The sequence below is a fragment of the Bufo gargarizans genome, chromosome 1 (assembly GCF_014858855.1).
Source record: "Bufo gargarizans isolate SCDJY-AF-19 chromosome 1, ASM1485885v1, whole genome shotgun sequence".
NCBI classification, from domain to species: domain Eukaryota; kingdom Metazoa; phylum Chordata; class Amphibia; order Anura; family Bufonidae; genus Bufo; species Bufo gargarizans.
The window spans coordinates 475,955,259-476,099,437 of record NC_058080.1 but is presented as its reverse complement, the minus strand read 5'-3'; the positions used below and the strand labels follow the sequence as shown (position 1 = coordinate 476,099,437).

Here is a 144,179-nt window from a genome sequence, read left to right as displayed (position 1 = left end):
AACCTTGGTTTCATCAGACCATAACACATTTTCCCACATGCTTTTGGGAGACTTCAGATGTGTTTTTGCAAAATGTAGCCTGGCTTGGATGTTTTTCTTCGTAAGAAAAGGCTTTCGTCTTGCCACTCTACCCCACAGCCCAGACATATGAAGAATACAGGAGATTGTCACATGTACCACACAGCCAGTACTTGCCAGATGCCCCTGCAGATCCTTTAATCTTGCTGTAGGCCTCTTGGTAGCCTCCCAGACCAGTTTTCTTCTCGTCTTTTCATCAATTTTGGAGGGACGTCCAGTTCTTGGTAATGTCACTGTTGTGCCATATTTTCTCCACTTGATGATGACTGTCTTCACTGTGTTCCATGGTATATCTAATGCCTTGGAAATTATTTTTTACCCTTCTCCTGACTGATACCTTGTAACATTGAGATCCCTCTGATGCTTTGGAAGCTCTCTGTGGACCATGGCTTTTGCTGTGGGATGCGACTAAGACAATTTAAGGAAAGACCAACTAGAGCAGCTGAACTTTATTTGGGGTTAATCAGAGGCACTTTAAATGATGGCAGGTGTATGCTGACTCCTATTTAACATGATTTTGAATGTGATTGCTTAATTCTGAACACAGCTACATCCTCAGTTATAAGAGGGTGTGCACACTTATGCAACCACATTATTTTAGTTTATTTTTTTTCGTCCCTCCACCTAAAAGATTTCAGTTTTGTTTTTCAATTGAGTGGTACAGTTTATAGGTCATATTAAAGGTGGAAAAAGTTCTTAAATGATTTATCTTTGTCTCATTTTTTTTTTTACATCACAGAAACCTGACATTTTAACAGAGGTGTGTAGACTTCTTATATCAACTGTATATATAGGGGGATTTATCAAACTGAACGATCGACCAACCAGTCATAATTGTTTAGTTTGACGTTCTTGCACTCGCTGATGTAGATGCCTAAATCATTTGTCATTCAGACTTCCATGAGTGTAAACAGCTATCATTTACAACACAGATGATTCCACGATGAGTGACAAATGGGCTATTACATGATAACACCTACACAATACTCTGTGCATCTAAAGGGTTGTTATTTGAATGTTGATGACTCAAGTAACGATATGTTTGTCACTTGATCTAATTAATTATCTACTTGTGTAAAGGGGATTTACTAGATATATTTAAAAGGGTTTCTGATATTTTAATACTGATGGCCAATCCTCTGGATTGGTCATCAGTATCTGATCTATGGGGTCCCGACAACCAGGACTCCTGCCGATCAGCAGTTTGAGAAGGCACTGGTGCTCCTCGAGTGCAGAGGTCTTCTCCATGCATACCAACCAGAGAGCTGTACATTATATAGCGGCTGTGATTGGCATCACTGCTCAGCCCTATTCACTTCTATGGGCCTAAGCTGCGCCTAGGCCATGTGACCAATGAACGTGTTGTCACTAGCCTAAGAAAAGCTGTGCGAAGGCTGCGCCGCTCCTGCGAGTGCCACTGCCTTCTCGAATAGCTGATCAACGGGGGTCCCAGGTGTCGGACAGATAATGATGACCTATTCAGAGGATAGGTCATCAGTATTTAAATCTCGGAAAACCCCTTGTAAAGATGCACCAAACTTTTCAAGCAACTTCTGACATTTGATCAATTTGGTGCAATCAATGGCAACGCAGACTCATGGAAAACTGACTTTAAATCAGCACCTCGTGATAAATTCCTCCCTATAGGCTTGAATAAAGAGTTGAACTTAAAAGCTTAAAGAGTAAAGAGGGAACAAATGACTCGCAGGAAGGAATTTTTTAGAAAACGAATAGCTCAAGAGAAATCATGTAGCTATAAGGAAAGGGTAGGATAAAGGTGTGTGCAGAGTGGAGGCGGTTCTGTATTTGAGTTGGCATCTGAAGATTCGGGAGGAATGTACTGAGGATGCAGGCTGGAGAGAATTTTGTATGTTTATATGAATGTTAAAGAGGACCTGTCTCCTCTCCAGACATATATGTTGTAGTAACTAGTGTAGTCCCCATGTAATGCCAATTCTGGAGCATCTATTCTTATGATTCTATGTTGTGCCATTCTTTTATTATCTCTACTAGTAGTTATGAAAGAATAGCCAGTAGCTTGCAGTAAAGGTACAGATGGGCGTTACCAGGTGGGTAGTGTCCCTGCACAGTCTGACAGCAGCAGCTTTGATTGCATAGAATCAGACACATTAGCAGGAATAATACAGGAAAGGGACAACATAGAGTAGGGATAGCCACCCTTGACGCTCCAGCTGTTGTAAAACTACAACTCCCACTATGCCCTGCTGTAGGCTAATAGCTCTAGGCAGTCTGGGCATGCTGGGAGTTGTAGTTTTGCAACAGCTGGAGAGCCTCAGATTGGCCAACCTTGACATAGAGTCATGAGAATAGATGCTCCAGAATTATTATTACATGAGGAATGCAAGTAATTACTACAACAGCCATGTCAAGAGAGGTGACAGGTCCTCCTTAAGCATCAGAAGAGAGGATAGATTGGTGGGGTGGTGGTTGGTTTCATAGCAGGCTGCAGGGAGGATATTGTATTTCTGATGAGGAATATGATGTATTTTTGTTGAATCAAAGCTGGAGGAGAAGAAGGAGTGGAAATATTTGATGTTGAAGTTGTGAATGAATCAGTTCCTAACAGAGTTTGTATGTTCCCCCCGTGTTTACGTGGGTTATCCTCAGGTGCTCCAGTTTCTTCCCACACCCCAAAGACATACTGATAGGGAACTTAGACTGTGAGCCCCATTGGGTTTGATGCTAATGTCTGTAAAGCGCTGCGGAATATGTCAGTACTATAGAAGTGAATACAATAAATAACAGATTTAACAACATTATATAAAATAATAAGCTTTTTCTTTTCTTCTAGAGTCATTGAGTTTTCAAAAAAAACTTTTGATACGTCATAGAGACATATCAACATTTTTGATCCCTGAGGGTCTGAATGAGGAGAGACAAGTACTCTCATATTGCACTCTCTATTATCCTGCAGGGACATGCATCGACACGGCCCATAGACTTTCTATTGAGTCTAACCTGCCTCCTCTCCTGCAGCGAGGTAAGATGGCATAATATGTGTGAGCTTGTCGCTCCTCGTTCTAACGATCGTTGGGGGTCTCTGCACTCAGACCCCACCAAGAACACTTTTGATATGTCTCTATAAGGATGCTAATGTCTGTAAAGCGCTGCGGAATATAATAGCGCTATATAAGTGCATAAAATAGATAAATAAATAAGATATCAAAACTTTCTGAAAGTTGCTCATATATCTTTTCCCCCAACATAATCGTGATGCCGTGTCTTGCCTGCCTTATTGATATATTATTAACACGAATAGGTGTAGACCATCTAGCATATGATATATCCAGGTATGAGGCTATGAGGGACAACAACTTAGAAAACCTTTACAGCTAGTCAGACCACACATGGAGTACTGTGTACAGTTCTGGGCTCCTGTAAACAAGGCAGACATAGCAGAGCTGGAGAAGGTCCAGAGGAGGGCAACTAAAGTAATAACTGGAATGGGGCAACTACAGTACCCTGAAAGATTATCAAAATTAGAGTTATTCACTTTAGAAAAAAGACGACTGAGGGGAGATCTAATTAATATGTATAAATATATCAAGGGTCAGTACAGAGATCTATCCCATCAGCTATTTATCCCCAGGACTGACTGTGACGAGGGGACATCCTCTGCATCTGGAGGAAAGAAGGTTTGTACACAAACATAGAAGAGGATTCTTTACGGTAAGAGCAGTGAGACTCTGGAACTCTCTGCCTGAGGAGGTGGTGATGGTGAGTACAATAAAGGAATTCAAGAGGGCCCTGGACGTATTTCTGGAGCTTAATAATATTACAGGCTATAGCTACTAGAGATGGGTCTTCCTCTGGATCAACTTGCAGGATGACAGGCCGAACTGGATGGACAAATGTCTTTTTTCGGCCTTATGTACTATGTTACTATGTTAACCCTGTCAGCTCTTTAAGCAGTATTAAAGTTTTAGGATTGGACTGCGGCTACAGAAAGAAAATGTTGTTAGGAAATTGAGTTGTAAAAGAAAACTCGGGAATCAGTTCATTTAATTAAGGAGAATTTAATAATTTCATTGTTCTACAGCAAAAGAACAGATGGATCCATCTACTGCTTCACAACAGGTTTCTCTCTTTTCATTAGATGTATTTATGCAGCGTTGTTTCCTGTCTATTAAGCTCATTAAAATGTGTGCTACAAATATATTGCTTGCTCTGTGTTTTATGTGTTGTGAGGGCTGTTGGGTGACCTCGTTGCACGCAAGCCATGCCCTTACTCAGTCGACCTGCAAAATTCCCATTGCTATTCTAGCAGCAAATAATATGCTGTCCCGAGCCTTATTATACATGATTTATGAAGGCAACAATCAAGGGGGAGATGTATAAAGCAAAATGCCATGTTTTTTTTTTCTGAAACATAACACAGCGACGACGGTGAAAACTTTGTGTACATGATCTGAGAATTAAAGCATTCCATCCACTATTTGGAACAATAGCCTCCGTAATAAATGGGTGTGCTATGATTTTAGGCATATGTTTGTTATTTTAACACCATTTTTTTTTAATTAAAACCACATTTGGCCTGCCATTTTTTTTATGTTATCTGTTTAAAGTAGAAATAACAATACAATTGGTAAATGTTTAGGCAAATTTCAATACATTTTACCATCTGTACCACATCATATACCATAAATCATATCCAAATCCATCCATTAAAGTGAAGTGCACATAGGTAATCACACAGTGCATTACATTTTTTTTTATTAAAAAATTTAAGAAAATGTATAATTCTAACATGTTAGTATACCGTACATATTAATAAAACATACTTTTTATTTGACCAGGTCTGGCATCAGTACCAGGCAAATCTGGGCAAATGCCAGCGTCTATTGGTCTTGTTAGGTGGGGACTACGGATTATCAGTTTAAAGATTAAGAAGCTAAAAGGTAGAGTAATCAGGAGCTGACCGATTCTGTTATTTAAGGGCCCATATACCTTATATCGGAGGTGAATTTGTCTATAATCCTCTGGTCCACTGGTAATAATAAGGCAGAGCTGTGGGTGCAGTTATCAAATACATGGGCCTTTCTATATCATACCTGCATTGTAAGTTTTTGTGTTTCTTTCCATAGATGATCACTACTGTTCTTCACCAGGAAAGTACAGCTATGCCAGTTCTTCATTCTGCTGCATTACGCAATGTATTTTCTTGGAAAAGAAAATGGCCAGTTTTAGGAACACAAGTGGTACCAGTGCAGATGATGTCAAGTAAAACATTCAGCTGAATTGAACCTGGTATACTGCATTAATGTTTTATCAAATGTATAGTTAGTCAATGTATTTCATAACTGTACCCACACTGCTGCCCAATGTCTTGGTTTTACCAGGTGGCTCGAGGACGACCTTAAAGGAGACATCAGGTTTTTTCATATTCATCCTCTTTTTCTTACATTGTATATATAGGTAGAGAGACTCAAGAAAGCCCACCAAGTTTGTTTAAGCTTTGGCGTACTCAATGGATGCATTAGAGTCCTATGCCTTTGATATTGATGCTAAACATACAGATGAATAAAAGGTAACATAAAAGTACTAATTTAAAACAATCATTATTTTTAAGTATCTACAGTATTTCTAACTATTTAAAGAATACTAAAAAAAACAGACAACCCATTAAAGATTATGATGTTAGAGTACTAACAATACTTTCATGTTAAATGCATATACAGCGTAGTATACTGGCCTTCAACTAATCATCCCATAAGTCACTAAACAATGGGTTATTAAGAATATATGATGCTCAAACTGTTGTGATTCTGACACAGTATTCTGAAGACAAGGGAGAATGGAAGGAGAGGAATTTTCACACATTCGCCTTCTTGTTTTGATTTTGGGTTCTTATCATATCAATCCTTTTCTCCAGCCTTTCAGCCCATTCAGTTCGAAGCCTACAGATAGGAAACATTTGATATGTTAAAATATTTGTGGGAGAAAAATAAAGTTTAACTTTAAACCTTTTAAATTATAATCTTATGCTAACTTTGTACTGTTAAAAAAAAGCCTGACTGTATGGTCTGGAATTGTTATGTAGAAAGTAGACTTTCACTAAATACTATTATGATCCTTCTAAAACACAATGGGCAAATTTACTAAAACATTTTTAAATGTTTATGCATTTATAGCTATATTTAGGCATTCTAAACATGAGTCAGCAAATTTTGGTGCAACTGTGCAGAATACTGTCATATCTTAACCCTACCCCCTTTTTCACTAAGCCATACTCCTTGTCCAGTGAGTAGCAAGAAGTTCCTCAAAGGGGTTTTCTCACTTCAACAAATGGCATTTATCATATAGACAAAGTTACTAATGTATTGAGATTGTCCATATTGTCTCCTTTATTGGCTGGATTCATTTTTCCATCACATTGTAACTGTTCGTTTCCATGGTTACAACCACCCTGAAATCCAGCAGCATGGCTGTGCCTGTACACTATAGGAAAAAGCACCAGCCTATGTGCGATCCTACTGTCCCAGTCACCAAGAGAGATTTGCACTTTTTCCTATAATGTGCAAGCACGACCACCACTGCTGGATTACAGGGTGGTCATAATTATGGAAACAGGCAGTGTATAATGTGATGGAAAAATTAATCAAGCCAGTAAAAGGAGGCAATATGAACAATCACAATACATTAGTAATTGCCTTTTATTAACTTTGTCTACATGATAAATGCAATTTGTTGAAGTGAGACAACCCCTTTAAAGCTTAAACATGGTACATGGCCTGTGTACCACAATTCTGGCTCCAGATAAGTCACAGTTCCTGTGCATTTTAAATCTGACCCATGTATTATAGCAGGCATCCTCAAACTGCGGCCCTCCAGCTGTTGTAAAACTACAACTCCCACAATGCCCTGCTGTAGGCTGATACCTGTAGGCTGTTCGGGCATGCTGGGAGTTGTAGTTTTGCAACAGCTGGAGGGCCGCAGTTTGAGGATGCCTGTATTATAGTTTTAGATGACCTTTCTAAACTTAGAGTGATGGGTGCATTATGTAGCTTAAATTGCCTTAATGTTTGAGTCCCTGAGAGTTGGATATGTTTTAGAAGGATCAGCCAGTCATTTAGAAAATCAATAACTAAAAGTTAATGAGCCCTAGTACAAAAGTTCAGCTGTGTACTCTAGGACACTGAACAGGTTAACTTCTTAATGACTCATGACATATATCCATCATAGATGCACTGACACCTGGCCACAATGACCAGGACGAGAGAAAACTCTGATTCTGGTCACTTAGCCCCTCAGGTGCCACAATAGCGACATCTGAGAGATTAGACAGAGAGAGGGGTGAGTGCCCTAAATGGACTTAGGAAAGGGCTATACAGCGACACTGGTCACGCGACACCTGTTGTGGCCAGGATCGCTGAGTAGCAGTGATCCCATAGAAATGAATGGGATTGCCACGGCAGTTGCAAGAAATCCAGCCGTGTTGGATTTTATGCGACTGCCGCAGCGATCCCATGCATTTCTATGGGATCACTGCTACTCAGCGATCCTGGCCGCGACAGTTGTCGCCGTGTAGCTCTTGCCTAAAATTTCCAGTTAGAATAAAAAGGTTTTTAAAAATATATAACAAAAATATTATAAATTCAAATTACTCCCCTTTTGTAATTTAACATATAAAAATAAATGTTATAAAATAAATATGAATGATATTGCTGTGTCCAAAAATAACTGAACTACTAAAAAATATAATATATTATATATTAATATTTATAATAAAAAAATGACTGATTTGCTGTCTTTTAATCCCCTTGCCCCACCTAAAAAATAATAATAAATTGAAGAAAACATTTTCAAAATTGTATGTACTCTAAAATGGCATCCTTGAAAACTAAGCTTGCCCCACAAAAAACAAGCCCGCAACAGCTCTGTAGAGAAAATATAATAAAGGTTATGGCTGCCAGAATATGGTGATGTAAAAAAATTCTTTTTTTTCAAAAGTTTCTTTCTTTAAAAGAAGCAAAACAAAATAAAAAGTATATCAATTTAGTATCAACGCAATTTTACTGACCAGCAGAAAAAATGTTGTCATATCATTTTTGACACATTGTGAACACTGTAAAAATGGTGCCATTAAAAAATACAAATGCAAAAATAAGTTTTGATATGACCATATGAATGGAAAAGTAAAAAACTTATGGTTCTTGGAAGAAGGGGAAGGAAAAAACATAAATGCAAGCAACAATAATTGGTCTTGTTCTTAAGGGGTCAATGTCAGTATAATAGGCTTTCATTATGTACATACCTGCAATCCCACTATTCTGGCCATTGGACACAGTGAGTGGCTTTATAATGAGCCAGTTGGTTAAACTGCGTCACTATCATAATAATTGTGATCTTATATTTTGGGCATTTCTAGTTAACTTTGTTCCGGGTATGACTTCCGGTAGTCTGTATTTGGAATTGTAACATTACCCTATTAGTTGGTCTCATACTCTGGGCAGATTCCATTTTGGGATAGATTTTGGGCATTGCTTCCCATATTGTGTATAAGTACAGGAGTAACAGGACCTAATATACAACATTAATTCCCTTATTCTATATTGGTCCCCTGAAGAACTAAAGTGGGGAAAATGGTTTGGGACACTGTAGTGTGTACTAGGGTGCCTCAGTGGTAGTAGGGGTAGCAAGGTTCACCCACCTTTAGGATGGTTCACTGTGGATAGAGTTAGGTAGAGCATCTAAGTGTTGAACGTTACCCCCTATTTTTCACTTTGTATCTTATACGCCCAGGTAGGGAAGCACACAGAAATACAAGGCTTCATCTTTTCTGATCTTGCAGTAAAAGGTGGTAGCTTGGCCAAGTTTGTAGATTGAGTTGTGATCTTAGACTTTGTTTTAAAACTCTACTAGTCATAATTTAACCTGAGCTAGTGCACGCTGAAGTGGAAGCTGCATAGACTTGCAGCCCTGAGGTTGTTTTGTGAAATTGTGTATGGTAGACATGAACTATATACATCTTTGTCATATTTGCGGATAAAGGCCAAATATTGAACAGCCTCTGTTTCAGCGTTAATCTTGAAAATGAAAATCCTGTTTGCCAAAAAGTTACACGAAGGTTAAAACCACATGTCAAGACACATACAATAATCAGGTCAGAAAATATATTTAGGTACATCCACTTTTCTATGTGAAGTATCCTAGTTTCGTGAAAAATTGCAGTTTGAAGCAAAAAGGTGTTTGGCATAAAGGCTGAGTGGCATTTCAAAAATGTGCCAAGAGTCTATAATGTACTTGTACATGTCAAAAGTGTGAATATTGTAACTGGTACCAGTCAGCTTATTCTCTTTTTAAACTAGGGGTCTTGTGTATCAACTTGATGGTCTGTCAGAGTCTACGAAGCTGTACAAGCTGTAATATCACTTGAATATAATCTTTTAACTTACAGAAGACTACTGTTCTCCCTTTGATACAAGTCTTGAGAAGACAGAAGATCTATCATCTCTCAAATGGTTGAATGATGCTATGCTAAAAGAACATCTGTCATTATGATCAAGGCTATTAAACCAGGCAAAATCTCAAATAATAGGATTGATCCTGCTGAGCAAACCAATACCTCATTTATGTTGCGCCATTACTGAGATTTTTTTGTTGTTAATATATAAACTAGCACATTTTTTCATGCCCCTCAGTGCACCAGAGCTACTTTGCTCTACATTCAGAGACCCTCCCCTTTTTAACTGACAGGTTAAGGCCAGGCTCTGAAATCTCATGTCTGTGCAGCAGTCTACACTATTGGTGCATGCGCTGTGCATCTTCATCCGCTTTCCCAGCACTAATGACATCATCCTCCACCCAGATGAGGAGATGCTCAGATTTTCTCGGGTGGATGATGACATCATTTGCACATGCACAGTCATCATCTGTATTTCTGAGGAAGCAGAGGAAAATTCACTGCACATGTGCAGACTAGGCCTGGCCCTGTCAATCATGGAGGCAGGGGAAGTGCTGTAAGAACTGAGTGGAGGAGGTGTGGTACTCCAAGGAACCAACTTGATGTGTTATGCCTGGTTTAATAGGTTTAATCCTGTTGACGGATGCTCTTTAAAATAAGGATGTAGGATCCACAGATCAGAGAGGCTGCACTCACTGTGCATGAAGGGTCTGTCACAGTGTCTGCAATGTGCAGCAGAGAGAGGTGGAACCAAAGTTCAGGAGACTGCTGAGTAAGTTGTTTGAGCCTGGCTGGATGGGAAAAGGTCTGGCAGCGTATCAGGGACCGAGTCTGGTGAGCCCTCGACAGAGAAGAAGCAGCAAAAGCAACAGTCTACAGAGCAAGGTTGGGAATGTAAACAACAAAATGTGCCCTTCTTAGTCCAGAGAGCAATAACAGTGCAAAGAAGACTATAGAGAGTCACTGCAAGCTGAAGTCACATTACAGAGTCAGACCACAGTCTATACAGCGCTGTACAGCCTCAGTGCAGGGCTGATCGAGGTCTATAGAAGACCCGACAGCTCCTGCACTCTCCCGGCCCCGGCGGTCACATGACACATAACGCTTCCTGATCTGTATACACAGTGCTCATTGAGTGCTGTGTATACAGCGATCTAAAAGGCAGGGACACCTGGGAACTGTCCCTTCCATCTCTCTGGGTTGCCCTGCTGTCACTGACAGCAGGCCCTCAGCTAGGCAGCCGCACGATTAGCGTGCAGCTGCCATCTCTGAATGGATGTTCCAGAACATCCATTCAGAGATAAACATCCACCCATAGGATGTTTATATCCTATAGGTGGATATGAAGTGGTTAAAAAACATCATGGGCATCCCCACATGCGACAACACCCATACTATCAAAATATAAAGATATTTATCCCATATGGCAAATGGCAAACGGCAAAACGTGAAAAAAAAAAATGGCTGATTCATTGTTTTTTCGTCGCCTTTCCTCCCTCAAAAATGTAATGAAAAGTGATCAAAAATTCATACACACACCCGTACACATAAAAATAATAAATTATGGGGGTCAGAAAATGGCAATGCAAAGGAAGTAAAAAAAAATCAGTATTTTTCAGTATTAAAATACAAGAGAACATATACATATGTGGTATCGTTGTAATCGTAGTGACCCAGAGAATAAAGGTAACAGGTCAGTTTTACCACATAGGAAACAAAAACAAAATAAAACTGTGGTGGAATGGTGTTTTTTTTATAATTCCACCCCATGTGGAATTTTTTTCCTGCTACCCAACACATTGTTTGCAACCTCAAAAGATGCCATTAGAAAATGCATCTTGACCCACAAAAAAACAAGTCCTCATATGACTGGGTCATTTATTTATTGTGGAAAATGATCCAATATCACATGTCTGTGAGTGGCAAAAGTATGTGAACCTTTAGGATTAGCAGAAAAAATCTGAAGGTGAAAGGTGAAGGTGAAGTTAGTGGAATAGGTGACCTGTTTTATTTAAAGAACAGAGATCTGTCAAAGTCTGATCTTCACAACACTTGTGTGTCATGGCATGAACAAGTGAGATTACTGAGGACCTCAGAAGAAGAGTTATTGATGCACGTCAGGCTGAAAAAAGTTGGAAAACCATCCCTAAAGTGTTTGGACTCCACTTATCCACAGTAAGACAGATTGCATACCCATGGAATAAATTCAAGACCTTTATTACTGTCCCCAGGAGTGATTTGTCAACAAAAATCATGCCAGGCCTGCCACATTTATATTCATGTATGCCAGATTTCTTCCTTGAATGAAGACAGAAATCTTTGGCAGCTAAGATTAACTGCTGGAGGCAGGGGCGTAGCTAGAAATGACTGGGCCCCATAGCAAAAAAATTTATGGGCCCCCCTCCCGGATCTCCCACCCCCACATACCTCTCAGACCTCCCACCCCTTCCATAGCTCCCACCCAAACACTCCTCCAGTACCTCCCACCCCAGCATCCCCACACTCCTCCAGGACCTCCTACCCCCACACCCATCCTAAATCTCCCACCGCCAGTCCCCAGATATAATGGTCCAGACATCAAGTGTCCTGCTCCCCCCCACAATTTAATGGTTTAGACCATGGAGATCCTGCGGCTCCCCCCTCAATAAATTGGTCCAGACCTCCAGGGTCCTGCTCCCCCTCCTCCCCAGATATAATGGCCCAGTGTCATGTTCCACCCTATATAATGGTCCAGATCATACCTCCAGGTCCTGCTCGCCCCTTCTCCTTAAATGTACTGGTCCAGACCTCCAGGGTCCTGCTCCCCCCTCCTCCCTAGATATAATGGACTCCAGAGTAAATTTTACCAGTCCCAGAGTCAGCCAGCCCTCACCTCACAGCCACTTGAACGTCTGCTCGCCCACACTCCAGCAGTGCTGCCAGGCCCAGCAGCACGCAGCTTCGCTGTACGCTCTGCCTCTTCCACTTCCGGCCAGTAGGACTGCCGCCCAGACTGGGAGCGGGATCACTCCCTCTCCTCACTGCAGGTACGCCTCTCTGCCTCCAGCCGCCCCCTATCGCACTGCCCACAGCCTACAGGCCCTGCAGATAGCGCTTTCTCTGTCTGTCCTGGAGGGGCCTGTGACCCCTCTAGCTATACCACATGAATTAAAAAAATTCTAATAATCCTCAGCAGGCAGCCCGGGCCCCCAGTGGCATAGGGCCCCATAGCCATTGCTATGGCTGCTATGGTGATCCCTACGCCCATGGCTGGAGGGTGTGCCTAACTTATGATGATGCCTGCATCTCATAATAAATTAGGTACATCCTCAGCAGTGCAGGGAATATCATAGACTGGTGTAAAATGCTGGTCTATCATAAATTCTCCCCATAGTTTCTAAAAATTGTTCACTTATATTATTAGTTTGAGAGACATTCAATATGCTGATTGCACCTGTCACACTATTTGTTGTATTATACTGTTCTGCAGTAAAGAAATGTAACTGTCTTTGCACCACTTATCTCAGTGTTGTGTTCGCCATCCACCTGCATTCTTACCAGGGACATAAACAGATCTCATAGGCCTTATGGAAAACACCCCCAGGAAACACAGAATGCAAAGCTTGACTCTCCAGATTTCTGATGAATAGCAATTTTTTTGCCTCATCCATTACAGATTTCTGCCTCACTCACTTTATCAATCTTCTTTGTACATTGATAAACCTAATGCTTCCTTCATACAATGTACAATAAAATTGTCTGTAATACAGTTACAATTGATTTCTATGTCAGCTGTAAATATGCTCTTTTCACTGAGCTCCCCCTGGTGGCAGTTCATGGAAAATGATGTGACTCTATTTCAGGAACAAGTGAAGCTGTTCAGCGCCAGACACCCCCCCCCCCCCCTCCCAGTCAGATGGTCAGCCTCTATGGTAGATATGCCATTGATCATTATTCTGTAACAGGCACTGCTAGTGCCACTGCCTTTTTAAACAGCTGAACAACGAGGGTCCCCAGTGTCGGACCTTCACTGATCAGATGTTAATAACCTATCCAAAGAATAGAGGATAGATGATCAGTAAGAAAAAAGTGTATAACCTCTTTAACTTAAAGGGATTCTGTCACCTCCCCTCAGCCAAAAAACGATTTTAAAGCAGCCATGAAGCACAGCTTACCTGGATTAGGCTGTGCTCTTTTATCTTGAAATCCGTCCAGCAGTTACTGCAAAAAACGACTTTGATCGATATGTAAATGTGTCCTGAAGGTGCCCAGAGGGGCGGTTTTTTCTTCTTAGTGAGCCCAGTACCGCCCCTCTTACAGTGCCCAGCCCGCCTTCCTTGTATTTTCTAACTGCCGCCCCCAGCCTGCCACAGCCTCTCCTGCCTCTCCTCCCCCTCCCTCACGCTGAACGAACTCTCGCACAGGCGCAGTACCCACTGAGGGCTGCGCCTGTGCGATCAGCAGGAGACTGAGGGCAGGAGCTTCATCCTCGTCACTGGGCATGCGCCGAGCCCAGTGACGTCCGATGTTAGCTCTTTCCCTCAGTCAGCCTGGTAGGAAGCGCAGAGGATTGCCGATCGGCTGCTGCACCCTGCGATTTCTCCAGTCTGCCTGCCACAGTGAAGACGGCCAGCGATTTCTTTCCCCACCCTCCCTTCAGGAAAGAAATAAGTATTTGTTGGGGCGAATTAGGTATTATTATATTAAGTAAAGGCAGGCAGACTGGAGAAAGCGCAGGGTGCAGCAGCTGATCGGCAATCCTCTGCGCTTCCTACCAGGCTGACTGAGGGAAAGAGCTAACATCGGACGTCACTGGGCTCGGCGCATGCCCAGTGACGAGGATGAAGCTCCTGCCCTCAGTCTCCTGCTGATCGCACAGGCGCAGCCCTCAGTGGGTACTGCGCCTGTGCGAGAGTTCGTTCGGCGTGAGGGAGGGGGAGGAGAGGCAGGAGAGGCTGTGGCAGGCTGGGGGCGGCAGTTAGAAAATACAAGGAAGGCGGGCTGGGCACTGTAAGAGGGGCGGTACTGGGCTCACTAAGAAGAAAAAACCGCCCCTCTGGGCACCTTCAGGACACATTTACATATCGATCAAAGTCGTTTTTTGCAGTAACTGCTGGACGGATTTCAAGATAAAAGAGCACAGCCTAATCCAGGTAAGCTGTGCTGCATGGCTGCTTTTAAATCGTTTTTTGGCTTAGGGGAGGTGACAGAATCCCTTTAATAATAGTTTAGTTTTTTTCCATTTAACCTGTTATCAGAAATGCATCACCACACTGAATATCAGGGAGGATTTTGATCAGAATAATAAGGCCTGATGTGTCTGACGTCTACCCAGAAAAACTCAAACAAGCTAGTATGTCTGTCATTAATTATTTCTGAGCAACAACTGGTAATCTATATTTAACAGAAATGTTTTCCATTTGACTAAAAAGAAACACGACACCTTTTATCTAATCCCAAATGTGTTGACTAATCATGTAGTTAATTAGGATTATTGCACAGCACAGTTGGAAAATATACTTAACGAACTAATTTCATTTAAAGCATGCTACCATCACATATTCTTTTTTACAGACCTATACTCCATATAGGATCTCTAAGATTTGAAGAAGGCTATATTTTATAAAAACTGAGAGGGGGGGGGGGGGGGGATTATCAAGTCCTGCACTTCAGAAATATGGCTTTAAATCATTGCAAAATTGGACTTTGTGACTTTTTGGTCTGATTTACGCAGAAATGTTGCACTATTTTGCAGTTTTACATCACTTACTCCAGTTTTGAAAAATTGACATGGGTTAACCTGTCGAGATGATTTAAATTGTTTTTCTCTGGTCCAGAATAGGTCATCAATATCAGATCAGTAAGTGTCTGACACCTGACATCCCAACTGATCTAGAAATAATAACGGTGCCCGTTATTTCTAGTACTCAACCAAGTGGTGACTTGGCCCTCGCCCTAGGTTCTTCTGGACACGGCAGCTCCAACCAGATACCTAGTTCATCCAGCGGACCCTCATTACGGTTGCAACCAATTCGGTGCACCCTGAACAGGTGAGCATCACATATTCACCTTAATTTGAAGGACGCTGTTTCACCTTTACTTATTTACCCGATGAGCGCCTCTCTCATTCTGTTGCCACATATTTGCTGTATCCCAACTGATCAGCTGCCTTGGGCTGCTGTGGCACCGGACACCATATATTAGACAACTCTGCTGCACTGTGTCGTAGACATGGTGGGATACTGCAGAGGTTTAATATTTCGGCACCAGAAACTACACAATGTACAGAGCCTCCTGCTTCCACTCCTTATAGCTGAATCTGGGGTTGTCGAGTGTGAACCCCCACCTATACAATACTGATTACCTATAGTCTTACTCCAGTAAAGAGGTGGTGTAGAAAGGTGAGAAATATCTCAAGACAGAAGTTTTAGACTTAGGCCTCTTGCCATTGTGCAGCCGTTCCATGCATTGGGGACTGCAATTTGTGGTGTCTAATACACGGCCCACATCCATGCGGCAGCTGTGACAGATCCAGGCCGATTCAACTTGAATGGGTCTGTGATCCGTCCGCACCACAAAAAAAAGTAGAACAACTGATCCGCAACGCAGCTTTGGATTTCTGACCCATTTAAGTGAATGGGTCTGCATCCATGATGCGGGGTGCACACAGCCGGTGCCCGCATATTGGGGATCCACTGTTTGCGGGACGCAATATGGGCCACGGCCAGCAACGGCCGTGTGCATGAGGCCTTAAACAGGCACCAAAATTATAAAACATCCTGCAACATTTGGAGCAAAGAACGGCAATGCAGACTCCTGTAACATCGACTTTAAAAATTCCCCTCAGATAAATCTTCCCCTGAATTTTTATTGTGTTTTTGAATTTTTATTGCTGTGAATAAAATTGTTAAGAGATCCCAGAAACAGCTGGCTCCATCTACAGTGAGACCCTGAGGAGCCAGTGCAGAGAATGGGTGTAATAGTGGCCCTGATAAGATGTTGTGTGACTGAGTACTCCCTCAGGACTGTTGCTTCTTGGGGATCGGTGCTGCGAAAAAGTGGTTTGAAGAATCAAGCCAGAAGTGAAAGTATAAAATTCTCTCTTTACTTGTGGATATAGGTGTCCGCCCAGAGCTATAGGCTTCATATTTGACTGGAATAGAGAGGTCTAGGTGATGGATGTCTGAGCTGTTGGGTCTGTAAAGCTGTGATTTAACTGACCAGTCTGCTTTATAGGCACACTGAAACTTTTTGGAAGCAGTGTTCTTGATTCTGGCAATTTCCGTGAAGTAAGGGTCTCACAGGAGACTAGGATACGGTCCCTTGGAGAAGGAGCTCTCAATTATGCTTCCTTCCTTCACTCTGTCTGGACAGAGTGCTGCCATGTTTTCAGTGTTTTTTTTTTTAAGTGCCATTTTTGTGGGTTTTTTCAATGCATACATTGGGGGTCATTTACTAAAACTGGCTTTTTAAGCCAGTCTTAAATTCCTTCCTACGCTGCAATAAGATTTCAAAAAGGACAATTTCCCTGGGTTGAAAGCAGTACTTAAGGGCATAGACTGGGGACTGCTATTGTCACATGAGTATAATTACAGAGGATAAATTGGAGAGCTTTAAATCTACCTTGGGTAATTATACTGCTAAATTTGTCCCTATAAACGGCTAAAATTAAACACCACATGGCTGTTAGTGCATGGTGGTGCTGGGACTGCTAGTACATCCAGTAATATGGTAAATTGGCTAAATATAGATATAGTCCACTCTAAGTTAAATAAGGCAAATGTGAACACGGCTCCAGGTCCAGATAAACTACACTCAAGAGTTCTTAAATAACTCAGTTATTGCTCTTATTTATAATTTTTACAGATTAAAGTGCCAAGTTAACGGCACAATGCAAAAGTGGTGCCCACATTCAAAAAGGGCTCTAGGTCTTCCCCAAGAAAATATAGAACAGTAAGCTTAACTTCTGTTGTAGGAAAATGTTTGAAGTACTCATAAAGTACTATATACAGTAGTATGTGACTGTTAATATCAAAAGTGATAGCCAGTATGGATTTACCAAGGATAGAAGTTGTCAGGTTAACAAGATTTGCTTTTATTAGCCGGCGAGTAGAGACCTGGACAGTCTGGATATCTCCCGATGAAGCATGACCGAAACACATTGAGGTCTCTTGGGTCCACAGTAATATTTAATATGTCTCAGCCTGGTATACTTTGAATTTAATATAGCATATGCACTTCACTTGAAGTTTGTATACAATAGCTTATATTTATCTGTTGTAGAAGAATATTTTTTATATTCTTCATTGTTTAGTCTTATATATTAATAATTGCACTAGCATTTTTTTACATCATTTTTTCATTTGGCACTGCACAGTGTTGTACAACTTATATTCATTTATGCTTTGTATACAATCATACTATAAGATACCTGATAATCATGGCATAATACTTCCTATTATGAATTATTTTTAAATGTGGACCTATTAAAGGGGTTCTCTGGGATTAAGAAAATGAAAATACCTAAATATTACTTTATTATAAATATATTCCCAAATATATTTAATTAGTTATAATGGCTTGTTTTCTCTGGGGAGCAATTATTAGGAGAAATAAAATGGCCACCGTCCTATTAGTACGCACAAAACCTGTCCTAATCACAGAGGAGGATAAGTTACTTCACAGCAGTGAGGTAAAGAGCTGCCTCATCCTCCTCTCTGCTTGTCAGGGATTATGGTCCTGAATACAGTTTAATATGATCTTCAGCTGAATCTCTGTAGGAATGTAGTTCATGAGGAGACATGAGGTACAGAGAGGAGGAGGGGATGTGGCTGATGAGCAGCAGCACTTGTATGCTGCCTCCATTACCACAGTCTGTCCTGTCCTTCCTCTCTGTACTTCATGTCTCCTCATGAACTCCATTCCTATTCAGGACCATAACCCCTGACAAGCAGAGCAGAGGAGGATTAGGCAGCTCTTTACCTCACTGCTCTGAAAGTAACTTGACCTCCTGTGTGATTAGGACAGGTTTTGTGTGCACTAATAGGATGGCAGACATTTTATTTCTCCTAATGATTGCTCGCCAGAGACAACAAGCCATTATAACTAATGAGAGGTATTTGGGATTTTATATATAATAAACTAATATTTACGTATTTTTATTTTCTTAATTCCTGGAGAACCCCTTTAATAAATGTTATCATATAATAATTGGATTATTGTGGAAATAAGTCTTACGTATGTATGTGAATACTAGTTTTTAGTAAAAAAATATTTTAAATTATTGTTTTCATATTATTTGTAACTAAGATTTTTTTATTGTCTTTATAAGGCCTCTTTCACACTTGCGTTGTCCGGATCCGGCGTGTACTCCACTTGCCGGAATTACACGCCGGATCCGGAAAAACGCAAGTGTACTGAAAGCATTTGAAGACGGATCCGTCTTCAAAATGCTTTCAGTGTTACTATGGCACCCAGGACGCTATTAAAGTCCTGGTTGCCATAGTAGTAGTGGGGAGCGGGGGAGCAGCATACTTACCATCCGTGCGGCTCCCGGGGCGCTCCAGAATGACGTCAGAGCGCCCCATGCGCATGGATCATGTGATCCATGCGATCACGTCATCCATGCGCCTGGGGCGCCCTGACGTCACTCTGGAGCGCCCCGGGAGCCGCACGGATGGTAAGTATGCTGCTCCCCGCTCCCCACTACAGTTTACCATGGCTGCCAGGACTTTAGCGTCCCGGCAGCCATGGTAACCATTGAGAAAAAGCTAAACGTCGCATCCGGCAATGCGCCGAAACGACATTTAGCTTAAGGCCGGATCAATGCCTTTCAATGGGCATTCATTCCGGATCCGGCCTTGCAGCAAGTGTTCCGGATTTTTGGCCGGAGCAAAAAGCGCAGCATGCTGCGCTATTTGCTGCGGCCAAAAAACGTTCCGTTCCGGAACGGAAGACATCCTGATGCATCCTGAAGGACGGACTGTCCATTCAGAATGCATTAAGATAATCCTGATCAGTATTCTTCCGGCATAGAGCCCCGACGACGGAACTCTATGCCGGAAGACTATAACGCAGGTGTGAAAGGGCCCTTACTTATATGGTTTTTAAAGGGCAATATCTAATATATATATAGGTGTTTATTACTTTGGGTGAACTTAATGGACTTATGACTAGAGTTGAGCGAACACCTGGATGTTCGGGTTCGAGAAGTTCGGCCGAACATCCCGGAAATGTTCGGGTTCGGGATCCGAACCCGATCCGAACTTCGTCCCGAACCCGAACCCCATTGAAGTCAATGGGGACCCGAACTTTTCGGCACTAAAAAGGCTGTAAAACAGCCCAGGAAAGAGCTAGAGGGCTGCAAAAGGCAGCAACATGTAGGTAAATCCCCTGCAAACAAATGTGGATAGGGAAATGAATTAAAATAAAAATTAAATAAATAAAAATTAACCAAAATCAATTGGAGAGAGGTTCCATAGCAGAGAATCTGGCTTCCCGTCACCCACCACTGGAACAGTCCATTCTCAGATATTTAGGCCCCGGCACCCAGGCAGAGGAGAGAGGTCCCGTAACAGAGAATCTGTCTTCATGTCAGCAGAGAATTAGTCTGCATGTCATAGCAGAGAATGAGGCTTCACGTCAGCCACCACTGCAACAGTCCATTGGCATATATTTAGGCCCAGCACCCAGGCAGAGGAGGGAGGTCCCGTAACAGAGAATCTGTCTTCATGTCAGCAGAGAATTAGTCTGCATGTCATAGCAGAGAATGAGGCTTCACGTCAGCCACCACTGCAACAGTCCATTGGCATATATTTAGGCCCAGCACACACACAGGCAGAGGAGAGAGGTCCCGTAACAGAGAATCTGGCTTCATGTCAGCAGAGAATCAGTCTGCATGTCATAGCAGAGAATGAGGCTTCACGTCAGCCACCACTGCAACAGTCCATTGGCATATATTTAGGCCCAGCACACACACAGGCAGAGGAGAGAGGTCCCGTAACAGAGAATCTGGCTTCATGTCAGCAGAGAATCAGTCTGCATGTCATAGCAGAGAATGAGGCTTCACGTCAGCCACCACTGCAACAGTCCATTGGCATATATTTAGGCCCAGCACCCAGGCAGAGGAGGGAGGTCCCGTAACAGAGAATCTGTCTTCATGTCAGCAGAGAATTAGTCTGCATGTCATAGCAGAGAATGAGGCTTCACGTCAGCCACCACTGCAACAGTCCATTGGCATATATTTAGGCCCAGCACACACACAGGCAGAGGAGAGAGGTCCCGTAACAGAGAATCTGGCTTCATGTCAGCAGAGAATCAGTCTGCATGTCATAGCAGAGAATGAGGCTTCACGTCAGCCACCACTGCAACAGTCCATTGGCATATATTTAGGCCCAGCACACACACAGGCAGAGGAGAGAGGTCCCGTAACAGAGAATCTGGCTTCATGTCAGCAGAGAATCAGTCTGCATGTCATAGCAGAGAATGAGGCTTCACGTCAGCCACCACTGCAACAGTCCATTGGCATATATTTAGGCCCAGCACCCAGGCAGAGGAGGGAGGTCCCGTAACAGAGAATCTGTCTTCATGTCAGCAGAGAATTAGTCTGCATGTCATAGCAGAGAATGAGGCTTCACGTCAGCCACCACTGCAACAGTCCATTGGCATATATTTAGGCCCAGCACCCAGGCAGAGGAGGGAGGTCCCGTAACAGAGAATCTGTCTTCATGTCAGCAGAGAATTAGTCTGCATGTCATAGCAGAGAATGAGGCTTCACGTCAGCCACCACTGGAACAGTCCATTCTCAGATATTTAGGCCCCGGCACCCAGGCAGAGGAGAGAGGTCCCGTAACAGAGAATCTGTCTTCATGTCAGCAGAGAATTAGTCTGCATGTCATAGCAGAGAATGAGGCTTCACGTCAGCCACCACTGCAACAGTCCATTGGCATATATTTAGGCCCAGCACCCAGGCAGAGGAGAGAGGTCCCGTAACAGACAATCTGGCTTCATGTCAGCAGAGAATCAGTCTTCATATCATAGCAGAGAATCAGGCTTCACGTCACCCACCACTGTAAGAGTCAATTTTCATAAATTTAGGCCCAGAACCCAGGCAGAGGAGAAAGGTCCCGTAACAGACAATCTGGCTTCATGTCAGCAGAGAATCAGTCTTCATATCATAGCAGAGAATCAGGCTTCACGTCACCCACCACTGTAAGAGTCAATTTTCATAAATTTAGGCCCAGAACCCAGGCAGAGGAGAAAGGTCCCGTAACAGACAATCTGGCTTCATGTCAGCAGAGAATCAGTCTTCATATCATAGCAGAGAATCAGGCTTCACGTCACCCACCACTGTAAGAGTCAATTTTCATAAATTTAGGCCCAGAACCCAGGCAGAGGAGAAAGGTCCCGTAACAGACAATCTGGCTTCATGTCAGCAGAGAATCAGTCTTCATATCATAGCAGAGAATCAGGCTTCACGTCACCCACCACTGTAAGAGTCAATTTTCATAAATTTAGGCCCAGAACCCAGGCAGAGGAGAAAGGTCCCGTAACAGACAATCTGGCTTCATGTCAGCAGAGAATCAGTCTTCATATCATAGCAGAGAATCAGGCTTCACGTCACCCACCACTGTAAGAGTCAATTTTCATAAATTTAGGCCCAGAACCCAGGCAGAGGAGAAAGGTCCCGTAACAGACAATCTGGCTTCATGTCAGCAGAGAATCAGTCTTCATATCATAGCAGAGAATCAGGCTTCACGTCACCCACCACTGTAAGAGTCAATTTTCATAAATTTAGGCCCAGAACCCAGGTAGAGGAGAAAGGTCCCGTAACAGACAATCTGGCTTCATGACAGCAGAGAATCAGTCTGCATGTCATAGCAGAGAATCAGGCTTCACGTCAGCCACCACTGCAACAGTCCATTGTCATAAATTTAGGCCCAGCACCCAGGCAGAGGAGAGAGGTCCCGTAACAGACAATCTGGCTTCATGTCAGCAGAGAATTAGTCTGCATGTCATAGCAGAGAATCAGGCTTCATGTCAGCCACCACTGCAACAGTCCATTGGCATATATTTAGGCCTAGCACACAGGCAGAGGAGAGGTTCATTCAACTTTGGGTAGCATCGCAATATAATGGTAAAATGAAAATAAAAATAGGATTGAATGAGGAAGTGCCCTGGAGTCCAATAATATATGGTTATGGGGAGGTAGTTAATGTCTAATCTGGACAAGGGACGGACAGGTCCTGTGGGATCCATGCCTGGTTCATTTTTATGAACGTCAGCTTGTCCACATTGGCTGTAGACAGGCGGCTGCGTTTGTCTGTAATGACGCCCCCTGCCGTGCTGAATACACGTTCAGACAAAACGCTGGCTGCCGGGCAGGCCAGCACCTCCAAGGCATAAAAGGCTAGCTCTGGCCACGTGGACAATTTAGAGACCCAGAAGTTGAATGGGGCCGAACCATCAGTCAGTACGTGGAGGGGTGTGCACACGTACTGTTCCACCATGTTAGTAAAATGTTGCCTCCTGCTAACACGTTGCGTATCAGGTGGTGGTGCAGTTAGCTGTGGCGTGTTGACAAAAGTTTTCCACATCTCTGCCATGCTAACCCTGCCCTCAGAGGAGCTGGCCGTGACACAGCTGCCTTGGCGACCTCTTGCTCCTCCTCTGCCTTGGCCTTGGGCTTCCACTTGTTCCCCTGTGACATTTGGGAATGCTCTCAGTAGCGCGTCTACCAACGTGCGCTTGTACTCGCGCATCTTCCTATCACGCTCCAGTGCAGGAAGTAAGGTGGGCACATTGTCTTTGTAGCGTGGATCCAGCAGGGTGGCAACCCAGTAGTCCGCACAGGTTAAAATGTGGGCAACTCTGCTGTCGTTGCGCAGGCACTGCAGCATGTAGTCGCTCATGTGTGCCAGGCTGCCCAGGGGTAAGGACAAGCTGTCCTCTGTGGGAGGCGTATCGTCATCGTCCTGCCTTTCCCCCCAGCCACGCACCAGTGATGGACCCGAGCTGCGTTGGGTGCCACCCCGCTGTGACCATGCTTCATCCTCATCCTCCTCCACCTCCTCCTCATCCTCGTCCTCCTCGTCCTCCAGTAGTGGGCCCTGGCTGGCCACATTTGTACCTGGCCTCTGCTGTTGCAAAAAACCTCCCTCTGAGTCACTTCGAAGAGACTGGCCTGAAAGTGCTAAAAATGACCCCTCTTCCTCATCCTCCTCCTCCTCCTCCTGGGCCACCTCCTGTTCCATCATCGCCCTAAGTGTTTTCTCAAGGAGACATAGAAGTGGTATTGTAACGCTGATAACGGTGTCATCGCCACTGGCCATGTTGGTGGAGTACTCGAAACAGCGCAACAGGGCACACAGGTCTCGCATGGAGGCCCAGTCATTGGTGGTGAAGTGGTGCTGTTCTGTAGTGCGACTGACCCGTGCGTGCTGCAGCTGAAACTCCACTATGGCCTGCTGCTGCTCGCACAGTCTGTCCAGCATGTGCAAGGTGGAGTTCCACCTGGTGGGCACGTCGCATATGAGGCGGTGAGCGGGAAGGCCGAAGTTACGCTGTAGCGCAGACAGGCGAGCAGCAGCAGGATGTGAACGCCGGAAGCGCGAACAGACGGCCCGCACTTTATGCAGCAGCTCTGACATGTCGGGGTAGTTGTGAATGAACTTCTGCACCACCAAATTCAGCACATGCGCCAAGCAAGGGATGTGCGTCAAATTGGCTAGTCCCAGAGCTGCAACGAGATTTCGCCCATTATCACACACCACCAGGCCGGGCTTGAGGCTCACCGGCAGCAACCACTCGTCGGTCTGTTGTTCTATACCCCGCCACAACTCCTGTGCGGTGTGGGGCCTGTCCCCCAAACATATGAGTTTCAGAATGGCCTGCTGACGTTTACCCCGGGCTGTGCTGAAGTTGGTGGTGAAGGTGTGTGGCTGACTGGATGAGCAGGTGGAAGAAGAGGAGGAGGAAGCCGAGAAGGAGGAGGTGGCAACAGGAGGCAAAGAATGTTGCCCTGCGATCCTTGGCGGCGGAAGGACGTGCGCCAAACAGCTCTCCGCCTGGGGCCCAGCTGCCACTACATTTACCCAGTGTGCAGTTAGGGAGATATAGCGTCCCTGGCCGTGCTTACTGGTCCACGTATCTGTGGTTAGGTGGACCTTGCTACAGATGGCGTTGCGCAGTGCACACTTGATTTTATCGGATACTTGGTTGTGCAGGGAAGGCACGGCTCTCTTGGAGAAGTAGTGCCGGCTGGGAACAACATACTGTGGGACAGCAAGCGACATGAGCTGTTTGAAGCTGTCTGTGTCCACCAGCCTAAATGACAGCATTTCATAGGCCAGTAGTTTAGAAATGCTGGCATTCAGGGCCAGGGATCGAGGGTGGCTAGGTGGGAATTTACGCTTTCTATCAAATGTTTGTGAGATGGAGAGCTGAACGCTGGCGTGTGACATGGTTGAGACGCTTGGTGACGGAGGTGGTGGTGGTGGTGTTGGTGGTACATCCCCTGTTTGCTGGGCGGCAGGTGCCAACGTTCCTCCAGAGGCGGAGGAAGAGGCCGAGGCGGCAGCAGCAGAATAGGCCGAGGCGGCAGCAGCAGAAGAGGTAGCAGGGGGAGCCTGAGTGACTTCCTTGGTTTTAAGGTGTTTACTCCACTGCAGTTCATGCTTTGCATGCAGGTGCCTGGTCATGCAGGTTGTGCTCAGGTTCAGAACGTTAATGCCTCGCTTCAGGCTCTGATGGCACAGCGTGCAAACCACTCGGGTCTTGTCGTCAGCACATTGTTTGAAGAAGTGCCATGCCAGGGAACTCCTTGAAGCTGCCTTTGGGGTGCTCGGTCCCAGATGGCGGCGGTCAGTAGCAGGCGGAGTCTCTTGGCGGCGGGTGTTCTGCTTTTGCCCACTGCTCCCTCTTTTGCTACGCTGTTGGCTCGGTCTCACCACTGCCTCTTCCTCCGAACTGTGAAAGTCAGTGGCACGACCTTCATTCCATGTGGGGTCTAGGACCTCATCGTCCCCTGCATCGTCTTCCACCCAGTCTTGATCCCTGACCTCCTGTTCAGTCTGCACACTGCAGAAAGACGCAGCAGTTGGCACCTGTGTTTCGTCATCATCAGAGACATGCTGAGGTGGTATTCCCATGTCCTCATCATCAGGAAACATAAGTGGTTGTGCGTCAGTGCATTCTATGTCTTTCACCGCTGGGGAAGGGCTAGGTGGATGCCCTTGGGAAACCCTGCCAGCGGAGTCTTCAAACAGCATAAGAGACTGCTGCATAACTTGAGGCTGAGACAGTTTCCCTGGTATGCATGGGGGTGATGTGACAGACTGATGGGGTTGGTTTTCAGGCGCCATCTGTGCGCTTTCTGCAGAAGACTGGGTGGGAGATAATGTGAACGTGCTGGATCCACTGTCGGCCACCCAATTGACTAATGCCTGTACCTGCTCAGGCCTTACCATCCTTAGAACGGCATTGGGCCCCACCATATATCGCTGTAAATTCTGGCGGCTACTGGGACCTGAAGTAGTTGGTACACTAGGACGTGTGGATGTGGCAGAACGGCCACGTCCTCTCCCAGCACCAGAGGGTCCACTAACACCACCACGACCATGTCCACGTCCGCGTCCCTTACTAGATGTTTTTCTCATTGTTATGGTTCACCACAACAACAAATATATTATTTGGCCCAATGTATTGTATTCAAATTCAGCGGGATATAAATTTGAGGCCTAGTATTTAGGCGCTGGGTGACCGGTATGGATTTAGTGACAGAATTAGACTTGGAAATGCACAGAAGCGTGTGTGTGTGAAGTTATTCTGAATGACCCAATGTGCACCTTCAATATTATATACCCTTTTAGGGATAGATTTCAAATAGCTCTGATATAGCAGAAACCACTAAATTATGAAATTGCTAAATTGGGAATTGTACTTCAACCCAGAACAAAAAATGTGCTTTGACGGACACTAAATATCTTGCCCAGCAACAACAGTACAACGGTGGGTAACGAGAGATTTAGAGGGAATTAAATTTGAGGCCTAGTATTTAGGCGCTGGGTCACCGGTATGGATTTAGTGACAGAATTAGACTTGGAAATACACAGTAGCGGGTGTGTGTGAAGTTATTCTGAATGACCCTATGTGCACCTTCAATATTATATACCCTTTTAGGGATAGATTTCAAATAGCTCTGATATAGCAGAAACCACTAAATTATGAAATTGCTAAATTGGGAATTGTACTTCAACCCAGAACAAAAAATGTGCTTTGACGGACACTAAATATCTTGCCCAGCAACAACAGTACAGCGGTGGGTAACGAGAGATTTAGAGGGAATTAAATTTGAGGCCTAGTATTTAGGCGCTGGGTCACCGGTATGGATTTAGTGACAGAATTAGACTTGGAAATGCACAGAAGCGTGTGTGTGAAGTTATTCTGAATGACCCAATGTGCACCTTCAATATTATATACCCTTTTTGGGATAGATTTCAAATAGCTCTGATATAGCAGGAACCACTAAATTATGAAATTGCTAAATTGGGAATTGTACTTCAACCCAGAACAAAAAATGTGCTTTGACGGGCACTAAATAACTTTCCCAGCTACAACAGGACAACGGTAACGAGAGATTTAGAGGGATTTAAATTTGAGGCCTAGTATTTAGGCGCTGGGTGACAGGTATGGGTTTAGTGACAGAATTAGACTTGGAAATACACAGTAGCGGGTGTGTGTGAAGTTATTCTGAATGACCCTATGTGCACCTTCAATATTATATACCCTTTTAGGGATAGATTTCAAATAGCTCTGATATAGCAGAAACCACTAAATTATGAAATTGCTAAATTGGGAATTGTACTTCAACCCAGAACAAAAAATGTGCTTTGACGGACACTAAATATCTTGCCCAGCAACAACAGTACACCGGTGGGTAACGAGAGATTTAGAGGGAATTAAATTTGAGGCCTAGTATTTAGGCGCTGGGTCACCGGTATGGATTTAGTGACAGAATTAGACTTGGAAATACACAGTAGCGGGTGTGTGTGAAGTTATTCTGAATGACCCTATGTGCACCTTCAATATTATATACCCTTTTTGGGATAGATTTCAAATAGCTCTGATATAGCAGGAACCACTAAATTATGAAATTGCTAAATTGGGAATTGTACTTCAACCCAGAACAAAAAATGTGCTTTGACGGGCACTAAATAACTTTCCCAGCTACAACAGGACAACGGTAACGAGAGATTTAGAGGGATTTAAATTTGAGGCCTAGTATTTAGGCGCTGGGTGACAGGTATGGGTTTAGTGACAGAATTAGACTTGGAAATACACAGTAGCGGGTGTGTGTGAAGTTATTCTGAATGACCCTATGTGCACCTTCAATATTATATACCCTTTTTGGGATAGATTTCAAATAGCTCTGATATAGCAGAAACCACTAAATTATGAAATTGCTAAATTGGGAATTGTACTTCAACCCAGAACAAAAAATGTGCTTTGACGGACACTAAATATCTTGCCCAGCAACAACAGTACACCGGTGGGTAACGAGAGATTTAGAGGGAATTAAATTTGAGGCCTAGTATTTAGGCGCTGGGTCACCGGTATGGATTTAGTGACAGAATTAGACTTGGAAATACACAGTAGCGGGTGTGTGTGAAGTTATTCTGAATGACCCTATGTGCACCTTCAATATTATATACCCTTTTTGGGATAGATTTCAAATAGCTCTGATATAGCAGGAACCACTAAATTATGAAATTGCTAAATTGGGAATTGTACTTCAACCCAGAACAAAAAATGTGCTTTGACGGGCACTAAATAACTTTCCCAGCTACAACAGGACAACGGTAACGAGAGATTTAGAGGGATTTAAATTTGAGGCCTAGTATTTAGGCGCTGGGTGACAGGTATGGGTTTAGTGACAGAATTAGACTTGGAAATACACAGTAGCGGGTGTGTGTGAAGTTATTCTGAATGACCCTATGTGCACCTTCAATATTATATACCCTTTTTGGGATAGATTTCAAATAGCTCTGATATAGCAGAAACCACTAAATTATGAAATTGCTAAATTGGGAATTGTACTTCAACCCAGAACAAAAAATGTGCTTTGACGGACACTAAATATCTTGCCCAGCAACAACAGTACAGCGGTGGGTAACGAGAGATTTAGAGGGAATTAAATTTGAGGCCTAGTATTTAGGCGCTGGGTCACCGGTATGGATTTAGTGACAGAATTAGACTTGGAAATACACAGTAGCGGGTGTGTGTGAAGTTACTCTGAATGACCCTATGTGCACCTTCAATATTATATACCCTTTTTGGGATAGATTTCAAAGAGCTCTGATATAGCAGGAACCACTAAATTATGAAATTGCTAAATTGGGAATTGTATTTCAACCCAGAACAAGAAATGTGCTTGAACGGACACTAAATAACTCGCCCAGCTACAGCACTAGGGACAGATTTAGCTGGATATAAATTTGAGGCCTAGTATTTAGGCGCTGGGTGACCGGTATGGATTTAGTGACAGAATTAGACTGGGATATGGCCAAAAAATGAACAGACTATTGCTGGTTAAATGCACTTGGTGTGACAGCTTCACCCTGATGTAGGCTTTAGCCAAAAAACAACCACACCATTGAGGGTTAAATGCACTTGGTGACAGGCGCAGCTTGCCCCTGATTTTGTATATGGCCAAAAAATGAACAGACTATTGCTGGTTAAATGCACTTGGTGTGACAGCTTCACCCTGATGTAGGCTTTAGCCAAAAAACAACCACACCATTGAGGGTTAAATGCACTTGGTGACAGGCGCAGCTTGCCCCTGATTTTGTATATGGCCAAAAAATGAACAGACTATTGCTGGTTAAATGCACTTGGTGTGACAGCTTCACCCTGATGTAGGCTTTAGCCAAAAAACAACCACACCATTGAGGGTTAAATGCACTTGGTGACAGGCGCAGCTTGCCCCTGATTTTGTATATGGCCAAAAAATGAACAGACTATTGCTGGTTAAATGCACTTGGTGTCACAGCTTCACCCTGATGTAGGCTTTAGCCAAAAAACAACCACACCATTGAGGGTTAAATGCACTTGGTCGCAGCTTGTGCTGGCGCACCACAAGACACAAAATGGCCGCCGATCACCCCAGAAAAATGAGACTGACAAACGGTCTGTGCAGCCTAAAAACAGTGAGCAATTGAGGATCAGCAGCTCAATGATCCACAGCTGCAGATCGATCAGTTAATCAAGTCCTTTGGAGGAGTTAATCTGCCTAATCTCGCCCTACTGTCGCAGCCGCAACCTCTCCCTACGCTAATCAGAGCAGAGTGACGGGCGGCGCTATGTGACTCCAGCTTAAATAGAGGCTGGGTCACATGGTGCTCTGGCCAATCACAGCCATGCCAATAGTAGGCATGGCTGTGATGGCCTCTTGGGGCAAGTAGTATGACGCTTGTTGATTGGCTGCTTTGCAGCCTTTCAAAAAGCGCCAAGAAAGCGTCACAAAAGCGCGAAGAAAGCGACGAACACCGAACCCGAACCCGGACTTTTACGAAAATGTCCGGGTTCGGGTCCGTGTCACGGACACCCCAAAATTCGGTACGAACCCGAACTATACAGTTCGAGTTCGCTCATCCCTACTTATGACTTCTTTAAATCTTGTAACTATGTAACAATATAATGTCTGATACAATGTTATAATGTGATAATATAGTTACATAAATGTATACATGCAAGAAATAATAAAAATAAATATTGGGGGGAATTTATCACAAACATCATGTTTGCAACTTTTTAAACCCTACTTGTGACAAATTTTGTTGCAAGTGCCGTTTCTCCACCATACTCACCACTGTCCAGAAAAGGGGGCATGGGGAGGACAGGAGGGCTGTGGCCAGGGGGCCCAGCATAGTTATCTTATTTTATGCCAGTTTTCTGGTGTAAAATAGACTGAAATTTAGTGTTCAGCTAAATGAGCTTTGGATCCAAGATCCGAAGTCTATTCATTGAAGACTTTGTTTTAATGCTGTACGGAGACCTGTCTCTGTACATAATTAAAACGTATTGGCTCCTGCGAGGTGAAATTTGTTATCACTGAAGTCTAGCTGGCTTCAGATCCAAGTTTTAAAATGGTTTTCAAGTTTAAAAATCAAAGCCTGAAGTTATTCACTGAAGTCCCGCGAGACTTCAGTAATAATGAATTTCCTTCCCCAGAGCCCATACTTTTGAATGCTGTACGGAGACGGAAGCTTTTAACGAATTGACTTCGGATCTTGGATCCAAAGCTCGATTTGCTCAACACCACTGAAATCGATGCCATCTCAGAGCTGGCACACAGACTTAAATTAGGAGCATCCTTTGTTAGTGCAGAGGATATCATCGACCCCTGTAGAACGCTGGTCTTTGATACATTTTCCCCATTATGTTGATGTATGTTGGCTTGTTAATGTTGCAGGTTATGTGCAGACCTATTAACATGTTTCTAATGACAAGGGTTAAAAATGTGCACGCAGCCCTCCGGAAAACTGGAAACATATATTCAAAATCACACATACTCAGAGAGCCTCCAGGTCAGAATGGAGGTGTGCGGTAAAAAGGTGCATGACAGTAAAAAGATGTCACCAAATGATTCATTTTGACAGAACAGTTCCTCTCTATAGCTAATATTGACACTGACTCTATACTGAACAATGTTTCCTACTCGCATTGAATAGACATAGAATTTCAAAGTAGCTATGGCCTGAGAGGTTTCTCTTTCCTCTGGGGAAAGTACTGATCTTACTTCAGCATAAGTAACTGTAACTGAGTGCCTTTGATCATCTGCTTTCAGCGTTACATGTCTGGGATGATGACACAGGGGTGTAATAAACATCCAGTGATCTCACCGGGTCTTTTGTCTCATTAATGTGATCCGTGGGATATAATATTCCACTTCAAAATGAGGATTAGCAGGATGATATTCAATTTGTATCATGATATTTATAGAATGTGTTAAGCAGGGTCTGTAGACTAAGTGCCATGGCTGTAATACTTATTTTAAGCAACCAGTGCTCTCACACATATTTAACACTTTACACTACACTAGTAGTGTCTGCTGCTGAGCAAAGAGAGCTGGGTTTATAATAATGGAGTCTGCTTCATAGTATTAGGTTACCAAAAACTTTTACCAGCTGTACCGCATTTGCCAACCACCCATAAGGGCAGATTTACTAATTTTACAGATGGCGTGAACTTGGGCAGTATAGACCTGCATCTGATTTATCACAGTGGCCCCGGCTGGATGATAAATGTGACGCAGGACTAGACAGATATTTTTGTCTAACTCTTTACCACTTATACGTTGACTGAGGCTAGTTTCACATTAGTGCTTTTAAAGTCTCAGCACAGGCGGTGGATCTCTTTGCATTCCGACATCTTCAAAATGTGGCACAATTTTAGGGTAAAATATTGCATATTAGGCCACACCTGCTTTTCCACATAGCCACACACATAGGGAGAGATGTGAAAAGCGCTCATGCGCTAGGGACAGTGTTGCTGAAAATGATTAATAGAAGAATATTGGAAAGGGAGTGTGAGGGGAGACTGCAGGGAGAGTGCTGGGAGACAGTCTGTGTCAGTTTTACTTATTTATTCCTACATTTTCTTATTCCTACATCAGCCGTAAACTAAGATATGTAATTCAATACCAATAAGAAGGAAGCCTTTATTATTCCAGTGCCAGTGTGCCAACCAATACCATCCAGTCTGCACCCCTTAGGGGGGCCAGGTCTTAATGATGACCATCCTCATCTTTTGTTGGCTTTACTTTTCCCAATATAGATAGGTCCGGCAGCACTCCTATGTCCAAAAAACAACCAATTTGGAAAGTCCATATATTATACCTTAGTCACGGTAATGTTGGTGCCAGCAGATCGGGATCCTGGCCGTTGATCCACAGTCAAATAGCAATGTAAAGAAATCCGCAGCACTCGTCAGATGATCGTGAAAAAAATTGATTTATTCCATAAAGCAGCAAGGAAATGCGACGTTTCGACCGTTCCCTGTCTTTTTCAAGCAATAAAGTGAATACAATAATATGTGTCTTATATAGTGCCTAATCAATTACCTGAGCCCTCCCCCAGGTACAGCCGTTAATTACATTGGTGCATATACAAAGTCATTAGCCAGTGACATCTTTGTGCAATTTAACTTAAGATCTATTACCTTTCCCACAGGGAATGTCCTTGGGGTCCACCTCTATTCCGGATCGTCTTTAAGACGAATTTCGTTCGGCGTCCCGGAATCTCCAATGCGCATGCGTCCCCTTCGATCAAGTAGCCAATAGGAAAAATATCCTTAACTGACGTCACTAGTTGTCAATGGTGCGGAGGCAGACTTTGCTCCACGTCATTGTAAAGCGTCCTTTCTGTCCCTTATTAGTGAGATAGGTGTCGTCATAGAGACCGATCAGTTTACATGACACTCGCGTCACTCGACTCCTCCCCCTGTCACTATTCCATTGGTCTCTGGACATATCCCTGCAGGTGCGAGTTCATCTCTCCCCGCTCCAAAATACCTCCAACATTCAATTCATGGGGTTTTCTCCACCCCACACAATTCAAAAGGTCTCGGCAGTCCCATTTTTCTTGACATGATTCCTCCAGAGTAATTGCCGTATCTCCTCAGCAATACACCCTTCTGAGGTCATCATATCCCAAACTGTCATTCCTTTATAGAGGCAATCTTGTCCCATCAGCGCCACTTGATGGGGCAGATGCCTTCCACCAGGAATTTTTAGAATCTCGTAGGTACTCCGGGTGCCAGTCAAATTCAATGACAATGACTCCCGTGGCACCACAAATACATACATTCATCAGCCATGTTTTTCTATTAACAGGTAACAGAGCATGGGAAGGACTCACCCCCCATACTGGACATGTCCGTTGGCCATATATACTGGACAATCTGCTACATGATCTTGGGGACATCAGCATTAGGGAGTACGAGATGGAAGAGGACCCCAATATTAGACATCCCTGTAGAGAAAGACAAAAGAAAAAATATATAAATATAAAGTGTTCGTGTTAGTGAACATATTTAAAAAATGTTAATTAAAAATCATCACAACAAAGTTGGGCACAATCTTAGGTTACACAAAATAATAAATATAAGTCCAGTCTACATTTCAGAGGAGATACACAGAAATCCCTAAAGGAAGACTCCCAAATTGAAATCCCTATTGAGTCCCCTTGGTTCACGTGTGTCTAATCTGTAAATCCATTTCAACTCCAATTGTTTAAGGAGGGTCTCCCGATCTCCCCCTCTCCGTAATGGTGAAATTCCATCTATGACCTGAAATCGGAGTTGTGACAAATTATGTCCCATTTTTTCAAAATGGTCTGGAACCGGAAGATCCAATACTTTTTTTCGGATCTTAGATTTATGCTGTGTGATCCTCTTTTTTATTTCCTGTGTGGTCTCTCCTACATATAGGAGCCCACACGGGCATTGGAGAGTATACAGACGTGGACAAAATTGTTGGTACCCTTTGGTCAATGAAAGAAAAAGTCACAATGGTCACAGAAATAACTTTAATCTGACAAAAGTAATAATAAATTAAAATTCTATAAATGTTAACCAATGAAAGTCAGACATTGTTTTTCAACCATGCTTCAACAGAATTATGTAAAAAAATAAACTCATGAAACAGGCATGGACAAAAATGATGGTACCCCTAGAAAACACAGAACATAATGTGACCAAAGGGACATGTTAATTCAAGGTGTGTCCACTAATTAGCATCACAGGTGTCTACAACCTTGTAATCAGCCATTGGGCCTATATATATGGCTCCAGGTAATCACTGTGTTGTTTGGTGATATGGTGTGTACCACACTCGACATGGACCAGAGGAAGCAAAGGAAAGAGCTGTCTCAAGAGATCAGAAAGAAAATTATAGACAAGCATGTTAAAGGTAAAGGCTATAAGACCATCTCCAAGCAACTAGATGTTCCTGTGAGTACAGTTGCACATATTATTCATAAGTTTAAGATCCATGGGACTGTAGCCAACCTCCCTGGACGTGGCCGCAGGAGGAAAATTGATGACAAATCTAAGAGACGGATAATCCGAATGGTAACAAAAGAGCCTAGAAAGACTTCTAAAGAGATTCAAGGTGAACTTCATGCTCAAGGAACATCAGTGTCAGATCGCACCATCCGTCGTTGTTTGAGCCAAAGTGGACTACATGGGAGACGACCAAGGAGGACACCATTGTTGAAAACGAATCATAAAAAAGCAAGACTGGAATATGCCAAACTACATGTTGACAAGCCACAAAGCTTCTGGGAGAATGTCCTGTGGACAGATGAGACAAAAATCGAAGTTTTTGCCAAGGCACATCAGCTGTATGTTCACAGACGAAAAAATGAAGCATATCAAGAAAAGAACACTGTCCCTACTGTGAAACATGGAGGAGGCTCTGTTATGTTCTGGGGCTGCTTTGCTGCGTCTGGCACAGGGTGTCTTGAATCTGTGCAGGGTACAATGAAATCTCAAGACTATCAAGGAATTCTAGAGAGAAATGTACTAGCCAGTGTCAGAAAGCTTGGTCTCAGTCGCAGGTCATGGGTCTTGCAACAGGACAATGACCCAAAACACACCGCTAAAAACACCCAAGAATGGCTAAGAGGAAAAAATTGGACTATTCTAAAGTGGCCTTCTATGAGCCCTGACCTCAATCCTATTGAGCATCTTTGGAAGGAGCTGAAACATGCAGTCTGGAAAAGGCACCCTTCAAACCGGACACAACTGGAGCAGTTTGCTCATGAGGAGTGGGCCAAAATACCTGCTGAGAGGTGCAGATGTCTCATTGACAGTTACAGGAAGCGTTTGATTGCAGTGATTGCCTCAAAAGGTTGCGCAACAAAATATTAAGTTAGGGGTACCATCATTTTTGTCCATGCCTGTTTCATGAGTTTATTTTTTTACATAATTCTGTTGAAGCATGGTTGAAAAACAATGTCTGACTTTCATTGGTTAACATTTATAGAATTTTAATTTATTATTACTTTTGTCAGATTAAAGTTATTTCTGTGACCATTGTGACTTTTTCTTTCATTGACCAAAGGGTACCAACAATTTTGTCCACGTCTGTATATAACAGAAGTGGAGTTACAAGTATAAAACTGTTTGATTTTATATTTCTTTCCAGTATGTGGATGTACAAATGTCCTCCCTTTCGTCATACTATTACAATGACAACATCCCAGACAGGGGTAGCATCCTGTTTGTTTATGTACTGGTTTTTTAGAAGGTTTATCTGCATGCACTAATCTGTCCCTCACATTAGGTCCTCTCCTGTATGAGAACAAAGGTGGATTTCTAAATTCTGGGGTATCTGGAAACGCTTGTGCAAGTAGCGTCCAGTTCTTTCTAATTACACCCGCCACCTGCCTGCTAACCATCGTATACCTGGAAACAAAGGGGATCCTACTCTGAGTATTTAACTTGTCCACATTTTTTTCAAGTAATTACTCCCTTTTTATTTTTAATGCCCTATTTTGATGTTTATCCGTCAGCTGTTTAGGGTATCCTCTGTTCGCAAATTTTTTATTCATCTCTTCTAACCTTTTTCCCACTATTTATTCATCACTGACAAGAAATAGTGGGAAAAAGGTTAGAAGAGATGAATAAAAATTTTTGTTATATACTCTCCAATGCCCGTGTGGGCTCCTATATGTAGGAGAGACCACACAGGAAATAAAAAAGAGGATCACACAGCATAAATCTAAGATCCGAAAAAAAGTATTGGATCTTCCGGTTCCAGACCATTTTGAAAAAATGGGACATAATTTGTCACAACTCCGATTTCAGGTCATAGATGGAATTTCACCATTACGGAGAGGGGGAGATCGGGAGCCCCTTCATAAACAATTGGAGTTGAAATGGATTTACAGATTAGACACACGTGAACCAAGGGGACTCAATAGGGATTTCAATTTGGGAGTCTTCCTTTAGGGATTTCTGTGTATCTCCTCTGAAATGTAGACTGGACTTATATTTATTATTTTGTGTAACCTAAGATTGTGCCCAACTTTGTTGTGATGATTTTTAATTAACATTTTTTAAATATGTTCACTAACACGAACACTTTATATTTATATATTTTTTCTTTTGTCTTTCTCTACAGGGATGTCTAATATTGGGGTCCTCTTCCATCTCGTACTCCCTAATGTTGATGTCCCCAAGATCATGTAGCAGATTGTCCAGTATATATGGCCAACGGACATGTCCAGTATGGGGGGTGAGTCCTTCCCATGCTCTGTTACCTGTTAATAGAAAAACATGGCTGATGAATGTATGTATTTGTGGTGCCACGGGAGTCATTGTCATTGAATTTGACTGGCACCCGGAGTACCTACGAGATTCTAAAAATTCCTGGTGGAAGGCATCTGCCCCATCAAGTGGCGCTGATGGGACAAGATTGCCTCTATAAAGGAATGACAGTTTGGGATATGATGACCTCAGAAGGGTGTATTGCTGAGGAGATACGGCAATTACTCTGGAGGAATCATGTCAAGAAAAATGGGACTGCCGAGACCTTTTGAATTGTGTGGGGTGGAGAAAACCCCATGAATTGAATGTTGGAGGTATTTTGGAGCGGGGAGAGATGAACTCGCACCTGCAGGGATATGTCCGGAGACCAATGGAATAGTGACAGGGGGAGGAGTCGAGTGACGCGAGTGTCATGTAAACTGATCGCGTCTCTATGACGACACCTATGTCACTAATAAGGGACAGAAAGGACGCTTTACAATGACGTGGAGCAAAGTCTGCCTCCGCACCATTGACAACTAGTGACGTCAGTTAAGGATATTTTTCCTATTGGCTACTTGATCGAAGGGGACGCATGCGCATTGGAGATTCCGGGACGCCGAACAAAATTCGTCTTAAAGACGATCCGGAATAGAGGTGGACCCCAAGGACATTCCCTGTGGGAAAGGTAATAGATCTTAAGTTAAATTGCACAAAGATGTCACTGGCTAATGACTTTGTATATGCACCAATGTAATTAACGGCTGTACCTGGGGGAGGGCTCAGGTAATTGATTAGGCACTATATAAGACACATATTATTGTATTCACTTTATTGCTTGAAAAAGACCGGGAACGGTCGAAACGTCGCATTTACTTTTCCCAAATCATCTTCAAAGTTTCCATGTCCTAGAAAAGTCAGCAAGATGCAGAGATAAGAAGAGCTGAATGTTCCTAATGATGTTCCTCTCATCAATATCAGATGATGTGGAAAAGGAGGAAAAGCATATGGCAGAAGAAGGGCTCCCACCCGTAGGGCAGGAGTGCACTGGGGTTGGAGAAGTGGTTATACAAGAGCTGATTAATATTCAGTGTTTACTGCTCTATGTGGCCATACCCTAAAGCAGAGTGGCGTGGGTATATCTGATTTATAGCAATTTGTGACTAATTCATAATAAATTGAATTTCTTGGCTTACTTTGGCGAAGTTGCCAAATTGAATTTTTCAAAACTTTGCTCATCTCTAAGTATTATTCATCTTTTGCTAGTCTACTTCTAAGCACAGTAGAGACATGTGTAGACACAGCATGTTACATCTTATCTATTCTGAGACTTTTAAGCTACAATTTCTTACATAAAGCACACGAAACACAGCTATGTCAGTGTAAGAAGGAAGCTGTGAGGAGGCACAGAGTCACAGGTGAGAGCGTTGAGAGAAAGGAGGGAACAGAGAGCACACTTCACAGGGAACACCTACTGAGCTGTGAACTTGTAGGTATGTCAGAGAAAGCAGTTCTTAAAAATAAAATAAGCCATACAGAAATCAGATAACAACAAAGTGCAACTTGAAACTTACGAGGTTCATCAAATACGCCTAAAACTAAAAATATTTTATTTGTGACAAAAGTGGTCCAAAATGATTGGTAAACCATCATGCATTTAAACAGAGAAGCACATGCTACCGAGATAGTGGAGTTCTAGCCTACTAGTCACACTTACCTTTTTAGAGCGCTCCTTTGCTGTCTAGCTGCTTCAATTTGTCGTTCTTCATTTTGTTTTTGAATCCTCTCTTCCCAAGCATTTTTAAGTTCACAAGTTTCCAAAGCAAAAATCTCTACACGTATATATTGGTTGTTCATATTCTGTGAAGAAATAAGTGCACTATTGTGAAAATGTCTTTATCCACACAACACTAGATTATCTTTCGTATGTGATATATTTGAAATCAGTTGCTCCTCAGCTATGGATGAAAAGTTACATAAACTAAGCTAAAAAAAGAGAAATGTTTTATTTTCTGGTTTCTCTTAACATCCTGGAATTTTTTTTATCTCATGCACCAGAAGGAAGAAGACTGGTATTATCTTTGTACAATTTCAGTTTGTTTGAGAAGCCTTGCATCATTACTTGCACAGGTGTTTTCTTACAAACCCCACCTGCTTTCTGAATTATGCACTCTTAAGAAAATCTCCTGCTTTGCATATAAATGTGTTTGCTTTCAGTATAGACACGATAGACAAAAAGAAATTAACAGGCTTTTTGTTTGCATTTTGTCTCTTTATGCTGTCAGTGTTGTCCGTGAAAAAAAGTGATATGATTCTCAATATCATAATGTTCCAGTAGGCTTTCTGCATCAGTCATATAGCTTGCAAAGCATAAGATCTTAAAAGTATGTATATTACTTAGTAAGTGTCTTAATGTGTTACCTGAGAGAAGAATACATTAAAGTATAGTATAGCATAAAGGATTTTGAAAGAATGATGATAATGATAGGGCCGAGAAATTGAGAAAGCCTAATTAAGCCTGGTTAATGAGAAGGGTGACCTCATCAGTCTGTGTGCTCTCCTGCTTAGCTCAGCAGGCATGATGTCATCACTGCATCACACCTTCTACTGCGGAGAGGATGTTCTGTTCATCTGGGGAATGGGGCTAAGTGAGCATTACTTATTATGTGTGAAAGTTTATTCAGCTGGTTAATTAGGATTAGAAAAAAGGGTCTGCTTTTTCCATAGAAAATCCCCCTCTTGTCTATGGGTTGTTTCTGGTATGGTCCAGCTCAATTCACTTGGACAGACAGCGGCTACTAGACTTCAGGCCTGAAATTTTGGTCCGGAGTCTGACTGCTGTGTCATCCTGGGCTTCATTCCTTGGTCTGTGCTCTCCCCAGCAGTAGGAGAGATGCACTGACCTCATCGAATTCTGCTGGGCTGAGTATGAGAGCCCACAAGGCTGGGAACATCTCTGGTCTGTGTGCTCTCCTGCTCAGCAGCCATGATGTCATCACTCCATCACACTTGCTACTGGGAATAGGATGATGTGCTCTGTTCATCTGGGGAATGGGGCTCAGTGAGCATTACTTTTTTATTTTATTAACACTACAGGGGCTTCACTATGGTAGGTGAGCACTAAGGGAGCAGCAGTACTGTAAGGGTTTACTAAGGGGGCATGACTAATGTGTAGGGGAACTAAGAAGCTATCACTACTGTGAAGGGGGCACATGAAAGGAGCACTAAGGTAGCATTATACAATTAAGAGGGCATGAGGAGGGAAAACTACTGTGTGGGGTATTAAGGAGGCATAAAGGTAAAAAGCGTAAAGTAAACTCTTGAGTTCTCCTTCTGTTTAGCACTAGTGAGTGATCCAGAAGAAGATACAAGCGGCACTTCTGCTTGCAGCGATGCGGTGCGCGTGTCCCAGAGAAGATCCACAGATAATTGTATAGAGAAGGACCGGCACTCGCTCTAGTAGTAGTTTCAAATGAATTTAATGGTCACATACATATAAGTGACGCGTTTCGGCTACTGATAGCCTTTGTCAAACATCAACATGTTTGACAAAGGCTATCAGTAGCCGAAACGCGTCACTTATATGTATGTGACCATTAAATTCATTTGAAACTACTACTAGAGCGAGTGCCGGTCCTTCTCTATACAAATAGCACTAGTGAGTGGGAGGTTGTTTGGAGAGCATGTGGGTTCTTGACTAGCCACAGGAGGGGGTGTTGGAGGGAAGTTTACCTTGAGGGGGTCCATTCAAAATTTTGTGGCCCAGCATTTTCTATTTACGCTCCTGGTTGGGATGAGTATTGTTTTTTCTGTAAAAAAAGCAAACCCTTTTTTGTAATCTTGAACAGTCCCTTTAAGTCAAATTATTTTAGTAGCAATTATCTTAAAGGGATAGTCTGAGAAGACAACATGTTGCATGGTGATGAGAGCATGCACACCAAGTCAAATGCTAAGTACCAAGAATGCAGACATTAGGAGAGACATTTATTATGACTTAATCTATCCCCTAAAGATAATTTTATATTACACCATCTGTAACTGCAAAGCAGAGGGCTCTGCTAAGCTAAAATTTAAGAAAATTGTACAGAAAATGCCATGCTTTTCTATATCACTGCAGCGGTTCTGCAATGTACTTTACGGTATTGCCATAACTCTGTAAATTATAATATTCAGTGTTGATAGGTTGGCACTTCTGTGGATTGATACATAATGTACAGATGACCTCTCTGCTGTACATACTGAATTTCGGCTATGTAATGTGCCTTATAATATTACAAAGACAATCCCATGGGACACAGAGTTTTACTCACAATATGGATAAGAGTTTAAGAAAAATGCACACTGTGAAAAAATCTATAGTGTGGATTTTAAAGCTGCATTTCAGTTGGTGGTTAAATTTCCACCACAAAATTCACCTTTTGTCATGCAAAGGATAAAATCCACAGCAAAGTTTGCATGTAGATCATCCAAATTCAGCTGCTGATTTATCACTTAATTTTTCACCCCATGTACATATATCCAGGGAGACCCTCAAGAGAATGCACAAATAGTGATGAGCGGCAGGGGCAATATTCGAATTCGCAATAGTTAGCGAATATTTGGTAGAATATTCGTCATATATACGAGAATTTGCAAATGTAAAATTATTTTCTTGATCGCGAAAAATTGGCAATGTCATTTTCAAATAATGCGCGCAAAATAGAGGCGTGGGTCATTATAGCTACATTTTTCAAGCTGCTAGAAGTTTCCTGAGACTGGAGAAAATGGTTGGCACAGCAAAACAATAGCTTTATATGCAGATAGAGTGCTCCAATATTTGATGCGAATATTTTGGCGCAATACGTGCAACTTCACTTTTTAAAAGGTCTGACTACTTATTAGTGATTGGTGCACTAAGTATTGTCGTGAACTTGTGACATCACAGCACTATGTCTGTATGAAGCATGTATGGCCAGCTACACTATATCACTATCTAACCCACACTGACTATCTCCCACTAATTATCTGTATATATATAAGCTAACTAACTATCTAATGTAATGACACAGGAACGCAGAGGGCACAGCAATAACACTGCTGTATATCTCAGATCTGTAAAATACTGCATACAAGGGCTACTGGTTCTTATATAGCAAGGGGTAGGCAACTTTCCAATTGGTTGCTAGGGATGTTGCTAAGCTCAGACAAAGACATTGCAGCCTTCTCATTGGCCCACAAGCAAGAAGTGAGGTTACTGATGAAAAAGAATCTAGAATATTTGAAATTATGAATATATATCACTATATTCTAAATATTCGGGAATTTTCGAAGTGCCGATATTCGCTATTTGAATATTTGCGCCCAACACTATGCACAAACGGTTTGTCTAAAGAGCACATGCTTATAAGTACTTTGAACATGGGGTGCATTTTTGAGAGGGCAAGTAAGTAAAAGTCACAAATTCCTGCCCACACTGTGACTCTTTTGGAATGGCAAGAGGGCATGAGGGGGCAGTACATTAAAGCAGTGCTCTGACACAATGGCCTTCCCAATGGAAAAGTATTTAAGCTTACCAGCGGCTGTCAGAAATTTCACTGACACAAGAGAAAATAATGGTGACAATACGCAAGAAAGCAGGTGCAACTTCTGAGGCATAGAACATAAAAAATGTAAAGCTTAAATCAAACCTCTTAAAAAAGCAAACTGCTTAAAACAAAAAGAAGTATCTCTCACTTTTTGAAAGACCCTCCGTTCCAGCATCAAGTATCCTGTGCCTGGTGTTACCGTGTGCTGCTTCAGGAAAAGTCACTACTGAGGCCAGTAAATGGCTGCAGAAGTCACAACTTTATCACTTCTGGCCCACCAGTGGTAATGAGAGCCTTAAGTGTTGGAATGGTGGGGTGTCAAAAGCAGTTTCCTGTCCCTCACTCATTTTTTAGGAGGGTAGACAACTCCTTTAAATATGGCTCTTTAGGAGATGCTAATTGAAAGTCCTGTTGGTGGATATTTGGGTGACTCTGAGGCCAAAATGAGCTAAATAAAATTATGTTAAGGATCTCCAAGGTCTGAAATGAGTACAGGTAAAGAGGGTGAGAAAAATAATCCTGGAGGAGTTAAAGGCGGGATTGTGCAGTGCAAAGATACTGATGACCTATTGTCAGAATAGATCATCAATATCAGATCCTAAGGGTCCTTAGCCAATGCTGCTCTGCGTTTCTGGGAAAAATATATACAAATTAAGATTTCTTTCATCTTCTAGCATCATATAGGCTTAGTGTTCTTTTCTTTTTGGAAGGAATGCTAATTTAAATTAGCTTTCCATTTAAAAATAAAAGAACACTAAGCCCATCTGATGCCTGGTGATGGTGGTCTCCCTACTGAGAAAGAGCACACTGCGTTTTTTGTCCGGCCACCTCTCAGCATGTTTGCTGTGCTGCGGCCGTATCTCAGGCCCATCCCCATTATAGTGAATGGGGCCGGAGAGGATTTCCAGTAGCACACATGTGGAAATGTTAGTATGGATCCGGTAGGCTGTTCCTCTGCCGCAGCAGCCTGCGGACAAACCTAATGGCAGTGTGAAAGAAGCCTTTGCTAACCAGGGCAATTTCCTCTGGAGACACCCTCTACTCTGCTTTTGGAAGAAAAACGGACTGCATATCGCTCTGTGTGTCTTTCTCTCTGTGATTTACCTCGAATGAATAACAAGAAATTCAGGCTGAATTCTAATCAGATAGAATTGAATCGCTTATCTCTGCTCTCTGTCTGGCCTCAATGAACTATACTACACATGTATAGCCTCATTGGAAGATACCTAGCCACCATTATGTCTCCAAAAACACAATTTCTGCTGTGTATTGTCACATGGCAGAGAACATGGGCTGCTTTTTGCAATTGTCATCATTGTGCAGATGCATAACACTAGAGATGAGTGAATCAAAGTTGATTCACACCAAATGCGATCTCCTTACGCTTCGTGGTAACGAATTGCATTTTTTCCTAAAATGTTTGCTGCACATGTTAGGACACGGAGCAAGGAACTCTGGGAATGAGGGATCACCCACAATGCCATGCATGCAGCAAATCAGCAGCCACCCAGCCCTGTGATGTCACAGCCCTATAAATAGCCTCAGGCATTTTGGATTCTGCCATTTTCCAGTGTACTTAGTGCAGGGAGAGACGTCAGCAGGCGCTAGGGACAGTGCTAGGAAAGACTTCATTGTGTTGAAAAAATGATTTACAAGTTCAGGTAAAGATTATTCAAGGTGTAGGGAAAGGATAGGGAGGCATATTCTACACTAGGGCTCTTCCACACGACTAAGGCCTCTTGCACACGACCGTATGGCTTTTTCAGTATTTTGTGGTCCGCAAAAAATGGATCCGCAAAAAATACGGACGACGTCCATGTGCATTGCGTTTTTTGCAGAACAGAACAGCTGGCCCCTGATAGAACAGTACTATCCTTGTCCGTTATGCAGACAATAAAAGGACATGTTCTATCTTTGAACGGAACGGAAAAACTGAAATATGGAAATGAAAGGCATTGAAATGAATGGTTCTGTATACGGAACGCAAACAAAATGTAACGGAAACGGAAAAAGGCCTAAAATGAGAGGCCTAAAAAGAGAACAGAGTGCAATAGGAGAGTGTACAGCCTGGGTAATAGGAGCGATTCTATTACACCTTGCTGCACTAATTGGGGATCCAAATTGCAGTTATACTGCTGCTTTTAGGTTGTTTGCACTATATGATACATCACTAATTCCAGCAAAATTTGCTTGTGATTAGGGTGCAAATTCTGTGTGATGCAGCCATTTTTGGGGTGTATTAATAGGAAAGATACGTACGTCTTATTAGCCGTTCTGTATTGAGTTTACATTGTTTTACTTTTTTTGGGGGGTGTAGTAATAGGGGGAAAAAAGGAAAAAAATATGTCATAATTGCTGTTCAGCTGTGAAGTTACATTGTACGACAGCTATTTACGGGGGGTGTATTAATAGGATAGATACTTACTTCCCATTAGCCGTTCTGCATTGATTTTACATTGTTTTACGTTTTTACGCGGGGTGAAGAAGGGGCTTCATCATGATCATCAGGAGAAGAGGGTGGCAGCTTGCATGTGAGGCAGCAGATGGGCCAGCAGGGTGGTAGTGGGACTGTGAGTCAGCAGGGTGGCAGCAGTGGGAGGTTGGAAGCCAAACGTGCCCGTGGTAGACCACCTGCTTCGCAGGAGCCTACTGGTCCAGAAACTAGCGGTGCAGGGGTTCACCGAGGCAGCGGTAGTAGGCAGTCAGCGTGGAGTGTTTGGGGGAAAATGCCATACTCGGCGGTGTGGCAATTTTTTGTTAGGCCGCCGTCGGCCATTTGCAGAATTTGTGGGCAGAAGGTGAAGCGTGGCCAGGGTGCCAATGTTGGCACCACGGCTCTCCGTATGGCTACAATGCGGTGGTCTAGCCTTCAACCACTGCGGTGGTCTAGCCTTCAACCAGTGGCACACACCCAATTTTATGCAGTAAATGCTTCACCACCTCAGCTGAAGAGAGCTGTCTGTCCTTCCGATCATCTGCTGGTCCTAGTACTCCTGTTCCTCGTCTTCCTACTCCTCGTCAGTCATTCCGTCAGCAATCGATCACCAAAGCGATTGCCAAGAGACAACAGTATGCGTGCACTCATGTAACGGCGCAGAAGCTGAATGTGCTCCTGGTCAAGTTGCTGGTGCTGTAGTCCCTCCCTTTCCAAGTGGTGGACTCTGCACCTTTCAGAGAACTGATGGCTTGTGCTGAGCGGAGGTGGAGAGCCCCAAGCGGTCATTTCTTTTCAAAAAAGAAAAGTACCAGCCTTGCACACATATGTAGAACAGAAGGTGGGCAAGTCCTTGAGCCTGTCAGTGTCTGCCAAAGTGCACGGCAGCGCCGACGTGTGGAGCTATAACTACGGTCAAGGACAATATATGTCCTTTACGGCCCACTGGGTAAATGTGGTTCCTGCACAGCCACACAAGCAACTTGTCCAGATGACAACGCTTCTGCCTCCACGTTCTCACGCCATTGGTCCTGCGACAATGTTCGCCTTTGCCTCCTCATCCTCCATTGTGTCCTCAGCCTCCACTGCAGGGACAATTCACAGTGCTCCTCCAGCATACCACATGTGCACGGCACAGTGGTGTCACGCTATTCTGCACCTAGTTTGCCTGGGCAAATGGAGTCACACAGGGGAGGAACTGCTACGCGTCCTTCATCAAGAAATTGAATCCTAGCTTTCTCCGTGACAACTGAAAATCGGAACCATGGTGACCGACAACGGGAAGAACATTGGTAATATATGATAGTAGGATGCACAGGGAAGAACAGGGAATAACATTGTGTCAGTGCTGCGTCAAAGAGGGCTGAGCCATGCGCCCTACATGGCACACGTGTTCAATCTGGTTGTCAAGCAGTTCCAGAAGTCTTCCACCCATCTGCAAGACATTCTAAAAATGGCCAGGAAACTTTGCATGCACTTCAGCCACTCGTACACTGCAAAGCACACTCTCCTTGAGCTGCCGCGGTAGAACGGCATCCCCCCAAATAATCTGATATGCGACGTTTCCACCCGTTGGAATTTCTCCCTCCATATGTTGGACCGACTGTACGAACAGAGAAAGGCCATCAACGATTTCCTGATGATCCAAGCGGACAGGAGTACTCCCCTGAGTAACTTTATTTGTCAGTCGCCAGGACTACAGGATGAACAACGAAATTCCACTGATTCATGTCCTGGAACAGATGCTGCTAAATCTGGCTGGTAAAGGGACAGGAGACATAGTGACTACATTTCACCGCCACGTTAGCCCTGTGGGGGCTGAACTAGAGGAGGAGGACATTCCAGCACAAGCAATGCATAGAAAAATTGCAGTTTTTTTTACACAGGTGACAGAAGAGGAGGAGCAGGATGTCACGGACATACCGAGAAATACGGACGTTCCCGCGACAGGTGGCAGGAGATCTGTGAGACTAGCAACACGTGGTTCGATCTGACATGTTTTCCTTTTGGATCAAATGCTGTCTGTGTTGTTTTTGCTGCTTGCCACATCTTCTTTCCTCAGGTGTGGCTATTGTGGTCATTTAACCTTCTATAGTTATTGTTGTTTCTCCCACTATGCTATGCTCTTTATAGCTTCTGTTGGACTTGTGGTTAGCTTGTGTTTGGTTCTCGGCTGAGTTCCTGGTGCTACCAAAGCTTCATTGAAGATAAGTGATTCCTTTCCCTTTTGTATTTCGTATATATATATATATATATATATATATATATATATATATATATATATATATGTGTGTTGCCTTTCCCTGTTGTTTGTCATTAGGCCTGAGGGAGACTCCTGTTCGTCCTTCCCTTTGGAGGAACAGGTGTATAAACTTGCCTACCTTTGGAGCCTGTTCATACTGGTACTCTGTCAGGACTGGAGTTAGGGTTTCTGTAGGAGGTGTCCATCTTTCTTCCCTAGTTTCCAAGCCTTATTCCAGTATCCCCTTTCCCTTCTATGCTCGGTGTGGTGTTTTCCTCCCACACACGAGAGAGACACAGAAGCAGTCAGAGGAGCTACAGGGCGATGAGGAAGATGAGGCAAGTGATCCAGACATACCATGGCAGTATGCAGTGGAGATGGAGGCAGGGAATCCTTCCGAGTCACTTGGACAAATGGCCTGATGCATGCTCAGTTGCTTGCATAGTGACAGCTGTCACCATTCGGTAGAAGGATGACTACTGGCTCTCCACCATGTTAGACCCTAACTACCGGTCCAAAATGGGGGGCTTTTTTACACCCGCTGAGAGGTAGGACAAACTGAACGCCCCCCCCCTACATCATGCTGTGCCCCCCCTACATCATGCTGTGCCCCCCATGTGCCCCCCCAACTAAAATGCCCCCCCTAAGTGAGCTGCCACAGTCGGGCACAGGGAGATGAGCGCTTCCATTGCGCTCATCTCCATAGTCATCTGCCTGTGCTGCGGCGGGGCAGGGTTAGGGAGAGGCCTGTCCCTTCTCCTTCCTCTGATAGGCTGCAGGCACTAGGCCGGCAGCCTATCAGAGGCCGGCGCAGGCTGGGCGATGACTCCATTGCGCCACCTGAGCCATACAGCACGGGACACAGGCCGGAAGAGGCCTGCATTGCATCGCTGACATGTAGGTAAGTATACTGTAAGTGTTTTTTTTTAGTTTTTTTTACAATAGTTTTACAGGCACATTAGGGGGGCTCTTATTACTGGCACATTGGGGGGGGGGCTTATTACTGGCACATTAGGGGGTTTATTACTGGCACATGATGGGGGTCTTATTACTGGCACATGATGGGGGGGCTTATTACTGGCACATGATGGGGGGGCTTATTACTGGCACATGATGGGGGGGCTTATTACTGGCACATGATGGGGGGATTATTACTGGCACATTGGGGGGCTTATTACTGGCACATTGGGGGGGCTTATTACTGGCACGTGATGGGGGCTTATTACTGGCACGTGATATTGTGTCAACGTCAAACGGATCCGTCCCCATTGACTTGCATTGTAAGTCAGGACGTATCCGTTTGGCTCCGCACAGCCAGGCGGACACCAAAACGACTATTTTTTAACTTTACTTCATGTCTGGTGATCCTCCAAAAATCACGGAAGACACACAGAAAAAAAAACGGACACGGATCACGGAACAACGGAACCCCGTTTTGCGGACCGTGAAAAAAAACTGTCGTGTGCATGAGGCCTAAGGCACGGAGGTACAATTCTGTTTGTAACATCAAGTTCGATGCAGATACCCCCTGAGATGCCAGTGTAGAGGATAGGAGTGGTAGTGGCCCGATCAAGTGTTCTGTCACAGGGCACTCCCTGGGGATTGGTGCAGTGGAATAATAGTACTGAAGAATGAGGCCATAGTTAAACATAACAAAATCTATTTTGCTGGGGGGCAGAGCTAGCACCGAACTGTGATGGCCGCATAGTCAGGAGCTCTCCGATCTAAATCATGCACAGCACAAGCCAGCACAAGCAAGCAGACGTGACGATGGTCAAGATCGGTCACCCAAGGGCTGGAGATAACCCTAGCACCCCTAAGCCTCCGAACAGCAGCGGAGACATGGATAAATTCATAAAAAAGGCAGCCGCCACAGTAGCGGCCAGAGAACCTAAGATGGTGCCGGCTTCCTCACATAGAGCGCATGAACGCTCCGCTGACATGTCTGAGGGGGAAAGCTATACGGAGGACTCGCACTGCAAGACAGCACTCCTGATAACCCGTCGCTTCCTAAAACAATCACTCGGCAAAGCTATGGAGCCGGTGCTGACTGAATTAACAGCTCTCCGCCAAGATGTCCACCATATAGGGGACAGAGTCGGGGCCCTGGAATCCCGGCAAATGGCAGTCCTTGAACATCAATCTGCCACGGCCATCTCTTTACAAAAATGCCGCTCTTACCTGAATGATCTCCACAACGCAGTGGAGGACCAGGAAAATAGAGGGTGCAGAAACAACCTGCGCTTCAGAGGAGTTCCTGAAGCGATTGAAGCAGCTGACATTCCTGCGGCGGTGACGGAGATCTGCACCTCCATCTTGGGCCCGGACCAGCTTGCCGACATTACAGTAGAAAGGGCGCATAGGGCATTGCGCCCCAAGCCCAAACCCTCTGAACCACCTGGGGACATTATTTGCAGATTTCTCAACTATCAAACCAAAACAGCGGTCCTGGAAGCTGCAAGAAACATCACCGACCTGACCTATGAGGGAGTTCCGATAGCTGTTTATCAAGACTTGGCCCCCTCCACGCTGAAGAAAATAAGAAACCTGAAACCCCTAACGGATTGGCTTAGAGCCAAGAAGACGCCATATAGATGGACCTTTCCTTTCGGAATGTCATTTTTCTATGAGGGACGCCGTCTCACTGTTACATCATACACCGATTTGGCTGGAGTATACGATCATCTCCAGATATCTCCACTACCAATTGAAAACTGGGAACTCTACCAGGATCTCACGGACTTGCCAGAGGTTCCGAAGATCTCTCCCTTTGAGCCTCCGCACACCCCAAGATCCCAGAAGAATAAGCACAAGACCACCCAGATGACGCCATAGACCCTGGTTGTCTAACTTTAGTCTGAATGTCAGAAATATCTCAAATGCCTATGTTCCCTTTCCTAATTCATTTCTCACTTCCTCCCACTTCTGGATGCTCATAGGATTAGCAGTTAGCTGACTCTATTCATCCTGTCTCCCTCTTGCTCCTCTTTCCTATTTCTCTATCTCCCCCCTCTCTTTTTTCTCCCCTTATCCTTCTTTATCATATCTCCACATAAATCTCATTCTCACTCTGTCACCATGCCTCATGATCAAGGCTGCTTCTAAGTGCTGTGAGGGTCACAACCGGGTTGATACACCATTTCCCCCCTTGCGATCCTTACCCCGCTTTTTCAAACGACCCATACAGATGGGCCTTGTTGCTTGAAAGTTAATTTAATGGTTTTTTGTTCTGGTATTTACTTTTGGTTAAAGGTACTTATTCACATCATCTTTTCCTGCATGACGACACAGAAGATTCCTCTGGCTCCTGACTCACTCCCCCAGATCAGCTTAAACAATTGCACCCATCAATGCTTACCTGGACAGGGGACCTGGCTTCCTCAAGGTAATTACTTTTATAACAGACAGTATGGCTGATCTCACATTTGCGTCTTTCAATGTTAAGGGCTTCAACTCCCCTTCTAAGAGGAGTCAGATCTTCACATTGCTATGCAAATCCGGGGCCAGTGTCCTCCTTCTCCAGGAAACTCATTTCAAATTTGACCACTACCCTAACCTCTCCTTCTCTAATTACCCACTGTGGTATCATTGTGGGGGTAACTCTGCGGCATCTGGGGGAGTGAGTATTGGATTCCAGAGGAAAATTCCCTTTAAATATATTTCCCATCGCCAAGATTCAGAAGGGAGGTATATTTTAGTTAAAGGCTCTATTGGTCCCCAAACCTACACCATCATTAATATATATGCTCCCAATACAGGGCAACATACTTTTTTCCCGCTAATAGAATCCTATGCTGAGGGTCTGATAGTTGCTGGAGGAGATTTAAACGCCACTCTAAACCCACTCTTGGACTCCTCCTCCTGCAGATCAGCCCTGTCTCTTAGATCCCTACGCTCAATACAGGAAGGTTTTTGGAATCTACACCTTATGGATGCATGGTGTGTTTTCAACCCAGATGCGAAAGACTACACGTTTTACTCTCACCCCCACAATTCATATCATAGACTGGACTACCTCTTTGTGTCCAAGGAACATCTCCAGCTATGTCACAAGCCCAAAATAGGCTCCATCCTCTTATCAGATCATGCCCCTATTTTTCTATCAATCTCAGCCCCTATACCGAACCCCAGCAAATTTAGATGGTGACTTAATGAGTCCCTTCTAGACAATCAAGATATTAGGGAAAAGATTTCTGGGCTCCTCAAGGAATACTTCTCCCTTAATAACCTTCCTGAGGTTTCAGAACAGTCACTGTGGGATGCCCACAAACCTTTTATTAGGGGACACCTCATTAGCCTTGGAGCCTTCTTAAAAAAGGAAAGAAATAAAAAAATAGACTCCTTAATTAGCAAGATATTCTCACTAGAGAAAATGCATACAAAATCCCTCTCAGAGTCACAATTTGCTGAGCTTTCGTCTCTAAAAGCAGAATTGAAATCCCTTATGCATCAATCCACTGCTAAATATTTCTTAAACTCACAGCATAAATTTTTCGCACATGGAGACAAGGCGTCTAAATTTATGATGCGTAGAATAAGAGACAGGCGATCTGAAAACTATATACATCAACTAGAGTCCCCCCAAGGCGAGTCCTCTCTATTCCTCAAAATTAATTGGCACTCAATTCCGTGTTTTTTATGAGTCTCTTTATAACCTCCCCCCAACTCTGAACCCAGAAACCCACTCGGACCTTCTCAAGTCCTTTTTGGAGTCGATCTCTCTGCCCAAACTCTCCCCCGAACACAAGCTTAATCTGGCATCCCAATTTACACTAGAGGAGTTAACCTCGGCTCTAAAGCAATCTCCCCATGGCAAAAGCCCAGGCCCAGACGGGTTCCCATTCTACTACTATAAAACATACCAACAAATAGTCCTCCCCCATCTGCTTTCGGTCTGTAATTCAGCTCTAAAGGGGAAACAGCTTTCTAGAGATATGACGGTGGCCCACATAACCCTGATCCCCAAAGAGGGGAAAAACCCTAAACACTGTGCAAGCTATAGACCCATATCACTCCTCAATATAGATCTTAAACTGCTAGCGAAAATGTTAGCAACTCGCCTTGCCACCCTTCTCCCCTTGCTTGTGCATGGGGACCAGGTGGGCTTTGTCAGAGGTAGAGAGGGTAGGGACATTACGACTAGGGTCCTAAACGCGATATTTTATTCTGCCCACCACTCCAAACCGTTACTTCTTTTGAGCACGGATGCGGAAAAAGCATTCGACCGAATTAGCTGGGAATATCTGAAGCATGTACTATCTGGGTTCGGCCTGCCTGGTCCCTTTGCACAAGCCACCTTTGCAATGTATGCCCAAGCGTCAGCCTCAGTACTGATTAATGGGGACTTAACGGTTCCTTTTAGGATAAAAAATGGCACCCTCCAGGGATGCCCTCTTTCACCCCTGCTGTTTGTATTAGCTTTGGAGCCTCTCCTTATCAGACTGAGAGCAGATCAAGACATCCATGGTGTGACATTGGGAGGTCGTGATCATAAACTTGCGGCTTTTGCTGACGACATTATGATCATGACTTCTAACCCGAGCACCTATCTTCCTATAATCCAAAAATATCTGGATACATACAGCCTCTTATCTAATTTTAAGATAAATAAACAAAAATCCCTGGTAAAATGTATAAAGATATCACAACAAAGTCAACTGAGCCTTAAAAAACACTTCCCATTTGATTGGTCATCTCCTTACCTCACTTACTTAGGAATCAAAATAAGTTCCAACCCTTCTGAACTCTTTGCTCTCAACTATCTACCCCTATTACAATCCATAACTGCTGACATAACTAGACTGAATATCCCTACTATTTCCTGGTTTGGCCGTAAGAACCTCTTGGTATCATTAATACTCCCTCGCCTTACTTACCTCCAACAGGTTTTGCCTATACCGGTCCCTAAATCGTACTATATCTCCCTTAGGAAACTCTTCAGCTCGTTCATTTGGAGCCATAAGAAACCAAGACTCTCCTATTCCCTTCTATCTCACCCCAAACATACAGGAGGCATAGCTTTTCCGGACCCTGAGCTTTACGGCAGAGCTGTTTTGTTGTCTAGAGCGGTGGAATGGCTTAGAACTTCTAATCTTAAATCCTGGGTGGCAATGGAACAGGATCTGGTGAAACAACCCTTCCGCTCACTGTTGTTGGGAACTCCCAAAATAAATAATCTCCCTTCCTCCCCTTCTCCGATAATCCAAGCTACTCTTCAGGCGTGGAAATGCCTTCAATCCACACATTGTGGGATACCCTTTCCATCTCCGCTTCTTTCGGTAGGAGATGTTATAGGCACCTCCCTACCAGTGATAAGAGATTGTACTCCACGCGTCATCAGGGAATCAAACATCTCTATCTTTACACTTCTTCAACATGATAGCCCCCCCCCCCCTCTATAAGTGAGATTCAAACAAAACTAAATCTCCATCACAAGTTTTCGCCGGCCGTAATATATTTACAATCGTTCATTTCGCAACATATCACTGGCAGAGACCAGCTTCGACCCCTGGTATGGGCGGAATCTCTCATCAGTCACCCCACCCCCCCGAAAAAGCTAATTTCACATTTATATCGAAGACTTAATACTCTTCTGTTACCTTTCAAGCACGCCTTCATCAGCAGATGGGAAAAGGATCTAGCTGTAAATCTCTCAATATCCAACTTACCAAAACTGCTACTAGCCCCACACAAGTCCTCCCGCTGTGTTCGTATACAGGAGAATGGGTACAAACTTTTAACAAGGTGGTACAAAACTCCTGACGTGACCTCCCTTTATTCGAGCACAGCGTCGGATGAATGCTGGAGATGCCTGGGAGACAAGGGGACATTTTTCCACATATGGTGGTCCTGTCCTATAATCAATAAGTGGTGGAAAGACATCTTCGACCTCTGCAACCAAATCTGCCACACCAATATACCGCTATCCCCTTCTTTAGCACTACTCAACCTGAACACCCAAACAACCCCTCCTCATCCTCCACTGCTCTTCAGACAACTTCTAATTGCTGCCAGATTGTTGGTCCCTAAGCTATGGTTAACAACCTCTACCCCTCCCTTGGAACAGTGGAAATTGAAAGTTGACCAACTGTTTAGGTTTGAGGAAATCTCCTCCTGGGAAACACGTACTCACAATAATTTTTGTAAACGTTGGAAAATGTGGTCAGAGTATAGACACCCCAAATAAGAGGCTTGGTCTCACTTCTGTTCACCTCACCTCTGTTCATTAATGTTGAAGATGACCTAGAGTCTATCCTGGCATACAAGTCTATTGCAAATCATACTATCACCAGGGTTCTTGTACGATTTAAATGTGACTACTGTCTTCTCAGTCGTATGCCTGTAAACTATGTGATAATGCCTCTTGTAATTTTGAAATCTCCTCAAATGTACTAATTTTAGTCATGCCTGACGTCCAAGATACCTCTATATGTACCTTGTTATGTTATATTTTATTAAAATAAAAAAATTTATAAAAAAAGAAAAAAATCTATTTTTCTAAGTGCAACTTAGAACTTGAAATACATATAGTAGCAGCAGGCTTTAGTGTATTTCTTCTCTAGCACCAGCAAAGATATAGCAGCAGGTTGGCTGGTGGTAATTCAGCACAGGTGAAACTGGCCTAGTGGCTATTTGGTGATGGGTGGCTTTGCTGTTACCTCTCTGAAGTTAGACATTTTTAGTCTAGGCATTGTCTGTTGTATAAGCTCTTATGTCCTTAACCTGGTCTCTTCACAGCAATGCAATGGAGGGAGTCAGCGAGAACTAATGCCTTGGAAATCCGATACAAGACTACCAGGAGGGACAACAAGCACAGCCGGAGGATAGCCTGGCTTTCAACAAGGGGATGTGTAGTATCTCAGACAAGGGGGTTCTACAAATTGTATATAATTGTGTATTGTATTATATTGTTTGTTTTCTGGCCATTGCTATCAGCAAGGAAAGGGTGGCAAAGGTTGACAGTGTAGTGGCTGGGTTTGGGGTCCCCACAACTCTACCCTGGGTCCCCCAAACATGGTTGAGGTGTCACTTTGTGTTGCTGGTCTGTGGAAAGGCTGGTAAGGCGTGGTGCACATCAATAGGAAAAAGGTCTAGAAATTCAGGGTCTGCAATTAACAAGTGTCCTTATTTACTGGAAGTGCACTTAAGTGCAAAAAAATACAGCAGAGGCCTGAGCGAGCTGTTCGTCTCTCTCAGAAGGCTGGAATCCTGACCAAATGCTGAAGACCCACAGTCTGTTGCTTAGTTGTTCAACTGGCTGGTTGGTCGCAGGCTGGTGCCCTGTGTGTCTGTGGCTCAGCATCCTCATCTCAGAATCTTCTTCTGATCACTCATGAGTCTCTTCTACTCTGCACTGATCCCTAACTGCAGAACACTAGGGGCTCTGACTGCTATCCTTATATACAGTTTAGGGATGAACTAGATCCTTCTAGTGGGAGAGGTGGAGAGGAGAAAATCAGCACAAACAGTTACAATGTTATGTTTCTGGTCTCTTATAGACTTGCTTTGGAAGTTCAATGAATCTCAATGACACAGCAGTTTTTCCAGACAAAACAGGTTTTTAGACATAATAATATAACTAAACCAGACATCCAAAAGTTCAGTCTGTATTTTTCCCTCCAAAACATGCTCTTCTTTATACCTTATGGTAGCTGTGGAAAATTACCAGATTCTCATTATTAGCTAGAAAGTCCCAAAAGTCTCTCAGTATTTATTAACCCTTTCCACAGTGCTGTGCAAATGAACAGGATATATATCACAACAAACATATAAAATGCAGTTACACAATATTAAACAGTATACGTCAGTGCAAGTTAACCCTTTAAAGTGAAACAAATTGAGGAGTTGATGACTTTGCATAGGGGAAATAGGGGAAATGTACACAAATGTCCAGACTTCAAAGTATATTTGTTCTAGGGCATTACAGCAGGAATAGGGTTAACCCCCTGTTCCTACTAACCTTTGCCACCCTTTCCTTGCTGGTAGTAATGGTCAGGAAACAAACAATAAAATGCAATACACAACTACAGTATATACAATTTGTAGAACCCTTAGGTCTAGGGTACTACACCATGACAATCAAATGCCCTAATAGGGCATATGGACAGAAGCTGATATGATGGGACAACTCATTTAATGTAAATATATAATAAAATATATTTCCTGTAAGTAATGCAAAATTCTCACATGAATCCTCTTCGAAGAAAAAAAAAGAAAAGAATATTAAATGTGATTTACATCCATGAAGCATAGAAATTCCTGTTCTGTCATTGTAGCTTAATAGAACTTAGCATGGGCCAACACAGTTCACTCAAGCGCTTGCTTTGGCAGCATATTGCACTGATCAAAGAGAGGGAATGTAAGAAAGCTTCTTAAACTGAACTCACAAAAAATAATAAATACAGCTTATTTTACATGTTGCTTACACATATCTATAATATGGAAATTTCAAAGTGAACCTCTCATTTGTGGTTAAATATGATACCTTTCTAGTTGTGCTTTATGCTTGATGAGAATGCATATAGCTTTCATTAGCTGTTCTGAAATGTATTACAATTTTAGCCAATAAGAAAACAAATAGAAGTGAAAATGCATCCTAACTCTGGATCACACGTTATAATCTAGGTATATGACATTATGGTGACTTTCTCTTTAGCAAAATAAGTTAATTTAAATCTGTACTTTAAGCTAATTTCTTACTGTGGCAATATCATATCAATCAAAAAATAATAACAATTCTGACCCTTCATAGAGACTCTAAGAGACTGCCAGATTCTGACCCCTGTCTCGCTAAATCTAAATGTGCACCCTTCAACTCCAGAGAGATTTGAATAATTGTTGCTGATAGGAGCTGAAGTGGCACAACAGCCTTTGCATTCTTGTGATTGGTATTTTAGGACCAAGACACCTACTAATGTGTTTTTTAAATGTTAGTGACCCTTCAAAGGGGCTGAAAGAAGGACTATTACTATATTTTATCTTTTCAGTTGGTTTGTATATAGAGATGCTTGAAGGTGTATAAACTCCAATTTAAATGTGCCTGTTTTCCATCTACAGGCCACATTTAGGTGCACCTGTGAGGCCTGGGCCCTATCAGCCAGTCTTGAGTGGGACTTCGCAGATTCCTCCCTCCTCCCATTGCAAGCATGGTTACATGCCGGAGGTAACTGGTGAGTTGTTTGTGAGTCAGCCTCATGCTCCTGTAATTTGCCCACTGGCTCCTGGTATTGCCCATATGGCCCAGGTAGGTGAGTGTTAGGTCCTGAGCTATTTGAGAAACCTTGGCACTGTGCTTGGGTTCAGACTTGTCCTACACCGTAGGACATGTTGGCTAATCTCTCAATTTTAAAATCAGCTTGAGGGTTTAGTAAGACCGCAGAGTGCACCTGTCTTTACTATTATTTTGTTATATTGTTATATTGATTATCACATCGACATAATTGCTATCTTGTGTAGGATGTCTATTGTGGTACTTGTGGTTCGCTGCGGGCATCCTCCATTGTATGCATTTTTGCTGGGGATCGTCATTAGCAACGGGCCACAAGTGCAGGATTTGCTCCCCTATATATATGCACAACTGCATGTGGGTTTGAGCACTTCCTGCTTGTTTAATACCACGCCATTCTTTTCAGTTTGTATATATCTTATCTTCTTTGCATACAGAGCTTTATGTTCTGTTTCGTTTATTTCAGTTTTTATTGATCTTAGTTTGAAATGAATTATCATAAAACTAAAGACACGTAAAATACCAGGCGTATCATCCATCATCCCCCCATCCGGAGTGTGAACACATTGCACATACGTAGACTCTTGTTGGGCCTTTGCTACACTTGCTAATATGTGCCCTGCTTTCTCACAGGCAGTGAGCACATTGTCCGAAGAGAAAGCTCCCGGACCTCACGAGTTGCCTATGGAGATGTATAAGGAGTTTGGGGAAGATCTGTTACCTAAACTATTGGAGGTTTACAATCATCCCTATGAGACAGGTAGGCTGCCTCCATCCATGTATGAAGCCACAGTGGTGATCCTCCCTAAGCCGTAGAAGGATAACATGCTACCTGAGTTGTACCGGCAGATCTCTCTCCTTACATTAGATCTCAATATTTTGGCAAAAGTGTTGGTGATGCGGTTGGCGACGGTTATTACATTAGTGGAGCATCCTGATCAATCCTGTTTCTGTTTAGGGCGAGGTTCTAGGCAAGGGTTCCCATTGTCTTTGCTGTTATTCTCAGTGGAGAACCATTAGCTGCCATCCTGCAAGGTTCTCTGGAGATTCAGGATTTCAAATATAGGCAATGGGAGGAGCAGGTGGCTTTATATGCTGATGATCTACTCCTGTTTGTGGACAATGTAATAGAATCCCTACCTAAGATAATGAGAACTATTGATACATTTGGGGACTTCTCTGGACTGTCTATAAACTGGTCCAAATTGGCACTGTTATCCCTAGCTGCCCAAATGGTTCCAAATAGTCTGAAGGGAATACCAATACCGTGGATGTCCAAATTTAAATATTTGGGAGTGTGGATTACAAGGGATGTTAGAGGACATATAGGACTGAATCTATTGCCCTTATTGGATAAAATGAAACACAAAATTGAGTCCTGGGTTAAGTTACTGTTGTCAGTGATAGGCAGAGCAAACTTAGTAAAAATTATATTAATGCCCCAACTGCTATATGTTCTCCATAATGCCCCCATATGGATCCCCCAACACTACTTTCAGAGGATTTATGGGTTATTTAGAGATATAGTAGGAAAGAAAGGTGCGCCCAGGATCAAACTGGCTAAGCTACAGTTGGCTAAAGTAAGTGTGGAAGTGGCACTGTCATACCCTTGGACGTTTTAGCGACGCAGCTTCAGCACATGCAGGGATGAAACCTGCAGGTCGTGTAAGACTTTAAGAGAACAATCATAAAGTCTCTTATAGTAGACCATACCCTGCTTGGGGTGTTGGAGGTGCACGCATTTAAACCGTACTCCCCTAGTTTGCCCATTTTCCAACTTATGCACAAGGCCTGGTGGACTGTTAGGTACTTACTGGACATCAAGTGTTGCACTAAATACACTCCGCTGTAGCATAATGCTTACCTGTGGGAATTGTATACATTGGAGGGATTTGGGGGATGGGAGCAACAGGGGATTCGATATGTCCATCAGGTTTTTTATATTGATGCATTTAAAACCTTTCAGCAACTTCAGATGGAGTATGGCCTACAGAGGTCGGAATTTTATGCTAATCTAAAACTAAGACATGCTATGCAATATTAGGAGAAGGTGGTTTCTACCGTTATTGCCCCTACTGTACTGTTTGACCATGTAGTACAAATGTCTGCCTCTTATAAACTTATCTCCTTTGCTTACGGGTTCCTTCTGGAGAGATGTTTGGGAGATCCAATGGCTGGATTAAAGGAGAAGTGGTAAGCTGACACGGGACCTTTGACCTTTACCCAGTGGCAATCAATCCTGGAGAATACTCCTGTTATCTCTTAGTGCGGCTCAATGCCACTCGCAATTGCTTTTGTTGCATAGGATCTACAAAACTCCCCAACTGCTTTATAGGATGAGGGTCGATCCAGAATCTCAAGCGTCCATTATATACAGAAGTGGAGGCAAGTCTTATTCATATGATGTGGTTATGTGGGGGGTTGAGTACTATATGGACCCCAGTGTTTGACATATTGGATACCATGTATAACATTGTGATCCCTAGGACTCCAGTGGTAGGTATGTTAGTATATGTCCAAGACCTATCAGTTGTGGGGGGCAAAGGCTGGCAATAGCAAAAATTTGAGTGTCAGGCCACAAGCCTTCTGTTCTATATTCACACAGTTAGAATTTTATGGGGGATTGTTCACTTTAATTAAACCAGCATATCTACATTATTACTAAAGGGCAGTGCAATTTAGCTGTGAGCGTAGGCGTGAATTGAGCATTAGGCCTCAATTGCATGTTTCTGTGAATTTGAATTCCATAGGGTTGGAATCAAATTTTTTGGGGGATTGTTCAACTCAATGAAACCAGCATATATACATGATTACTACAACAATGCACAGCCTAGGGCTTTTTTGTCTCTGAGTGTTAACGTGAATTTGGGCATGAGACTTGGCCTTTAATCACCTGTTAAAGTTTATTTATTTTTCCACACGGTTGACATTTTTTTTTTTTTGGGGACTTATTCAATTTAATTAAACCAGCATATAGATGATAAACTCTAATACACAGGTCAGCACACAAAAGTATATGTGCGGGATAATGAATGTAGGCCTAAATCCATTTCCCTTTATTTCTGTGTTCACAAACATTTCCACAATAATTTTTTATTTATTGGGGTTGTTGATTATATTCAAACTTGCAGCAGATATATGTGATTACTACACCAATAGAAAGAGTAGCACACAAAAGTATCTGAGAGTGATAACAAATTTAGGCCTAAACCCATTTCCATTTATTTCAGTCTTCACAAGTTTTTAATTAATTTTTTGGAGGGGTTGTTGGTTACATTCAAACTAGCAGCATATATACACGATTACTACACCAATACACAGGGTAGTATACAACATTATCTGAGAGGCCTAAAAATGTCCGGGCTACGAAGGGTTACAAACGAAAGTCCCAGAACCAAAATGTGGGTAATAGCAGCACCAACTATCCAGCCAGAAGTAGAAGTAGTAATAGTATTAGTATACCGCAGTTGTCCCTGCTGGCTTCAGAAAGGCACAACATTATAGTTTAGGAGACAGAGGATGAGATTGTGAATTGGATAGCTCACTCCTCCTCTCAGTCGCAGCAGGATGACATGAAGTCGACTTCAGAGTCTGACACCGTGCTGTGGAGCCAGGGGTCACAGTGTTCCACCTGCTTGTCCTCCTTATAGCCCCAAAGAAGGCTTTCAGTGGAGTCCTCTTAGTCTTCATTGCGCCTTCCTAGTGGGGCGCTTTCCTTTTTCCTAAGAAGTGGTAAGAAAACCCCACAACGTTCTATGGTAGACCGTCAAGAGAGTCTACCTGTTGACAACTTTTGTGTGAGCCCTCACCATTTGAGCTGCTCTGAGGAGGAGGTTGGGGAGGAGGCTGGTGACCCCATGCATACCTGTGTTGATGGTGCTGGTAATAGTGGCACCCATAGCCACGACATTGATAGTGAGGGCAGCGACAGTGGGAGTCAGGGAAGACAAAGAGCAGGGGAGGGTGGCCCAGGAGCCCACCATGATATCTCACAGTCTGATAAAAGCAGCAGGGAGGATGAGGACTCTGATGACGATTGTGTGCTGGACAGGACTTAGGAGCCAGATCAAGTTGCTGAGGTGGAGGCAACATCCGTGGAAAATGGCCTTGGCTGCATCAATAAAGGCCACGTACCGCCCAAAGATCAGCCAGGGCTACATCTGGTTCAGAATCTGGTGATTCTTCTGACACTGTGGGTGAGTTATGCCCAAAACGTTGTAGAGCTAAGCCCAGCTTGGCTGCCTTTGGCTTTGTGCGAGCAATTCCTGTATTGCACTTTTTCTCCTCAAGGCAGGCACACAAAACCACAGCTGTGTGCAAAATCTGCAGGATTAAAATAAGCATTGGCCATTCAAACACAATTATAGGTACCAGACGTCTATTGCAGCACATGAAGTGGAATCCCTGGATTCTTTGGGGAACTACGACTGACCAGTATTCCCAATCACGTCTGTCCTTCTTCTCCTGGTCCTTTTTGTGGCAACCAACCCAACATCTCCAAGCAATATGATATCTTTGTCATCATCATCACCTTCTTCTTCTGCTAAGACTCGGCTTCATCGCGAGACATCTATAACAGAAAGTTTGGCCATGAAAAAACGTTTCTACACCAGCAATTAGCTTGTCTGCAAGCTTAACCCCCACTTGTCCACATTGCTTGTGATACATTCGCTGTAGTACCATTATAGTAGTGCCTTATGCGCTCACATCATGGAGAATGCGGGCCACTGCTTGCAAATCTTGCTGTGCGGAAAGCTGCAATCCATAGGGCACACTCCCAGCTGTTACAGGCAGGGACAGTACATGTCTTTCACAGCCCACTGGGTCAATGTACTTTGCATCAGGGTAGAGGCAGCAACACAGCAACATGGTCAGGTCCTTTTGACCCCCTGCCACCATATCATGGGGCTGGCTCCCACTGTAGGCATTTATCTGCCTTCTCCACCACCTTCTCCATGGACACGGTCCTGTCCCCAACAGCAGCAGTGAACATCGTCACTCTCACTACTCCTCCTAACTTTCAGATGTGTCAAGACAAGCATTGCCACGCCATGTTGGAGTTGATCGGCCTAGGCGACAGTAGCCACACCGGAGAGCAGTTGCAGATAAAGTACATCATGCAGCAAACATGTCAGCTAGCTTAATACGGTTAAATCTGGTGACAGAAACCCTTTAAAAGAAATATTTTTTTTAGGCTCAGTCACATTGAGCCACTTTTAATTCTGACAATCAACACTTGTGCATTTCATATGGGCAAGCAATCTGACCTTGTCAAACCATCACCATTTTTGATGCTGGTGGGCTCCCAGAGGTGAGACCTATATCTATCAGGCATTTATGGCATGAAAACACCATAAATTATGTGCTTGGCTGTTTCTATAACTTTAATGGAAGTAAATGGAGGGAGCTGTGTGCATGCACGGCTATCTCTTCATGTCTTCTTCATTTGGATGGGAAAGCTGGTGGCTCACTCAACAAGTAATAGAACAAATGGTGGGAGGTACTAGTAGCAGGGCTGTATAATTGGTATATCCTAAAGAAAATTCACAGCACACTTCAGCGAATGCACAATAAGTATTAATATAAAAAAAAACATAGGGGGGTCATGTCATTTATCATTTAACCCCTTGGTAACCAGCCTGTTTGGGCCTTACTGACTAAGCGTTTTCTTCCTTTTTGTATCATCGAGTTTCAAGAGCTATAACTTATTTATTTTTCCATCTATATAGCTTTATGAGGGCTTCTTTTTTTGAGGGACAAGTTGTAGTTTTTAATGGCACTATTTTGGGGTACACATAACTTTCTGATTAACTTTTATTAACTCTTTCTGGGAGGGAGATGGGAAAAACAGCAATACTGCCACTGCCTTTTTACATTACAAATTTTACGGCGTTCATTTTTTGGTATAAATAACATAATATCTTTATTCTCTGGGTCAGCAGTACGATTACATTGATACTAAATACATATAGTTTTTTTACGTTTTACTACTTTTTTGCAATGAAACCTTTTTTTTTAAGGAAAAAAAGTATTTTGCATTGCCGCTTCCCAAGACCCATAACTTTTTTATTTTTCTTTCTATGGAGGTGCAGAGAGGCATTTGCGGGGTGCCGATGTGAGACAGAGGGAGTCCGCTCCCTCTGTTAGCACTTTACATGCAGCGGGCACCATTGCCTGGCCCGGGGGACCTGTGCAGCGCTTAGACTGGGCAGCAGTAAAAAAGCGGAGGCCCAGCCTAAGGTCCCTTAGTGACCACCGTAAAAAGGCGTATGGGTGGTCACTAAGGGGTTAAGATTGTTTTTATGTCAGTTTTAAGTATGACTTTGGTTTGTGTGCTTGCACTAAATTTATGGACTGGTGCACCTTAATAATATATGTGGTGTGAGTGTAATGTTTAGGTATAAAAGTAGACCAGGGGGTTGCCTGGCGTGATTTGTGACTTTATTTGCAACCTTTGCAAAAGTCGCACATAGTAAATGAGCCATAATTCAGATCTTATCTCACTTTTAGCTCTTAAACAGCCTACTGTGAAAAGTGGCGAGGACCACAAAATGTCACAAAAAATCTGATTTGATAAATTACTCGAATAAAGAGTAATTCCAAATTTGATCAAAATGCAGGGCTTAATTTATCATATATTTTTGTAAGTTTTCTAGTGTGAAAAAGTCGCTAATGTGCTTCAGACTTTGTCAACACCACTTGTGCAAACATTTTTGTGTGCCTTTGCCATTTTCCTGAAAATGATTCATAGTGAGGGAGGGGTCGGAGACAGTGGCCCTGCCCTGCGTAGAAGAAAACCGAAGTCTAAACCAGCTGAAGGCTGCTCCTAATTTATAGTATAAGAGTGAGGAGGCTCTCTGTGACTCAAAAGGGTGGAATATGGTGCTCAATCCAAACGAAGCATACCCAACGCTTGTAAAGGAGAATAAATATGGAAACAGAGGGATGGCACTCAAATCAATTGGGATGTATGGGAAGGTATATTTATTATAAATGGCTCGATAGGCCCGATCAAGTAAAAATTAGGTAGAGTAATTAAAAGTGTCAAAGGAGTGGTATACCATAAAAGCAATAAACTGATAGATATCAAATGGACATAGTAGCATCAATAAAATAAACACAATAATATGCTCAGATGGTGAATAATAAATGTCAGTTTTGTAAAAAAAAGGAGAAAGAGAGCAAGTCTTAAACTTGTTGGAAAAAATTAAATCACATTTCATATAAAGATGTCCGATGAGAAGAATCGAATATCCTGATAGTATGGTAGAATAATTGTCAATTTTGTGAAACCTGCTGGAAAAAAGGGAAGCACGTCTTGTAAACCTGCTAAAAAGAATCGGTTTTATATCATGGTATCCAGGAACAGATTGCAGTCGCCTGATATGGGCTGACAAGTTGGTGACAATCTTTAAGGAGAAATGATTCCAAACCCAAGGTTGTATGGTATATATCTCCTATTAGCAAGAATAATCAAATTCGATTTGTATATATGGTTCAATATCAGTCTGAAGGTGATGGAATACTGCTAGGCAAGCAGGTACATTACCCTCCTGATGCTTGTAGGTGAGCTGGTGAGTGGCTCCTGCCTGGGGGACGGCGTCCACATGTGAGGTTCCCGCCTGTTGTATGATCCGGCTGTTTGGATGCCGCTGGTATCGTCACTTCCGGTGACGTCACCCGCGTTTGTGCGATTTCCCGCTCGATTCTTTGTCTGCTTGCCACGTGGAAGATAGTGGCAGGAAAAGGCGCTGTAGCTTTTCAGGAGGGAAGAAGATAGCTCCGGAGCTTCTCTGTAGTTGTAGAATCCTCTGTTTGGTACTAGCTAGGTTGAATAGGCTGACTCAATGTCCCATACGCGTTTCGGAGCGTGCTGCTCCTTCTTCAGTGGGAATGAGTAGCCTATTTCTTTTTGGGAATATATACAGGCCTAATTAGATCCAATTAGTAATTGTAGGAGTGGCCAAGAGTTTTTTTCTTTTGGTGTTGGATAAAGTGTGTACTGAACTTTCAAAGGCAGGATTGGAGTGGATACCATATCTCAATGGATAAGTGATATACTATGTATGTCACATTTGGCAATACGGTGGTATAAAAATGGATCAGATACAGATACAATAAATATAATAAAATTACAATAAAAATAAGCATATCGATATTAATATTCGCTATATAAACATTAATAATATACGAATTAATAATATGTTAGATAGATAGGTCTATTAGATACAAATATATCTAATTTATAAAACATAAGGTGGTCTGAGATAGTAGGATGGGGTAGAATGTATAGATAGTACTAAAGGAATACTGAAGTAATATTAGGGTAATGTTGTACTACTATCCTCTCTATGGATATCGATTGTATACCAGACGGTGTTGTATCGGTCTGGATGTATCCTAGTATCTTCAAGATATGATGTAAGGTGTAGAGGTTTAAGACTTGCTTTCTTTCTCCAACAGGATTTTACAAAACTGACATTTATTATTCATATTATTGTGTTTATTTTATTGATGCTACTATGTCCATTTGATATCTATCAGTTTATTGCTTTTGTTTATAGTATGGAAAGAGTTTTTATTTACCAGTAAATTATTAAAAAATTTGATTAAAGGTAAAAAATCATTTGAAAACGTATCTACATTTTTGAAGTCACAAAATTACATCCATATTTTCCAAGCAGATGCGTAAGAAGACCATGTATTTGGGGAAAGAGATTTCCATATTAAGTCCCGCAGAACTCCTAAATTATTTTCCAAAGATTAGTCGGACAGGGAGAGTTGCAGGTTGCTGCTTCTGGCACTAGTTTTTTGAAGAGTGTGATAATCTGACGAGATAAAGCATCTGCTATTAAGTTAGACTTTCCAGGAACAAATTTTGCTTTTGGCCAAATATTATTAATCAGACAGAACAAAACTAGCTTGCAAAGTAATTGGGATAGATTTTGACGCAAGACAATTAATAGCGAAAACTACACCCATGTTAGCTGATAATAGAATTCTTTTGTTAGCAAAATTCGACCTCCAAATATGCAATGCCACTAAGACATAAAGACTATATTTTTTACTATACCTGTATCCTTCCATTTTTGAGGCCATATTTCAGCAGACCAAAAAGAATTAAAAAACATTATCCATAACCTATGGATACTGCTGTGTCTGTGTACAATTGTAATGCGTCAGAATCTATGAATTCCTGCTGTCATATTGTCTTGCAATTGAAATTAGATAGAAATAATAGCCATATATGTAAATCTTCTCTTAACTCTTTTGTTAATCTAATATGTGAGAAAGGTGAGGGAATGCCTTTTGTACAATTTTATAATCTTTTAGAGAAAACTCTACCCATGGGTATGACCCGAGAAATGAAGTTTAAAGAAACCAATAATAATTGTAGTTTTTTTAAAGTGCATTTTCTTCTAGCCAATAACAAATTGATAGAAATGTTGATGTCTATTTTTTCTTCAGGAATACTGAATTCCATTTTGGAAGTATCAATAGTTATACCTAGAAATGTTTATTTGTTAGTTGAACATACTGTTTTCTCTTCTGCTAATGGGATATTGAAAATTTGGAAAAAAAATTCCAGTAATAGACAGTTGTTGGAATCTCCTCTTCCCATGAACAGGAAGTCGTCTAAGTAATGTAATATATGTCTGTCTATCTGAAATTGTTCAATAACCCATTGTAGAAAAGATAAGAAGGCCTCAAAGTAAAAACATAAGAGGGTAAAACCCATTGGAAGAGTCTTGTAAAAAAAAAAAAAAATGGCCCTCGAATTGAAATCCAAGTGAATTAAATCCTTTAGGATAATTAGGAAGAAGTCTGAATATTTAATGTCGGTTTTGGCTAGGAGTACATTCTTGCCCAATGCCCTTAATTTGACAATGGCCATATCAAACGATAAATAAGAAACAGAAGCAAGACTTTTATCTAGTTAATCATTTAATGACTGGTCCTTGGGAAAGGAAAGGTTGTGAATTAAACAAAAATAGTTTTTTTTGTTTTTTTTAAGCACTAGTCCTAAAGGGGACAAACGAAAATGTTGAAAAGGAGAGGAAGAGAACGGACCAGCAACATGGCCTAATTCAATTTCTTTAACTATGGATGGATATAATTTAACTGATTTTAGGTTCTCCACCCAGGAACAGCCAGTCCCTGAAAATTCAGGGACATAGAAGCCGGAAGAAAAAACTGATAATAATAACCTAGCCATCGCTTTGTTTGGATAGCAATTTAACTGGTGGGTTAACTTTGTTAGTTTCACTGGAGTTGTTGCTTTTTCCCTGAGTATTTTTTGAAGTTGAGGCCCCAGTTGAACCAAGCTTCTTGAAACACTTGAAGACTGGGTGGCCTCCGCCACAAAAGGAACATTCGCTCCTATATTTGCAATTTGTGTTCCATCTGCATATGTTTTTATAGATGCAAAGCATACACCTCTCTTGTTGTTACTTTGGCGAAAATGAGTATTCTTTCGTGATAACATTCGATTTTGCCATAGGCCAACATCCTTGGATCCCCATTGCATATTAGGGTAAACTGACAGTTTCTTCCTGAAAGATTCATCATATGAATTCCAAGCCAATCCCCCGAAACTTCGATAGGCTTCCAAAATGAAATCCATGTGATAAAATAATCCATAGCAGAACTCTGGTTTATGTCCACACATGACTGCCGCATAAATAGTGAAAGCCCGTAACCAATTAAAAATAGATTTATTTCTTGTGTTCTTTGTTTCTGGATCCTTATATTCCCTGTTCCATATTTTTTCTTTTAGAGTGAATGACAGGTGATATCCGATAGGTAAAATATGACAAATCAAAGCCTCTTTAAGGCATGATTGATTTATACCCTCTAAATTATTTGTTTGAGGGTTAAAAACAGAGACAAGATCTTTATTTATGCCCATAAATCTGTCATTGCCTGATTGAGGACTGACAGATGTCTTATCTACCCAGACTTGAGTTAAGGAATGAGAATCCTCCTTATTTATGTTTGATAGCAACTTTAAAAACTAATTAAGTAAATATAATTTATCGTCACTTACTGTTTTGACCGTTAATCTCACCCTTGTTAATAGGTCCAGCTGTAGAAGGCTCGAGGGAAAACCGAAGGAGTAATAGGCTAGTGTCTTCTTTTCTTTTCTTTTTTTTGGAGGAGGTGGAGGAGAGAAGGTCTTTGGTTCCAGGCGACTCAGTTTTGAAGGTAAGTTTTCCTTCAGGCTGTCACTGCGCATGCCAGTGACGTCTGAGATATCGATCCTTTCTGGGCTCGTGCTCGGGGCTGCGCAGAAGACCTGAAAAGAAGATCCTGGAGCTTCATCTGAAAAGGTAAGTTCATCGGATAAGCATTTTTGTAGCCAGATGACTCCTCATTTAGATTCAGCTTTGTAGATGAGTTGCTTGAGAAGTTGTTCCATAGGTAAGTATGACATAAGTCCTGTCTGTTTGTTGTCCAGTGCTGTGAATGCGCACTGACCGTTATCTCCTTCTACACGTACCTGGAAGGCCGTTGAAGAGAAGGACCAATCACCATTCTCCAAGGGCACCTGCAACTTTTCCCAGACGTCATTCGTGGATGACTTTACCAATCAAATCCTGTTGCCAGGTAAGAAATCAATAACTTTATTGTACACCACATACACCTATACAATGAACGGAATCATGCCATCATGTGTTCCCTTCATTGTATACACACTTCCGGGCCTATACAAACTCCATGCAGATGTTGTCTTTTGTCGAATTCAAACCCAGAACCCTAGTGCTTGCAATGTACCAGTGCTAACCAATGAGCCACCGTGCTGCCATAAAACCTTTGTCAAGCTGAAACTGGTACTGGAGGGCAAGTAGGCATAATGAATATGTGGCCATCACAGAGAAGTTAAAAGATCCCTCCCACCACCACCCACAAGTGTTTTTCCAGTCCCTACACAGGAAAGATGCAGAGAGTAATATTTTCTACTGAGACACAAAATTTAAGGTGCTACAGATTTTTGGTAATAGGGGAAAGCCTAATGACATGCCTGGCTACCAGGGAAAATACCCCTTTAAAGTGGACCATCCATTTGCCCTTCCCTTTCCTGATCCCAATTCTTACCTGAGGCAGCAACTTGTATGTTCAAGTATTGCTGGTAAGACCCAGAGCATGTCATCTGGCCGCATCCCTACACTCGGTCTTGGGCCCCAGTCGTCTCCCCTCTTGGCACATGCTGCAAGCAGGACCCCACACCAGGAGCACAGACGGTGATGGCATACAATGCGGTGTGGAACATCTGTCTTTACTTCTTGATCCAGAAGTGACTTGTAACATCAGCGCAGCTTGGGGAATGTTGGGGAACTCTCCAGCTAGATCAAGTTCCCAGGTAAAATTGAGGGAGGCACCAGATGTCAACAGGAGGATGTTAGATAAGTTGGCATGGTGGAAGTTGGTTGAGGTAACCATGGAAGCCCAAGTGTCTGGATACAGCAGTATCACCCCAGAGTTCCAGTATATAATGCGCCTCTGTCCCTCCTCTGTAGAACCAGTATGTCAATGATGCCCCTGTAGTGCCAGTATATAATGCTCCTCTATCCCCCCTGTAGCGCCAGTTGCAGATCAGAACCCTCGACCCTGCCATTCCCAGGTAGTAGGCAGCTGTGGGTGCCCCCACCATCATAATTTTGTGGCCAACCTTACAACCTAACCCCCTCCCTAACCAATTGCAGCCCCGGTGATTTAATAATCATCACTGACCTCCTAACTGGAAGTGCTGTATGGAAGTAACTGACAGATCAATGAGTGCTTGTTTTTTCTTAAAATACAAAGGAAATGTGTTATCTTTAACTTTATACCTTTTGGAGAGCATTTTATCTTTAACTTGCTCAACTGTTCTCAGTAACAGTGATTTTGACCAGGGGTGTCCAAACGTTTGCATGCCACTGTGGATCCACAGATGGAAAAACTGAAACAGCTTTTAGGGAAATCTTAAAGGCCCGGGGCCTCTCAAACAGTGTGACTAAGACACTACAACACAGTAGGAATCAGGTTACCTCGGCAATCTATGGAAAAGTATGAAAGTAGTTCTGTTGTAATGACCGGCGTCACGCACAGGGAGGGAAAAGGGAAAGCCCTGCCCAAGGGAGAGGGAAAGGTGGTGACCCCTGACTCACCTTGCGGCTGGCACCTGACTGCCCTGACGTCCCTAGACGGGTTCCTCACCCGTGCGGCGATCACGTGCCTAAACCCTGGCTTTCCCTAAAATGAGCCCTAGATAGTGAACGGGCCGGTGGGATCGCTAGTCCGCACCACTGACACTAAGAGGGAGAGGACAGACAATACAGACAAACACATAAACCCAGGTGGGCGACCACAGCAGACCACAAAGGTCCAACAGGGATCCGGAGGGAAACGTTCTGGACCAACAACCAGAGAACGCAGCAACACAGCTCCAGTGGGTCAGTATAGAAGTCCAGGCAGGAAGCTCTATATCTGGCAACCAGAGAAGTGCGAGAGGGGAATATAAGGAGGTTGGGAGTGCTGGACAAGGAACAGCTGAGGAGAAGGAGCTACGGATCCCTGAGTGAGCCAAAAAGGGTTGCAAAGCAAACCCAGAAAGCTACCATAAGGAAACAGCCCTATCTTACATAGAGCGCGCAGCCAACCGCTGCGACTTCCTGACCCCGGGTATAACGGAGTCAGGCGTGGGTCTTGACACCCTCGTGACATCTGTATATGGTATCATTAAAAAAATCAGGCATAGTTCTTCCCCCATATCCCTGATAGTATGGAGTTCTTGCAGGCAGGTTTTGATTCACGGACAATATAGGTAGTAAAGGTATTACGTCTCTGGAATTAGATAAATCACGAAAGAAAATAGAGGCGTTAAAAACTAAAACTTTTATTAGTATACACTAAAAGAGAGGGAAGGAATCCACAAACCCTTTAAAACCCGTGGCAAAAAATCTGTGGCAGACACACCTAACTGCACTCAGAGGACTTTAATATATAGGTCTTGAGTGTCAGGGGTGGAATGTATATGCTTGATACGCCACCACCCACCATGTGTATATCTTGGATGATTGATGTTTTTTTACACTGAGCCCAGAGTGTATCATAAACATAAAACACCCCACATGGGGACCCATTAAATGGAAAAACGATAAGCCAGATAAAATGGAGAGGATTCACTGCAGCAAGGGCCAAATCAAACCCCTTAATGTCAGGAGAAAGAAGAAAAACGGTGTTTAAGTAAATATATACACCTGAGGCTCAACTGGCGCAGTGAAAAGAACCAAGCCAAACTAGCATAGGTCCACAAGGGTACCCCACAAAAAATAGGGGATTTATAAATAACCCTATATGTGGAATACAAGAAGGGAATCCCAATACATCTGTATAGTATCTGGTTTTAATGACAGATGAAAGGACCGATCCTCGACGCATTTCTTCTAACTAAGATCATCAGGAGCTATATCGTCTGCCTAGGAATATGCAAAGCATCAGCTGTACCACCAGCGTGGTGACAGCATCGGCGCTAGTTCGGCCGAACGCGCTTCTTTTTAAGGACGAGGTCCCTCCCTCTATGTGACGCGGGGATCCCATGCAGATGAATCGTCGGGCCAGGTCAGCTCCTGGCACCACGATCGTACGCATACGGTAAGGAATACCCACATTAGGGTAATAGAGTAGATTATGGAGGCAAAGCTAAGGAGGCAAAGCTAAAGACAGGGATTAGCTCCAATACCCATAGGGATGACCAGGATATGTATGTAGTGAGTACAGGCTAGAAAATGGTTACATGATTGTGCTAGAGCAGTGATGGGCAAACTGCGGCTCTTCAGATGTTGTAAAACTACAAATCTCCTCATGCCCTGCTGTAGGCTGATAGCTGTAAGTAGACTGGGCATACTGGGAGTTGTAGTTTTACAACAGCTGAAGAGCCACAGTTTGCTCATCTCTGTGCTAGAGGAACACTTCAATGTAAATTAATGCCGGATCCGGCATTCCAGCAAGTGTTCAGTATTTTTGGCCGGAGATAAAACTGCAGCATGCTGCGGTATTTTCTCTGTCCAAAAAACTTAAAAGGGACTGAACTGATGCATCCTGATGCATACTGAACAGAATGCTCTCCATTCAGAATGCATTAGGATAAAACTCAGTTTTTTTCCTGTATTGAGCTCCTGTGACAGAACTCAATACCAGAAAACAAAAATGCTAGTGTGAAAGTCCCCTAATACTTATATCTCTGAAAACTGTCTTCTTAGTAGCCATCACCTCAACTCGCAGGGTAGGAGAGCTAGAGGCCCTTTCCATTAAAGAACCCTACCTGAAGGTATTAGATCAGGGATATCAAACTGCGGCCCTCCAGCTGTTGCAAAACTACAACTCCCAGCATGCCCGGACAGCCTACAGGTATCAGCCTACAGCAGGGCATTGTGGGAGTTGTAGTTTTGAAACAGCTGGAGGGCCGCAGTTTGACATCCCTGTATTAGATGATACAATCATACTGAGAGTGGACCCAACTGTTCTTACTAAGGTATCGTCTATATTCCACAGAAACCAGGAAATTCTTTGTGCATTTCCAAAAAAATTATCATTAATGAGGATCTCATTCTTTCAACGTAAGGAGAATAGTATTAAAATACCTGGATGCCACAGGAAGCTTGAGGAAGGATCTTAATCTGTTTATCATGTATTTCAGAAAGAACAAAGGCAAGAGAATTTCAGTGACCACAATTGCAAGAGGGATCAAGACCACTATCCGAGAAGCCTAAACTGTATATCCCAGGGAAATTCTAATCCAGTGGAAATCAGTGTACACTCTACAAGCGCTATGTCAGCTGGAGAGCATAAGCTTAAATTGAACAAATTTGCTTAGCAGCAACTTGGTCCAGTTTCAATACCTTTTGTGAACTTTATAGACTGGACATTCTTTCCAATCAGAACTTAGCATTTAGATAGAAAGTCCTTCAAACAGTAGTCCCACACTAGCTGATGATTTAATTTTGTATTTCACCTGTGGTTGTGTCATGCAGGACGTCCTGGAAAGTAGGAATTAGTCCCACGCATAATTGTTTTTTAAGCAGTAGTACATGACAGCACCCCTAATTACCCTTCCCATGGTTTGTATTATTTGGCTTTTTTAACATTGCCATTGCTAAAAATTAATAAAAGGTTGCATCCATCCCACTGGTGGGTGGTGGTGGAACGGGTCTCTTAACTTCTCTGTGTTCCTGTCCCTACAGAGAAAGGACAACCTCCTGTGGTGCTGTCACGTTGGACTCCTGGAAACTATTTACTGGTAAGACTATAGATCAGCACCTGACAGCCTGCCTGTGAGACCCAAAGATAAATCATTAATGTGACCTATAAACTGTACAACTAAATTGAAAAACAAACTGAAATATTTTCTCCACTTGATGATGACGGTTTTCACTGTGTTCCATGGTATATCTAATGCCTTGGAAATTATTTTGTACCCTTCTCCTGACTGATACCTTTTAACAATAAGATCCCTCTGATGCTTTGGAAGCTCTCTGTGGACCATGGCTTTTGCTGTGGGATGCAACAAAGAAAATTTCAGGAAAGACCAACTAGAGCAGCTGAACTTTTTTGGGGGTTAATCAAAGGCACTTTAATTTATGGCAGGTGTATGCTGACTCATATTTAACTTGATTTTGAATGTGATTGCTTAATTCTGAACACAGCTACATCCCCAGTTATAAGAGGGTGTGCACACGTATGCAACCACATTAGTTTTTTTAGTTTTCTTCCCTCCACCTAAAAGATTTCAGTTTGTTTTTCAATTGAGTGGTACAGTTTATAGGTCACATTAAAGGTGAAATGATTTATCTTTGTCTCATTTTTTTACATCACAGAAACCTGACATTTTAACAGGGATGTGTAGATCTTTTATATCCACTGTATATAGCTATATATATATACAGTATATATAACTCGAGCAGATAAAACAGAAGTTTGCCTGCTTTGTGAATACAGTGGCTAGAAAGACAGCCTGTCCATTTCTTTCAGTCTATTATTTTTACGCATGCAAGGTGAATGAAGTTTGTGCATCATTACCTCCTCCTCCAAGCAGAATGAAAGTCTTCATTAGGGTGTAAAATATTGCTTAGAAAGCAGGTGATTGTTCTGTTAATGGGAAAAAAATGATCTTTTATATTTACTTCATGTCCAATAATTGTAATCAACAGTACGGTGGAGTTCCCAACTATCATACAGGTATCGAATGGTTATTGCGGTTCATTGATCATGAAGACACATCAAAGAAAGAATAAAAAGAAAAGTTAGGGAGTCATTTACTAACAGAAATTCACCTATTTTCGGCATATTTCTGGTGCAGATTACGCTGCAAAGGTTATTTGCTTCACAATCTGTGACTTTTCCCCACTCTCGCCAGGTCTAAACAAGGCTGCGGGATGCGGGCAGGGAAGGCGTAGGGCTTAGAAAATAGTCTAAATTTAAGCCAACAAGGAAGCTGTCATAGATTTAGACCTATGGTGGATTTGCCAGTTATGTAAAGGCCAGCGCCTCCTCATAACTTCGGCTGATACAATTTGTGGCTTGTCAAATTTTACTTAATTTTGCTCATTCCCCCCTTACTACCTTCTACATATCTCAAATATGTATATCACACGATCAACACAAGAAGGAGAATAAAAGTGAAATGTAAAAACTAGTGATGATCGAGCATGCTCGGTCTAACACCTGTTCGACTCGAGCATCTCGATGCTCGGCACATGGTGGCATTCAGTAGCCATGAGTCTGCTCAACCCAATCCTCACCCTGATCCTCCTTCCTCCCTCCATGGAGAGTCTGGGCAAACAAGTGATCCCACACTCGGATATTCTGAGGAGCTCTTTTCAGCACCATTCCTTGATTTAGCCTTCTTGCCAAGCACGGAGAGTACCAATCAAAACCTGGAGACCTACTTGAGGTGCTTTGTGGCTGAGAATCAGGAGGACTGGTCCTCATTCTTGTCCTTAGCAGAATTTGGATTGAATAACCGTAAGCAGGAGTCCACGGGTAAGTCGCCATTTTTTGGCGCATACGGTTTCCATCCTCAGTTTGGAACCTTTTCTGAGACTGGTTCCTCTGGGATGCCAGAGGAGGAGAGATTCTCTTTTGCCTTATCCTTCATCTGGCGGAGGATTCAAGGGAATTTGGAGAAGATGGGTGAGAGGTATAAACGAATGGCTGACAAGAGACGTGTGACTGGTCCGGACCTGTGTGTGGGTGATCTGGTGTGGTTGTCCACTAAGAATATCAAATTGAGAGTGCCATCTTGGAAACTGGGTCCAAGATTTATTGGTCCGTATAAGATTTCTGCGGTGATCAATCCTGTGGCGTTTCGGCTGGATCTTCCGCAGACTTGGAGGATTCATGATGTCTTCCACAGGTCTTTGCTAAAAAAATATGTTAAGCCGGTGGTACCATCGCCATTGCCTCCTCCTCCTGTTCTAGTCGAGGGAAACTTGGAGTTCGAGATCTCCAGGATTCTCGACTCGAGAGTTCTTCGGGGCTCCCTCCAGTACCTGGTGCACTGGAGGGGATACGGTCCTGAAGAGAGGATTTTGGTTCCGGCGTCTGATGTCAACGCCAGCCGACTGGTGAGGGCCTTTCATAGGTCCCATCCGGATAAGGTTGGTCCGGGGTGTCCGGAGGTCACCCGTAGAAGGGGGGGGTACTGTCATGCCCCACTCTGACCATGTGCGGAGGTCAGCCAGGATAGCAGCACGAGTTTAGTGATTGCTTTGGAGCCGTGCTGGATCCGCCTCTCTCAGGTGCACTGGGTGGGGTCTTTAGGTTAAATAGCACACTGCCCAGTGCCCTGAGCGGATTATACTGTTCATTCTGTCTGGGAAGTTTGGAGAGAAGGTTGGCTGTCTGTTCCTGCTCTCAGAGATAAGTGTCATTGCTTGTTCGGTTGTTTGTGTCTTCTTGTCCATCCAGGTTCTGTGCGAGCAGACTGCTCCTATCTCCCCACTTCACCATCTTAGGGAGTTCAGGGTTTTTGTTAGCCCAGGATGGAGGACACTAGTACACCTACCTTCAAGGTCTACTGTGGGCTGAGCAGTGCAGGGAAAGAGGTCAGGGATAAGCTAGGAGGTGACCCTTCCCCTGTCTCTCGTACAGAGCCTGGTTGGTGTTTTGTCTTTGATACTGGGTGTACGTCCGCCGTGACAGTCAGCTCACCTGAAGGCCCTCACATATACTTTTTTAGATGGTCAGCTCCCCAGCAGGCTCTCACCTACAATGTTTTACAGGGTCAGCTCACCAGCAGGCCCTTGTATATCATTTTTTAGAGGGTCAGCTCACCAGCAGGCTCTCGCATATAATGATTTACAGGGTCAGGTCACCAGCAGGCCCTCACCTACAATGTTTTACAGGGTAAGGTCACCAGCAGGCCCTCACATATAATTTTTAACAGGCTCAGCTCACCAGCAGGCCTTCACCTACAATCTTTTACAGGGTCAGCTCACCTGAAGGCCCTCGCATTTAATGTTTTACATGGTTAGCTCACCAGCAGACCCTCGCATATAATGTTTTACAGGGTCAGCTCACCAGCAGGCCTTCATCTACAATCTTTTACAGCGTCAGCTCACCTAAAGGCCCTCGCATATAATTTTTTAGAGGGTCAGCTCAGCTGCAGGCCCACACCTAAAATCTTTTACAGGGTCAGCTCACCTGCAGGCCCACACCTAAAATCTTTTACAGGGTCAGCTCACCAGAAGGTCCTCGCTTATAATGTTTTAGAGGGTCAGCTCACCTGCAGGCCCTCACCTACAACGTTTTATAGGGTCAGCTCACCAGCAGGCCCTCGCATATAATTTTTTACAGGGTCAGCTCACCAGCAGGCCCTTACCTACAATCTTTTACAGGGTCAGCTCACCAGCAGACCCACACCTAAAGTATTTTACAGGGTCAGCTCACCAACAGGCCCTCGCATATAATGTTATACAGGGTCAGTTCACCAGCAGGCCTTCACCTACAATCTTTTACAGGGTCATCTCAACTGAAGGCCCTCGCATATAATTTTTTAGAGGGTCAGCTCACCAGCAAGCCATCACCTACAATGTTTTTCAGGGTCAGTTCACCAGCAGGCCCTCGCATATCATTTTTTAGAGGGTCAGGTCACCAGAAGGCCCACACCTAAAATCTTTTACAGGGTCAGCTGACCTGCAGGCCCACACCTAAAATCTTTTGCAGGGCTCAGCTCACCAGCAGGCCTGCACCTTAATTCTTTTACAGGGTCAGCTAACCTGCAGGCCTGCACCTAAAAAAATGTACAGGTTCAGCTCACTTGCAGGCACTCACCTAATTATACCTAATAGGTAATTTGTGCTCATGCTGCCTTGCTTGGTTGTGGTAGCCATTTCTCAGGCTCTCTCTTCAGAATCCAACCATGGTTCCCCGTTACCCATGGTCACCATGGTTTGCACTGAAAATAACATTGAAAGTTGATAGGGCAGACATCTGAATGGATTGTTGCCGTCATGGGGACGTGCGATCGGCCCCAGGTTATCTAGAGTCACCAAAACGACAGCAGGCCCTCGCCCATAATGTTTTAGATATTCAGATCAGCAGGTCCTTGCTCCAAATGCTTTTGAGGGTCACCAGCAGGCCATCAATCATAATTGTGTGATGCCCTCCTTTATGTGTAACAAAGGGTGTATTGGAGTGCCGGTTCCTTGTAATTTTTGGCAGCCCTTTCACTTTGTGCACAGGCTTTATGAGTGTAGAAGTCCCACTACATGGACAATTGTACCACAATGTGAATGAGGCCCTCCTTTATGTGATATACAGATTGTATCGGAGTGCCTCTTCCTTGTAATTCTTGGCAGCACTTGCACTTTATATACAAGTACATCTACAGGAAAGAATGTTTCCTAACAATTTTTCCTCTAAAATCGATTTTATCTTCGGTTTGGTGCGTATTATTGTCAGTCTGTAAAAGTGGCGTACTACTCGGACAACATCGTTCCCAGCAGCGACCTGGGAGTCCAAGACACATCCAGACATCCTCCCCATGCTGTTCCCGAACTATTTTGGTGGTGTTTCCATCCATTTCTGACCTTTTCCTATAAACCAGGCACCCTCCCCTCTTCAGAGCAGGGGGTGCCTGGTTTAATGCTCGGGTTCTCCCATTGACTTCTATTATAAGCGGGTGCTTGGTAGAGCACTTAAGCATCCCGATGTGTTCGGCCAAATTAAAAATCCCCCTTTTCTTATAATAAAAATAAAATAATAAAGATCATATGCATATCCGCATCCCAATATGCCAGGATTATTAAAATATAAATGTATTTACCCTGTACAGTGAAAAACGAAAATGCTAAATTGGAAAATCGCCATGTCCTCAATGTATTAAAAGATGGAATTTCACTAATACTATATTTATGTTAACAAGTAGAGCTCTCTGGTTATATGCCGTAGCTCATGGTCGTTGGTTTCCCAGTTGTGACCATAATTTATATCAGTAAATAACACAATTTGATTTATTGACAACCTCTATGAGATAGTATAGAATATTTTCAGGATCCTTCTCTTTTATATATTGGTATTCATGTGCTTTCCATTAGTACTGTTAAATTCAGACAGGGTTCTCTTGTCACACAAGAAAATACTGCGGAATAAGAGCTTTCGACATTTAAATAATCAATGCTATATTCACAGATAGAAAGGATGTGCTAATAAGTTTTGACAGTCAAGTTTTAGACACTTTCCCTGTGCTTGAAGGATGATTTCCATAGGCACATCAGCGTGAATAAAACTTAACATGATTATGTTGGTAGGTCATCAAGCATGATTACTGTGCAATGTGACATCTCTCTGTTCCACTGTATGTGACAGCAATCACACTCCTGCTGAGTAATGCTAAAAGAATCTGCAATGAAGAGCCATTATCATGCTTTAATTTGCTCTCAGCCAGTTTTTGCTCATTTTGTGATTCCTGAAACCACAGTATATTTCCTTTATTGATTGGATTTTTAAAGGCAGAGACACAGCGGTTTTCTTTATGCGTAGGAATCTGTCGCAGATATTTCTTCGGAAAGTGGGAAACTATTATGAATAAAAGAAATAACAACATGATATGTATTTGTGTTTATCGTATCAAATGACTTTAACTTTGGCAACAGAAAGTGCTGCCATGTCACAAAATCAATATCATCATTACTTATGTTACCATATCTCTTAGGCTACTTTCACACTACAGTTTTCAATTCCGCTATTGAGATCCGTCATAGTGGAAGAAAATGCTTCAGTTTTGTCCCAGTTCATTGTCAATGGGGACAAAACTGAACTGAACGAAACAGAATGCATTTTGGTGTGTCCCCATAGCAGACAGAATAACACTGCAAGCATTGTTTTTCTGTCTGCAATGTAAGTCAATGGAGACGGATCAGTTTTCTCTGACACAATAAAAACAGATCTGTCCCCCATTGACTTTCAATGCTGTTCATGACAGATCCGTCATGGCTATAGAAGACATAATACAACTGGATCAGTTCATGACGGATGCATGCGGTTGTATTATTGTAACGGAAGCGTTTTTGCAGATCCATGACGGATCCGCAAAAAACGCTAGTGTGAAAGTAACTTTAGTCTGATATTTTTGGGATGGGATAGCAATAGAAAGAGTAAAAGTATGATTTTGGAAAGCTTTTAATTTTCAAGACAGTCAAAAAGTAAAAGTGAATGCAAAGGTTTAGTTCTACCTATATTCACTGGCGCAATATGGTTTCTACTATGTAGCAGTTTTTACACATTTTTGCCTTTCCTACAAATTTTACCACCATGTCATTTGATGACAACTCCACCCCGAGTTAGCGAAGGTTAAAGCGACCCCCTCACACTTACTAAGGTTTATTTGCCATGTGTATGTGTCGTATTTACCTGATATTCTTTTATTTTTTAAAATTTTTGGGTTAAGTTGTGCACTTTATAATTTTTTTCTCTTGTTTTATAGAATATCATCTCTAAAGAAGGAATGCTACAGTGGGATGAAAAGGAGATGATGCTGTTGGGTTCATTTATCAAACTGGTCTAAAGTAGAACTGGCTTAGTTGCCCATAGCAACCAATCAGATTACACCTTTCATTTTTGACAGCTCCTTTGGAAAATGAAAGGTGGTAGCTGGTTGGGCAACTAAGCTGGTTCTACTTTACAGCAGTTTGATAAATTACCCTATGAGTTTTCATTTTTTAGCTTACTACTGGACATACATTTAATAAAACAGTATATACAGCACATAACTAAAGTAAAGATGGAGTAGTGTCTTTACAATAGTATTTTACAATGTTCACACCCTATGACCATTGATATCTTATGAGAGGTGCAGGGGTTTATTAATGTAATAATATGGGATAATTTAGGTTAGTTATGTCTAAAATAGAATTGGATGTTATATTTTCCTTTTGCATTTCATGTTTGTACTTCTAAATATTTTCTAGATTAGCATGTTATACTGGTTTATTTTAAACTTATGTTCCCATCTACTGCATATTGTCTATAGCAGTGATGGCTAACCTCTGTCACTCCAGCTGTGGTGAAACTACAACTCCCAGCATGCTCAATTCATTTCTAGGGAGTCCTGAGAACAGCCAAACAAGTGTGCATCTTGGGATTTGTAGTTTTACCACAGCTGGAGTGCCGGAGGTTAGCCATCACAGGTCTATAGCGTATTGGGGATGGGGTCCCCCATTTACAGCTTCCAGTTTCTGAGAAGGCTTTCTACAGTATTTTGGACAGTGTCTGTGGAATGTTTGGCCATTCATCTGAAATAGTACTTGTGAGGTCAGACACTGATGTTGGATGAGAGGGCCTGATATTTAAATTGTAGCTCTAGTTCATCCCAAAGGTAATCGATGGGCTTGAGGTCAAGGCCTTGTGTGGAGCAGTCAGTTCTTCCTCACCAAACTCACCCAACCATGCCATTATGAACTTTGCCTTGTGCACTGCTGGAATAGAAAAGGGCCTTCTCTAAACTGTTCCAACAAATTTCCAAGCATACAATTATCAAAGATGTCTTGGTATGCTGAAGATTAGAGCAAAGTTTTCAAAAAGTTGTTTTATTCACTTCGCCAAATTTTTCCCAAAAAATTGCTTCAATCCGAATTAATCAGGTCTATCCCAGCCTGCAGTTAAACTTTAGGGAGAATCTGTCCTGGTGTACATCACTGGGCAGTGCAGCATGGTCCCACCTCTGGGACCCGCACCTATATCGAGAATGGAGCCCTGCAAGTGAAGGAGGGTGCACTGCGCATACACAGCCACTCTCCATTCATTTTCTATTGGGCCAGCAAAAATAGCCCTATAGAAATGAATGGGAGCGGGTGCCGCACATGCGCTCCCATTCATTTCTATGGCGAGCAGGCTTGGTAGTGGCTGGCCCGGAATCCTCCAGCCACCACCTTGCAGGGGCTTCGTTCTCGATATAGGTGCGGGTCCCAGCGGTGGCGCCCACACCTATAAGACAATGGGGACATATCCTAGCGATATGCCCCCATTGTCCATGATGAGACAACCCCTTTAACTATCCTGAAGTGTGTGCATACTTTGGACTACAGCTACGACTGAAAGTCTGTACATCGTGCATAATAAAATATGATTTAATTAAACATTACAAAGGTCTACAGTCTATTTATTTTCATGGCGATGAAGGAGGACACCATTCTGCCTTTGCAGCTCAAGGAGGGGATGTTTTGCACGGTAAGAGTGGCTGGAGTGCATGCACAGTTTCCTTGACATTTTTAAGACATCATACAGTTAGGTGGAAACGGGAGACAATCGGGTTGAAGACATGCACCATGGGGCATGCGTCAGCCCTCCCATGGGCAGCATAGACAGAATGTTCTTACCGTTATGAGTGACCATAGTTCCTATCTCCAGTTGGTGAGGAGACAGCCAGAATTCAATTTATTGGTTGATGACGTGGAGCGGTTCCCCCCTGGTATGATTCCGTTCTCCAAGGCTGACCAGGTACAGAACCGCGTGACAGCGCTGTGCTTTGCATAGGTGGTATGGCGAAGAACCACTCTGAACTGTGCCTACAGTGGAAGCTTAGGACAAGGTGGAGGATGAAGAGTCAGAAGAGGACATTGGAACAGAAATCCCACGATTACAACACCAACACAGCGGCCGCCTTGCCATCACCTGGCCAAGTTGCTGGTGTGCCTGAGCCAGGACCACATTTACCTAGTGGGCTGTAAAGGACATATATTGTCATTGGCCATAGTTATAGCTCCACACGTCTGCGCTGGCATGAACTGTATCAGACACCGACTGGCTCAAGGAGTGGCCCACCTACTGCTCAACTTACATGTGCAGGCTGGTACAGCTTTTTTAGAGAAGTAATGAAGGCTTGTGACTCTCTACCTTGGGTGGGCGCAAGCCATCAGTTGTCTGAAATGTTCAGAGTCCACCACACGTTCTGTTCCGTTAGATGAGTGCATACTGTCGGTGACTGACTGTCGGTGACTGATTGCTGGTAAAACAAGTAGCGAGGAGTAGGAGGAGCATCAGGAGCAATAGACAATGGGAAGGAACAACAGCTTCCATCTGCTGAGGTTGAGGAGCCCTGACTGCTGGAGAAGGCGTGCGGGCTGCTGGGAGATGCGTCAGGCTTTTCCACTACATTAGTGTCACGGTATTCCCAGTGGCCTTTATGGTGACGGTCCATGTGTTGACACAGGGCTGTGGTGCCAACATTAGCACCCTTATCGCACTTCACCTACTGCTCACATATCCTACATACTGCCAGCCTAACATCCTTCAGCGACTTGATAAAAAATTCCCACACTGCCAAGTATGGAATTTTACCCCCACCACATGCTGACTGCCTGCTGCTGCCTTTATTAACTCATGAACCACTAGTTATTTCCTGACAGGTATTTTCCTGAAAAGCAGGCGGTCTACCCTGGGGACTGCTTCCACCCTGCTGACTCAATGGCCATGCTGCCACCCTGCTGCTATCTCACGGGCCTGCTGCCACCCTCACCCTCTGATGATGATGATGCTCCTCTTCACATGGCTCCCACATGTGATCGGCTACATCATCATCCACTAATGTCTGTTCGTCACTTATGTCACTCTAACCAGTCTCATGGCCACATCCCTGACAGCTCACAACACGTGCTCCCAACCGACTGTCATTATTGCTAGTTGCACGCCTAAGGGAGGACACAGAAGACCTCTCCTCCAAGTCTGTGCTGGCCTGTAGCTGCACTAGATTAACTAGGTACAAACACCTATACACACTGTCTGTCCCCAAAAAAAGTTGCCACTTGGATTTAACTAACCAAAGGTATGAGCCTCCTGTTGGATAATTACTGCATGAGCGATTATCTTTCAGCTGGCAACAAGTTATTTAACCCCAACTTGTGCAATGAGTTGCTTCTCATTTCTTAAAACCATGTCGAAAGACACGTCTCGTGGTCGTGGAAAAGATGTTAGTCTGTTTGAGAAGGGTCAAATCATTGACATGCATCAAGCAGAGAAAACATCTAAGGAGATTGCAGAATGAACTAAAATTGGGTTAAGAACTGTCCAACGCATTATTAAAAACTGGAAGGATAGTGGGGACCCATCGTATTCGAGGAAGAAATGTGGCGGGAAATAAATCCTGAATAATCGTGATCGGCGATCACTTAAACGTTTGGTGAAATCAAATCGAAGAAAAACAACAGTAGAACTCAGGGCTATGTTTAATAGTGAAAGTAAGAGCATTTCCACATGCAACAGCTGTGTAGCCATAAGAAAACCACTAATCAGTGAGAAAAAAACTGAAAAAAAGGCTTCAATTTGCTAGGGAGCATAAAGATTGGACTCTGGAGCAATGGAAGAAAGTCATGTGGTCTGATGAGTCCAGATATACCCTGTTCCAGAGTGATGGGTGCATCAGGGTAAGAGAAGAGGCAGATGACGGGATCTCACAGACAGATGGAAGGATGTGGGGAAGATCTGTGTAATTAAAATAATAATTGATAAATAATAACAAAAAATGAATAAATGAAGAAAAACAGAGAAGGGTTAAGAAAGGGCTGATGTATGGGAGATAATTAACATACTGGCTCCTGCCTCATGCAGGACTGTCCGCTGTGGGGGAAGGGTGCAGTGAAAAGAAGACCACCTAGATTGGTAATGTTTTGAGAGGAAGATACAAATAGTAGACAAGCACCTCTTCTTCTCTCTAGCTCGGGGCTGCCCTTTTTATACATCACTACAGCTATGTAACATATTTCTGTCCAAGGATACAAAAAATATATCTAAAACAATATAAAGGAAATAAAGATAAAAATGTGTAGATTTTAATTTGCATATGGAGTGTAATGATAGTCTATGCAGAAATGCTGTTCAAATTAATACTGTACATATGGGATCTCCTTGACTTGATCCACACACACTGCTGTCAGTGTTAAAGGGTGAAACAACCTGTTCTCATTGTCACTGAATAATTGAGGGCTGTGTGGAGGAGCAGTACCAGGAAGATCAGGGCAGAGATTGGTGGATATGGGGAAGATCTGTTCCGGGAAGATCAGGCAGAGATGAAGGGATGTGGGAGATTTATTAGATGTATTTGGGATTAGATGATAATTGCTAATAAACAAAAAATACTTAAAATAATAATTGATAAATTATAACAAGTAATTAATAAATTGCCTGCTTGGTTTTGCTGAGTCCAACAGTGCTGTTGATAACAAGTATGCAAGTGTAGCAGAGCTGAGTTAGTTGAGGTATTTCATTCAGCCTTCCTTTCACTTATTGCTTCTTCTGACTATCTGCTGAACCACCATTATAATCGCCTATTTAATTATTTATACACATTTGGTTTTGTATCTTTACCCTGGGTTCAGACCTGAGCGTTCCGAAAGGAGTGCTCTGTATGCGCGATTGTACAGGCGTTTACAATCGCGCATACAGAGACAGGCGAACACACATTGTCGCATGTTCCCGAATATCTATGTACGGGAATGCGCGACAAAACGCCCCAAAAAAGCTCAAGAACTTGTTTGAGCGTCGGGCGTTTTACAGCCCGATCGTACGCGCTGTAAAACGCCCAGGTGAGAACCATTCCCATAGGGAAGCATTGGTTTCTCCTTGTTGAGCATTTTACAGCGCGTAGGAACGCGCTGTAAAACGCTCAGGTGTGAACTTAGGGTTAACCTTACTGTGTATGTAAACTATTGCATAGTTGAACTAACTCTACTCTGCTACTTTTGTAGCATTGCTTTATCTAGAGCAGGTTGACTCTGCCAGACTAGACAGGTAATAGAGTGGGCAGAGATGGAGGGAAGCGGAGGAGCGGGCAGAGATGGAGGGATGCTGGGATGAATGCTACCAGGAAGAGCTGGGCAGAGATTGATGGATGTGGGGAGGATCTGTGCTGGGAAGATCGGGCAGAGATGAAGGGATGAGGAGGATTGGGCAGAGAGGTAGGCATGTGGAGGAGCGGGCAGAGATGGAGGGATGCCGAGGAGTAAGGATGTGGAGAGGTGCCGTACCATGAAGAGCAGGGCAGAGACTGATGGATATGGGAAAGAGCTGTGCCAGGAGGATCATGCAGAAATGGTCATGTAGAAAAGATGGGGTGGAGCAGGCAGAGATGGAGGGATGCCAAGAGGAGTGGTGCCAGGAGGGGAGGATCATAAATGGAGATATGAAGGGAGGAGCAGTACCAGTATAGCAGGAAGAGATGGAGGGATGCCAAGAGGAGTGGTGCCAGGAAGGGAGGATCATAAATGGAGAGATGAAGGGAGGAGCAGTACCAGTATAGCAGGCAGAGATGGAGGGATGCAGGGTGGAGTGGGCAGATGTGGAGAGATTCTGAGAGGAGCGGTGCCAGAATGAGTGGGTCAGAGATAGAGGGATACTGGGAGGAGCAGTAGATACAACTCTAGGATCAGCTATCAGAATGCTGTAAGTGTTTATTGCCTGTCCTACTATACTGTAGCTCCATGCGCCATCTGCAGGTGGTAAAATCACATTACACCCTTGATTTTTCTAGCAATTCTTTTAACGCGATCTACTACCTAAGGAAACACGATACCGCGATGCCCCTGTGATCGCTAGCGCTGCTACATCTGTAATTCTATAGAACATGTTTCCACTGCTCCAGAGTCCAGTAACGGTGGTGGAGTTTTTGTGCTGATGTTCATGATAGAGGAGGCTTGGAAGTCTGCAGTTATTGAGTTAGCAAATTGTTGGTGAATTTTATGAACTATACATCATAGAGTTCAGTGATTTTATGTGGTCTGCCCCTTCATAGCTGAGTTGCCAGGGTTCCTAAATGCTTCCACTTTGTAATAATGCTACTCACAGTTGATGGTGAAATTTCTAGGAGGGAAGAAATCTCACAAACTGAATTGTTGCAATAGTAGCATCTTATTACAGTGCCACATTGGAATTCAGTGAGCTCTTTAGAACTAGCTATTCTCTCACCTTCAGCTCCAGGTGATTTCTTCACTCAGTAGCAATAAAGGGTAATCAAAAAAAATCTCACTGTGTTTTAAACTGTCTCCCCTTGAAGGTAGCCGCCAAGGTTGTCGCTCAGGTGCTGCCCAAAGTATATGAGAAACTTAGTAAACCTATGACAAGCTTCTTACACAAGTTCTCTAATGCTCTTCTCCATTAATCTTTAGAAATTGTTACTGAAAGTTATACGTTTTTGCTCTGGTTATGACATTGTGATTTCTCTTAGGAACACGAGCAGGGCTGTGTACAGTCCATCATTAGTCAAACTGATGTTATCCTTGGTGCATTCGTGGGTAAAATACATCACTGCACACCCAGGGACTGGATCATATGCTCAGATCAACCAATAAATATTGCAGCGGCAGTAGGGCTTTCCACCCATTACAGTAAAGACTGACATGATTAAAGTAAATTGACTGTAAAATGTTATACTGAAAAACATTGATGCACTGTAAATCTAAAGGTGTACCGAGAAAGCGGTCATGAATTAATTAAGAGTCACCTCATTACCAGCCATATGTTACACTAGAACCTATTCAAAGGCCTCTTCCTGCAGATAAATGGAAAGGTTTTCCTTCATTACATCTCTATATAAACAACTAAATCGGTTTAATCAATTTTATTTCAACTCCTCGAAATTGATAACTACAGAAGCATAAAAGATTACAGTGGCCATAGTGCTGCCTCGTATGATATTGCCAAAAGTTGTGACCTTGTAGAATGGAGACTGACATTACTTTACCTTTCCATAGACAATTAAGTAATGAGCTAATGGATTGTCACAGGAATGAGAGAATGTTTTCCCCTGATGCAAATATCAGAGCGTTGGACTGTAAAGCACCATACAGAGACTCTCTACAACAGATTTGCTTCGATACCTGACCTGTGTTGTTTTATTTCTCACTAATGTACAGCATTAGTGGAGGCAAGTCAGGCAAGAGCTTCCGCAGATTGCTGAGTTATAAAGATATTAGCTTTACCTATATATAAAAAAAAAAAGCAAAGCAATAGTCTAAATCACATCTTCAGAACAAGAATGAAGCAAAAAAAAAAAACCTGTCCAATTTGCAATCATACAGAATAAAACGTAATGCCTGTATTAGTAGATAGTTGATTTGCCTAATCATTCCTGTGTTATTTCTCCTGAATATTTCTGAATGCATTGACAACGGGGCATTGTCAGCACTGATTGGACATGTCTGAGTTTATACACACAGCTGGCAACACCTATTTGTCAATTTATTGATTCATTTCCAGGCAGAATAACACAGGAAGCCTTAAAGTATAACTGTCATTATTATTATTATGTTTTTTGGAGTATTGGATTGTGGTGATTAATATCTCCTTGGTGGCCCTATTTCAACTTTTCACTGTGTATTCAATTACCCCTTAATTCCACAGTTTTGTTCCCTGTACTGCCTACTTTTACCTGTGCTTAAAATAGGGTTGCTAGGCATGGTCCGTCTATCTGTTGAAGGACGGAGCACGCAGAAGCACGCAGCCTGCAAGGTCAGATTACTGACAGCCAGGGACTGTAAGTAAATGATTAAAGCCAGGTCCTCCCCAGCAGCTGATAACAGTGCCTGGGCTGTGTGCACTTCTCCCTGTCCCTGCACTTGGCAGACGCTCCCTCACTTAGCAGAGCTGGAGAATGCAGAGTTGAAGCAGCGCAGACCAGGGAAGGGAGATCTGCCGTCTGCTCAGTGTATAAATGAAAGCAACATGTGGTAAGAGGACCCCTTTGTGCTGCAAGAGATTAACCCTTTAGGGGGGGAGGGCTCTGGTTACTGACACTTTTGGGGGGCTATTGTTACTTGCTAGTGAGGACAGGTGGGATAAGCCTCAGGGTGAGGGCAGTGGCGGCCATCTTAACTGAATAGTGAGATTGCAGTTTTATGCAGACTGGTTGCTAAGGGCTGAATCTTATTAAATATGGGGTAAGTCAGTCTAATAGTAACTGATTCTGGAATATCATGTTATTAGTAACTACATATATGAAAATTGAAATTAGGGTCTAAATGTGACAGTTATCCTTTAAGGAAACCAGGTATAAAGGCAATACTTGTAGAGCCTTCATACCCACATTGATCATAGTCTATTTTGTGCTCTAAACTGCTTCTTTCTAATAGGCAATCTAAATCTATTCTTGCATGTTCCACCTTAATATTATTTCTTTATATACCTTTCCACCATCATTTGTTGTATTACAGAAGTAGCAGCTCTCAACCTGAGTGTGATATCATGTCACACCGTAATATCAGGTCTCAAAAGCCATAGAAAAAGTCTGATGGCGATCTATGTATACACAGTGGTAATGCTACCAAATCTGTACCCACAAAACAATATATCAATCTGCTCAGCTCCTCCTGCTCTATAAAATGTTGCTATATCTGTACTATTTTTCATTGTCTATTATGTCTTGGTGATGCATTCAGGCCTTGATCTAGGCCTTGGAATTTTCGTATCATGTAGGCGTTCTTGTGACCTTATAATGCGTCTAAGACATGTTTGTTTAATCGCTTTGTGTTTTTGTAATCATTTTTAAACTAGTTTGTATTTTTACCTTTTTGTATATTCAGTGAAGATTATTCTTGTATTTTTGAGTTGAAATGACACATGCATGTGCACTTTAGTAATTTTTTTTTGGATGCTTTCAAATTAGAAGTATGGCACCATGCAGAGTTCTAAAAAAGATGCTCCAGAATGAATTTCATTAGGGATATTAATATTTACTAAAATATACATACTAGGAGAGCTGACACTTCTTCTTTAAAAAGGACATGTTTCTAAGTACCTCATAAAAACATTTTGACTTGGCAAGATTTGCCCACTCTTCTTTGCAAAAACACTCCAAATCTGTCAGATTCAGATTCAGGTCTGGGCTCTGGCTGGGCCATTCCAAATCTTCTTCTGGTGAAGCCATTCCTTTCTTGATTTGGATGTATGCTTTGGGTCATTGTCATGCTGAAAGATGAAGTTCCTCTTCATGTTCAGCTTTCTAGCAGAAGCCTGAAGGTTTTGTGCCAATATTGACTGTTATTTAAAACTGTTCATAATTCCCTCTAGCTTAACTAAGGCATGATCCTGCCATCACCATGCTTCACTGTGGGTATGGTGTTCTTTTGGTGATGTGCAGTGTTGTTTTTGCACCGAACATATCTTTTGGAATTATGGCCAAAAAGTTAAACCTTGGTTTCATCAGACCATAACACCTTTTCCCACATGCTTTTGGGAGACTTCAGATGTGTTTTTGCGAAATGTAGCCTGGCTTGGATGTTTTTCTTCGTAAGAAAAGGCTTTCGTCTTACCACTCTACCCCATAGCCCAGACATATGAAGAATATGGGAGATTGTTGTCGAATGTACCACACAGCCAGTACTTGCCAGATATTCCTGCAGCTCCTTTAATATTGCTGTAGGCCTCTTGGTAGCCTCACAGACCAGTTTTCTTCTTGTCTTATCAATTTTGGAGGCATGTCCAGTTCTTGGTAATGTCACTGTTGTGCCATATTTTCTCCACTTGATGATGACTTCACTGTGTTCCATGGTATATCTAATTCCTTGGAAATTATTTTGTACCCTTCTCCTGACTGATACCTTTTAACAATGAGATCCCTCTGATGCTTTGGAAGCTCTTCATGGACCATGGCTTTTGCTGTGGGATTCGACTAAGAAAATTTCAGGAAAGACCAACTAGAGCAGCTGAACTTTATTTGGGGTTAATCAGAGGCACTGTAAATGATGGCAGGTGTATGCTGACTCCTATTTAACATGACTTTGAATGTGATTGCTTAATTCTGAGCACAGCTACATCCCCAGTTATAAGAGAGTGTGCACACTTATGCAACCACATTATTTAAGTTTTTTTAGTTTTCTTCCCTCCACCTAAAAGATTTTCACTTGTTTTTCAATTGAGTGATACAGTTTATAGGTCACATTAAAGGTGGAAAAAGTTCTGAAATTATTTATCTTATTTTTTTTACATCACAGAAACCTGCCATTTTAACATAGGGTTGTAGACTTTTTATATCTACTGTGTATATATATATATATATATATATATATATATATATATATACATATACAGTACAGACCAAAAGTTTGGACACACCTTCTCATTCAAAGAGTTTTCTTTATTTTCATGACTATGAAAATTGTAGATTCACACGGAAGGCATCAAAACTATGAATTAACACATGTGGAATTATATACATAACAAAAAAGTGTGAAACAACTAAAAAAAATTTCATATTCTAGGTTCTTCAAAGTAGCCACCTTTTGCTTTCATTACTGGTTTGCACACTCTTGGCATTCTCATGATGAGCTTCAAGAGGTAGTCACCTGAAATGGTTTTCACTTCTCAGGTGTGCCCTGTCAGGTTTAATAAGTGGGATTTATTGCCTTATAAATGGGGTTGGGCCCATCTGTTGCGTTGTGGAGAAGTCAGGTGGATACACAGCTGATAGTCCTACTGAATAGACTGTTAGAATTTGTATTATGGCAAGAAAAAAGCAGCTAAGTAAAGAAAAACGAGTGGCCATCATTACTTTAAGAAATGAAGGTCAGTCAGTCCGAAAAATTGGGAAAACTTTGAAAGTGTCCCCAAGTGCAGTCACAAAAACCATCAAGTGCTACAAAGAAACTGGCTCACATGCGGACCGCCCCAGGAAAGGAAGACCAAGAGTCACCTCTGCTGCGGAGGATAAGTTCATCCGAGTCACCAGCTTCAGAAATCGCAGGTTAACAGCAGCTCAGATTAGAGACCAGGTCAATGCCACACAGAGTTCTAGCAGCAGACACATCTCTAGAACAACTGTTAAGAGGAGACTGTGTAAATCAGGCCTTAATGGTAGAATATCTGCTAGGAAACCATTGCTAAGGACAGGCAACAAGCAGAAGAGACTTGTTTGGGCTAAAGAACACAAGGAATGGACATTAGACCAGTGGAAATCTGTGCTTTGGTCTGATGAGTCCAAATTTGAGATCTTTGGTTCCAACCACCGTGTCTTTGTGCGACGCAGAAAAGGTGAACGGATGGACTCTACATGCCTGGTTCCCACCGTGAAGCATGGAGGAGGAGGTGTGATGGTGTGGGGGTACTTTGCTGGTGACACTGTTGGGGATTTATTCAAAATTGAAGGCATACTGAACCAGCATGGCTACCACAGCATCTTGCAGCGGCATGCTATTCCATCCGGTTTGCATTTAGTTGGACCATCATTTATTTTTCAACAGGACAATGACCCCAAACACACCTTCAGGCTGTGTAAGGGCTATTTGACCATGAAGGAGAGTGATGGGGTGCTGCGCCAGATGACCAGGCCTCCACAGTCACCGGACCTGAACCCAATCGAGATGGTTTGGGGTGAGCTGGACCGCAGAGTGAAGGCAAAAGGGCCAACAAGTGCTAAGCATCTCTGGGAACTCCTTCAAGACTGTTGGAAGACCATTTCAGGTGGCTACCTCTTGAAGCTCATCAAGAGAATGCCAAGAGTGTGCAAAGCAGTAATCAAAGCAAAAGGTGGCTACTTTGAAGAACCTAGAATATGACATATTGTTTCACACTTTTTTGTTATGTATTTAATTCCACATGTGTTATTTCATAGTTGTGATGCCTTCAGTGTGAATCTACAATTTTCATAGTCATGAAAATGAAAACTTTTTGAATGAGAAGGTGTGTCCAAACTTTTGTTTGTAATATATATATATATACAGACGTGGACAAAATTGTTGGTACCCTTTGGTCAATGAAAGAAAAAGTCACAATGGTCACAGAAATAACTTTAATCTGACAAAAGTAATAATAAATTAAAATTCTATAAATGTTAACCAATGAAAGTCAGACATTGTTTTTCAACCATGCTTCAACAGAATTATGTAAAAAAATAAACTCATGAAACAGGCATGGACAAAAATGATGGTACCCCTAGAAAACACAGAACATAATGTGACCAAAGGGACATGTTAATTCAAGGTGTGTCCACTAATTAGCATCACAGGTGTCTACAACCTTGTAATCAGCCATTGGGCCTATATATATGGCTCCAGGTAATCACTGTGTTGTTTGGTGATATGGTGTGTACCACACTCGACATGGACCAGAGGAAGCAAAGGAAAGAGCTGTCTCAAGAGATCAGAAAGAAAATTATAGACAAGCATGTTAAAGGTAAAGGCTATAAGACCATCTCCAAGCAACTAGATGTTCCTGTGAGTACAGTTGCACATATTATTCATAAGTTTAAGATCCATGGGACTGTAGCCAACCTCCCTGGACGTGGCCGCAGGAGGAAAATTGATGACAAATCTAAGAGACGGATAATCCGAATGGTAACAAAAGAGCCTAGAAAGACTTCTAAAGAGATTCAAGGTGAACTTCATGCTCAAGGAACATCAGTGTCAGATCGCACCATCCGTCGTTGTTTGAGCCAAAGTGGACTACATGGGAGACGACCAAGGAGGACACCATTGTTGAAAACGAATCATAAAAAAGCAAGACTGGAATATGCCAAACTACATGTTGACAAGCCACAAAGCTTCTGGGAGAATGTCCTGTGGACAGATGAGACAAAAATCGAAGTTTTTGCCAAGGCACATCAGCTGTATGTTCACAGACGAAAAAATGAAGCATATCAAGAAAAGAACACTGTCCCTACTGTGAAACATGGAGGAGGCTCTGTTATGTTCTGGGGCTGCTTTGCTGCGTCTGGCACAGGGTGTCTTGAATCTGTGCAGGGTACAATGAAATCTCAAGACTATCAAGGAATTCTAGAGAGAAATGTACTAGCCAGTGTCAGAAAGCTTGGTCTCAGTCGCAGGTCATGGGTCTTGCAACAGGACAATGACCCAAAACACACCGCTAAAAACACCCAAGAATGGCTAAGAGGAAAAAATTGGACTATTCTAAAGTGGCCTTCTATGAGCCCTGACCTCAATCCTATTGAGCATCTTTGGAAGGAGCTGAAACATGCAGTCTGGAAAAGGCACCCTTCAAACCGGACACAACTGGAGCAGTTTGCTCATGAGGAGTGGGCCAAAATACCTGCTGAGAGGTGCAGATGTCTCATTGACAGTTACAGGAAGCGTTTGATTGCAGTGATTGCCTCAAAAGGTTGCGCAACAAAATATTAAGTTAGGGGTACCATCATTTTTGTCCATGCCTGTTTCATGAGTTTATTTTTTTACATAATTCTGTTGAAGCATGGTTGAAAAACAATGTCTGACTTTCATTGGTTAACATTTATAGAATTTTAATTTATTATTACTTTTGTCAGATTAAAGTTATTTCTGTGACCATTGTGACTTTTTCTTTCATTGACCAAAGGGTACCAACAATTTTGTCCACGTCTGTATATATATATATATATATATATATACAGTATATATACATAAAAAAGTAATTGTCAGTCAGATGGGCTTTTGAAAGACAACCACAATCTCAGATTTCTCCAATAACATTGTTGCACATTTATTGGAAAAGTCAGCAATTTAATTGTAATGGACTTGAGCAAATGCAAGATACACTATATGGATAAAATATGGGACACATCTCATAATCATTGAATTGAGGTGTTTTATTTAGTCCCATTGCCATAGGTGTGTAAAAATCCAGCATCTAGCCACACAGTCTGCCTCTACAAACATTTTTTTTAAGGAATGGGTTGTTAAAATCAGCTTACTGAATTTAAGCATAATACTATAATAAGATGCCTCCACTGCAAGTCAGTTAATTACATTTCGTTCCTCCTAGATATTCCACGATCATTTGAGAGTAGTATTATTTCAAAGTGCAAGCATTTAAGAGCTGCAGAAACTCAGCCATGAAGTGGCAAACCACATAAAGTTAAAAAGCAGGGTCCTAAGTGTTAAGTGGCATAGTGCATAAAAGTCACCAACACCACGCTGACTCAATAACTGCAGACTTCTAAATGCCTCCTCGGGCATTAACTTCAACATAAAAAAGTGCACTGGGAGCTTCATGGCCTTGGTTTCCATTGCCGAACAGCTGCATGCAAGCCTTACATCACCAAACATAATGCCAAGTGTTGGATGGAGTGATATAAAACACACCACCACTGGACTCTGAAGCAATGAAGCGTGTTCTGTGGAGTGACAAATCACTTCTCTATCGGCAGTCTGATGGACAAGTCTGGGTTTGGCAGTAGAGCATTACCTGCATTGTGCCAACTGTAAAGTTTGGCAGAAGAGGTATAATGCTGTGGGTTTGTTTTTCAGGGGTTGGTCTTGATCCTTCAGTTCCAGTGAAGGAAAATCTTAATCAAGACATTTGGGACAATTGTATGCTTCCAACTTTGAGGGAATAGTTTGGGGAAGGTCCTTTCTCTATTCCAGCATGACTCAAGTGCACACAGCAATGTTCATAAACAAATGGTTTGGTGACTTGAAAGTACATGACTGGGCCACACAGAGCCCTGACCTTAACCCCATCAGAGTTTGTTAAATTCTCTGAATCTTTAAAGGAGTTGTGCAAGAATGGGTGGGTTTTGGGGGGAAACAAACATTCATTCACAATCCCTTTAAACTTATCACTTGTCTGGAAATGCTACTCCAATTTTGTCATCTCCCTACTAGAGTGGCAGTGGGACTGTTTTTATAATGACTTTTTAATAAACTCTGGAGTGAAACTTATTAGCTAAGCTAATCACACACCCACTTTTTCACCGACTTTTCAGAACAGGAATGAAAAAAAACTGAAAGCCCTATTTTGCAAGTTTTATGAAGTGTTGGGCTTGATAAATTCCTCTCTAGCATGTAGACATTTATGATGTACCCAGCCTCGGGTGTCTGGGGTCCTGCCTTCAGGATCTCACTCATCTTACCCCAATTATACATGGTGAAGTGATCAGCAGCCTGAATATCATTGTGTAGATTTAATAGAGAGCAGAGTATGTAGCTACTTGTCTCTCTCTACTGGTCTATAGGTTGTATGGAGGGAGCCTTGACATAAAAGTGAAGAATGGATAGACCTCATGTTTTCTACTGCATTCACTATTCTAAGATTATGTTTTTATGACAGTGAATCATTACCCAAATGCATTTTATATGCTTTATACAAGATCTGGATGCCTGATCTATGAAACGTAATGGTTGCAGGAGGCTTTTTTTACTATAATTTTTTTTATGACATAGTTAGATTGACAATATTACAATTATTTCCTCATTCTAGAACTGCTCCTGCATTTACTGTAATTGTAAAATAATAGGATACATGTAAATGATGACATGAACAAAGGAAAAGATCCTAAGTTATGGTAAAATTGAAAATATTTTTTTTTTCTTTTTTTTCTTTGCTTCTAACATCTATTGACGGTATGGAAGAAAAAAAAAATCATTTACAAGACATCGGCTTTTAGGATCTGACAAAATATTAGCATGTCATCATGTCCTGTGGAAAGTTTCATTATCACCCAAAGTCACAGAAGAGCGGAGCACTGAGTCGCTAATCCAATACTAAGTGCTCAATATTTTCTTGATGAATTCTCACTTTCTGTATGCATAAAATCAAAACCAAGCTCTCTGGCAATTGATTTTGTTCAAAGAAATATGCTTTAAGCACTGAAGCTAATTACAATTTTTGATTAAAACATAAACACAGCAGAGCGATATTGGAAGTGTAGTCAGACACACAAATTCTCAAATTTTCACTAATTTACATCTACTAAGGTAAAGCTATGGCAGTGTCAGTTAGTTTTCAAAGATATAAACGTAAAAAATATCAAACATAAAACAATCAAAATGAAGGGTACAACTTTATAGTTTCATATGTATCCATACAGAAATCACCTTCCAAATCTGGTCTCATTAATAAACATGTTACATATATTTCAGTGTGCTACACTTTATAACACCTTCAGGCTCCTGAATAATTACTTATTCAACTTCTACATTCAGTATAAGACAGATTAATCTAAATATTCCTGTATGAATTTTTGAGATTTTATTTTCCATAATTAGCTAAACATATTAATTTAACATTAGACTTTGGAACTTTGCAAGGGCTTTTCTTACCTTTGAAATGAAGGGTCACCTGAGCAGCTGCAAAGTGTTACCTTTATTTTCCTCTTCTGCCTTTGGAATAGGTTCGGTTTGTTGGACCTATTGGAAGTTATATACAGAGATATCAATGGCAGCACTTGGAATCACATAGCAAATACCTGCATGATCTCTTTATTCCATGTCCGTTAGGGTTACTTCAATCACTATCCTATTGCAAAGACTTTTGTGTTTTCCAGAAAGCATGCACTGTGTAAACATAGATCTAGTATGCCTTAATGAGACAAGTTTAACAGCACTTAGCATAAGCCAAGAAGTCCTCTTAAAAACATAGCAACAATTTTTTACTCCATTTTGTATACGGCATGAAATCTTTTGGAATGTGATCCCACAAAAGAAGAAAGCCTGGAATGTTGTCCGATCACACTAGGCTATTGTATTACAGGGACTTGACATGGGAAAATATGTTCTTCCTTAGAACTGTTAATCTAGAGATACATTCTTCATTATCACACAACAAACCATCTTGTCCACAGGAAACAGCAATGTTAATGACCTGCGTCAAAATGTATTTGCTTGAGTGAGGCTGACAATGGCTAAATTAACAGGAGTGTTGTAGTGTGGAATGTTTAATAAGCTTAAGGGGTTAGATGGCCAACGCTAGCGAAAGCAAGAAAAGCGAGGAGCGTGATTTTGTTTCTGAGTTTTTATCAATTACATAGTAAGCAGACTCTTTGGAGAGGGTCATTAGTTTTGTTCTGCAGACTATTCTCAAGTCATCAGAAGAACATTGCTTTGCTGTTTTGATTGCAAATGATTATAACGCTCCAATTAATCAGTCAGCTAAACGATGAAATCTTCTGTATAGGCAGAAATGTAATTTCTTTGAGAAAAGGTGATAAATATTAATTTTGCACAAGCTGTAGATAATTAAGACAATTATGTTCATTCAGGTGTCCTATGTAAAAAGTGCATTACAGCTATTTATAATTGTAACATGTTTACTTTTCTTGATTTAATGACGAGTACAAAGCAATAAAATCTCTGATGCGTTTCGGGCTGCACTAGTTTTTTTTCAGAGTTTTGACAAAGGGCTAGTGTTGCCCAAAAAGCGTAAGAGATCTTATTGCTTTAATGCAATAAAATTGCCATTGCTGTACAGAAAGTGGGATATGGAGTTGGCAATGGCCGTTTTGCACTCCTGCGCGCTTCTGCTATTGTACTCAAGAATAAAAGAAGACGGTTTTAAGTGGTGAGCGCCACAATCTTTATTTTCTTCATGTTATGTTTTAATATGGACTTTTTCATATTGCTGAGCACCAGTCCACGGCAAATTCACTCTGTGTTTAGGAGTGAACTACGGGAGCTGGTCGTCTCACCATCCATATTGTGGTAAAGTCTATTGCTTCTTTTTGTATATTATTTTTTTGTTTTGTACTCTATGTATTTAAATACCCTTTCACTGGCAACTCTGTTTTACCACTTAGATGCTGATGTTGCTATTGAACGCAGTATATTAGGGGTAAAATTGTCAGGGATCAGAGTTATCTGCATTTCTAACTCCTAGTGATAGAGTGTTAGCTGTACTGTAAAGCTGACACTCGGTTTGGATTATGCAGGCGGTGCATCATTCCTGTACCACACATGTACTATGCTTTGCTCTACATAAGGAGTTTTTCATATCTGATAAAGTGATGACATGTTGGTAGGATTGCTGGGACCCTCACAATCTTAAGAATGAAATGATTACAGTGCTGACTAGTGATAAGCGGCAGGGGTAATATTCGAATTCTGGATATTTCACAAATATTTTGTCAAATATTCATCATATATTCACGAATTTGAGATTATTTTCTTGTTTGTGAAAAATCGGCAATGTAATATTTGCGTAATGCGCATGAAATACAGGCGTGGATCACTTTTGCTATATTTTCCAAGCTGCTACAAGTTTCCTGAGACTGGAGAAAATGGTTGGCACGACAGAACATTAAAAATGGCTTTATATGCAGTTAGAGGGCTCCAATATATTTTCGGTTGCGCTAATCGGCACTAATGATGCGAATATTTTGGCGCAATACGTGAAACTTCACATTTTAGCAGGTCTGCATGCATGTATGGACAGCAAAACCTATCACACTACCTAACACACTGAACTGCAACAGCTACGCTATATCAGGATATAACCTACACTGACTATCTCCCACTAAACATCTGTATTTGGATATATAAGCTATCTAACTATCTATCTAATGTAGTGTGGAAAGCACAGAGCACAGCAATGACACTGCTGTCTCTCTCAGAACTTTTAAAAACTGTAGAAAATGGCTGCTGGGGAAGTTCTTATATAGTAAGGGGTAGGCAACTTTCCTATTGGTTGCCAGCAGGGCCGTCTTTACCAAGGAGCAAAAGGGGCAGCTGCCCCGGGCCCAGTTGCTCCTGGGGGGCCCAAGGCAGCTGCCTCTTGAGCCCTGCTAGCCACTGCCCCGGGTGTCAGGCTGTCAGCTACAAAGGGGGTGCTGCCATGCCATGCCTGCCGGCACTGAGTCCAGGCAGCGTACTGTGAGTGAGAGCTGTGATCTAAGACCTGAGATGACATCATCACCATGTGACCAGTAACCTAGCAATATTACTGGTCACATGGCTATGAGGTCATCACAGGTCCTAGCAGGAGTGTTGCTGTAGGAGAAGTTTGCACTTATCTGTGGAGCTTTTTTTTGTGAAGATTACATCAGAAAAAGGTGACAGGGGCTGTTATGCTAATATACTGTAAACTACTGTATAGTGGGGTGCTGTATACTGTGTGGGGGACTGTATACTGTGTGGGGCTGTATACTGTGTGGGGGACTGTATAGTGTGGGGGGCTGTATAGTGTGGGGGGCTGTATACTGTGTGGGGGACTGTATACTGTGTGGGGCTGTACTGTGGGGGGGACTGTATACTGTGGGGGGGACTGTATACTGTGGGGGGGCCTGTATACTGTGTGGGGGACTGTATACTGTGTGGGGGGCTGTATACTGTGTGGGGCTGTATACTGTGGGAGGCCTGTATACTGTGGGGGGGGCTGTATATTGTGGGGGGTTCTATACTGTGTGGGGGGGCTGTATACTGTGTGAGGGGGCTGTATACTGTGTGGAGGGCTGTATACTGTGTGTGGGGGGCGGTATACTGTGGGGGGCCTGTATAGTCTGTGGGGGCTGTATACTGTGTGGGGGGCTGTATACTGTGTGGGGGCCTGTATAGTGTGGGGGGCCTGTATAGTGTGTGGGGGGGCCTGTATAGTGTGGGGTCTGTATACTGTGGGTGCTGTATAGTGTGGAGTGCTATACTGCTGTACTGTATAGTGTGGGGGCTGTATCGTGTATAGTTTGGGGTGCTACATACGGTGAGGTGCTATACTGCTCTACTGTATACTGTGAGGTGTTGTATACTGTGGGGTGCTGTATACTGCGGGCTGCTGTATACTGTGGGCTGCTATACTGCTCTACTATATACTGTGGGGTACTGTATAGTGTGGGGTGCTATACTGCATACTGTGTGGTGCTGTATACTATAGGGTGCTATACTGCATACTATGGGGTGCTGGGGTGCACTGTAACACTAGGGTGAGCCGAGCCCTGGTCTCCTTCCTGCAGAGCGGTGCCCACTTCCAGCCTGAGCCCAGCTGCCCAGAGCACTGATCCTGAGCCGCTGGAGTCTTCAGAACTGGAAGTATTTACAGTCATTCACTGTACTCTACCAGGTGTGTGGATTTTTTGTGTGTGTGTTGTGGTGGAGGGCGTGATTGCCTGCTAAGGTGTGGGAAGACGGGATCCAGGGGGCCCAAATAAATTTCTGCCCAGGGTCCAATCAATATTAAAGACGGCCCTGGTTGCTAGGGATGTTGCTAAGCTCAGACAAAGACATTGCAACCTTCTCATTGGCCCACAAGCTAGAAGAGAGGTTACTCATGAAAAAAAAATCTATAATATTCAAAATTATGAATAGATATCACTATATTCTAAATATTCGTGAATTCTCGAAGTGACGATATTCACAATTAATATTTGCGATTTTAATATTCGCGCCCAACACTAGTGTTGACATAGTGCTACAGCCCCTTCTATATTTTCCATGCATAGCAGCACTCCTGGTCACCTGGCTGTGCAGGCAACTGCAACATGTTCCATACACTTGGGTATTGATGTTGTAGCGTACAGGATGTGGTACTAAGCTAACACTATGGCTCTTCATTCTCAGAATCATAAGCGTCCTAGAAATCAGACTCTCACTGATCATAAAGTGATTCCATATCGTAGTGGATGATTATCAACCTAGAAGGGAACCACAAAGTATATTACACTCTATAATACACTCTAATTGATAATATTTCACTCCATGAGCTAAATTTTGGCCCATAGTTTACATGATATTAGTGTTGAGCGAATTGAAGCATCTGAAGTGGAATTTGGCCTGAAGTTTAGGAAAACTTCAATTCGCAACAAAGCCAAATTTCCTCGTGCTTTATGGTAACAAATCAGTTTGCCCTAAAATGGCTGCTTCACGTGTTACAAGGTGAAAATAAGAAGCCTGGGAAAGCAATATGACCCATAATGCCGTTTATCCAGCCAATCTACTGGTAGCCATCCTCTGTGATGACACAGCCCTATAAAACCCTAATCCTTCATGGTCTCTGCCATTGTCCTGTGAGCTGAGCATAGGGAGCAATATGGCAAGTGCTCATGCACTAGGGACAGTTTTGCTGCAATAATCCAGTGGCCATGTTTGACCCATCCACCATGTTCGGCCATCTGGTCTTCTTTCTGGGATTCGCGTCCCCATCTATCCTTTGGTTGAACTTGATAGACTTATGTCTTTTTTCAACTGTATTAACTATGTAACTATGTAACTGTATTAATTTTAAAATCAAAATATCACTAGTTTCATAGTAGGTAGGGATCCTGAACCTTATGAAGGGATCCACATGGGATTATGGTCATCCCTGTTTTGGATCCTTAAATTTTATTGCTTTGAGGAAGGTTTTCCCACCTCAATGCTGTGTATCATCTCTGCTACCATCACTCAGGAGGACAGAGGCTGCTGCATACATGCTCCGGCTCCCTCGATTCCTGCCGGGGGGAGCTGTAGGACACCCGGATGACCACGGCATCTGAAAGGGTTAAAAATCCATAGCTTTTAAAACAGCAGATACCCGGTGGCTACTTTTAAATGCCCAGCTGTCATACATTTACTGTCCGGGGTCTGGAAAGAGTTAACTTCCAAGCCTTGAAACTGAGGTTGGGCCACCAAGTGGGATGAATTTGATTAGGCAGAGTGGCCTTGGAATATCTCATTTGTGACAAATTAATTCAGCACAAATCAAATTTCTTGGCAAACTTTGGCAAATCGGCTAAATCAAATTTTTACAAACTTTGCTAATCTCTATAGGATATGCATGCACACGATCAGTGTTAGCATGGGTCCTTTGGCACCATTTTACTTTTCTTCAAATGAAAATGGACTGCATTAAAAAGCAACAGAAACAAAAGGTGGAGGATTGAAATTCTTGCCATGGATCACATCACTTACATAAATGACTCATTCATGGATACTTCAATAACAAGAAGTATTTTGTATACCAAGTGCACAGTTTAAGTTTCATAAAGTTTGTGTTGCTTCTCTGTAATAAAGAATGGGCTCTTATTAGGCTACTGTATTTAGTTAAAAATATCATCAGTCATAGTGTTCTCTTACAAGTAGCCTTAAAAATAATGACCCTGATTTATCATGCCTTCACTCCAGAATTCTCGCTTCAAAAACTCTAAAAATAGGGCTTTTGCAACTTTTTAAGCTTACTTGTACAAAAAGTTAAAACTTTTTGCAGTTTTACACCACTCACTCCAGTTTTTACATTTATGTAAGAAAGCGTGTGTGGTCAGCTATGTTAATGAGCTTCACTCCAGATTTATCACTGAGACTTTTTTTTAGAAAGTCACAATCTCCTTTCAGTAGAAGGATGGAATAGAAAAACTGGAGTAGCTTTTCTAGGCAAGTGTTAGCCTTATGGATGAGACAAATTTATTAAGTAACACAAGACATTTGATAAATGTGGCATAAAGTACTCCAACGCAGACTCATGATAGATTTCCCCCATTATGTTTTCTGGTTAAGATTTGATAATTTTAAACAAAAAACATACCTAGTAAAAAAAAATGCCTTAAACTCCTAAACCACCACAAAACATCAAAACAGACTATAGATCTTAAAGTAACATCTGACCATGCCATTTTTATACTAAAAGAAAAAACTATGAAAATGCCGCTGCTGTGCATGAACTCAACCTTAAAGGTGTTTTCCAGAATTTAGCAATTGATGATCTATCCCTATTAGAGATCATCAATACCAGATCAACAGGGTTCCAAAACCCACATCCCCACCAATCAGCTCTATCCATTATCTAATGTGAGTAAGTGCAATTCTGCTCACATTGAAGTGAACTGGCGCATTCTGAAGTAACTAGCTCCATCTGCTACACTTTATAGTGAAGCTGCTCAGGTTATCAGACCACCTGTCAGATCTAACATTTATGACCGATCCTAGGAATTGGAGAACCCCATTAAAGTAGTCGCCTCCAGATTCCAAATATGGCAATGAAAATAATCCCCTGGAACTCTATCTGAGTAAAATAAATAGTTGCCATGTAATGTGGTGTCTATCTAGAAAGACATCAAAAGATTTATAAAAAGCATAGGAGTGTCCCATGGTCATCATCAAGTATAGTCCATTCTATCAGCCAGAGCAGGTGCCACAGCAAAGAGCAGAGTTTTTTCTGGAACTTGAGATCATTAATTACATGGCCACCATTTTTTTTATGAGCAAATAAACTCAGAATTTAATCAGAATTTAAACAATTTTAAAATTCATATTCATTACAATTAATTTTGTTTGTGTGAGAAAATAAGCTGATGAAGAAGACTCCCATTAGAAAGAGACATCCAAATGGTAAAGAAAACTAAAACCCCCTACATATACGTCTGGTTTTATGGCTCAGTTCCTTTGAGAATTAATACAGGGGTGCATTGATCATTTTAATTCCACAAGTGTTTCATAAAATGTATTATAATTAGGGCATGAAAATAAAAAATTGCATGTTAGAAGGGAAGAAGCACCATTTGACTTTTGAAAACCAGATTTTACTGGAATGCGTTTAGGTACCATAAGAAACTTGCAGCACCCTTGAGGTACCAGTACAGTGGAAACTCTATGAAATAGCCCCATTTTTTAAACGACACCCATGAAGGAATTCAGCTAGTGATGTAGCGATGGTTTAGATTCCACAGGTGTTTCATAGAATTTATCATTGGATGAATGAAAATGAAAATATTTTTTTTTCCAGTAGTACAGTATGTTATTTTAGTCCCAAATTTTTCATTTTTGCAAGGGCTAAAAGAGGAAAACACATGACATAATTTGTTACACAATTACTCCTAAGTATGGAAATACCCCAAATGTGGTCATAAACTTCTGTTTGGAGAAATGGCATCACTTAGAAGAGAAGAACCGGAGTCTGTATTTTGTAACATAGAATTTGCTAAAATGGTTTTTAAGAGCCATAACTATTTTTTGTTCACTGAGCAGTGTGAGAAGTTATTTTCTGCAGGACGTTTTCAGTCATTTTACTCACTACATACAAAGAAATGCGCTCTGTGACTAAGTAATTTTGTTGGGAAATTCGGCGAAGCAGCCAAATCAAGCTTAAATAACTTTGCTCAACACTAGTAGTTTGCATCGCCTTATATATAACATTTTTATTTTTCCATCAATGTAGTTGTGCAAAAGCTTGTTTTTTGCAGGATGGGTTTAGTTTTTATTGCTATCATTTTGTGATACATATGACTTTTTCATCAGTTTTTATACAATTTTGGGAATGTGGGGTGACAAAACAGCAATTCCATAATTGTTTCCTATCTTTTTCTTTTGAATGCAGTTCACCACAGGAGGTAAGTAAAATGATCCTTTTAGAAATCAAATCATGACAATTATGTGTATATTTTTTTTTCATTTTTCACCAATTATAAATGAGTGGATACAAAAAAGGGTGATTTTTTGTGTTGATCGGGCACCAAAGTGCTCGGGTGCTCGAGTAGAACACCTCGGGTTGCTCAGGAGTTCTACCGAGCACCCGGGCACAATGGAAGTCAATGGGAGATCCAGGCACCCCCTACTCGGAAGAGGGGAGGGTGTCTGGTTCACAGGAAAAGGTCAGAAATTGATGGAAACACCACTTAAATGGTTCAAGAACAGCATGGGGAGGATGTCTGGATGCATCTTGGACTCCCAGGTCGCTGCTGGGAACGATGTTGTCCGAGTAGTACGCCACTTTTACAGACTGACAATAATACGCACAAAACCGAAGATAAAATCGATTTTAAAGGAAAAATTGTTAGGAAACATTCTTTCCTATATATTTACTTGTATATAAAGTGCAAGTGCTGCCAAAAATTGCAAGGAAGAGGAACTCCAATACAACCTATATATCACATAAAGGAGGGTACAATTGTTCAGGTAGTGGGACTCTCATAAAGCCTATGCACTAAGTGAAAGGGCTGCCAGAAATTACAAGGAATCGGCACTCCAATACACCCTTTATTACACATAAAGGAAGGCACCCCTTGAAAAATTATGATTGATGGACTGCTGGTGACCCTCTAAAACATTAGGAGCAAGGGCCTGCTGGTGACACTCTAAAACATTAGGGGCGAGGGCCTGCTGCTGATCTGACCATCTGAAACATTAGAGGTGAGGGTCTGCTGCTGAGTTGACTCTCTAAAAAATTAGGGGTGAGGGTCTGCTGCTGATCTGACCTAAAACATTAGCAGTGAGGTAATGCTGCTGAGCTGACCATCTAAAAAATTAGGGATGGGGGCGTAGCCAGCAGCTAAGATGAACGGACGCTGGTGAGAGGAGCTCTGTGGCTGCAGCTACACAAAAGGATAAATCCTGACCAACACCACAGCCATTTTTCAAAACAAAGACCCCTGACGAAACCCTGCTATACTTGGAAGCCAGAGCTGTGTAGAGGCACCTTAGGCTGTGCACAGAGGAGCCGGTCTGGGAGCCAGTGAAATCGCACCGGGGGCCGGAGGAGCACACCGGACTTGGCGAGGAGAAGGGAGAAAGAGTGGGAGGCGGCAGGCACATTACCTGTCGGGGAACAGTGTGATTGGTCGCAGTGTCAGTCACTCCCTTGGTTTCCCACCAGTCGCCCATTTTACCCGCACCTCCACTACCCAGTAACTGTGCAGAAAATATGCATAGCGATCTGCTGGCCTCATATAACAGCAGCAGGTCACTATATAAAAGACCAGAAGGAAATACAGGTAAGGAGAGAGCAGACATAAGCTATTGCCCTACATATCATCTTACAAGACACACACAGGAGACAACAACCCCTCTGCAAGACAGCGGAAGGCTTATAAACAGAAATATACTATGTCCTAAAGAGGTCCAGATCCTGATTCCATTACAATAAACGGACAGATACCCTGACACTACAATGGGTCCACAAAAAGCACAGAGTGATGCTGACAAATTGCATGAATTTGCTAGACACCCAGAAGAGGGATCATGGTTGCCAATACCACAACGGAATGTCAATACAAGAGCAAGTAAGGGGAAGACCATGAGGAACTCACACTAGGACAAGTATCTATCCAAGTTCTAGAGGCTATAACAGCTTGTAAGTCATCCCTCACAGGGAAACTAGACAAAGCCAAAATTTATTTGGGGTTACTACACCAAGACCTGCACAACCTGCGAGAAAGAGCCCAGCACACCGAAGAGCGCATATCCCACATAGAGGATGCTACTGCCACTGTTCAATAATCCATTTCTGATCTAAACACCAAAGCAGAACTCTGGAAACAAAAAGCAGACGACCTAGAAAACAGACTTCGTAGAAACAACATCAGAATTATCGGTCTATCTGAAAGAGCGGAAGGTTGTGCGCCAGATGAGTTCATACAAAAATTGATAAAAGAGCTTTTCCCTGAAGCAGAGTTCTCATCAGCTTACACAGTGTCATGGGCACATAGAGTACCAGCAAAACCCTCGCCGCCAGGCGCTCCACCTCGCTCTATGCGTGCCAGGTTTCTCAACTGCAAAGACAAATACAAGATACTAGTAGATTTGATCGGACACCTGGATGTTCCGGTTCAGCCGAACTTCACAAAAAAGTTCGAGTTTGGGACCTGAACTGGACCCCGAACCCGAACCCTATTGAAGTCAATGGGGACCCAAACTTTGGAGCACTAAAATGGCTGTAAAAAAGTCATGGAAAGGGATAGATGACTGCAAATGGCAGCAAAATATGGTTAAGGGCATGGCAAGTGCTCTGCAAACAAATGTGGATAGGGAAATGACTTAAAATAATTGATCTTGGAGGACTAGGTCCATATGGAGTAGGAGGTTGAGGAGGCAGTGGATGTGGTGGTGTAGGTGGAAGCGGCGGTGGAGGATGAAGAGGTAGCCTACACTGCTTTTTGGTTTTATTTTTTATATATTCTTTGTTTAAATTAGGGTACACCACAAAACATTGGGAAATATAACCTGTGATAACCCCCTCCAGCCGTGCTAAACAAACAATACACTGGCTGCAGGGCAGGCCAGCACCTCCAAGGCGTAAAGGGCAAGCTCAGGCTATATGCCCAATTTGGAGACCCAGAAGTTGAAGGGGGCAGAACCATCAGTCAGTACATGTAGGCGTGTGCACACATACTGCTCCACCATGTCGCACGTCCCCGTGATGTCCACGATCCAATTGGATATCTGCTCTATCAACTTTCGATGTTCTTTTCTGCGCCTAGCATGTTGATCACGGCTAGCGGCGAATCAGGGTTCCACGCCGGAGTGGGAGCGTGAGAAAGGGATACCACATCCAAGCGAGGTCAATGTATGAAATTAAATGTGATCAAGCGGAAATGTGGGAGAAGTTATCAAAGCGGATCGAATGAAAGAAGGGGGCGCACGGCAATTGCCCACTCCCGACTCGGGGAGGTACTGACAATAAATAACAATACAGGACTCTTAAGATGCCCTGTTAATGGAATGAGTAATAAAAAATTATAGGGAATGTCACTGGATTTTGGATTTGGAAACGTTAGACAGGAGAGGCCCTGCTGCTGCTTTGTTAACTCAAGATAGCTTCTGCCTGATCGCACGTCCCCGTGACGTCCTCGATCCAATTGAATATCTTCTCTATCAACTTTTGGTGTTCTTTTCTGCGCCTACCATGTTGATCATGATTTGCGGCGAATCAGGGATCCATAACGGAGAGGGAGGGTGAAAAAGGGATACCACATCCAAGCGAGGTCAATGTATGAAATTAAATGTGATCAAGCGGAAATGTGGGAGAAGTTATCAAAGCGGATCGAATGAAAGAAGGGGGCGCATGGCAATTGACTCTTAAGATGCCCTGTTAATGGAATGAGTAATAAAAAATTATAGGGAATGTCACTGGATTTTGGATTTGGAAACGTTAGACTGGAGAGGCCCTGCTGCTGCTTTGTTAACTCAAGATAGCTTCTGCCTGATCGCACGTCCCCGTGACGTCCTCGATCCAATTGAATATCTTCTCTATCAACTTTCGATGTTCTTTTCTGCGCCTACCATGTTGATCACGGTTTGCGGCGAATCAGGGATCCACGCCGGAGAGGGAGGGAGTGTGAGAAAGGGAGAGCAATCCAAGCGAGGTCAATGGCTGCAATGTGATTGAGCAAAAATGCGGGACAAGTTATTAAAGCAGAAGGATTGAATGAAAGGGTCAATTAAAAATGAATTTTTGACATTTAAGTCCCTGTCACCTATGCAGAGCAGGGGTTTTTCATCGCCAGAAATGGGTTAATGTCACTCACCAATGGAACAGATGATTTTAAAAAATTTCAGTCCCTGTCACTTATGCAGAGCATGGGTTTATTCAAGGCAAAAATGGTAAAATGTCACCCAAGAATGTAACAGAAAAATGTCAGAAATTTATTAACCTGTCAACTAGGTAGAGCAGGGGTATATCAAAGCCCACAAAATAGTGAATGTCGCCCAACTATGTAACAGAAAAATTTGGGAAATTTGTTTACCTGTCTACTAGGTAGAGCAGGAGTATATCACAGCCAAAAATTGGTGAGTTTCACCCGGAAATGTAACAGGCATAAAATAAAATACCTACAAATTAAAAAAAGGTGGAGGTCAATATGGAGTAGGAGGTTGAGGAGATGGTGGATCTAGCAGTGTAGGTGGAAGCGGCGGTGGAGGAGGATGAGGTAGCCAACACTGTTTTTTTGTTTTACTAAAAAATAATAATAATAATTAAATTAGGGTACAGCCCAAAAGAGTGGGAAATATCAAAAATACAACAATGAGCAATTGCGCTGTAGTATAACAATGGCTGGGTAAGGCCGGTATACATGTCTATTCTGCACAAGGTACGGACAAGTCCTGTGGGATCCATGCTTGGTTCATTTTAATGAACGGGAGCTTGTCCACATTGGCTGTGGACAGACAGCTGCGCTTGTCTGTGATAACGCCCCCTGCCGTGCGTTATCACAGGGCAGGCCAGCACATCCAAGGCATAAAGGGCAAGCTCAGGCCATGTGCCCAATTTGGAGACCCAAAAATTGAAAGGGGCAGACCCGTCATTCAGTACGTGTAGGTGTGTGCACACATGCTGCCTCCTGCTAAGACGTTCCATATCAGCTGGTGGTGCTGGTTTTTGTGGCGTGCTGACAAAGCTTTTCCACATTTCGGCCATGCTAACCCTGCCTTTTGAGGTGCTGGTGGTGCCCCAGCTATGTTGGCGACCTCTTTCTCCTCCTCTGCCTTGGCCCTGTGCTTCCACTGTGCCCCCGCTGTCAGGTGGGAATGCCACCAACACCGCGTCTACCAGCGTGTGCTTGTACTCGCGCATCTTATGATCACGCTCCAGTGACGGAATTTAGGACAGTACGTTGTCCTTGTAACGGGGATCCAGCAGCGTGGCCACCCAGTAATCAGCACAAGTTAGAATTTGGGCAACTCAGAGGTCATTGTGGAGACACTGCAGCATGTAATCGCTCATGTGTGCCAGTCTGCCCAAAGGCAACGAAAAGCTGTCCTCTGTGGGAGGTGTAACGTCTGTGTTTTCTGTAATCCCTCAGCCACGCACCAGTGATGGCCATGAGCTGGTTTGGGTGACACCCTGCTGTGAACACAGTTCCTCCTCCTCCATCTCCTCCTTCTTATTCTCCACCTCATCATCCTCCAGATTTGTGCCCTGGCTGGACAATTGTGTACCTGGCGTTTGTGGGTTCAGGAACCCACCCTTGGAGCTACTTGTGAATGACTGGCCAGAAATGACTGGCCAGAAACCCTATGAAATGATCTCTCCTCCTCCTCCTGTGCCACATCCTCTTCCATCATCTCCAGAATCGTTTTTTCAAGGAGGCATAGAAGTGGGATAGTAACGCTGAGAATGGCATCAACGGCACTGGCCATGTTAGTGGAGTACTCGAAACAGTGCAACAAGGAACACTGGTCTTGCATAGAGGCCCAGTCATTGGTAGTGAAGTGGTGCTGTTCCGCAGAGCGACACACCCGTGTGTGCTGCAGCTGAAACTCCACTAGTGCCTGCTGCTGCTCGCACAGTCAGGCCAGCATGTGGGCACGTCGCATATGAGGCAGTGAGCGGGAAAGCCGAAGTTACGCTGCAGCGCTGACAGGCGAGCAGCAGCAGGGTGAGAACGCTGAAAGCGCTCACAGGTGGCTCGCACTTTATGCAGCAGCTCTGACATATCGGGGTAATTTTTAAGGAACCTCTGCACCACCAAATTCAGCACATGAGCCATGCAAGAGATGTGTGTAAAACCGGCTAGTCCCAGAGCTGATACAAGATTTCGCCCATTATCGCACACCACCAGCCCGGGCTTGAGGCTCACTGGCACCAACTACTCATCGGTCTGTTGTTCCATGCTGGTCCACAGCTCCTGCGCAGTGTGGGGTTTGTCCCCCAAACAGATACGTTTTAAAACTGCCTGCTGTCATTTTCCCCTAGCTGTGCTGAAGGTGGTGGTGAAGGTGTTAAACTGACCGGATGAGGAGGCGGTAGAGGATGAGGAAGCAGAGTAGGAGGAGGAAGCAACAAGAGGCAAACTGAAGTGCCTTGCAATCCTCGGTGGTGGAAGGACATGCGCCAAACTACTATCCGCCTCAGGCCCAGCTGCCACTGCATTTACACAGTGTGCTGTTAGGGAGATATATAACATCCCTGACCGTGCTTACTGGTGGACCTTGCCACAGATGGCGTTAAGCAGTGCACACCTGATTTTGTCCCCCACTTGGTTGTGCAAGGAAGGGATGGCTCACCTGGAAAAGTAGTGGCGGCTGGGCATGACGTACTGTGGGACAGCCACTGCCATAAGGCTTTTAAAACTCTCCGTCTCCACCAGACGGAATGACAGCATTTCAAAGGCCAGTAATTTTGAAATGCTGGCATTCAGAGCTAGGGATCATGGGTGGGTAGGGGGTACTTCCTCTTCTGCTCCAGTATTTGGGAGATGGACCGCTGAAAGATTCTGTGGGACATTGTGGAGATGCTTGGTGACCCAGGTGTTGGTGTTGCTGGCAGATCCTCTGTTTGCGGGGTGGCAGGTGCCACTGTCACCCAGAGGTGGATGAAGAGGCCGAGACTGCAGCAGAAGAGGAAGCAGGACAAGCCAGAGACCTTTCTTGGTATTTGAGGTGTCTACTCTACTGCAGCTCGTGCTTCGTGCTTAGTTGCCTGGTCATGCAGGTTGTGCTCAGGCTAAGAACGCTTATGCCTCGCTTCAGGCTCTGATTGCACAGCGTGCAAACCACTTATGTCTTGTCGTCAGCACATTGTCTGAAGAACTGCCATGCCAGGGAACTCCTTGGAGCTGGCTTTGGTGTGCTCGGTCCCTTGCTGCGTTGGGCAGTAGCAGGCGTACTGTCTAGGGGACGGCCGCTCCGCTTTTGCACCCTGCTCCCTCTTCTGCTGTGTTGGTGGTTCTGTGCGACCACAGCCTCTTCCTCCGAACTACACAGGTTACTCGCATGACCTTGATTCCTTGTGGGGTCGAGGACCTCATCGTCCTCCACATCTTCTTCCACCCAGTCTTCACCCCTGCCCTCCTAGTCAGTCTGCACACTGCAGAAAGCCACATTAGTTGGAACCTGTGTTTCGTCATTATCCAAGACTTTCTGCGGTGGTCCTCCCATGTACTCATCTTGAAACATAAGTGGTTGGGCATCGGTGCAGGCATCGGTCTCTTCCACTTCTGGGGCAGGGCTATGTGGATGGCCCTGGGAAACCCTGCTAGCAGAGTCATCAAAAAGCAGAAGAGACTGCTGCATGACTTGGGGCTCAGACTGCTTGGCTGATTTGCAAGGGGGTGAGGTGATAGACTGATGGACATCGGCTGCAGGTCCTAACTCTGATCTTTCAGCAGGAGACTGGGTGGGAGACAATGTGAAGGAACTGGAGGCACTGTCAGCAACCCAATCTAATATCACCTGTACTTGTTCAGGTCTCACCATTCGTAGAGCCGCATTAGGCTCGACCAAATAATGCTGAAGGTTCTTTTGCCTACTTGCACCTGTGTTTCACTTGTGCGTGTAGATGGCACAGATCGACCACGTCCTTTCCCTGAAACAACACGAGCTTCACCAGCAGCACCATGACCGGGGCCACGTCCCTTATTCAAGGCTCTCCTCATTCTCCACAATATTTGTATTTGGCCCAAAATGGGTGTTTTTTTTGTTTAATAACAGAATATAACAGCGGTATCTAACGCGTGTATTTCACACTGACAGAAGCAGCAAAGGCCGCAAAATTTATTATTTGGCCCAAAATGGGTGTTTTTTTTAATAACAGAAGATAACAGCATTATCTAACGCATGTATTTCACACTGACAGCAAAGGCTGCAAATTTAGTATTTGACACAAAATGGGTGTTTTTTTTAAAATAACAGAATATAACAGCAGTATCTAACGTGTGTATTTCACACTGACAGAAGCAACAGAGGCCGCACATTTATTATTTGGTCTAAAATGGGTGTTCTTTTAATAACAGAATATAACTGCAGTATCTAACGCGTCTATTTCACACTGACAGATGCAACAAGGGCTGTAAAACTTAGTCTTTTGCCCAAAAAGGGTTCTTTTTAATACCCAGAAAATTATTGCAGTATTTCAAGCTTAAATTTCACACTGACTAATGCTGCATACACCCCAGATGGAGGGTTTTGCCAAAAAGGGGTGCTTTTTTAAACCCAGAAAATTATTGCAGTATTTCAAGCTTGTATGTAGCAATGACAGTTGCCGCAAACACCACAAATTTAGTATTTTGCCCAAAATGGGTGTTTTTTTTATAACAGAATATGACATCAGTATATATATTGCTTGTATTTCACACTGACAGATGCAACAAGAGCTGTAAAATTTAGTCTTTTGCCCTAAAAGGGTATTTTTTTAAACCCAGAAAATGATTGCAGTATTTCAAGCTTAAATTTCACACTGACTAATGCTGCATAGGCCCCAGATGGAGGGTATTGCCAAAAAGGGTGCTTTTTTAAACTCAGAAAATTATTGCAGTATTTCAAGCTTGTATTTAACAATGACAGATGCCGCAAATGCCGCAAATGTATTATTTGGCCCAAAATGGGTGGGTTTTTTTTTATAACAGAAGATAACAGCAGTATATAACACTTGTATTTCACACTGACAGATGCAGCAAGGGCTGTAAAAAAAAAATTGCACAAAAATGGTGCTCTTTAAAACCCAGAAAATTATTGCTGTATTTCAAGCTTAAATTGCACACTGACAAATGCGGCATAGGCCCCAGATGGAGGGTATTGCCAAAAATTGGTGTTTTTTAAAACCCAGAAAATGATTGCAGTATTTCAAGCTTAAATTGCACACAGACAAATGCTGCAGAGGCTACAGATGTAGGGCTTTGCCAAAAATGGGTGATTTTTTAAAACCCAGAATATAATTGCAGTATTGCAAGCTTTTATTTGACTGTCACAAATGCACATATGCTGTGCTGGTGCACAGAACTTGCATAAAATGGCCGCCGCCGCCCACCTAACTAACACACGGATAAAAGTTCTTTTTCTGGGTCACTGGGCTCAAGGCAGGGTAAAAAGATTGTGTACTGCTTGCACAAAACCTAGGTAGATCGCTGAGTTAACAAGCACTTCAGATTAAAGATTCTGTCCTATTCTCTCCCTCACAGCAGCAGCATCCTATCCCTACACTAATCAGAGCAGAGTGATGTGCAGCGCTACGTGACTCCAGCTTATATAGAGGCTGGGTCACATGCTGCACTGGCCAATCACAGCCATGCCATTAGTAGGCATGGCTGTGATGGCTTCTAAGGGTACAGAGTTAAACGCTTGTTGATTGGCTGCCTTTCAAAAAGCGCCATTAAATCGCCGAACACCAAACCCGAACTTTTACTAAAAAGTTCACGTCCAGGGTCCAAAAATCCTAAAGTTCGGTACGAACCCGAACTTTACAGTTCGGGTTCGCTCAACCCTAGATCCTAGCACTAGCCAGAAGAAGGCAAGAAATTAAATTTGATGGTATCAGGGTCTCTTTATTTCCAGACTTTGAGAGAAGCAAGCATTCATACTCCATGGGATACCCTGCAAGACTCAGAGTAGTGGATGGGGACAGGGCAGTCTTCTTTTCCTCCCCTGGAAAAGCATTGGAATGGTTGGCCCTAAGAAGAAGATCCCCAAGACAATGAGACTCACGTTATAATTAGGGTCCGGTTGCCGATTGATGACAACAACCTGGTTTGGTTTATCTGCTAAATAGCAGACAGTTAAATAGCGTTGCACAGTTATACTTAGTGACTGTCTATTCAAGGATATAGGGCATTAATATTCACCTTCATCTAGTAGAATGGTTATAACATTGTTGTGGCTACATGCTTCTGCCGATAGTTATAGGCAGGGGCATTCTGGACTTACTGGCCAATAGTTTGGGGTTAGACATAACTCTGAAATAGAATTGCTCGCAAAGAAAGCAATAATAATGTTTTATAGGTTAAATGCAATTGCTTATATAGTAATGTTACACACTACTAAACCCACTGCACTGTACTCCACCTGTGACAACACATGTCTGCCTTGGAATCCATGGCTGAGCTAAAAATAGTGTCATGGAACTTCAGGGGCTGGGAACCCCGCAAAAGAGATCAATGGTGTTTGCCTTTACTAGTAATTCTAACCCACGAGTCCTATGTCTGCAAGAGACACATCTCACCAATAGCACTTCTAGAGTCTTACAAAAGCCTTGGGTTCAATGGGCCGCACATTCCTATCACACTTCTTCACAAAGAGTCTCTCTACTAATTATTAAACAACTGTGCTGGGAGGTAAAAGAACTAGCTGTTGATTCGGAAGACAGATATGTCTTTATAAAGATTAACAAAAATGGAGGGCACTCAAAATGGCTGGGTATATATAAGACGAATCAGATAATAGATATGGTATATAACCTATTATTTATTGTTTAAAATGTATCATGTAAGATAGAATCACTCAATAAATCGATAGTGGTAATGTGATGGTCACAAAATAAAATAAATTACCCTGTATGATTGGCAAAATGAGCATACATCAAATTACATAATAAGCATATATTAAAAGAAGGAATGGCCTATTTATGCAGGTGATCAGTCTGCATATAGGTCCTATGTAAAATTCGCAGTTGTGCACAATGGAATAAGATCGAATCTAATAAAATTCGGATAAAAATTGTGCTATTGTAGGTTCAATCGTATCCTGGAGAAGCAGTCGCTGTACAAGAAGAAGAAGAAGGAACAGTCTTACCCCATATAACTGGATCCCAGAGAGCTGTTGCAGAGGGGTGTCTGTATGGAAGATAGTCCGATCCTGTATGGCGTTGGTCCTTGGCGTCCTCGGCGTGTTCCTCTATCGCGGCTTCCGAATCTCTGCTGTCTTACCCGTATTGCAGGAGATGACGATTCTGTGTAGCCGGAAATGACGATTTTTTGTGTTCCGATCAGTTAACAGATTTCGGAGAGTTGCGATCTATTTAATAAATATTCATCTGTAATTTCTGGTCTCTCTCGATTTATTCGGAGTCCATGTACTATCCTTTATTAAACCAAACTCCGAATAAATCGAGAGAGACCAGAAATTACAGATGAATATTTATTAAATAGATCGCAACTCTCTGAAATCTGTTAACTGATCGGAACACAAAAAAATCGTCATTTCCGGCTACACAGAATCGTCATCTCCTGCAATCCAGCAGAGATTCGGAAGCCGCGATAGAGGAACACACCGAGGACGCCGAGGACCACGTGCGCACCAACACCATACAGGATCGGACTATCTTCCATACAGACACCCCTCTGCAACAGCTCTCTGGGATCCAGTTATATGGGGTAAGACTGTTCCTTCTTCTTCTTCTTGTACAGCGACTGCTTCTCCAGGATACGATTGAACCTACAATAGCACGAATTTTATCCGAATTTTATTCGATTCGATCTTATTCCATTGTGCACAACTGCGAATTTTACATAGGACCTATATGCAGACTGATCACCTGCATAAATAGGCCATTCCTTCTTTTAATATATGCTTATTATGTAATTTGATGTATGCTCATTTTGCCAATCATACAGGGTAATTTGTTATTTCATTTTGTGACCATCACATTACCACTATCGATTTATTGAGTGATTCTATCTTTTTTTTTTTTTTTTATTATATTTATTTATTATTTTCTCCTTCTCATTATAACAAGACATAAATGGGGATTCACCATTGCAAAAATACATATATACACCGTCATAAATTACAAAAGTGTGTCATAACAATACCGATATACACCATCCCAAGCTGCAGAGGCATGTCATAACAATTTGTCCCCATTTTTACTATTACCAAAGGCCTCATAAAAAAGAGAGCTTACCCCCCCCCCCCACCATCCCCGACCCCACCCTCACCTCCTCCCTCCCCTCCACCCTTTTTGGTTGTCTTGGGAGCGTCCTAGTAGCCTTTCCTTTCAGTAACCTCTTTTTCAAAAACTTGTATTTCCCCCTTTTTACTTCTTATTTGCTCACTGACTTTATCTGCCTAGCTTTCTCATAGCTTGTCACCCTTTCACATAAGTTTTTCCATTCTACCACACTTGGCGGGCTATCCACTCCCCATCCTCTAGCCAAGACAACACGTGCCAGCATCAAACCCTTTTCCCATTTCCTTTCACTTTCTCTGTCTACCCCAATTCTTCTAGTGTCTCCCAAGACTGCTATGCTGATCTCAAAAGGGGCAGATTTCCTTGTCTCTCTCTCGAGGTCCTGGAAAACTAGTGTCCAGTACCCCTGTACAGTCGGGCAGAACCAAATCAGATGGGGAAAATCGGCCCTCTCCTCTCCACACTTCCAGCATCTTGCATCTCCTATTTTATACATCTTGCTCATAACCCTTGGTGTGACATAGGTCCGGTGAAGGATAAAAAACTGCGTCAATCGGAAACTGCTGGAGATTGTACTCCTTTTAACATTTTTATATATATTTCTCCAGTCCAAGATTAAGGGTGCCATCTCTTGTGCCCATTTCTTTTCACTATTAAATCTAATCACCCTTCCCAAACCCTTCTTTATCTTTTTATAAATCTGTGAGATTGAGACTTTACTCCCTATTCCCTGATGACAGAAATCAACAAATTCTGAGTGCTTTGTAGTGAAATATTCCTTATTCTTCGTTTTGTCAAAAGCGTGTTTCAGTCTACTATATCTAAACCATGTGAGATAATCTTTATCTAAGCTTAAGCCCATTTCCTCTGGTGTCTTCAACTTTCCTTCCACTACTATCTGGGGCACAAATCTAATTCCTTTTTTATCCCAGAACAAATAATCCTCAAACTTCAAAAATTCTTTTAAGTTAATATTTCCCCAAATGGGTGTGAACTTTAGTGAGTGATTTATTCCTAATAATTTTTTACTGTTAACCCAGACTAGGTGTACCATCTTACTAATTGGGCACTGCCTCCCTTTTATTTTTAACATTCCTGTTTCCAATATACTGATAATATTATATTGAAGAACTTCCAACTCCCCTTCCAGGAAGCGACGTAGTCTGTCATCCTCCATCATTAACCACTGAAGCTGGGATGCGAAATAATAGCCCCTAAAGCATGGAATGGACAGACCGCCATCCTCCTCATCTAACCATAGGTATTTTTGTTTCAGCCTAACCCTTTTTCTCCCCCAAATGAGATCGTTTATCGCTCCTTCTAATGCATTAAAGAAGTGGTCCCCTATCCAAATTGGGCACGAGGAAATAACATACAAAATCTGTGGTAATAAAACCATCTTGATTATTGCTATTCGGTCCGCTTGTCGGATCAACAGTTTTTGCCAAGCACTTGTTTTTTCCCTAACCCTTTTTAGTAAAGGGTCAATATTGAGTTCTAAATACTCCTGTATCCTCGAACTAACTTTTATCCCCAGATATTCAAACGATTCCGTGGGTTTCAGAATTTTAATGTTAATTTCCTCCGGCCCAATTTCCTGACCAATTGGGAGCAGTACCGATTTTGTCCAATTCACCTTGAGACCAGAGACAAGGCCAAACTGGTTAACTACCTCCATCAGATGCTGTATCATTGGTACTCCTCCCTCCACAAAAAACAGAATATCATCCGCATAGAGGCATATCTTATCCAGTGCACCATTTCCCCCAAATCCCCTTATTTTTTCATCTGCTCGGACCTTGCAAGCTAGTGGTTCTACAAATATAGCGAACAGCAATGGGGAGAGTGGGCACCCCTGTCGGGTTCCCCTCTGCAAAGGTATTGACTCTGATATTACTCCATTAATCCTAACCCTAACTTTCGAGTTTTTATATAAAAGCTGTGTCCATTTAATAAATTTCTCCCCCAAATTAAACTCATACATAGTCTTCCAGAGGTATGCCCACTCCACCCTGTCAAACGCTTTCTCAGCGTCAAGAGACAGGATGGAATGGGCACCCTCACCAACCATCTGCATATTCAATAATGTCCGTCTAATATTCGTCTGCGCCTGACGTTTAGGTACAAACCCGGTTTGGTCCGGGTGTATTAGCTTCTCAATAACTTTTCTTAGGCGATTTGCAAGTAATTTAGCACAGATTTTAAAATCGGTGTTGAGGAGCGAGATGGGGCGATACGAGTCCACCTTTCTCTCATCCTTCCCCTTTTTGCCTATCAAAGTTATTACAGCCTCGGAGAGGGAGGGCGGGAGTTCACCTCTATCCATTGATTCATTTAAGACCTGTACTAACACTGGAAAGATGACATCTCCGTACCTTCTATATATCTCAAAGGGTAGGCCATCCAGCCCAGGACTGGTGTTCCCCTGAACAGTTTTCAGTGTCTCTCGTAGTTCCTCAACTTCAATGGGGCCATTCAGCCAGTCCCTCTCCTCATCCGAGAGTCTGGGAATCGGTACTCCCTCCATGAAGATTCTAATTTCTTCAGCCCCCCCCCCCCCCCCCTCCGAGGAGTATAGGGCCCCATAATATTCCATAAATTCGCGCTCTATCTCCCCTTGGCTGGATACCATCCCCCCAGCTCTCCCCTCAAGACCGTCAATCCTATTACCCCCCCTTTGATTCTGTATAAGTGTGGACAGCAATTTTCCCGATTTCCCAGATTCCCTGAAGTATCGTTCCCCCTCAAAAAACACTTTTTGTTGTGCCTTGTCGCTTAGATAACTCCACAATGTACTTTTAGCCTGATCCAGCTGGCTTATCAATTCAGGGATTTTCTTAGTCATAAGCTCTACTTCTATTTCTTTTATCCTATCTATCAGCTTTCTCTCCTGTTCTGCAAATCCCCTTTTCAGGCCCTTAATTTTACTTATCAAAATGCCGCGTAGAAATGCCTTAAAGGCGTCCCAGACATACCCTGAGCCTGCTGAGCCCAAATTATATTTCCAGAACTCCTCTATATTCACCCTTATTTCATATTCCTCCTTAATTAAATTCAACCAATGAGGATTCAGGCGAAACTCACGAGTTGTTCGTCTTGGGTTTGTTTTAAACCGCAGGCAAACAGGGGAGTGATCTGATATACTATTCACTTCATACTTCATGCTGGCTATTTTGTGTACTAATTCTGAGCTGACCAATGCCAAGTCTATCCTGGACATAATTTTATTTGAGTGATTCTATCTTACATGATAAATTTTAAACAATAAATAATAGGTTATATACCATATCTATTATCTGATTCGTCTTATATATACCCAGCCATTTTGAGTGCCCTCCATTTTTGTTAATCTTTATAATATACCCAATACCTTGGCATTAGGTACTGTCATATTTGAGAGAGCACCTATCCGTGTCTTTGCTATCAGTAGAGCCTCTGTAATCCCCGTGGATATGTCTTTGTTCACTCTCTCATTGACAATGTACAATACACATTATTATGTATCTACAATTCTCCGCCTGGTTCAATGCAAATGTTATATCAGGCTGCCACATTCGCACCCATTTATCCACAGTCTAGAATAATATGCATGGGAGATCTTAATATGACGGTAGACCCCTCGATGGACAGATTCAAGGATATAGTAGCCCCAGCAGAGATAGAGAGTCCTTCAAGACTTAACAGGTTCCTAACTGAGTTCAGATGGTTTGATCTGTGGCGAGCTAGGCACCCCGGAGATAGGGTATACTTCTGCCATAACAATAGTCACAATTCCTTAACCCGAATAGACTACATGCTAGGTAATGGACTGACTATGTTGAGCCTCAGGAATATACGATATCTATCTAGAGGTATATCAGACCACTCGCCAATGCTGGGGATTATAACACGAGGCACTACCTCAGTAATGTACAGAATGAGTATACACCCGTTCTGGTTTAACTTACTGGATTCATCAGACAGAACATCATTCCAGCTACAAGAATTCTTGGAGCGTAAGAGACCAATTCAGCACTGGTATGGAACACGTTAAAAGCATTCCTTCGCGGGTCCCTGCATTCTAGCATATCCCACATAAAAAAATACACCAAACGGTTAGAAGCAGAAATGGAGTCTCAATGTTGCACATTAGAACAACATTATAAACACCCACCCAACTGACTTTAACAAAACTTTTGGGCTTCAAGCGGGCAGGAAATATCTTATGATACTTAAGGACAAAGCAGTTAGAAAATTATTTTTCTTGAAACAGACAGCATTTGAACTAGGGAATCAATCAGCTAAACTTTTGCCCCAACGGATCCATCATAACTCACTCTCCTCAACAATACTATTGATAAGGAACTCTGCAGGTCAGATACTTAACACCAGGCCTTTTTTCGCCACCTATTGGGCGCCCGTTGCGGTGTGGTGTAAAAAAAATAAAAAAAGTTGGTTATATAAGTTCGGCCGGTCGGCGGCGCCCCTCATGCTGCGCCTCCTGAGCGCTTGCTGCTCTAAAGTATCTCCGGCAGCCAGGTCAGTGCTGCGCAGCCTGCCTGCGCCTGCTGTGTCTGCTCTGTGCTGTTGTTAATGTTGCGTGGCCGAGCTCTGTTCAGTCCGCGGTACAGGAGATTTTGTTTCCTGTACCCGGCCGGACTGACAGGAAGTGCTCACTTAGTGTGCACTTCCTTTCAGTCCGGCCGGGTACAGGAAACAAATGCTCCTGTACCGCGGACCAAACAGAGCTCGGCCACGCTACACTAGAGGTGACAGGAGGAAGGGGGGGGGGGGAGGAATGGAAATGCGAGTGACAAGGGGGGGGGGTGGAAATGAGTGACAAGGGGGGAAATGAAAATGAGAGTGACAAGGGGAGGGGGAATGGAAATGAGTGACAAGGGGGGGATGGAAATGAGAGTGACAAGGGGGGGGGAGAATTGAGAGTGACAAAGGGGGGAATAAAAATGAGAGTGACAAGGGGGGTGGAGGAAATGAGAGTGACAAGGGAGGGGGATTGAAATGAGAGTGACAAGGGGGGGAGGAAATGAGAGTGACAAGGGGTGGTGGAAATGAGAGTGACAAGGGGGGATGAAAATGAGAGTGACAAGGGGGGGGGGAATGGAAATGAGAGTGACAAGGGGTGGGGAATGGAAATGAGAGTGACAAGGGAGGGGGGAATGGAAATGAGAGTGACAAGGGAGGGGGGGTAGAATGAGAGTGACAAGGGAGGGGGGGTAGAATAAGAGTGACAAGGGAGGGGGGGAGAATAAGAGTGACAAGGGAGGGGGGAATGAGAGTGACAAGGGAGGGGGGTAGAATGAGAGTGACAAGGGAGTCCCCAGTGCCAGACCAAGAGCCAGACTACAGCCAGAGACCAGATCATCTTATTTTCCTGGTGGTAAGTAGACAATGCAATATGTTTATTATGTAATTGTTTAGTTATTATTACTACATTGGAAACTAATTTACCTCACATTTAGGGTCCATTCACACATCCATGTGTGTTTTGCGGATCCACAAAACACGGACAGCGGCAATATGCGTTCCGCATTTTGTGGACCGCACATTGCCGGCACTAAGAGAATATGCCTATTCTTGTCCGCTATTGTGGACAAGAATAGGACATGTTCTATTTTTTCAGGATCGGAATTGCAGAAATGTATGGGTCCGCAATTCCGTTCCGCAAAAAGAGACAGCTACAAGAAGCTTGATTAAGCATAGCAGTTCTTTTAATTTAAAAGCTGAGAAAGGGGTGGAACATATGTGATGTCTGATAACATTGACCTAGTTCACAGGATTACATCTGACATACCTTTGTGGACCAATTAATCTCTGCCACAAATGCAAGCGGTGATTGGGGTGGAAAGATGGAAGATAGAAGGGGTTAACGCTCTCGGAGGTGTATATGAACAGGGAGTGTTGATGACATTCGAAGCACTAGCACAGAAATACAATTTCCCCAGAACCCATTTCTTCTCATACCTTCAGCTTAGGCTACTTTCACACTAGCGTTCGGGTTTCCGTTCGTGAGCTCCGTTTGAAGGAGCTCACGAGCGGACCCGAACGCAGCCGTCCAGCCCTGATGCAGTCTGAATGGAGGCGGATCCGCTCAGACTGCATCAGTCTGGTGGCGTTCAGCCTCCGCTCCGCTCGCCTCCGCACGGACAGGCGGACAGCTGAACGCTGCTTGCAGCGTTCGGGTGTCCGCCTGGCCGTTCGGAGGCGTGCGGATCCGTGCGGATCCGTCCAGACTTTCAATGTAAGTCAATGGGGACGGATCCGTTTGAAGATGCCACAATGTGGCTCAATCTTCAAGCGGATCCGTCCCCCATTGACTTTACATTGAAAGTCTGGACGGATCCGTACTAGGCTATTTTCACACTTAGCTTTTTTTTGCTAAAATAATGCAGACGGATCCGTACTGAACGGAGCCTCCGTCTGCATTATTATGATCGGATCCGTTCAGAACGGATCCGATCGAACGCTAGCCGAACGCTAGTGTGAAAGTAGCCTAAGATCAGTCATACAGATCTAATTCCCGAGCACCAACACCACAATATCTAAATTCCCACTCATAGGAATAGTTAAGACCCAGGGATCTAGAGGACTGGTGTCGGGAATTTATTCGTACCCGGTACAGGCAAAAATTTAAGCTAACCCCCTCAAGACAATAGAGAAATGGAAAAAAGTTATGCCCACACTGACGGAAGAATCAGTATCAGATTTATTGGAATCGCATTTATATGTATCACCAGGAGTCAATAATAAAATGATCCAGTTGAACATCCTTCTTTAGACATATCTCACACCAACTTGGATGTACAGAATAGGTAGAGCGCCATCCACAGCATGTCCAAGGTGTGGGGAAATGGAGGCGGATTTGGGTATTTGTGCTTTCGTTCAAAGGCCTGGGGTATGAACATCTGTACGCTGTGCTGGGACACAGAAGTGGATGTGCTAGCTCATGGTGGTTGCGAAAAAGTCCAGGTGCAGGGCTGGAGGGATCCGGGCCTGCATCCTGCACAGGGGATTGGACAGCACATAACACAGGGAAAGAGGAGGCAGTAGTGTGACCCGCAGACACTGATTGTGGACCCAGGCGTACGGCCCACATATTAGGGTGCTTTGATGCTATGTGGCAGATTATGATGGTGGTAGTGAGGTTGCTAGTGTTCACGCACCTGCTCATTTTGGTACTGCACAGGTTGCAAATGACAATTTTTGGCAACTGTGTCTCATCATCATCCACCTTGTGAAAAACGAATTCCTGTTCCCCACCGCCAACTTCTCCTGACTGTGGATGCTGAAGAGTTTGGGAGTCATGGCACAAGATCTTCTCATGTCCTTCTTCAAACAGGCTTGGAAGAGGCCCAAATTAAGTAATGGCGATGAAAAGAGCTCCTTGGAATATCTGAGTGTGGTATCACTTGTTTGCAAAGACTCTCCATAGTGGGAGGAAAGAGGATCAGGAAAGAGGATCAGGGTAAGGATTCTGTTGACCAGACTCTTGGCTACTGAGACTGGACTTTGTGGAAGACAGGGTGGTGCTTAACCGACTGGAAGCATTATCTGCTGCAATCTAACCGACCACCTGGTCGCACTGGTGTGACTCGAGAGAAGAGTTGAGAGGACACCTGGATGTTCGGGTTCGGCAGGTTCGGCCGAACTTGAACAAAAAGATTCGGGTTCGGGACCTAAACTTGACCCGAACTTGAACCTAAACCCGAACCCCATTGAAGTCAATGGGGACCCGAACTTTTAGCCACTAAAATGGCTCTAAAATAGCCCTGGAAAGAGCTAGAGGGCTGCAAAATTCAGCAACACGTGCTTAAGAGCATGGCAAATGCTCTGCAAACAAATGTGGATAGGGAAATGAATTAAAAAAACATAAAAGACCTTAAAAAAATGAAAAGGAATGATACAGGAGGAAGAGGTTGAGGAGGTGGTGAATGGGTGGATGTGGCCGTGTAGGCTCACGTGGCGGTATAGGTGGAAGCGGCGGCGAAGGAGTAATAGGTAGCCAACATAGATATGTGTTATTTTGCATTTTTACATAGGGGTATCCCCCAAAATATTGAGACATATAAAAAAAAAAAAAATAAAGGAATAAGGATGGATGGTTGAGGCTGTTAGAACTGTCTATTCTGCACAAGGTACAGACAAGGTACAGACAAGTCTTGTGGAATCCAGGCCTGGTTCATTTTAATGAACGTGAGCTTGTCCACGTTGGCTGTGGACAAGCGGCTGCATCTGTCTGTAATGACGCCTCCTGCCGTGCTAAATACACGTTCAGAAAGTACACTGGCTGCAGGGCAGGCCAGCACCTCCAAGGCATACAGGGCAAGCTCTGGCCATGTGGACAATTTGGAGACTCAGAAGTGGAATGGGGCAGAACCATCAGTCAGTACGTGTAGGCGTGTGCACAGGTACTGTTCCACCATGTTGTTCAAATGTTGCCTCCTGCTAACACGCTCCATATCAGAAGTTGGGGCCGGTTGTTGCGGCGAGGTGACAAAGCTTTTCCACATGTCGGCCATGCTAACCCTGCCTTCTGATGTGCTGGCGCTGACACAGCTGCGTTGGCGACCTCTTCCTCCTCCCCTGCCTTCGCCTTGTGCTTCCACTTGTCCCTCGGCGTCAGTCGGGAATGCTCTCAGGAGCGCGTCTACCAGTGTGTGCCTGTAGTCGCGCATCTCCCGATCACGCTCCAGTGAGGGAATTAGGGACAGCACATTGTCTTTGTAACGGGGATCCAGCAGGGTGGCCACCCAGTAGTCAGCATACGTTAAAATGTGGGCAACTCTGCTGTCGTTGCTCAGGCACTGCAGCATGTAGTCGCTCATGTGTGCCAGGCTGCCCAAAGGTAAAGACAAGCTGTCCTCTGTGGGAGGCGTATCGTCAGCGTCCTCCGTATCCCCCCAGCCACGCACCAGTGATGGGCCCGAGCTGCGTTGGGTGCCACCCCGCTGTGAACATGCTTCATCCTCATCCTCCTCCTCGTCCTCCAGTAGTGAGCCCTGGCTGGCTAAATTTGCACCTGGCCTCTGCTCTTCCTCCCTGACCTCCTTTTCGGTCTGCACACTGCAGAAAGACACAATGGTTGGCACCTGTGTTTCGTCATCATCAGAGACGTGCTGAGGTGGTTTTCCCATGTCCTTATCAGGAAACAAAAGTGGTTGTGCGTCAGTGCATTCTATGTCTTCCACCCCTAGGGAAGGGCTAGGTGGATGCCCTTGGGAAACCCTGCCAGCAGAGTCTTCAAACAGCATAAGAGACTGCTGTATGATTTGAGGCTCAGACAGGTTCCCCGATATGCACGGGGGTGATGTGACAGACTGATGGGCATGGGTTTCAGGCATGCGCTTTCTGCAGAAGACTGGGTGGGAGATAATGTCAACCTACTGGATCCACTGTCGGCCACCCAATCGACTAGCGCCTTTACTTGCTCAGGCCTTACCATCCTTAGAACGGCATTAGGCCCAACCAAATATTGCTGTAGATTCTGGCGGCTACTGGGACCTGAGGTAGTAGGTTCAGTAGGACGTGTAGCTGTGGCAGAACGGCCACGTCCTTTCCCTGCACCAGAGGCTCCACCAACACCACCACCACGACCATGACCGCGTCCCTTATTAGATGTTTGCCTCATAGTTAGCATTCTCAAAGCAAAGTAAAAAGTGGTTAAGTCTGTTAAAAATAATTAACCGCCAATAAAAACCCTGATGTAGGGTATTGCACTCCATTATTTTATTATTTTTTTTACTCTATATGACAGCGGTATTTGTGGCCTAAATTTCAGAGTCACTTATGCACGTCTAATCCCAGATGTGCAGTATATCAGAGGGTTTTTTAACCCCAGTAAGCAAAAAGCCGTATTTGTGGCCTAAATGTGAAACTCACTTATGCACCTATAATCCTAGATCTGCACTATATGAAACAGATGGGGTTGTTTTGCTCCAGTATGCCAAAGCCGTATTTGTGGCCTAAATTTCAGTCACTATTGCACGTCTAATCCCAGATGTGCAGTATATCAGAGGGTTTTTTAACCCCAGTAAGCAAAAAGCCGTATTTGTGGCCTAAATGTGAAACTCACTTATGCACCTATAATCCTAGATCTGCACTATATGAAACAGATGGGGTTGTTTTGCTCCAGTATGCCAAAGCCGTATTTGTGGCCTAAATTTCAGTCACTTATGCACGTCTAATCCCAGATGTGCAGTATATCAGAGTTTTTTTTAACCCCAGTAAGCAAAAAGCCGTATTTGTGGCCTAAATTTCACAGTCACTTATGCATGTCTAATCCCAGATGTGCAGTATATCAGAGGGTTTTTTAACCCCAGTAAGCAAATAGCCGTATTTGTGGCCTTAATTTCACAGTAACTTATGCACGTCTAATCCCAGATGTGCAGTATATCAGAGGGTTTCTTAACCCCAGTAAGCAAAAAGCCGTATTTGTGGCCTAAATGTGACACTCACTTATGCACCTATAATCCTAGATGTGCACTATATGAAACAGATGGGTTTTTTTTCACCCCAGTATGCCCCAGTAAGCAAAAAGCCATATTTGTGGCCTAAATTTCACAGTCACTTATGCATTGTGAATAAGCTCTGCCTGTAAAAGGTTTATGTTTAAATTGTATTGGAGCTATCATTTGGCATTCCGTGCACTAGAGGCCACTGTTTTGCAGCACAGTCAGCACACTTTGGAATCTGCATATGCAAAGCAGGTGATGACTCATGCTAGCTGCTTCTGAGTGTACCAGGAAGTGTTGATCTGACATGGTGGAAGGATTGTGCTGTGAGGGACTGAATCCGATTCCATCCTGGCTTGCGGATGTCCGGCAGTGAATGGACACTCAAAGGAAGGAGAATATCTGCTGTCCCCTGTCTGGATCCAGCTCTTTGATAGAGAGGTTGTCCCAGGAAGACCAGTTCCAGTGTATGGACAGAAAACCTTATCCTCAAGCAAGGCCGCACGGTTGCTGAGAGCTTGGTGGCCATCCCGGGTAAGCGGCATCTTAGAGCCAAGAACAGACGCAGGTCAGTACACCTGATTATCAATTGTACTTTACTGTTTGGCGCCTAAAGTAACAGAGACTAGCCTAGGCCTTGTATTAGCTAGTTAGATAGGGTTATAGCTTTGTTAGGTCTTACTGTACTGGACTGCAGCGCAGTAATTGACTTGACTCCGCTGTGTCTGCCACCGGTTAGGTGTGTCCTCTATAGCGGCACAGTGCGACTTGTAGGCTCTGCTGTGTACGCCAACGGGCTAAGCCTGTCCCTCGGACAGGGACGGTGACTGTGGGCCTGGGGTATTACTTATACTGTTTGCACTTGTGTTAATACTGTTTCCAAAGTAAAGTTTCTATTCTTGCATATAAAGCTGGTGTCAGTGTCGCTTTCCTTGTCTGTGACTTTGCTGTATCCTGGGGAGCCCACCCCTGTACATGGCTTACAACTTGGCGTAGTCGGCAGGATACAGTGACTGTTATGGGCGGGAAAGCGGTGGGAGATCGTCCCCCGGGGCCAGTGGTGCCGGATCAGGACCCAGTCCAGGGTGCACAGGCGCAAGTCCAGATTGCCCCCAACAATATGGCTAACCCAGTAGGATACATCCCTGTAGGGGCACTGCTGTGTGATCTGCCAAAGTATGATGGTAGAAACATGACATTGCAGGACTGGACTGAAAGGGTGCAAAGTGCGGTTAAAATGTGTAACCTGACCCCCGAACTGCGGGCCGAGGTTGCGTTGGGAGCCCTAGAGGGTGACGTCAGGCGGACAGTGATGGTAAGCCGACGTTAAACTTCCGATCGCTGCAGTAGCTGGGCGTCCTGCGGCGGTTCACCAGAAGTTAAGCCCTCTGCGTGAAGAACATGATCTGTATGCCAGCAGCCCCGTATTAGAAGCCGAGTTGGAAGGCCGAAAGGTCTGTTGCCTAGTTGATACAGGGTCAGAGTGCACCTTAATGCCTCTGTAGTTCTTCGAGAGACACTTCGGGAATATGATGGAGCCCGAAGATGGGAGCGTCATCAGGCTGACAGTGTCACCACCAGACATCTGAGAAGCTCTGACAGACGTTCTTCAGAACCTCCTCCTTGAGGTTCCTTTTGTTTTGCTTTCGTTTTCTCATCTCGTTAGCCTCTCTTAGCTGTCATGTAGTTGCACTGATTGCATCCCTTTAAATCCCTTCCCATACTGCATCACTTTGCGAATTATACAACTTCCTGGAGTGTGTGCATGCTGGATGCTACTACTGAGTCTTCTACAGATAAGTTTTGTTCATTAATTTGTGTTTTCCTGTTTGCTGGATCCCAGGTGACCCTGACTCCCTCCGTATCAAGTGTAGGGAGCCGGTGGTCGTGTCCCCTCACTATTATAGGGTGTTCAGGTGTTATACAGTCGAGGATATGCGATCATCTACCATTGAGATTTTTGCATAGGCTGAGCAGTTAGGGAGAGAGCCAGGTCTGTAGCAGGGCTCCCTTTGGTTCCTTAGTTTTAGATCCAGTCAGTCGGATCTTCATTTTGTGTCTTCTAGTTTTCTGTACACCTTCCGTGACAGACAGCTGCCGATAATAGAGAGATGGATGTTCGAGGGATAGTCTGGATGGGGGTCCGACTGTTTGGGCAAGACATCGGCAAGAAAGTGGTTGTGCTGGTGGACCATTCATCCCGAAAAGAAATGGACGTGACCCTGGGCATGAATATACTGAGAGACCTAGACCATCAACTCTATGCCAAGGAAGGGCCGAAGTATTGGCAACGGGGCACCGCACACCGGCCTACCCAGAAGGTCCTACAACAAATGGTGAGGAGCGGTAGCCTTCAAAAGAGTAGCCTGTCCTGACAGGCCATTGGAGACGTAAGGGTGCTACTGAGGACTCCGTTGAAGATCCCACCTTGACAGGAGCGAATATTGATGCCCAGTGGGGGATGGACGACGACTAAATGGACTGGAGGTCCTGATCGAGCCCGCTTATCAAGAAGAAATGCAGATTCGCCCACTAGTAGCCCGGGCCCTCGCCGTTGTGAAGGACAGATGTGTGCCTATACGTTGCTGTAATGTTGAGGACTGCGAATTAACCATCCCTGCAAACACCCTGCTGGCCAAAGTTTATGTGCCTGAAGGGGGTATCGCTCGACAAAGGGGCTTAACTCTGCAGCCGGATAGGAGATCAGCCTGGACCTATGCTGTAGAGATCCATTCAAGGGAAACCCCGACAGCGGAGTGGAACGGTCGAGTGATCATTCATGGCCCGTATGGGGGTGGACTGCAGAACCCTGACCACAGGGGAACAAAAGCTACTGGAAGACACCCTCTGGGAATTTCAGGAGGCCTTCTCAAGACATGATGAGGACTTTGGGTGTGCTACTGCCATCGAACATGAAATCCCAACCGGCGATGCAGCGCCGATCAGGGAACGTTACCGGCAGATCCCACCTAAGATGTATCAGGAGGTGAAAGACATGGTGGCCAGCATGTTGGACAACCGGGTGATCCAGGAGAGTCAAATTCTGTGGGCTGCTCCGGTAGTCTTGGTGCGGAAGAAAGACGGGAGTCTCCAGTTCTGCGTGGATTATCGGAAGCTGAATGCTCAGACCATCCGGGATGCCTACCCCTTTCCACGGATTGAGGAGTCATTATCAGCCCTAAGCCAAGCAAAGTTCTTCTCAACTCTTGACCTGGCTAGTAGGTACTGGCAGGTGTCAGTGGCCAAGAAGGACAAAGCCAAGACGGCCTTCATTCTACCTATGGGACTCTACGAGTTCAACCGAATGCCCTTCGGCCTCTCAAATGCTCCGGGGACATTCCAGCAATTGATGGAACACTGTCTGGGGGACCTCAACTTCGAATCAGTATTGATATACCTGGATGACATAGTAGTGTTTGGGGCTTCCTTTGAAGATCACCTCCAGAAGCTGCGACAAGTCTTGGGACGGCTACGAGACCATGGGCTCAAGATCAAGCCAAAAAAATGCCAGCTGTTCCGACAGCAGATAGAGTACTTAGGACATGTGGTCACCCAGGAGGGGGTAAAACCGGCCCCCAGCAAGGTGGAGGCCGTTCAGAAGTGGCCCCGGCCAAGTACGCTACTGGAGGTACGGGCGTTCGTGGGACTGGCTGGCTACTACAGGAGGTTTATACCCAAATTTGCTCATCTGGTGGGCCCGTTGAACGAGTTGCTAAGAGGCACGGCTGGGGGCCCGAAGAAACGCCCCGTCGACTGGGGGCCCCGACAACAAGAGGCCTTCGAAGCGGTGAAAGAGGCGCTGACCAATGCGCCGATCCTGGCTTACGCGCGGTTTGATACCCCATTCCTGCTGTATACTGATGGAAGCCTACATGGTCTGGGGGCCGTATTGTCTCAAGTCCAGGATGGACGGGAGAGAGTCATCGCCTATGGGAGCCGGTCCCTAAGAGAGTCAGAACGCAACCCTGATAACTATAGCTCCTTTAAACTGGAACTGCTGGCACTGGTGTGGGCCATGACCAAAAAGTTTGCAGAATACCTGACTGGTGCAGAAGTGACCATTATGATGGACAAATGGCATACCTTGAGAATGCTAAGCTTTGTGCACTCGAGCAAAGATGGTTGACCCGCCTTTCTAAGTACCAATACAGCATCAAGTTCCGGTCCGGTAGGAAGAATGGCAACGGCGATGCACTCTCTCGAGTTCCAGGACAGTCGACTCAGAGAGCCAATGAGGAGTTAGAGAATACTGAAACTCCTGACCTTGGTCGCTTACCTCTGTTTCCGGATGTGGCACATTCAAGTGGGGTAGCGTCTGGAATGACGCTGGTGCTGGGGAAAATGTTGACTGATTGGGAGAGAGTCCAGGATAGCTGCTGAGACTTGTGGAAAGTGAAAGAATGGGTTCGGAGCAAGAGCTGGCCTTGGCCAGAAGAACAAGCCTGCCTGACCCCAGAGGGTCAGAAGTTGTTGAGGCAGTGGGATAAGCTGACAATTACCCAGGGCCTCCTGTGCCGTATCATATACTTACAGTCAGAGCTGCAGTACCGGCAACAGATTGTCATTCCCATGTCATTGGGACCGGAGGCCGCCAGGGAAGCTCATTAAAGGGAGCTCATTTTGGGAGCAATAAAACGTTCAAGTGGCTCCAACGGCTGGTATACTGTCCAGATCTGGCCGACATGGTGGCCGCGGCATGTCTTAAGTGTCGATCCTGTGGGTTGAGTAAGAGTACTGAACAGTGGGCTCCTGTGCAGACCATCCGCAACTCAGTGCCCCTAGAACTTCTGATGATGAATTATGTACAGATTGGATACTCTACCTCGGGACACTCGTACTGTCTAGTTATGACAGATCACTTTACCAAGTATGCGGTGGCTGTGCTCACCAGAGACCAAACCGCAGAATCGGCCACCGAAGTTGTTTGTAAACACTTTATACAGGTGTTCGGGTGTCCACGGAGGATACATTCTGACCAGGGAGCATGCTTTCAGGGTACTCTAATGAATCAACTGTACCAACTTTATGGGATTGAACGCTCCTGCACCACTCCGTATCACCCACAAGGAAACGGGGCGTGCGAACGCTTCAATCGCACCTTGCTTCAGATGCTGCGGACTCTGGAAGACAGTCAAAAAGCCCAGTGGCCCGCGTACCTACCTGAGTTCATGTGGGCCTATAACAACAGAGTACACAGTACCACCGGATACTCTTCACATATGTACATGTTTGGACGAGCCGGACGGGAGATTGAAGATCTCCACATGCCCAACCCGATGGAGCCCCTACCAAGAAGTACCACCGCATGGGTGCAGGAGCACCGCCGCCGGCTGAGAGTGGTCCACAAGGTTGTGGGGGAGCGCCTGGGACAGGTGGTACACCCTAACCCAAGACCAGTGAAGAAAGATGGGTATGTCCCGGGTGATCGGGTGATGGTCAAAGCCAAACGGCCATCTGGGAAGTTGGATGGACTGTGGGAGGCAGTTCCATACACGGTGAAGAGAAGGGTAGACCCCGCTATTCCGGTCTATGAGGTAGAGCCAATAGGGACAGGGGGACCCTCACGGAACTTACACCGCAATATGTTGAGACATTGCAATTTTCATGAGCCGGTGTGCATGGAGGGAGTGCTTCCCTATGCTCAGGGTATAGAGGAAAGTCCCCTAGATGAGGAAGAGGAGGAATGGTGGGTCGTCCCTGCCCAAGTGTCCACATAGGTTCCCGCCGTGGCAGGTTTGCCACCCAGATGCAATGCAGAGCAGTCAACAGCTCCTCTCTTGTCAAATATGCCTGATGGCCCCAGTATTTCTAAAACCCCCAATCTGAGAAGGTCAGCGAGGCCCAATGCTGGTGTGCCTCCACAGCGCTATGCCCAGGATGAGTTTGCATGGGGAGAGTTGCCGAGGACGACAACTTCTAGTGGGGTGGCATGTGAGATTGTGGATAAGCTCTGCCTGTAAAAGGTTTATGTTTAAATTGTATTGGAGCTGTCATTTGGCATTCCAGGCACTAGAGACCACTGTTTTTCAGCACAGTCAGCACACTCTGTGATCTGCATTTGCAAAGCAGGTGATGACTCATGCTGGCTGCTTCTGAGTGTACCAGGAAGGATTATGCTGTGAGGGACTGAATCCGATTCCATCCTGGCTTGCGGATGTCCGGCAGTGAATGGACACTCAAAGGAAAAAGATTATCTGCTGTCCCCTGTCTGGATCCAGCTCTTTGAAAGAGAGGTTATGCCAGGAAGACCAGTTCCAGTGTATGGACAGAAAACCTTATCATCAAGCAAGGCCGCATGGTTGCTGAGAGCTGGTGGTGGCCATCCCGGGTAAGCGGGATCCTAGGGCCCAGAACGGAAGCAGGACACCTGATTACCAATTGTACTTTACTGTTTGGCGCCTAAAGTAACAGAGACTAGCCTAGGCCTTGTATTAGCTAGTTAGATAGGGTTATAGCTTTGTTAGGTCTTACTGTACTGGACTGAAGAGCAGTAATTGACTTGCAGGCTCTTCTGCGTCTGCCTCCGGATAGGTGTGTCCTCTATAGCGGCACAGTACAACTTGTGTGCTCTGCTGTGTACGCCAATGGGCTAGGCCTGTCCCTCGGACAGGGATGGTGACTGTGGGCCTGGGGTATTACTTACACTGTTTGTACTGTTAATACTGTTTCCAAAGTAAAATTTCTATTCTTGCACATAAAGCTGGTGTCAGTGTCGCTTTCCTTGTCTGTGACTTTGCTGTATCCTGGGGAGCCCACCCCGGTACACGGCTTACATGTGTCACGGCCATGGTCATGGTCGTGACTCCTGTGTCCGCATGCTGTTGCCTGCGGTTTGGGTGTTGTTGTTCAGCCACAGATGAGGGCCGCTAGTAAGTTGCCTCACTTGTGGTTGCCGCTGGCAACATGTGTTTGTACTTGGCAGTATAGCAGCCTGAGCTGTTGCTAGGTAGCTTGCTGTCAAGTGCATGCGGTTACACCTGAGTGTGTGTGTGTATGTGATGCACTTGGAATGTCTGGTGTGCACTCTGTTTTATGTTTGGTGTGCACTGTGACATTTTCCCTTCACTGTAGCTGCCCGTGGCAACGTTTGGTTTGATGTACATGTGGTGGCAGTGTCTCGGCCTTTTGGCCGGCTCCCAGGACACGTCTGCCACACATGTCGTTGTCATCGGTAACAGCTGCAGTGAGTATGTGTGTGTATTTCCCCTTTTGTGGTCTCTCTACACTTCCTGGTGTTGGAAGGGTTAATTCCCTTCTGTGTGTGTGAACACTGGGTGTGTCTGTGTGGGTGTGACTACTTGGGCCTATAAAGCCTCAGTGTTATCTCCAGTCTGAGGGGTACTTCAGCCATGACTAGCTGGAGTAGCCTCCTGTGTTATATAACCTGCCAGTGGGGGCCACCCTTGTGGTCATAAGTTTAAGTTTATGTCATGATGTTCAGTTTATGTTTTCCTTTATTATTCTGTGCAGCTATGGATCTGGGTTCCTGTGTGTGGATGTGTGTGTGCTGAGTTCTGTTTGTATTGTTGTGGACTTCAGCTTGCCTACACATGGATCCAGTCAGCAAGGCTGTGACAGGTGGCTGGAACTAGTGCAGTACCTGCCATATCCATAGGCCTGTTTCTGTTCCCCTTTTTCCTGCAGCTTGGCCAGTGAGACTCCTGTTCCTCCGTGTCCAGAAGGAACAGGTCGTCTTACCCTTCACTCCTAGTTCAGGGACCGGCGGATGGTGAGTAGGGATCCGAGGCTCCTGAGCATGGGCCCTCCTACCTTGAAGGTCGGCCCATGCAGCTAGGAGTTAGGGAGGAATTAGGGATGCGTTAGGAGGTGACCTGCTCCCTAATTCTCTCGTCCTGGCCGAGCAGTGGTTTACATCTTCTGGCATCGCACGGCTGAGGGTTTTCCCCATCCTCAGCCGTGACAACATGCACGTCCAATCCCAGATGTGCAGTATATCAGAGGTTTTTTTTAACCCCAGTAAGAAAAAAGCAGTATTTGTGGCCTAAATGTGACACTCACTTATGCACCTATAATCCTAGATGTGCACTATATGAAAAAGAGTTTTTTTTTTTCACCCCAGTATGCCCCAGTAAGCATAAAGCCGTATTTGTGGCCTAAATTTCACAGTCACTTATGCATGTCTAATCCCAGATGTGCAGTATATCAGAGGGTTTTTTAACCCCAGTAAGCAAAAAGCCATATTTGTGGCCTAAATTTCACAGTCACTTATGCATGTCTAATCCCAGATGTGCAGTATATCAGAAGGTTTTTTAACCCCAGTAAGCAAAAAGCCGTATTTGTGGCCTAAATGTGACACTCACTTATGCACCTATAATCCTAGATGTGCACTATATGAAACAGATGTTTTTTTTCACCCCAGTATGCCCCAGTAGGCAAAAAGCCGTATTTGTGGCCTAAATTTCAGTCACTTATGCATGTCTAATCCTAGATGTGCAGTATATCAGAGGGTTTTTTAACCCCAAGTACGCAAAAAGCCGTATTTGTGGCCTAAAATGAACAATCCCTTATGCACCTATAATCCTAGATGTGCACTATATGAAACAGAGGGGTTTGCTTCACCCGGTATGCCCCAGTATGCCAAAGCTGTATTTGTGGCCTGAATGTGACATACACTTATGCACCTATAATCCTAGATGTGCATTATATGAAACAGATGTTTTTTTTTCACCCCAGTATACCCCAGTATGAGAAAGCCGTATTTCTGGCCTAAATTTCACAGTCACTTATGCAGCGATAATCCTAGATGTGCACTATATGAAAAAAAAAGGGGTTTCTTTAACCCCATTGTCTCAAATCAGTATTTCTGAACTTGCAGACATGAAGATATCCTGTGCTGGTGCACTGTCGTTGCATAAAATGGCTGCCGATTATGTATTGATATTGACTAACTGAAGGAAAAAAAGTTTGTTTTCAGCAGTAGTTGGCTCAGGCCAGGCTTAAAAGAATTGTGCACTGCAGCCACAAAACACATTTGCTGTAGATCGCTGAGTAAAGAAGCAGTTCTTCATAAGGTTTCTCCCTATTCTCTCCCTCACAGCAGCTTCAGCCTATCCCTACACTAATCTGAGCAGAGTGACGTGAGGCGCTACGTGACTCCAGCTTAAATAGAGGCTGGGTCACATGCTGCAGTTGGTTAATCACAGCCATTTTTCTCTGAAAAAAAAAGGGTTAGGGCTTATTATCGGGGTAGGGCTTATTTGGCTACATGAACAACAATCAAACATTTATGCTTGAACAAAAAATCTCGATTTATTCAAATACAGTATAAGCAGGTCATCAAATTCTGGAAAAACACCATAACTCTCCAAACTCTCCATTTCCTTCAAAAGCATTGGCCCCAACTTGTCATGTCTAGCTATAGCTCTTTCCTGAAATGAGCACCTTTTGTCCAAGTAGCCTGCTTGTAGCACATTGGCAACGTAACTGTCAGTAACCATAGTAACCATAACCCTACAGTAACTTACATTGAGTGGTGTACGGTAGAGTCAGTGGGTGGCACAGTACTATGATACCGGTACAGTACTCTAACAGGCAATGCCACACTTCTTTCTGGTACGTACACTGCCCATGAGCCCCTACGCAGCAATGTGTACGTTACCAGGGAGATCCGTCGCAAGAGATGACAGGGTGCTGATTGGTCAAGGTGGGGGAGGGAGCAGGACGCGCTTACCACTAATCAGCACCGCCAGCTCCAGGCAGCAGAGAGGAGAAGGAGATCCTCCTGCTGCCTTATTCATCTACGGTAGAGGTAAGTTAGAAAGTGCGGGCTGGCGGCAGTACAGGGTAGAGAAGCCATCCAGCCCACCCAGCGATGTACCCGTACGATAGATGGAAGCATGGCTGCTGCTGTAACTTCTACCCCCCTCCAATCAGCTGGGAGAGCGGAGATTTCCGGCGCAGAGGTCCTGCCCGACCAGGCAGCTCAGGAGCCATTAGTGAGCGCTCCTGAGCTGCTGAATCACCCACAATTCCATAAATATAAAATGTATCATGGGCTTATTTTTGAAGTAGGGCTTACCTACTCCTACTCCCAAAACCCTGCAAAATAGGGCTGGGTCTTAATTTCAGGGAAACACAGTATGTCACACGTACAGTAGCGCAGGTTTTGCAAGTGTATGCGCAAATAAATTAGACTTAATGTCACTGATATTTTGGATGCGCTAACGTTATACAGGAGATGTAGCGCAGGCAATCTCGCTGTCACCAGCGGCCAAAAAATTACACTGAATGTCACTGATATTTCGGATGCACTAATGTTATACAGGAGATTAACCAAAATTTATATTTTCTTTTACTCTTTTTTTAAGTCCCACTTGGGGGCTTAAACAAGCAATTTATTTGGTGGTACAATAGTCTGCAATAGTCATCTATTGCAGTGTGTTGTACTGTCAGATTTACACTGACACTTGGCCTGATCAGACCCTGACAGCTGCTATGGCAACCATCAGAACCCTGGGGCCTGATGGGGGAGAGAGAGGGCATCACTCCCTCTATAAACCTCGTAGATGCAGCGCTTTCTACAGACCATGGCATCTAAGGGGTTCAATGGCTAGGATCTGCGCTAGCTCTGATCTTGGCCATTGGAGTGGGGTTTTAGCTGTATGTTTCAACTGACAAACACTGCTGATGACAGCTGCTCAGTTCCTGATCCACTGCCATCCCCCATGCGGTAAATGTAAGACATATTGCATTAATGTAATGTATCCCATGCCATTTATTTACAACATGGAGCAGGAAGGGGTTATGCTCACTAAAACACCTTAATCCCATTTACAATTAACCGCCTCCGGACCGCCTAACGCAGATCCGCGGTCCGGAGGCGGCAGCTCTGCGCAGAGTGACGCGCCGGCGCGTCATCTCTCGAGAGCCGAGACTTCCTGTGAACGCGCGCACACCGCCGAGCGCGTTCACAGGAACGGAAGGTAAGAGACAGGATCTCCAGCCTGCCAGCGGCGATCGTTCGCTGGCAGGCTGGAGATGCAATTTTTTTTAACCCCTAACAGGTATATTAGACGCTGTTTTGATAACAGCGTCTAATATACCTGCTACCTGGTCCTCTGGTGGTCCCTTTTGTTTGGATCGACCACCAGAGGACACAGGTAGCTGTGTAAAGTACAACAAAACACCACTACACTACACTACACCCCCCTGTCACTTATTAACCCCTTATGAACCCCTGATCACCCCATATAGACTCCCTGATCACCCCCCTGTCATTGATCACCCCCCTGTCATTGATCACCCCCCTGTCAGGCTCCGTTCAGACATCCGTATGATTTTTACGGATCCACGGATACATGGATCAGATCCGCAAAACACATACGGACGTCTGAATGGAGCCTTACAGGGGGGTGATCAATGACAGGCGGGTGATCACCCATATAGATTCCCTGATCACCCCCCTGTCATTGATAACCCTCTGTCATTGATCACCCCCCTGTAAGGCTCCATTCAGACATCCGTATGATTTTTACGGATCCACGGATACATGGATCAGATCCGCAAAACACATACGGACGTCTGAATGGAGCCTTACAGGGGGGTGATCAATGACAGGCGGGTGATCACCCATATAGATTCCCTGATCACCCCCCTGTCATTGATAACCCTTTGTCATTGATCACCCCCCTGTAAGGCTCCATTCAGACATCCGTATGATTTTTACGGATCCACGGATACATGGATCAGATCCGCAAAACACATACGGACGTCTGAATGGAGCCTTACAGGGGGGTGATCAATGACAGGCGGGTGATCACCCATATAGATTCCCTGATCACCCCCCTGTCATTGATAACCCTCTGTCATTGATCACCCCCCTGTAAGGCTCCATTCAGACGTCCGTATGATTTTTACGGATCCACGGATACATGGATCGGATCCGCAAAACACATACGGACGTCTGAATGGAGCCTTACAGGGGGGTGATCAATGACAGGGGGGTGATCACCTCATATACACTCCCTGATCACCCCCTGTCATTGATCACCCCCCTGTCATTGATCACCCCCCTGTCATTGATCACCCCCCTGTAAGGCTCCATTCAGACGTCCGTATGATTTTTACGGATCCACGGATACATGGATCGGATCCGCAAAACACATAAGGACGTCTGAATGGAGCCTTACAGGGGGGTGATCACCCATATAGATTCCCTGATCACCCCCTGTCATTGATCACCCCCCTGTAAGGCTCCATTCAGACGTCCATATGATTTTTACGGATCCACGGATCGGATCCGCAAAACACATACGGACATCTGAATGGAGCCTTACAGGGGGGTGATCACCCATATAGATTCCCTGATCACCCCCCTGTCATTGATCACCCCCCTGTCATTGATCACCCACCTGTAAGGCCCCATTCAGACGTCCATATGTTTTTTACGGATCCACGGATACATGGATCGGATCCGCAAAACACATACGGACATCTGAATGGAGCCTTACAGGGGGGTGATCACCCCATACAGACTCCCTGATCACCCCCCTGTCATTGATCACCCCCTGTAAGGCTCCATTTAGACATTTTTTTTGGCACAAGTTAGCGGAAATAGATATTTTATTTTTATTTTATTTTTCTTACAAAGTCTCATATTCCACTAACTTGTGTCAAAAAATAAAATCTCACATGAACTCACTATACCCCTCACGGAATCCAAATGCATACAAATTATTAGACATTTATATTCCAGACTTCTTCTCACGCTTTAGGGCCCCTAAAATGCCAGGGCAGTATAAATACCCCACATGTGACCCCATTTCGGAAAGAAGACACCCCAAGGTATTCTGTGAGGGGCATATTGAGTCCATGAAAGATTGAAATTTTTGTCCCAAGTTAGCGGAAATGGAGACATTGTGAGAAAATAAAATAAAAAATCAATTTCCGCTAACTTGTGCCAAAAAAGAAAAATTTCTATGAACTCACCATGCCCCTCATTGAATTCCTTGGGGTGTCTTCTTTCCAAAATTGGGTCACATGAGGGGTATTTATACTGCCCTGGCATTTTAGGGGCCCGAAAGCGTTAGAAGAAGTCTGGGATCCAAATGTCTAAAAATGCCCTCCTAAAAGGAATTTGGGCCGCTTTGCGCATCTAGGCTGCAAAAAAGTGTCACACATGTGGTATCGCCGTACTCAGGAAAAGTTGGGCAATGTGTTTTGGGGTGTCATTTTACATATACCCATGCTGGGTGAGAGAAATATCTTGGTCAAATGCCAACTTTGTATAAAAAAAATGGGAAAAGTTGTTTTTTGCCAAGATATTTCTCTCACCCAGCATGGGTATATGTAAAATGACACCCCAAAACACATTCCCCAACTTCTCCTGAGTACGGCGATACCACATGTGTGACACTTTTTTGCCGCCTAGGTGGGCAAAGGGGCACACATTCCAAAGAGCACCTTTAGGATTTCACAGGTCATTTTTTACACATTTTGATTTCAAACTACTTACCACACATTAGGGCCCCTAGAATGCCAGGGCAGTATAACTACCCCACAAGTGACCCCATTTTGGAAAGAAGACACCCCAAGGTATTCTGTGAGGGGCATGGCGAGATCCTAGAATTTTTTATTTTTTGTCACAAGTTAGCGGAAAATGATGATTTTTTTTTCTTACAAAGTCTCATATTCCACTAACTTGTGACAAAAAATAAAAAATTCTAGGAACTCGCCATGCCCCTCACGGAATACCTTGGGGTGTCTTCTTTCCAAAATGGTGTCACTTGTGGGGTAGTTATACTGCCCTGGCATTTTAGGGGCCCTAATGTGTGCAAAGTAGTTTGAAATCAAAATCTGTAAAAAATGGCCGGTGAAATCCTAAAGGTGTTCTTTGGAATGTGGGCCCCTTTGCCCACCTAGGCTGCAAAAAATTGTCACACATCTGGTATCGACGTACTCAGGAGAAGTTGGGCAATGTGTTTTGGGGTGTCATTTTACATATACCCATGCTGGGTGAGATAAATATCTTGGTCAAATGCCAACTTTGTATAAAAAAAATGGGAAAAGTTGTCTTTTGCCAAGATATTTTGCTCACCCAGCATGGGTATATGTAAAATGACACCCCAAAACACATTCCCCGACTTCTCATGAGTACGGCGATACCAGATGTGTGACAATTTTTTGCAGCCTAGGTGGGCAAAGGGGCACACATTCCAAAGAGCACCTTTTGGATTTCACCGGTCATTTTTTACAGATTTTGATTTCAAACTACTTCTCACGCATCTGGGCCCCTAAAATGCCAGGGCAGTATAACTACCCCACAAGTGACCCCATTTTGGAAAGAAGACACCCCAAGGTATTTCGTGATGGGCATAGTGAGTTCATGGAAGTTAGTGGAATATGAGACTTTGTAAGAAAAAAAAGAAAAAATCATCATTTTCCGCTAACTTATGACAAAAATCAAAAGTTCTATGAACTCACTATGCCCATCAGTGAATACCTTAGGGTGTCTACTTTCCGAAATGGGGTCATTTGTGGGGTGTTTGTACTGTCTGGGCATTGTAGAACCTCAGGAAACATGACAGGTGCTCAGAAAGTCAGAGCTGCTTCAAAAAGCGGAAATTTACATTTTTGTACCATAGTTTGTAAACGCTATAACTTTTACCCAAACCATTTTTTTTACCCAAACATTTTTTTTTATCAAAGACATGTAGAACAATAAATTTAGCGAAAAATTTATATATGGATGTCGTTTTTTTTGCAAAATTTTACAACTGAAAGTGAAAAATGTCATTTTTTTGCAAAAAAATCGTTAAATTTCGATTAATAACAAAAAAAGTAAAAATGTCAGCAGCAATGAAATACCACCAAATGAAAGCTCTATTAGTGAGAAGAAAAGGAGGTAAAATTCATTTGGGTGGTAAGTTGCATGACCGAGCAATAAACAGTGAAAGTAGTGTAGTGCAGAAGTGTAAAAAGTGGCCTGGTCATTACGGGGGTTTCAGCTAGGGGGGGTTGAAGTGGTTAATTAAAGAGGTTGCCTGGTCCCAAAATCAAAATAATTTTTATGTGTTAAAGAAAAAACTCAACATGCATACATATGCCCCCAATACCTGTTTTTCACGTCCAAGCTTTTCTTTCTCCCTGGAAGACATCACATTATCCTGGCAGATCTGTTTGCTTTTTTCCCCTTCTTGTTTTGTTGAACACATAACTTTATTGCTACACAAGCCTGGCTGCACTGCACAGAGATGAGTTACGGGCTGGCCACGCGCCCCACTCTGCTCTGCCAGCTACTCCTATAACTCTCCATCTTTCTGCACACAGACATGATTCTACTTCTCACTCAGTGTCTAAATCCCATTACTGACTATCCACAGGCTCTGCCCTCACCATCTCCAGAGTGTAATAAACAGCTGAAAGCAGCAAGCACACCCAAACATATCTGTATCTAATCCTATTCTGTGTTATACAGCCTGCTGAGCTGTGTATCTAATCCCATCACTGACCGTCCACAGGCTCTTCCCTCACCATCTCCAGAGTGGAATAAACTGCTGGAAGTAGCAAGCACATCCAGACACATCTGTATCTAATCTTATCCTGTGTGATACAGCCTGCTGAGCTGTATCCAATCCCATCACTGACCATCCACGGGCTCTGTCCTCACCATCTCCAGAGTGTAATAAACAGCTGGAATCGTCAAGCACGTTTAAATACATCTGTATCTAATCCTAACATGCATGTGTGCCTGATACAGAGCCTGTTGTGTGCGATACTGTCTGCTGAAGTGTGTATCTAATCCCATCTATTATGATACAGCCTGCTGAGCTGTGTATCTAATTCCATTCTGTATCATAAAACCTGCCGGGCTGTGCATCTAAACCCTTATGCCCACAACCGTATCCATTTTGCGATCCATATTTTTTGCAGTCCCATTGAGTTCTATGGATTTGCGGTCCTCATTTTGAAGACAAGAATAGGACATGTTCTGTCTTTACTGGAACTGACATAGGGATGTAAAAAACACACTGATGACGTCCATGTGCTTTCCACATCCGTATGTCAGTTCTGCGAAAGATAGAACATGTCCTATTCTGGTCCTCATAATGCAGATCTAAAACTCATAGAACTCAATGGGACTGCAAAACAAAATGTGAATCGCACACAGACAGTATCCTTATTTAGTGGATCCGCAACTTGCAGACCGCAAAACAGATATGGTTCTGTGCACGAGCCCTATCACTTATACTTAGCGCCCATAACAGTGACATCCACAGGGCTCCCATTACAGTGACATCCACAGTGCCCCCATAACAGTTACGTCCACGGTGCCCCCATAACAGTGACATCCACAGTGCCCCCATAACAGTGACATCCACAGTGCACCCATAACAGTGATATCCACAGCGCCCCATAACAGTGACATCCACATCGCCCCTATAACAGTGACGTCCACAGTGCCCCCGTAACAGTGACATCCGCATCGCCCCCATAACAGTAAAGTCAACAGCGTCCCCATAACACTGACGTCCACGGTGCCCCCATAACAGTGACATCCACAGTGCCCCCATAACAGTGACATCCACAGTGCCCCCATAACAGTGACATTCACATTGCCCCATAACAGTGACATCAACAGCGTCCACATAACAGTGACATCCACAGTACCCCCATAACAGTGACATCCACAGCGCCCCATAACAGTGACATCCACATCGCCCCCATAACAGTGACATCAACAGCGTCCCCATAACAGTGACGTCCACAGTTCCCCCATAACAGTGATGTCCACAGTGCCTCCATAACAGTGACGTCCACAGTGCCACCATAACAGTGACATTCACAGTGTGTCCATAACAGTGACATCCACAGTGTGTCCATAACAATGACATCCACAGCACCCCCATAACAGTGACATCCACAGTGCCCCCATAACAGTGACATCCACAGTACCCCCATTCTGCCATTTATTGCCCCCCTTGTGCCATCCAGTGCCCCCTTGTGCCATCCAGGGCCCCCTTGTGCCATCCAGTGCCCCCTTCTGCCAACCATTGC

General features: G+C 43.6%; 1 protein-coding gene across 1 annotated transcript; it reads right to left on the bottom strand.

Moving 5' to 3' along the window:
- Positions 1-38,503: 38,503 nt before the first annotated feature.
- On the bottom strand, positions 38,504-96,801 carry LOC122932940 (protein FAM240B-like). The gene is made up of 2 exons (XM_044287634.1): positions 96,750-96,801; positions 38,504-38,650 (listed from the first exon to the last, which is right to left on the bottom strand). The coding sequence occupies exon 2, from the start codon at positions 38,645-38,647 to the stop codon at positions 38,504-38,506; it is 144 nt and encodes a 47-aa protein (XP_044143569.1). The 5' UTR covers positions 38,648-38,650; positions 96,750-96,801.
- Between the last annotated feature and the right edge of the window lie 47,378 nt (positions 96,802-144,179).

Excerpts from the sequence above, each read along its gene's own strand:
- LOC122932940 (XM_044287634.1), bottom strand. The coding sequence starts at position 38,647 with ATGAACAACCAATATATACGTGTAGAGATTTTTGCTTTGGAAACTTGT.